Raw genomic sequence first — 144179 nt, 5'->3', positions numbered from 1 at the left:
CCTTAATAGGCAAAAAGTGAGTCGTCTTGGTCAGTCTATCAATGATGACCCATACGGCCTCGTTGCCTCTCCATGACCTTGGAAGGCCTGTCACAAAATCCATAGCAATATGTTCCCATTTCCATTGCGCTACAGGCAATGGTTGCAACAACCCAGTCGGTTTCTGATGCTCAGCCTTTACCTGTTGACAGGTAAGGCACTTTGCCACAAACTGCTCAACATCTTTCTTCATCTCGTTCCACCAATACTGACGCCTCAAATGATGATACATCTTAGTACCACCTGGATGAACTACAAAGTGGGAAGTATGAAACTCCTGTAAGACGTCCTCCCGAGAAACTGTGGGAACCACCAACAAACCCCTGAACCGTAAACCCCCATCTGTATGCAAGGTCCAATACTTCACTGTTTCACCACTGGAAATTAAAGTGTGGATGACATCTAAATTCGAGTCCTGTCTCTGTGACTCAATCACTCTTACAACAAGAGTAGGCTGTGCCCAAGACTAAACAAGAATGCCGATTCACTGCAACCATCGTCATCAACCCAATACAATCATCTCTGCCAGATCATTAAGCATCTTCCATTTCTGAATAGCTAATCTGACCAGAGCTCCACGAGATTTCCGGCTTAAGGTATCTGCTACCACATTTGCCTTGCCCGGATGGTACTGTAAATCAAAATTGTAATCTTCCAAGAATTCAACCCATCGTCTTTGTCTGTTATTCAAGTCCTTTTGGGAGAAAAGGTACTTGAGACTCTTATGATCTGAGAATACCTTGAATCTCTCACCATACAAATAGTGTCTCCAACACTTTAGTGCAAACACGACTGCCGCTAACTCTAGATCATGAGTAGGGTAGTTGTACTCATGGGTCTTTAACTATCGGGACCCACAAGTCACTACTCTACCATCCTGCATTAACACACATCCCAACCCATCACGTGAAGCATCGCAATAGATCACATAACCCAAGCCACGCTCAGGTATCACCAACACTGGAACTGTAGTCAATCTTGTCTTGAGCTCTTGAAAAGATGATTCACAGGCTTTATTCCACACAAACTTTATTCCTTTTCTGGTCAATCGGGTCATAGAAGCTGCCAAACGGGAGAAATCTTTCACAAATCTCCGATAGTAACCCGCTAGGCCAAGGAAACTCCGGATCTCGAAAACTTTCTTGGGTTGCTCCTAATTCAAAACTGCCTCAATCTTTGATGGATCAACTGACACTCCTTCTTCAGAAACAACATGCCCCAAAAACTTCACCTCTTGTAGCCGAAACTCACACTTCTCATATTTGGCATACAATCGGTGTTCCCGTAAAATCTGCAATACCATACTCAAATGGATCTCGTGCTCCTCCTGAGTCCATGAATACACAAGAATGTCATCCACGAAAACTACCACAAACTGGTCCAAATAATCATGAAAGATGCGGTTCATCAAGTCCATGAATGCTGCTGGTGTATTAGTCAAACCAAATGGCATATCAAGGAACTCGTAGTGTCCATACCCTGTACGGAACGCTGTCTTTGGGATATCCTCATCCCTAACCCGTAATTGATAATAGCCAGACCTCAAGTCAATCTTCGAGAAACAACTGGCTCCCTTCAACTGGTCAAACAAATCGTCTATCCTTGGTAAAGGATACTTGTTCTTGATAGTGTGCATGATTTAACATCCGGTAATCAATGCACAACCTCAAAGAACCATATTTCTTCTTAGTGAACAAGACCGGAGCGCCCCACGGCGACACACTCAGTCGGATGAAACCTTTCATTCTCAAATCATCAAGCTGTTTCTTCAACTCTTCCAGCTCAACTGGTGTGATACCCCTCGATTTTAGAGCCATGGGTGATCAAGTCCGAGCACAAATCCGAGGGATACCAAACAATTAATATGTAAAACGAACACGGAATACAAGGTGATTAAAAGAAATAATATAATGAGCTGAAAGAAATCTAAAATAAAAATCCTCAAACTTTAAATAATAAATTAATATCATTTAAATCCTTTAAATCCGTACAACTTGGGAATCCATCTAGTTGACCCCTAATGATCCCAAACGATAAATAAATTTACAGAATTAAAACCAAAACTAAAATAAGAAAAACATCCTATGTAGTCCAAAGAGTGAGTAACAGTCTCTGCTTAGCACGATCAAGTCTACGACTGGAACTGTCGAACACCTGAAAAATAGAAGTGGGTCAGGCCCATGAACAAGTTCTATCCTACTACAATCCAAACAGAGACTTGATACACATGTACATCCTAACCAATTCAACAATAACTAATAGTCCGTAGATATATATATATATAATCACACTACAGGACTCTCACTGGACTACAAGCCCGTCTCAACCTGACTAATAGGCACCATGCAAAACGCACCTGTGGTGGGCATAACTACCTAGACCTAGTAGGGTACACATCTAACCATCATAGCCAGCTATGCATCACAATGCATATACGCTTCCTAGCCAACGATTCTGAGACTCATGCTCATATCATGGCACCATAAAAATATATTTAAATTCCATTTCAAACCAAAGTGTCACTCAACTATTTAGTGATTTGACACAAAATACAGGTAGGACTTAACTTTTATAGTTAATCCATCCCTTAATCCAGAGTAGGTAGGACTTAGCGTTCTTTTTGAGCTAATCCCCCCTAGTATGTCACTATCCCATACCAGTGCATACAAACCATCCATTCAGTATTGATAATATGTATATGACAGCATAACATATCAATATCAACATATCCAATCATAAGCATAACAAGAATGTTTAACTAGCATGCTTGTTCAATACATCCAGTACCCGATTCTCTAACAACTTTTAAATGCAGAGAATAAATATAACCATCCTGTAACTCACAATAAGCATAATAATAATATTAACAGTGTTTACATGCTTACTTGTGATTACTCCACAACATCCCACAAGTTAACACAAACAATTCTCGGTAAATATCAACGAGTTTCTTATTAAGCATTAACTGAATTTATATTAGTTAATAGGCTTAATCTCTTACCACTGTTATATGATTTACATATCAAACTCTCAATTCAATTGCTAAATTTAAAAATAAGCAACTTGAATTGTCTGTAAAAATATCGTCACAGTAACTTTCTTAAGTGTTCCCGACCATTCCTACCTATGCATAACAGAGAGTTATCATACCTGACCTGCTTATTTTTTTTACATAATACTGTGACAGGATTTAAACCTCAAATCCCTTAAATCAATTGCTAATTAAATATGAGCAACTTGAATCATTCACATCCCAGCCAATATAACAACTTTCTGAGGAGTCTCTTACTATGTTCTACCTTTACTTCCTGGGATTTATTCTGTGTTACCATAACTTCCGAGATGTTAATATGAGTTTAATCACTACTGAACAACCCCAGAACAACCCCTAAATAAAACTGGAATTCTTAAAACCCAACCACAGTAGCCCAGACACACGCAGAAAACCAAAAAACTGCAAAACCTTTCGAAGGAGCAGGCTCCAACCAAGTTGGAGCCGCCTCCAACCCACTTGGAGCCGGCTCCAAACCACTTGGAGCCACCTCCAAGTCACTTTGAGCCGGCTTCAAAATACTTTGGAGCCGCCTCTTTCTTCCTCTCCCCCTATTTGCTTCTTTTCTCCAACTGTGTCTTCTCCGACGAAGAACAGTTCATCCGTCCTAAATTACTAAGGCTACTACTAGTTAAAGTTATGTCCCAGTGTGATCCAAAGATAGTTTAATACCTTAGTCATTCACTAACAACAATCAAAATAAGAGTTATGCATCAGGAAGTTAGAATGAGCAATTTACCATTCAAGAACCCACCCTGTTCTAAGTGAATCAATCATGTGAACCAGAGTAATATTAAAGCTTCCCAGAGTGTTATAAACTAATTCAATTCTTTATACATCAGTTTACATGAATTATATATCCAGTTACACGAATTAATTTATGAGTTTCTTAGACGAAGGATTATATAATAAGCAGTAACTCATGGCTACGTTTAGTTTAAAAATAACAGAGATATTGATAAGCGCCGAATATTGTATATTCAAGCGCCCTAAATTGCATTAGTTAAGTCCATCGTTTGATTATTTAAGTAGATTATCTTCATTTGTGTGTATGTATATATTTTCAGGTCCATTTGCCAAAAAAAGGAGCAAAATCAAGGCTTTGTGGAGTTTTGGCCATCAAAAGGCACAATTCTGAATTTCTGGCAGCAGTGGAGTCAGGACTTTGCTCGCCATTTTGACCTTGTAAACTCAAGAACTGGACTTCCATTATAAAATGGCATATTTAGAGCTCTGAATCAGCTTTCCAAATCTTCAAGCAGTTCATCATTCGGAGCTCGGAGCAGAGAGTTATGGCCTTGTTACCAGAGGTGCACAGAACTGCCTGGCAGCAATGAAATTCTGGCTTGATCTTCATTTTTGACCAACCATCCTTGAGAATTGGATCTCCACCAAAACATGAAGTTTTTAGAGCTCTAAATTAGCTTTCCAAATCTTTAAACGGTTCATCATTTGGAGTTCAGAGTGCAAAGTTATGGCCATTTTACCAAAGTAGGTCCGGGCGGAGCAAACCAAGCATAGGGCATTCTGGCCAATTTTCTAGTGCTCTAGGCCTTATTTCGAGTGCTCGAAATTAGGGCAGATTGCTTCACGAAATCAGCAGTGGAGTCAGGACTTTGCTCGCCATTTTGACCCAGAAACCTCAAGAACTGGACTTCCATCATAACATGAAAGGTTTAGAGTTCTGAATTAGCTTTCTAAATCTTCAAACGGTTCATCATTCGGAGGTCGGACCAGAGAGTTATGGCCTTGTTACCAGAGGTACGCAGAACTACCTGGCAGCACTGAAGTGCTTCCTTTCTCCCCATTTTCGACCAACCAGACTTGAGATTTGGGTCTTCATCAAAACATAAAGTTTTTAAAGCTCTAAATCAGCTCTCCAAATCTTTAAACGGTTCATCATTCGGAGTTCGGAGCGCAAAGTTATGGCTGTTTTACCAAAGTAGGTCCGGGCGAATCAAAGCAAGCATGGAGCAATCTGCTCCATTTTCGAGTGCTCGAAACCTTACTTAGAGTGCTCGAATTTGGGGCAGAATTGCCTTCGGGAATTCTCATTTTGGCAGCCACTTGTGCATTGGTTTCCTCATTTTCTACTTACTTCTTTATGAGGTGGTTGGGGATGTTTTTTGGAGGAGAGAGAGAGCTTTGTTGAAGGAGATAAGGCAAGGAAGGCCACACATATCATTATCCTATATTCTAGCAAGATAGAGGAGAGAGAAGAGAGCAAGGAGGAGGGTGTTCTTGAGTGCTACAGTAGGAGCACAAAAATGGAGTCTTGGATGGAGCTTCTTCCTTCTTCTAGCTTAGCAATGGGTAACTAACTCTTTCTCTAGGGAGGTGATGAAGTCCCTCCCTTGTAAGCATGTCCTAGGATAGTCTATTTTGGGGATTTGCCATGTATATTTTATGGTCTTTTCATAACCAAGAGCACCTCATTTGTTGTAATGAATGTTGATACATGTATGGATGATTTCTTTAAGTTGATTATCTTGTCTTAGATGACGTCTTAGAGTAATCATATTGCTTGAGTTTTTCATGGTGAGAGTGGAAGCAAGGTTATGAAATAGTTTCATGGCATGTTGATAGGTGACTTTGATAGACCATTGCTTAGGAAATCCTTTGATGGTGTATGCTTAATCTCTAACTCCATGTGCTTTATCATTTTGTCAAGAACTTGATAGTCTCTCATTTAAGTAAATGTGTATAAGCTACACCTTAGTTAGGTAGTCTAAGCATGTTTATCTTTTGATGGATTATACTTGTTTGAGACCTAATGTACCTCTTGATTACTTATATGGCAACCATGTGTTGCTATGTAAGTCTTGACCATCATATGTTGTTTTTCCCCCAATTTAGGTCTAATCTAGCATATGTATAGGGATGGAGGCGGATTCACTTCCCTAGTCTCCTCTTCTTAATCTTTTCATCCTAAATTCCTTGCAAATTAGTGTTTTATGCACTTTGAATTCCTAATTTAAGTGACAACAAACAAAACCTCTACGAACACCCCTTCATCATCCTAAGAATGACTCTAGACACTTAGGTTGCCTTAGACTAGCGCAGTCCCAGTGGTTCGACTTACCCGACCAATAGCCCTATTTTACAATGATTCGTGCTATTGCGAAGGTTGATGTTAATTGACCAACCGATCAATTTTTAGCGCCGTTGCCGGGGACTGCAAACGGTTTAGCGACCAAAGTTATAGGGTTAATTTTAGTTTGATTGTGAATATTGTGTCTTGTGAATATTTTTTGTGTGTTTTGACCATCTCAATGTTTTAAGTGTTGTAAGTGAGATCCTAGGGACTCGAATCTCGCCGTGGGAACGCTAGCAAAACGTAAGTCTAGAGGACCCCAGGTAAGTTTCTTGACCTTTTAGTTTCACATTGTAAGATATTGTGCATGTGTTAAGTTTAGAAGTAGTTAATTTATTTGCAAGCCCTTGTTGAGGCTATATTATTGTTTTAATTCTGTGTATAAGCATCGGTCCTTGTCGTGGCCATTTATTTTCTGTCTTGATAATTGAGGAGAAAGGGAACATCGTATGTGGAGTTGTGGATAATGAATTGCTTTGTTGATTATATGCTGTGCTGTTGATGTTCGGTCGTAGGTCACTCTCTCTACCCACAATCGATTCGCCTATTGATATCAATTCTCTTGAAAGAACTCTTGGAAGAAACCTTAGGGAATTTACTCTTACAAGGGATCTTGAAACTGAATTTAATACAATGGGAGATAATATAGGAAATCCGGGGAATGAAAGGGCTGAAATTCCTAATATCGAGCCAATGACTCTTAGAGATCATTTCATCCCTACCACCTATGCTTCTCCTTCTTGCATAGTAATGCCAAACATCGATGCAGCTCAATATGAGATCAAATCTAGTACCATCCAAATGCTTCCATCTTTTCATGGTTTTGATAATGAAGATCCATATAAGCATCTCGATAAGTTCCTTGAAATCTGTTCGACCATCCGGTTGAGAGGATTTTCTAAAAATGCACTCCACTTACATCTTTTCCCATTCTCCCTAAAGGATAGGGCAAAATATTGGTTAAACTCCCTCGCTCCCAACTCTATTACTTCTTGGGCTCAATTGCAAGAAGAATTTCTTAAGAAGTATTATCCGGTGAGTAAAACCAACCAAATGAGGCGTTCCATTCTAAGCTTTTCTCAAGTTGATGGAGAACAACTCCACGAGACTTGGGAAAGGTTACAAGATCTTCTTCGGAAGTGTCCTCATCATTTGATCCCAAAATGGCAATTAGTGCAAGCTTTCTATGCCGGTTTGACCGACACCCATAGATTTATGGTTGACTCTTCTTGTGGTGGGATGTTCATGTCCAAGAATGCGGATGAGGCTTGGACCTTACTTGAGAATTTGAGTGAAAATTCACTTCAACACAATTCTCGTAGGGCTCCGACCTCAACCACTCCAAAGAACACCAATCCTTGTCAACAAAATCAATAAGGGAGGAATCATCTCAAGTGGATGCCATTGCTTATAAATTCTACCAATTGATGGCACCACATCTTCCCCCTTCATTGTCTCAAAATTCGGCAAGTTCGGTTTGTGCTTCATGTACTAGTCCATTCCATCTCTCGGAAGATTGCCCTACACCGGAGCAATTTCCCAATCCCAACCAAGAGCAAACTAATGCCATGTTCTCAAGGCCCGGGCATAACCCGTATTCCAATACATATAATCCAGGTTGGAGGGACCATCCGAATTTTTCGTGGAGGCAACAAGCCCCACAAAATTCCCAACTTCAAAATCAAGGGCCTCAAAATCAGCCCTCTTCTCAATATTAAGGTAGGCCTTTCCTAGCCTCTTCAAGCTACCAACCTCCATACAATCCAAATGTCTCCACTCAACCTCCTGTGAATCCAATTGATGAGATAGTGGCTGCAAACAAGCAAATGATGGAATCATTAAACAAGCAAATCATGGATTCCAACAAGCATCTCTTGACATCCTTGCAACCTACTCTCCAAATGGTTCACTCCCATACTCAATCCATAGCTAGGCTCGAAAATCAAATGGGACAAATAGCTAACCAAGTGAACCAACTTCTTCAAAAAGACAAGGGTAAGCTTCCCGCTCAACCATTTGAAAATCCTAGAGGAATGCATGTGATTGATGAAACCCCTCCTTCGAGTGGGCCGACTCATGAACAAGTTTAAGCTATCACCACCCTTCGGAGTGGTAGAGTGGTTGACAACAAGGTTGATGGAGACACAAGTGAGAAAAACCCTCCTTTGAAAAATCCAAATTCAAGCTCTTCTTGTCCAAATACCATTCACGGAAAGCCCACTCATGTCACCCCAAATGTGGAAACTTCTTTTGAGCCAAAAGCTCTGTTTCCTCAACGTCTCCAAGAGTTGACACATTTTGGGAATAAGAATTGCAAAATTCAAGACATGTGGGAAGTTTTCAAGCAAGTAAAGATCAATCTTCCTCTCTTGGATGCTATCAAGCAAATTCCTCCCTATGCAAAATTCCTTAAGGATTTATGCACTCAAAAGCGCACTTCCAGAAGTCATTTACCAAAGAAAGTGAGGTTAACCGAAAATGTTAGTGCGATCATTCAGTACAGCACTCCTCCGAAGTATAAGGATCCGGGTGCCCCCACAATCTCTTGTGTCATTGGTGACAACAAAATCGAGAGGGCCCTCCTTGACTTAGGAGCTAGTGTGAATTTGATCCCATACTCGGTTTACTTATAACTTGGGTTGGGAGATCTAAAGCCAACTCCGATAGTGTTGCAATTTGCTGATCGATCTATTAAGCAACCACGGGGAATTATTGAAGATGTGATCATAAAAGTGGACAAATTCTACTTCCCGGTAGACTTCGTGGTTCTTGATACGGAACCAGTCCATGATCCAAGAAAACACATTCCCATAATTCTCGGACGTCCTTTTCTAGCTACAGCTAATGCTTCCATTAACTGTAGATCCGGATTGATGGATATCTCTTTTGGGAATATGAATGTTAAGCTCAATATTTTTAATGCTGTGCATCTTTCCCTGGATGAGAGTGAGTGTTTTGCAATCACTATTGCTGATGAACTCATTGAAAATCCAATTCCACCTCCTTCAACGGAGGATCCCCTACAAGCTTGCTTGGTCCACTCTGATTTTGAGGATTTTGGTGTGGACAAATCCATTCGGGAAGTCAACTCCTTGCTTGATATTCCATCACCATTTTCCTCTCCTTTATAGGAAGCACCAAATCCATCTCTATCTTAGGATTGTCCATCTCCTTCCATTTCTTCACCGGAGTTACCTCAACATTTTGAAGGTGAACCACCGGACAAGGGTAAGGAGAATGTTGGCAAGTTGCTGGAAATTCTTCCAATCATTCCGGCCCAATCTAGAATCATTGTCCATGATACTCAACCTATGAACAAACCATTTGAGTACAATGAGGTATATGACTTGGAGATTGCAAATATGAAAGGTCATGATCCTCCCATTGTTAGTCAAGACAGTGACATTCAACGAGCCTCCATAATCTCGAACAAGCAACACATTTGCTTAAATCTGAAAATAAAAGAAATGAGATTAAAAGCGATGCTCAAATCCTCTAAGGCCAAACTTGTTTCTCTTCAGAAGGATCAATATCCCTCACCATTCATTGGTCCAAGTTTGAGACCATATGAAGAAGGCAAGTTGCATACGGAGCGTTAATGATCCATCTCTCCAATGGATCCCGATCCTGGTTCGTCTAGCTATCGACATTAAATTTAGCAAAGCAAGGGAAGAAATTCTTTTGATGTTCTAAGCTTCCCTACCTTCTCAAATTGCTCGTGCCTTGAAATTTTCTGGGAAACGGTTTAGAAAAGCCAAAAATTTGATTTTTCTTAGACCTTCTCAACTCTAATTTTCATTCCCGGAAACTTCATCGCTTCCTAGCAATTTCATCGGATCTTGGGAATGCTACTCATGTGCATAATGTCTCATTTGTAATACATTCTTGAAAATTTTCGCAAAATCATCCATGCATTGAAATTCTTGCACTGTTTAAAATTTTTCCATGCATTTGCAATGTTTGAAAATTTTTCAAAATTCCCCATGCATTGTCCCATGCAAAATTTCAATTTCTTTCCATGCATGCAAAGCTTCAAAAATCCATCCATGCATTAGATTGGAATAATGTGCAAAGTTTTAAAATTTTCCATGCATGGCTTGAATTGAAGCTGCTGCTTGCAATGATTTTTTAATGCATGGTAATGACATGAAAAATTTTTGATGCATGGAATGGCATGCAAAGTTTTCAAATATTTTTCCCACTGCCATGCAAAGCTTTAAAATTCTTTCTATGCATGGGAATGGCATACCAAGTTTAAAAATTTTCCATCCATGCATTGGAATGGAATGAATTTGCAAAGTTCAAAATTCATCCATACATTGGAAATGTGTTACAATTTGAAAAATTTTCCAATTATATTCATGCATTAGCAAGATGTTGAAAAGTTTGACACATTTGTTTCAGCAATTGCATCCACTCAAAATGCTCACTGGGCCAAGATTCTAGTGCTCGAATGATCTAACCAAAATTCTATGAGCTACTACCCATTTTGGAGCACTCTAAATTCCATTTGGATTGCTCCAAATGTCTTCACCATCAATCCCAAGCTCACTGCCCATTTTTGGAGCACTCTAGCTTCCATTTGGATTGCTCCAAATTACCACACCAACTTGCCGAAGTCACTGCCTTCATTTCGAGCAATCTAGATCCATTTTAGAGTGCTCCAATTGTGAACCAATCTTGCATGCACCACTGCCCAATTTTAGAGCGCTCTAAATTCCATTTGGATTGCTCCAAATTTCAGTCCTTACAGCCGAGCTCACCCCCTAGCCTACTGAGCCATTTTCGAGCACTCTAAATTCTAGTTTGAGTGCTCGAATTTCATGCACCAACCTACCCAACTCACTGCTCTCAGTTCGAGCACTCGTCGATCCTATTTGGAGTGCTCGAACTCCACCTTCTTTCTCTCTCCATAGCCAACCCCAACATACCGAACCTACTGGCTCCATTTCGAGCACTCGAGCTCCCCCTAGCGAGTGCTCGAACACCTCATGCCAACGCCCCGAGCACTCGTTGCCTCACCCTCATCGCCTTCTCTTCCTCTCGGCCATCTCATCCAGGCCAACCCAAGCAAGCAACCACCCCTGCATGCCAACTAACCACCACCCTGCCACCAACCTACCCACACTAAGCAACCCAACTCCATCACTCCTCTTGGTTCACACCACCCTCCTCCAAAACCTTAACCATCCTCACCCCAACCTAACCAACTCTCGGTAACTCCTCCATCAACTATCCTCACTCCAACAACCCACTTCCACAACCCACCTTCCCAACCCAATCAACTCCAAACCATCACCTCTTAACAAACCCCAACTCAACCCAACCCTTCCCTCGGCCCTCCTCACCTCACCACTCTAACCAAACTACAACACCCCCCACAACCCCCACACATCCAACCCTCATGCATGTTTTCATATAAAAATAAAAAATAAAAAATAAATGAAAAAAAAGAAGAAGAGTAAAATGGCATACTTTTGGCATTCTTTTGCTATCCATTTTAAACTTGTGGCTAATGTGTGCCAATTTATGTTTTTGTATAGATTTTTATCTTTCAATAACATTCATGTTCGTATTATTTTTTCTGTTCCTGTTTTTCTTAAGAGACCTATGCTTTTACATGTATATTTTAGTTGTATTTTGATAGGTCTTCATGTCCAAGTTTGGGGGACGCAGTTGCGCACTCACATAGCTGAACATCTTCGCCTGTGTCACTCCACTTGGTATTATTGTTCCTTTCCCCCCTTTTTGCTCTTATTTTGATTTACTTGTCTTCTCACATTGAGGACAATGTGACATTTAAGTTTGGGGGTGCATTTATGCATTTTTGGTTTTGCATTTTTGCTAAGCAATGATAGTATAACTTGACACTAGTTAGAGATTAGCATATGTTTAATACCTTGTGTATAGAAGCAATTGACATTTTTGAAAATAAAGAAAAATTTAAGTTGAAATGATCATGTGGATTCAAATTAGTCTGTATAAATGTCTCAATTAGATTCTTGCTGGATTTGACACTCTTTTAAGCTTCACAATGCACATATGCACATTGGAAACTAAACTGTGAGGTATGCCACTTGATCGACCTTGACCTTGGCCTAGTTAATTTGATTTGATGAACCTGATAGATGAATATCTTTGGCATGATTTAAGTTGTCTAAAAAAAAAAAAAAAAAAAAAAAAAAAAAACTGAGAAAGAAAGAAAAAATGACCAGTTGACGTTCGTAGCCTTTCCAACTCGAGCTATTAAGCCCTAGGAGTGTCTCTACACTTAGCACCCTAAAGCCGTCTGGTTTGGGAGTTGTTGGCCTAACGCTTGCTACAAGGGTTGGTTAGAAAGCTTAAGGGACTTAAACATTGCACGGTCATTCAAAAAAATAAACTAGTAATAAACATGGTTCGTTGGAGTTCGTAGCCTTTCCAACTTGAGCTATTAAGCCCTAGGAGTGTCTCTACACTTAACACCCTAAAGCCATCTGGTTTGGGAGTTGTTGGCCTAACGCTTGCTACATAAGTTGGTTAGAAAGCTTAAGGGACTTCAGCATTGCACAACCATTCTATGTTTCGCTTATGAGTTACAATAAATTGTCAACAAGCAATAAAAGTTGTCTTGTAAATAAAATCATGCCTTAGGGACCTCATTTAAAGGGGAATTCAATGATTTGAAAACTTGTGCCTTGGAATTGGAAAAGAAAGTAAAAGCCGCATGTTGAGAATCCAATTCACTTTCACTGAAGTAGAGTTGATTTCCATTTAAGAGATGACAATTGAGTTATTTATATGGACGATGATGTTGATGCATGTATGTGGAAATGTATTTAGCCAATTTTTGTATCAATGCTTCATATATGCAAGGTAGCTTTCCCAATGACCCCATCTCCAGTTTTTGTCTGTTTCAAGTTGTATTTGAGCTATGTATCTATCTCATTTTACCATGGATGATATTTTTGTAGTAACATGCCCATGGTTGTCTTTTCATTATGTTTTTCATTGTAGTTTTGCTAAGGGACTAGCAAAATGTAAGTTTGGGGGTGTGATAAGCGCCGAATATTGTATATTCAAGCGCCCTAAATTGCATTAGTTAAGTCCAAATAGTGTCTCCAACACTTTAGTGCAAACACGACTGCCGCTAACTCTAGATCATGAGTAGGGTAGTTGTACTCATGGGTCTTTAACTATCGGGACCCACAAGTCACTACTCTACCATCCTGCATCAACACACATCCTAACCCATCACGTGAAGCATCGCAATAGATCACATAACCCAAGCCACGCTCAGGTATCACCAACACTGGAACTGTAGTCAATCTTGTTTTGAGCTCTTGAAAAGATGATTCACAGGCTTTATTCCACACAAACTTTATTCCTTTTCTGGTCAATCGGGTCATAGAAGCTGCCAAACGGGAGAAATCTTTCACAAATCTCCGATAGTAACCCGCTAGGCCAAGGAAACTCCGGATCTCGAAAACTTTCTTGGGTTGCTCCTAATTCAAAACTGCCTCAATCTTTGATGGATCAACTGACACTCCTTCTTCAGAAACAACATGCCCCAAAAACTTCACCTCTTGTAGCCGAAACTCACACTTCTCATATTTGGCATATAATCGGTGTTCCCGTAAAATCTGCAATACCGTGCTCAAATGGATCTCGTGCTCCTCCTGAGTCCATGAATACACAAGAATGTCATCCACGAAAACTACCACAAACTGGTCCAAGTAATCGTGAAAGATGCGGTTCATCAAGTCCATGAATGCTGCTGGTGTATTAGTCAAACCAAATGGCATATCAAGGAACTCGTAGTGTCCATACCCTGTACGGAACGCTGTCTTTGGGATATCCTCATCCCTAACCCGTAATTGATAATAGCCAGACCTCAAGTCAATCTTCGAGAAATAACTGGCTCCCTTCAACTGGTCAAACAAATCGTCTATCCTTGGTAAAGGATACTTGTTCTTGATAGTGTGCATGATTTAACTTCCGGTAATCAATGCACAACCTCAAAGAACCATATTTCTTCTTAGTGAACAAGACCGGAGCGCCCCACGGCGACACACTCAGTCGGATGAAACCTTTCATTCTCAAATCATCAAGCTGTTTCTTCAACTCTTCCAGCTCAACTGGTGTGATACCCCTCGATTTTAGAGCCATGGGTGATCAAGTCCGAGCACAAATCCGAGGGATACCAAACAATTAATATGTAAAACGAACACGGAATACAAGGTGATTAAAAGAAATAATATAATGAGCTGAAAGAAATCTAAAATAAAAAACCTCAAACTTTAAATAATAAATTAATATCATTTAAATCCTTTAAATCCGTACAACTTGGGAATCCATCTAGTTGACCCCTAATGATCCCAAACGATAAATAAATTTACAGAATTAAAACCAAAACTAAAATAAGAAAAACATCCTATGTAGTCCGAAGAGTGAGTAACAGTCTCTGCTTAGCACGATCAAGTCTACGACTGGAACTGTCGAACACCTGAAAAATAGAAGTGGGTCAGGCCCATGAACAAGTTCTATCCTACTACAATCCAAACAGAGACTTGATACACATGTACATCCTAACCAATTCAACAATAACTAATAGTCCGTAGATATATATATATAATCACACTACAGGACTCTCACTGGACTACAAGCCCGTCTCAACCTGACTAATAGGCACCATGCAAAACGCACCTGTGGTGGGCATAACTACCTAGACCTAGTAGGGTACACATCTAACCATCATAGCCAGCTATGCATCACAATGCATATACGCTTCCTAGCCAACGATTCTGAGACTCATGCTCATATCATGGCACCATAAAAATATATTTAAATTCCATTTCAAACCAAAGTGTCACTCAACTATTTAGTGATTTGACACAAAATACAGGTAGGACTTAACTTTTATAGTTAATCCATCCCTTAATCCAGAGTAGGTAGGACTTAGCGTTCTTTTTGAGCTAATCCCCCCTAGTATGTCACTGTCCCATACCAGTGCATACAAACCATCCATTCAGTATTGATAATATGTATATGACAGCATAACATATCAATATCAACATATCCAATCATAAGCATAACAAGAATGTTTAACTAGCATGCTTGTTCAATACATCCAGTACCCGATTCTCTAACAACTTTTAAATGCAGAGAATAAATATAACCATCCTGTAACTCACAATAAGCATAATAATAATATTAACAGTGTTTACATGCTTACTTGTGATTACTCCACAACATCCCACAAGTTAACACAAACAATTCTCGGTAAATATCAACGAGTTTCTTATTAAGCATTAACTGAATTTATATTAGTTAATAGGCTTAATCTCTTACCACTGTTATATGATTTACATATCAAACTCTCAATTCAATTGCTAAATTTAAAAATAAGCAACTTGAATTGTCTGTAAAAATATCGTCACAGTAACTTTCTTAAGTGTTCCCGACCATTCCTACCTATGCATAACAGAGAGTTATCATACCTGACCTGCTTATTTTTTTTACATAATACTGTGACAGGATTTAAACCTCAAATCCCTTAAATCAATTGCTAATTAAATATGAGCAACTTGAATCATTCACATCCCAGCCAATATAACAACTTTCTGAGGAGTCTCTTACTATGTTCTACCTTTACTTCCTGGGATTTATTCTGTGTTACCATAACTTCCGAGATGTTAATATGAGTTTAATCACTACTGAACAACCCCAGAACAACCCCTAAATAAAACTGGAATTCTTAAAACCCAACCACAGTAGCCCAGACACACGCAGAAAACCAAAAAACTGCAAAACCTTTCGAAGGAGCAGGCTCCAACCAAGTTGGAGCCGCCTCCAACCCACTTGGAGCCGGCTCCAAACCACTTGGAGCCACCTCCAAGTCACTTTGAGCCGGCTTCAAAATACTTTGGAGCCGCCTCTTTCTTCCTCTCCCCCTATTTGCTTCTTTTCTCCAACTGTGTCTTCTCCGACGAAGAACAGTTCATCCGTCCTAAATTACTAAGGCTACTACTAGTTAAAGTTATGTCCCAGTGTGATCCAAAGATAGTTTAATACCTTAGTCATTCACTAACAACAATCAAAATAAGAGTTATGCATCAGGAAGTTAGAATGAGCAATTTACCATTCAAGAACCCACCCTGTTCTAAGTGAATCAATCATGTGAACCAGAGTAATATTAAAGCTTCCCAGAGTGTTATAAACTAATTCAATTCTTTATACATCAGTTTACATGAATTATATATCCAGTTACACGAATTAATTTATGAGTTTCTTAGACGAAGGATTATATAATAAGCAGTAACTCATGGCTACGTTTAGTTTAAAAATAACAGAGATATTGATAAGCGCCGAATATTGTATATTCAAGCGCCCTAAATTGCATTAGTTAAGTCCATCGTTTGATTATTTAAGTAGATTATCTTCATTTGTGTGTATGTATATATTTTCAGGTCCATTTGCCAAAAAAAGGAGCAAAATCAAGGCTTTGTGGAGTTTTGGCCATCAAAAGGCACAATTCTGAATTTCTGGCAGCAGTGGAGTCAGGACTTTGCTCGCCATTTTGACCTTGTAAACTCAAGAACTGGACTTCCATTATAAAATGGCATATTTAGAGCTCTGAATCAGCTTTCCAAATCTTCAAGCAGTTCATCATTCGGAGCTCGGAGCAGAGAGTTATGGCCTTGTTACCAGAGGTGCACAGAACTGCCTGGCAGCAATGAAATTCTGGCTTGATCTTCATTTTTGAACAATCATCCTTGAGAATTGGATCTCCACCAAAAGATGAAGTTTTTAGAGCTCTAAATTAGCTTTCCAAATCTTTAAACGGTTCATCATTTGGAGTTCAGAGTGCAAAGTTATGGCCGTTTTACCAAAGTAGGTCCGGGCGGAGCAAACCAAGCATAGGGCATTCTGGCCAATTTTCTAGTGCTCTAGGCCTTATTTCGAGTGCTCGAAATTAGGGCAGATTGCTTCACGAAATCAGCAGTGGAGTCAGGACTTTGCTCACCATTTTGACCCAGAAAACTCAAGAACTGGACTTCCATCATAACATGAAAGATTTAGAGCTCTGAATTAGCTTTCTAAATCTTCAAACGGTTCATCATTCGGAGGTCGGACCAGAGAGTTATGGCCTTGTTACCAGAGGTGCGCAGAACTACCTGGCAGCACTGAAGTGCTTCTTTTCTCCCCATTTTCGACCAACCAGACTTGAGATTTGGGTCTTCATCAAAACATAAAGTTTTTAAAGCTCTAAATCAGCTCTCCAAATCTTTAAACGGTTCGTCATTCAGAGTTCGGAGCGCAAAGTTATGGCTGTTTTACCAAAGTAGGTCCGGGCGAATCAAAGCAAGCATAGAGCAATCTGCTCCATTTTCGAGTGCTCGAGGCCTTGCTTAGAGTGCTCGAATTTGGGGCAGAATTGCCTTCGGGAATTCTCATTTTGGCAGCCACTTGTGCATTGGTTTCCTCATTTTCTACTTACTTCTTTATGAGGTGGTTGGGGATGTTTTTTGGAGGAGAGAGAGAGCTTTGTTGAAGGAGATAAGGCAAGGAAGGCCACACATATCATTATCCTATATTCTAGCAAGATAGAGGAGAGAGAAGAGAGCAAGGAGGAGGGTGTTCTTGAGTGCTACAGTAGGAGCACAAAAATGGAGTCTTGGATGGAGCTTCTTCCTTTTTCTAGCTTAGCAATGGGTAACTATCTCTTTCTCTAGGGAGGTGATGAAGTCCCTCCCTTGTAAGCATGTCCTAGGATAGTCTATTTTGGGGATTTGCCATGTATATTTTATGGTCTTTTCATAACCAAGAGCACCTCATTTGTTGTAATGAATGTTGATACATGTATGGATGATTTCTTTAAGTTGATTATCTTGTCTTAGATGACGTCTTAGAGTAATCATATTGCTTGAGTTTTTCATGGTGAGAGTGGAAGCAAGGTTATGAAATGGTTTCATGGCATGTTGATATGTGACTTTGATAGACCATTGCTTAGGAAATCCTTTGATGGTGTATGCTTAATTTCTAACTCCATGTGCTTTATCATTTTGTCAAGAACTTGATAGTCTCTCATTTAAGTAAATGTGTATAAGCTACACCTTAGTTAGGTAGTCTAAGCATGTTTATCTTTTGATGGATTATACTTGTTTGAGACCTAATGTACCTCTTGATTACTTATATGGCAACCATGTGTTGCTATGTAAGTCTTGACCATCATATGTTGTTTTTCCCCCAATTTAGGTCTAATCTAGCATATGTATAGGGATGGAGGCGGATTCACTTCCCTAGTCTCCTCTTCTTAATCTTTTTATCCTAAATTCCTTGCAAATTAGTGTTTTATGCACTTTGAATTCCTAATTTAAGTGACAACAAACAAAACCTCTACGAACACCCCTTCATCATCCTAAGAATGACTCTAGACACTTAGGTTGCCTTAGACTAGCGCAGTCCCAGTGGTTCGACTTACCCGACCAATAGCCCTATTTTACAATGATTCGTGCTATTGCGAAGGTTGATGTTAATTGACCAACCGATCAGATATGCAACCCAGTTTACTTTTAATCCTTATATGTTCCTGGAATTGCGTTAGATATGCAAAGAACATGAGCCAAAAGGAGAGAGTTAGGAATAGAACTTGCCTTTGAGGTTTGGGTTCAAAACCTCTGCGTCGTCTTCCTAAATTCTCTGGTGACTCCTACTATCCTCAACTCCTCTGTTTCCTCCTTGGTTCAACACACGAACAAACACTCCTTTGCCAAACCCTAGGTTTCCTCTATGTTTTCCTCTTAAACCTCTCTCTGTTTTGCTCTGCCTCTAGTATGTGTATAGGATTCTAAAACCCTTGGCAGATTATATGTATATATATATAGGCTTATAAAAAGTCAACCCTAATTCTAATTTGTAATATAAGAATGCAACCGACAAAATAATTAATTTTGTACTAAGTCGGCTATAAAAACGTGACTACCCAGAAACAAAATCCTAAATAAACAATTGAAACCAATAAAACTAATTTAATTACACAACCAATTAATCAACCAATTAAATTAAAAAAATAAACAATTAATTTAAATAAAGTTAAATCACAATTAAATAATTACAGCAAATAAACCCACAATTAAAGCAAACCAAATAAACCATTTCAATTAAACACTTAATCAATTAAGCAACAAAACACATAAGTCACATAATTAAATAAAAATGAAATAAAAATAAAAATTAAATTCCCATTTTATCCGTTTAAAAATTATTAAATTCCCATTTTATCCTTTTGAAAACTAGGGGTATTACATTTTCCCCCCCTAACAAAAGGAATTCCATTCTCGGAATTCACGAAACTCTGAATTAATATCTTGACAAAATTCATTTCCGTTATTTGTGAAGGGTACGATCCCTATTCCTCCAAGTTCCGTAGAACAGATGCATAAAATTCCTATGCACCCAGCGCTAACTAATTGGTAACGCTAAGCAATAGGCTACTACCTAAATCGATAAATAAAATCCGTGAAAAGTCAGTGCGATACGTAAAACTGACCTTCCTCCAAAACACATTGCTGTCAATATGGAAGACATCCTAACCAACTATTTCCGGTTAGAAAATGCGAATACATGAGTTCAACCATTTACAAAATCCGACTGCCGCCTTCAAACCACGCGCAATCCTCTATAAAAGAGAGCATTTCGCTCCAATATATCCGTAAATAAAGTCAGGGTCTTATTATCTAGCCCTCGCTTCAATCGCAGACCAACCAGTGAGAGATCTACACTTTGAAATAACCAAAACCCCAAACTTTGTCGCACTAACCTCCTTGTGCCCTCCATAGCACAACAAATAATTGAAAAACGAAGTAACACTTTCAATTACCCATGCAAACCTAGGACATAGATCCTAAGCACATTCACTATGATCAAATATAATATCTCGATCAAATTTCCCGTTCAGAGATGCTAAGCATAGTTGTTGCTCCACCACCTTTAGAAAATTCCTTTGACACAACATCATTAATTGACTAGACAAAATAAGCACATGTTATAACTCCGTTAGCAGTGCAATGTAGCATTGATTGATCGGTTGGTCAATTATACATCAACCTTCGCAATAGCACGAATCATTGTAAAATAGGGCTATTGGTCGGGTAAGTCGAACCACTGGGACTGCGCTAGTCTATGGCAACCTAAGAGTCTAGATTACTTTTAGAATGATGAGGGGGTATATAGAGTTTGTTGGTTTGTCACTTAGTCACTAGAATTGAAATGTGCTTAAAGAAATAAATGCAAGGAATTTAAGAGGAAGAAGTCTAGAAAAGGAGGTCTAGGGAAGTGAATTCACCACCAATCCTATAAACATACGAAATTTCTAGTAACTTGGGAAACAATTTCACTACATGGCAATGATATGTAGCAATATTAGATTGCTACATTATCCTCAAGAAAATCATAGGATCAAGATTTAAGTATAATCCCTCAAAGAGTCACATGCTAGAACTACCTAGATTAGGGTGTAGCCATAACATGCTCACTAAGCTAGGGACCATCAAACCCCTCAATCACTATGGTAATAGCACATGAAGTCAAGATACAAGATTAATCCACCAAAAGGATGTCTTAAGCTATGGATTAACAAATTTCTCATACAACATGCCTTTAAACCCATTTAACAATTTCATTTCCATTCTCACTATGAGGATGCAAGTTATATAATCATGAGAGGATAAAATCTAAGACAAGATAATGAACTCAACATGATCATTTATAGGCATTGAAATCCATTACAACAAGTGTAAGTGCTCTAAATCATGAAACTACCATGTACATGAATCATTCCCCAAATTAGATGAAATTAAAGCATGCTTACAAGAGAGAGCTTCATCACCTCCCTAGATGGAGGTTTAGCTCTCCATTGATACAAAAATGGAAGAAGAAGAAGATGGATCCATCTCCATTTTCGAGCTCCTACTGTACCACTCAAGAACACCCTCTTCCTTGCTCTCTTCTCTCTCCTCTAATCTTGTAAGAATGAAGGATAAATGAAATGTGTGGCTCTCCCCTCTTTATCTAGATAAGAAATCCACCCAAAAAGCTCTCTCTCCTCTCTAAGAAACATCCCCAACCAACTCATAAAGGAAAGCTTCCAAAGTAGTAAAACCTGAGCACAAGTAGGCTGAGTCATGTAGAATTCTGCCCTAATTTCGAGTGCTCGAAATAGGGCCTCGAGCACTCGAAAATTGGGCAGAATGCCCTATGCTTGGTTTGCTCCGCCCATACCTACTTTGGTAAAATGGCCATAACTTTGTGCTCCAAACTCCGAATGATAAAATGTTTGAAGATTTGGAAAGCTAATTCAGAGCTCTAAAAACTTAATGTTTTGGTGGAGATCCAATTCTCAAGGATGGTTGGTCGAAAATGAAGATCAAGGCAGAATTTCATTGCTGCCAGGCAGTTTTGTGCACCTCTGGTAACAAGGCCATAACTCTCTGCTCCAAGCTCCGAATGACAAACCGTTTGAAGATTTAGAAAGCTAATTCAGAGCTCTAAATATTCCATTTTATAATGGAAGTCCAGATCTCGAGCTTTCGGGGTCAAAAGTGGCAATCAAAATCAAGTTCCACTGCTGCCTGAAATTCAGCTTTTGAGCACATTGTTGATCAAAAATCTACAAAACACCCTTCTTGCTCCTTTATTGCAATTGAACCTGAAAATGCACAAAAACATACAAATGAAAGTAATCTACATAATTAAATGAACAATGGACTTAACTAATGCAATTAAGGGCACTTGAATATGCAATATTCGGCGCTTATCACACCCCCAAACTTACATTTTGCTAGTCCCTTAGTAAAACTACAATGAAAAACTTAATGAAAAGACAACCATGGGCATGCTACTACAAAAATATCATCCATGGTAAAATGAGATATATACATAGCTCAAAAATAACTTGAAACAGAAAAAGAGCTGGAGATGGGGTCATTGGGAAGACTACCTTGCATATATGAAGCATTGATACTAAACACATTTCAACATGCATGTATCAACATCATAGACTATATAAATAACTCAATTATCATCTCTTGAATGGAAATCAACTCTAACTTCAGTGAAAGTGAATTGGATTCTCAACATGCGGCTTTTACTTTCTTTTCCAATTTCCAAGCACAAGTTTTCGAATCATTGAATTCCCCTTTAAATGAGGTCCCTAAGGCATGATTTTATTTACAAGACAACTTTTGTTGCTTGTTGACAATTTATTGTAACTCATAAGCGAAACATAGAATGGTTGTGCAATGCTGAAGTCCCTTAAGCTTTCTAACCAACCTATGTAGTAAGCGTTAGGCCAACAACTCCCAAACCAGATGGCTTTAGGGTGTTAAGTGTAGAGACACTCCTAGGGCTTAATAGCTCAAGTTGGAAAGGCTACGAACTCCAACGAACCATGCTTATTACAATTTTTTTTTGAATGACCGTGCAATGTTTAAGTCCTTTAAGCTTTCTAACCAACCCTTGTAGCAAGCGTTAGGCCAACAACTCCCAAACCAGACTGCTTTAGGGTGCTAAGTGTAGAGACACTCCTAGGGCTTAATAGCTCGAGTTGGAAAGGCTACGAACGTCAACTGGTTATTTTTTTTTCTTTCTTTCTCAGTTTTTTTTTTAGACAACTTAAATCATGCCAAAGATATTCATCTATCAGGTTCATCAAATCAAATTAACTAGGCCAAGGTCAAGGTTAATCAAGTTGCATGCCTCACAGTTAAGTTTTCAATGTGCATCTATGCATTGTGAAGCTTAAAAGAGTGTCAAATCCAGCGAGAATCTAATTGAGACATTTATATAGACTGATTTGAATCCACATGATCATTTCAACTCAAATTTTTCTTTATTTTCAAAAATGTCAATTGTTTCTATACACAAGGTATTAAATATATGCTTCATCTCCAACTAGTGTCAAGTTATACTATCATTGCTTACCAAAAATGCAAAACCAAAAATGCATAAATGCACCCCCAAACTTGAATAACACAGTGTCCTCAATGTGTGAAGACAAGCATACCAAATAAGAGCAAAGGGGGGAAAAGAACAATAATACCAAGTGGAGTGACGACGACGTAGATGTGCAGCCATGTGAGTGCGCAACGGCGTCCCCCAAACTTGGACATGAAGACCTATCAAAACATAACTAATGTACACAGGTAAAAACATAGGCTCGTAAGAAAAACCAAAACAGAAATAAAAACACTAACCTGAATTTTAGTGCAAGATAAAAATCCAAACAAAACACAAATGCAGACATTAGCCACAAGTTTAAAATAGATAACAAAATAGGGCCAAAAGTGGGGAATTTAGAGAGATGAAGTTGGCTCAGGAATTTTGTCGAACAGGTGGTGTGCAAGACAAAAATTAGAGGTAAAGACAATGCATGGTGCATGAAAACCCAAAAATTTGTAGACAAAAATGCTCTATAACCTAGAGCAACATCAACAATCATAATCAACCCTCCAAAATTGTCAATCCCACACTCCTCAAAATAAGCACAACAAATTTATTTATTTATTTATTTATTATTATTATTATTATTATTATTTTGTTTTTGGTTTTTATTTTTTTGAATGGCATGCATGAGGGTTTAAAGAAAGAGAGGAGGTTGGTGGTTTGCCGAGATAGAGAGATGAGGGTTGGATGCGTGTTGGGGTTGGATGGTTGTGACTTGGAGGTGGTAAAGTGGTGGTTTGGATGAGGAAGTTTGGTGAGGTTGGTTGGATGGTTGGGTTGTGGAGAGAGAGAGGGTTGGTGAGGGAGGATGCCGAGAGTAGGGGGTTGTGAGGTTGATGGCATTTGAATGTTGTGGGAGAAGCCTAGAGATGGGGAATGGGAAGTGGGTTTATGTGAGGAGGTGGTGGGGAGTTTGCCGAGAGGAAGAGGTTGGTTGGTTTTTGGTGGGGTTGGGTTGATGCATGGGAAGCCGAGAGATGATGGTGTTGTGAGTGAAGTTGCATGGATGGGTTGGTTTGTAGATGCCGAGAGGGTGGGTTTGGGAGGTGGATGCAGGTGGCTTATGCATGGTGGTGTTATAGAGAGAGAAAGAGAGAAGGTTGGTTTGTGGTGTCGAGCAAGATAGTGGTTGGGTTGGAGGTTGGTTAAGGTTGAAGAGAGATATGCCGAGAGATTGGGAAGGTTGGTGGGGTGTCTGCAGAGATGCCGAGATTGGAAAGGTTGTCGGTTTGGGTTGTGGTGAGCATGAGTTGGAGGGTGGTGCTCGGCTTGAAGAGGTGGTAGTGGTTTGGTCGTGAGGAGGTGTGGGTTGTTTGGTTTGAAGTGGGTTGCGGGGGTTTGTATAGTCATTGGGTTAGAGGTTGGTTGGTTGCATGGAGTTGGTTGCTGTGAGTGAAAGGAAAGAAGTTGGCTTGGGGTGTGCAGCAGGTGGGATTGAGAGAGAGATAAAAGCATGGTTAGTTGAGAGGGATGCAGGTTATGCATGAAAGTGGCCGAGAGTGTGTGATGGGTTGTGTGGAGAGAGAGAGATGGTTGGTTTTGAGAAGTGGCAGGCATGGTTGAGGAGTGGTTGATGGTTTGAGTTGGGCTCGAGCACTCCAAATGGGAGCTGGAGTGCTCGAGCGTGGGGCAGAGAGAATGGCTAAGAGGTGTGTTAGATGTCGAGCACTCAAAATTTAGTCTTCAAGTGCTCGAAATTAGGATAGTAGGCTCGGGTTGTTGGGCTGAAATTTGGAGCAATCCAAATGGAATTTAGAGCGCTCTAAAATTGGGCAGTGGTGCATGCAAGATTGGTTCATAATTGGAGCACTCTAAAATGGAGCTAGATTGCTCGAAATGAAGGCAGTGACTTCGACAAGTTGGTGTGGTAATTTGGAGTAATCCAAATGGAATTTAGAGTGCTCTAAATGAAGGCAGTGAGCTTGGGATTGATGGTTCACATTTAGAGCACTTCAAATAGGAGCTAGAGTGCTCTAAATGAAGGCAGTAGGCTCGTGGAAATGAATTTTTCAGCCAAATTGGAATGCCTCTTTGAGAGCTGAATGCATGCATGCAAGCAAAATTTTAAAATTTGTCATTCTTATGCATGCATGATAATGGAATGAAAGATAAACTATCATGGCTTCATGCATGCATGAAAAACTATAAGCTCATGGCTGCAATGAAATTCCTACGCATGAAAATGGAATAAAAATTTTCAATGAATGAAATTCCCCCCCCCCCTCCCCTTTTTTTTTTTTTTATGCCAATGGAAAATTTTCCAAGCTTGATACATTGCAACATGATGCAAAATGGATGGAATTTTTCAAAAAAGAAATTTTTAAGCTTAAAACATTACAACATGATGCAAAATGGATGGAATTCTCAAAAATGAATATTTCAAGCATAGAGAATTTTTGAAAATTTGCATGTCAGTCCTAAATTCAAGCCATGCATGGAAAATTTGAAACTTGGCACATTATTCCAATCCAATGCATGGATCGATAATTTGTCAAACTTTGCAACATCTTGCTAATGCATGAATTAAATTGGCAAAATTTTCAAAATGCAACACATTTCCAATGCATGGATGAATGTAGGAAAATTTTTAAACCTTTGCAACATCACACAATGCATGAATTAAATTTCTGAAAATTTTTCTAGCACTTTGCAAATTCATTCCAATGTAATGCATGGATGGAAAATTTTGAAAACTTTTCAACTTCGTTTTAATGCATGGACAATTTTTAAACTTTTGAACTTCAATCCATTCTAATGCAAGGAGGGAAAATTGTCAAACTCTACACTTCATTGTAATGCATGGAAAATTTAGAAAATATTTCAAACTGTGCAAATTTTTTTTTTCAATGAGTGCATGGATGATTTCAAGAAGATTTCCCAACTTTTGCAACCTCACACAATGCATGGATGATTTTGAGAAAATTTTCAAGCTTTGGAACATCTCTTCAATGCATGAATGAGATTAAGGACATTTCAACAATGCATTGAAGATGAGAGGTTATGCATGTGAGTGCCATGTCGAAAGTCCGAGAAAATTGCCTGATAGAGCCGGAAACTTCCGGGAATGAAAACAAAAGTTGAGAAGGTCTAAGAAGCCGGTCTAAAATTGTGGAACACAACTGAAGAGCATTCCAGAAAAATCAAATTTTTGGCTTTTCGAAACCATTTCCCGGAAAATTTCAAGGCTCAGGCAATTGAAAGGAGGGAAGCTTGGAACATCAAAAGAATTTCTTCCCTTGCTTTGCTAAATTTAATGTCGATAGCTAGACGAAGTTAGAGCAGGCACTAATCCTCAAAAATCTCGATAGCTAGACACACCGAGATCAGGTTAGTCCTCCTTACCCTATACCATGTCTCTCTAGAGATTCAAGCTTCCCTAAGTAAGAAAGTTCTTTTGGAAGCGGAAGAAAAAGAGCTTGAAGACAAAAGTTGGAAAGAGGTAATGGAAAGACCTCAATCCACTCTTCATCCTCAATGAAGAACTTTGGACTATGGGGCTGATTTGGATTATAGGAAGATGGAGTAGGTGAGAGTGCACCTAGCAAAGGCTTTTGAAGGGTCATATTGAGCACGGGAATGCTCGATAACTTATCCTTCAAAATTTCAACATCCTCCTCACACTTATCCGGCGGTTCGGACTCAACAACTTGAGACAACTCAAGTGAGGGAATGGGATGAGATGCAAGCTCCCAAGAAAGAGATACATTTGATATTGACCAAGGAATAGAATGAATAGGTGGATGAATATTAAGCAAGGAATTTACCTCCGAAATGGAATTGTCAACATTAAAATCCTCACAATTGAAATGAGCCAAACAAGCTTTTAGAGGATCCTCCATTGAAGGAGGTGCATCAAGCAAAGGATTATTTTGGGGTTGTTCTGGAGTTTTAAAGGATGCAATCTCATCATCTTTTTCCTCATTTTTAACCACAAATTCTTCCATTTTATGAGTGGCAACAATTTGATCTTCAACCACTATTTCATCATTTTCATATGTGATGACTACTTGATCATTCTCATGATGAAAGTTACTGGGAGTAATCTCATCATTCATAGAATTTTCTTTTGGATTGGCCACAAGTTCAATGGAAAATTCTTCGTCATTTTCATGATTTAAAGCATCAACCATTTGCTGAATTTGGGCTATTTGGTCATCTAAGTCAACTCTAAATTGGGAATGAGTGTGAGTGGTGGATTGTATGCTAACAATGTCATCCAACATTTGCTTGTTGGACTCCATCATTTGTGTGTGCATAGACTCCATCATTTGCTTGTTAGCAACAATTAACTCATCCAATGGAGACGGTAGAAAAGAAGAAGAGGGCGGGAAAGAATGATCATTGGGTTAAAAAGGTTGAATATGAGATTGTGGGGTTGAATTTCCTATGTCATGCCACAAGAAGTTTTGTTGGTCTCCCCAACCCGAGTTGGAAGACATTCTCTTGTATGATGTGTATGACTAGAGCAAAATGCACAAAACTCATGTGGTGTGTAGAATTGAGTTGGAAGATAACTACCCTCCATCTAGGACTTAAACATCAACAACACACAACATAATCAACACAACAATTCTTATATCATCAACTCCACATACAATGATCCCTTTCTCCTCAATTATCAACAAGATAGGAAATAAATGGCCACGACAAGGACCGATGCTTTGCAATATAGTAAAACAAAAATAGCCTCGACAAGGGCTTCACAAGCTAAATTAAACACATACACAATATTCACAATGCGAAACTAGAAGTCACGAGACTTACCTGGGGGCCTCTAGACTTACAATTTGCTAACGTTCCCACGACGAGTTTCGAGTCCCTAGAATCTCACAAACACGAAGATGATCAAAACACACAAGGAATATTCACAAGACACAATATTAACAATCAAACTAAAATTAACCCTAGAACCTTGGTCGCTAAACCGTATGCAAGTCCCCGGCAACGGCGCCAAAAATTGATCGGTTGGTCAATTATACATCAACCTTCGCAATAGCACGAATCATTGTAAAATAGGGCTATTGGTCGGGTAAGTCGAACCACTGGGACTGCGCTAGTCTATGACAACCTAAGAGTCTAGATTATTTTTAGAATGATGAGGGGGTATATAGAGTTTGTTGGTTTGTCACTTAGTCACTAGAATTGAAATGTGCTTAAAGAAATAAATGCAAGGAATTTAAGAGGAAAAAGTCTAGAAAAGGAGGTCTAGGGAAGTGAATTCACCACCAATCCTATAAACATACGAAATTTCTAATAACTTGGGAAACAATTTCACTACATGGCAATGATATGTAGCAATATTAGATTGCTACATTATCCTCAAGAAAATCATAGGATCAAGATTTAAGTATGATCCCTCAAAGAGCCACATGCTAGAACTACCTAGATTAGGGTGTAGCCATAACATGCTCACTAAGCTAGGGACCATCAAACCCCTCAATCACTATGGTAATAGCACATGAAGTCAAGATACAAGATTAATCCATCAAAAGGAAGTCTTAAGCTATGGATTAACAAATTTCTCATACAACATGCCTTTAAACCCATTTCACAATTTCATTTCCATTCTCACTATGAAGATGCAAGTTATATAATCATGAGAGGATAAAATCTAAGACAAGATAATGAACTCAACATGATCATTTATAGGCATTGAAATCCATTACAACAAGTGTAAGTGCTCTAAATCATGAAACTACCATGTACATGAATCATTCCCCAAATTAGATGAAATTAAAGCATGCTTACAAGAGAGAGCTTCATCACCTCCCTAGATGGAGGTTTAGCTCTCCATTGATACAAAAATGGAAGAAGAAGAAGAAGGATCCATCTCCATTTTCGAGCTCCTACTGTACCACTCAAGAACACCCTCTTCCTTGCTCTCTTCTCTCTCCTCAAATCTTGTAAGAATGAAGGATAAATGAAATGTGTGGCTCTCCCCTCTTTATCTAGATAAGAAATCCACCCAAAAAGCTCTCTCTCCTCTCCAAGAAACATCCCCAACCAACTCATAAAGGAAAGCTTCCAAAGTAGTAAAATCTGAGCACAAGTGGGTTGAGTCATGTAGAATTCTACCCTAATTTCGAGTGCTCGAAATAGGGCCTCGAGCACTCGAAAATTGGGCAGAATGCCCTATGCTTGGTTTGCTCTGCCCGGACTTACTTTGGTAAAATAGCCATAACTTTGTGCTCTAAACTCCAAATGACAAACTGTTTGAAGATTTGGAAAGCCAATTTAGAGGTCTAAAAATTTTATGTTTTGGTGGAGATCCAATTCTCAAGGATGATTGGTCGAAAATGAAGATCAAGGCAGAATTTCATTGCTGCCAGGCAGTTCTGCGTACCTCTGGTAACAAGGCCATAACTCTCTACTCCAAGCTCTGAATGACAAACCGTTTGAAGATTTAGAAAGCTAATTCAGAGATCTAAATATGCCATTCTATAATGGAAGTCCAGATCTCGAGCTTTCGGGGTCAAAAGTGGCAATCAAAATCGAGTTCCACTGCTGCCTGAAATTCAGCTTTTGAGCACATTGTTGATCAAAAATCTACAAAACACCCTTCTTGCTCCTTTATTGCAATTGAACCTGAAAATGCACAAAAACATACAAATGAAAGTAATCTACATAATTAAATGAACAATGGACTTAACTAATGCAATTAAGGGCGCTTGAATATGCAATATTCGGCGCTTATCACATGACACGCCAAAACAACCACGACTAACAATGATGTCCACAATCAAACTTACTTGATCCACTACTCTTAATCCATTATTAAAATGCCTCAATGTTGGTAATTTTTACCAACCATCCTCTCCTGATTAGGCCTACTCCCATTTTGATATCGAAGTGGTTAATACCTCCAGTGATATCCAGGTATCACTTTCAACCCTGCTAACAAGTGATGCACGTAGAGACAGTGATGTACATGTCCCTAGCCCTACCGACTCACCAAAATGAACCTGGTATATCATGCTACAACTCATAACCATTTGACTGTCTTATAAAATTTTACAAATTTTACATCCCAGTCCCTCCAACCTTCCCAACATCATTAAGACAAACCATTTGTCCTCCTTCAGTACCCTGAACTCAGCTGAGTAAGATACTACCCCCTGTGGGGTCAGCTTAAATATTCTAAGTTGACCACCTCCATTCCCTTGGTAATAGCAAGTGTTAATCATTTCCATATGCTAACATGCATCGGTTTGCGCAACAATCACCGAAGGTTTAATTACCATTTCGGTTGATAAAATTATCCTCCTCCCAATTACTTCCTCTAGACGAAACTTAATGTAAAGTGTGAATCACCACCTCTATGCATCCAAGCCGTCTCGTGATCCGTGTTATTCATATGAACTTAGATCTTATTAGTTCCTAAATAGACTAAAACGAAACTGATTTAATTTTTATCAGTCAAACACTATCTCAACCAGAACCCTGACCCTTGCTTAGAATCAAGAATCTCTCAACTAAATCCGTGAAAACTACTCTGTCATTCCTACTCTAGTATGAGAAATAGCTGCAAAAATCTAGCGATCTCTGATGGTCCATCGGAATTATCTACTAGATAAAAGACTTTGAGACAAAATCTCTATGTCCCACTTCCTGCCTGTCCTCCCAACATCTGCTTTATTCCATGAAGCATTATGTGTCAAACAGAATAAACTAAGAGTTGTGTAACTCAGTCTTTACATCCTCTTTCCAAATTTGGCTACAGAAAGTACCGTTAGCTTGTATCACCAGCTTTGATCTGCACCCATTATTTAATTTAGAGCATTAGCAAAAGCTAACTTTGCAACTATATCCATACATTCCTATCCATGATAAACTTACCGACATAGAAAGTCAATCGATAATTCTATTTATCAGAAGTCAACTAGCAACAGCTTTTCTACTTACATCGTGCACCTTTTCTTTATTTAGGTGTTCAGTCATACTTTCATGACCCTGACATCCTACTGTTCTCACACCAGTAAGTGTCTATTAAACTTCCTATCAACTGTAAAAGAATAAGAAAGCTTTCCATCCTCCAATTAGTCAACAATTTCTTAGCAACAACTATCTGTTGCGAACTATGACCTAAAAAAAAAAAAAAAATTTCCACATTATTTATGCAAATAATGAGACTTTACTTACTCCACTATATGCAATCCCGGCAGCCCCTCTTAATGACACCCCCTCCTAAATCAGATTCTTGATTAAGAATAGACTGATGAATAGGTAATCAATCCATCCCGAGGATGACATCAAAACTAGTCATCTCCAGGAAGATAAGGTCAAACACAAAGGTCCATCTAACTATTACAATGGAATAATCCTGTACAACTCGATTCAAGGACATCGAAACCTCAACTGGCGTGTTAACACACAACGCCTGATCCATGAAACTAACCTCTAACCCCGATGCAAATGCGAATGATGATGATATGAAGGAATAAGATACACCAGAGTCAAAAAGAATACGAGCCCAAGAACCAAACACTGGAAAGATACCTCGGAGAACTGACGGTCCAGAAAATGCATCAGCTGGTGCAAGTGCAAAGACACGTCCCTGTGGTGCCTGTGCCTAAGAACTGCCATTCTGAATACCGGATTGCTGTGCTGGCACGGTAGGAGCATCCCTCCTAACGGATCGTGAACCCTGAGAAGACATAGTAGGTTGTGGTGGCGGCGGTGGTCTAAAACCTGACTGAACTGTAGCCGACTGTGATGGCCTCTGTCGTGACCCTCTGCCACTACCGGTGCCTGTTCCCTGACTCAGACAGTCTCGAATCAAGTGACCCTGCTGGCCACACCCATAGCAAGCTTTTGGAGCTGAAGAAATTGAAGACAATCTCATGGGACAGCTGGACTTGTAATGCTCAGGCTGTTGACATTGAAAACAAATAATTCCATTCCTGTCAGACCCAACTAGTATAGGAGTGGTAGGAGCAGATCGTGCGGACTGCTGCCCCGAAATTGAAACGAATCACTCTTGTTCTTCTTCCAAGAAGATCCTTCCGAAGATCGCCCTGCACTTCTCTTTTGTTTCCATTGCTCCCTTCTAGCATCTTTATCCTTAATATCAGCTTCCAGCATCAAAGCCCTCTCTACTGCTTCAGAATAAACCTTGATGAACTATATCTTTATCAATGGCCTTATTCTGTTATGAAGACCGGAAATAAACTTTCGAGTCTTGTCAACTTCATCTCTCACCATTTTTGGAGCAAAGCGAGAAAGTGAAGTGAACTTGTTCTTATACTCCGCCACTGACACGTTGCCTTGGATAAGGCCAAGAAACTGGTCTTTCAACTCCCATCTTTTAGAAATCGGAAAGTACTTCTCGTAAAACAATTCTTTAAACTTTTACCAACTCATTTCTGCCATCTTATGCCGACTCGTGATCGATTTCCACCAAAGCTTAGCATCCTTAGCAAACTTGTAAGTTGCTAGGATGATCTGCAAGTGATCCTCTGTCACATCCATTGAGATTAACTGAGTTTCAACTTGTTCCATGTAATCATCTGCCACCATTGGATCCGCACCGCCCTCAAACATAACTGGCATCAACTGAGAAAACCCCTTAATGATCTTAAGACGCTTCTGAGCTGGCGTCTTCTCAACTTGAACTATAGGTTGTGGTGCCGACTGCGACTGAGCAACAATGGTTGCTCTCAAGGTACTTTGCAACAAACGATTCAACTCCAGTGCCGCAGAACCTTCACCCACTTCTACGGGTGCTTCCATATTATCCCTCCTTATGGGAACATTTCTCGGGGGAATCAAGTCCCTAAGAAGTGTGTCCTCATCATTTAGCTCCTCCGGATTGTAGCTGGAGCTCTCGCCAACATCACCCCTAGTCTGCCTAGGGCAAAGTTCCCTGGGTTCTTCACGTCGTGACATCGCGCTATAAAATGAGAGAACGATTCAAAAACATGACACTATGGTCCACCTTGGATGACTCAGCATGAAATGATGCCACAACAACACTTAGTATGCACAACTATACAAGAAACATTTTAACATAGATATTTAAGCACGTAAGCATATAAGTAGTTAAGCATGCTTCATCAAGTAGTAAGCAAGTAGCAATTAGTCACATAAATAATGCAATCAACACCCCACGCAATCCTAAGTAGGCCTCTACCCGTCATCCTACAGGTTTTCGAACCATCGGCTTTGATACTAACTTTGTAACTACTCGAACCCGTAGATCCGGACCGTTACCCGGGTCCTTACCCGAACCCATGGTCAACTAGGTCAAACTCTTCATTTTCCACGTTTCAAACCTGTCATAAGGCTCACTCCGGGATTCAGAATACTCAAGGAAATAAGCCTACAATACTGGTCAACACAACCAGTCAAAATGGAGCAGTCAGCCAGCTGGTAGCTCATGGTCGGCTGGCTGACAAGGCATGATTGATCGATCAACAAGGCAAGATCGGTCGGCCGAAACAATGGTGAGGAAAATGGCTCTCGGGACTTTCACTGCAGGTGTTCCGGTCGGCTGACGATGGGGGTTCGGTCAGCCGAACCTAGAGTTTCGGTCGGCTGATGGTGAGGATCAGCCGACCGAAACGTAGCCTTCGAACCTGGAACTTACTGGAATAAACTTTCCTAGCTGTGCTTGGACATTCCCAACCTATGCCAAACCTGTTTGTAATCCATTTCCGAATTCACGGTAACAAAATAAAATGATACAATTTCAATGAGCATTATTAGAGGATTGTAATACAATATTCCCTTTTTCATTCATTAACAAGTGTACACTTAGTCCCAAATTTACAACATTTGCGATCAAGTGTTATGGTCCAAATACATATCCATGGTTGACAAAAATAATTACACTTTACTATAATTTGAGACTGTACAAAAAATGGGAAATACACAAAAGATACAAACTAAACTCCTAGTCATCCTCATGTTTGTGGAAGGTAGGCGTCCACTACCTCTTTTCTATTTCCTGAAAAATGTTAAATAATGGGGTGAGCGTAAAGCTCAGTAGGTAGTGCTTAAGGCACACCCCTTGCAGCCCCGTGATCTAAACAAAGCATAGAACAATGGGAAGTGGGGTCATACTATGTCGGGAAGAAATAACACAACATCCAATTTCAGTATAAACCACATGATGCTATGAAATACAATGTATGTCGATGTCGTTCCCCATTTTCAACATTCAAATCCTTCACTTTTAAACTGTTAATATAACCCGCCCTTTGGTGACTCCGCAGCGACACGAGAGAAGGATTGACTAGTGTCCCTGACCCTTGGTACCCCCGCGACGTCATTTTGGGCCCAGCTAGCTCAACCACGCTAGGGCAATCTCCCTAGTTTCCTATAGTATATATTAACACTCTGGCCCTTTGATACCCCAGCGGCTACCGGGTTTTCTCAAAAAACATTTTCTCAAAATTTTTTTCCCCAAAATACCCCTTTTTGTTCCTTTTAAAAACTGCTTCACCCATTTTTCATGCCCGATGCTTTGAATGCATATACATGTTTTGACAATATTATAAAATGGGGAATTTAACTTCACAAAATTATCATGCTTGCTCACAACATCATCTAGCAAATTTTAACAAACATAATAGGTACAATTAATTAACAATTGAGCATAATCTCCATGTAAATCAACAAGTGCACATAGATACATTCTTCATATGTACAACTAAATCATTTAAACAAGCAATCAACTTAAATTAAGCCTGCTTGGCCATAAATATAGGAGAATAACTCACTAAAGTGCAAGAAAGGTGTGAATTAGAGACCCCTACCTCAAAAGCAATGAAAAGCCCCAATTTATTCTCAAACCCTAGAATTTGAGATCCTCCAAATGATGGCTAAAATATAGATTGGCTCCGATCAATTCGAAGCCCTCGATGCGCTCTTTAATTTGCCGCAAACGGCACTTGAAAATACTAAGAGATGAAGGAGAGATCTTGGATTGAAGATTGAACTCAAAAGGAAAAAGAGAAAAAAAAAAAAAAAAAACGAGAAAGAGAGGGGAGAGAGTGCACCTGCGGGAGAGAGAAGGAAATGGAGACCAAAATGTGGTCTTGGTCCATTTTCTAAAAGATTGTGGGCCCCACCTTTTTCTTTTTATTTTTCATTTTTCTTTTATCTTTAATTTACACCACATACACATACATATACACAACTACATAAAATGCATATAAGACACATCAAATAAATGCATGGAGTGCAAATGGACCCAATCAAAATCCCCAGATGCAACAATACCGGCAGCGGGTCCCACACGGGACCGTCCGGCCCGAAAAGCTAAGAAATGGAAAGATAATCACCCTTACATTTCAAAGAGTCCTGGACTCGATGAAATTTCCCAAACAACTCTTAGACACAATCGGCACACCCCGTAGTGTCCGATACGTAAAACGGTAAAGGACAAAAATGCCCTCGCGGTGACAAAATTCCAGAAAAATGAAAAAAGGGGAAAATTTGGAAAATTCACAATACCTCTCGGTTCTAGAGCCACGGATGATCAAGTTCGAGCACAGATCCGAGAGATATCATACAATTAATATGTAATTGAACACGGAATACAAAAAAAATGAATTAATAAATAAAATAATAAAAGCTGAAAAGAGTTCTAAATATTAAAATCCTCCAAATGAAAGATTAATATAATTTAAACTTTCTAATCTCCGTACAACTCGGGAATCCACCTAGTGGACCCCTAACAATCCCAAATGAAAGTGAAATATAGAATCAAAACCCAACACTAAAATATGAAAGGAAATCCTACGCAGTCGGAGGAGTGAATGACTATATCTGCTCAGCACGATCAAGCTCTAAGCCTGAAACTGATGAACACCTGAAAAAATAAGAATGGGTCAGGCGCACATGCAAGTTCTATCCTACTATAATCCATACAGAAACCCGATACGCAGTTACATCCTAAATAGCTCGGCAATAACTAAAGTAGTCCATATATATATAAATACAGACTATAGGACGCTCACTAGCCTATAGTGTAATCTCAGCCTGAATAAAAGGTAACATGTAAATCACACATTACTGTGTGCATGTGTACCTAAACCTACCAAGGAACATCAACTATATCTAGTTACTCATCCTAGGTGATATACGCACCCTAACCATGATCCTTAGACTCTAGCTCATATCACAGTACCATAAGTATAAATATAAATCCTTTATAATATAGAAAATAAAACAAACATCTAATATGTCATTCAACTGTTTTAGTTGACAAGACATGAATCCATGTAGGATTTAACTATTTTAGTTAATCCATTCCGTATGTATGAATAGGTAAGAATTAACGTTTTAATCTAATCCATCCCTAATATGCCACTGTCCCATACCGGTGCATATAATGCATATGATCCATAAATGATGCAACACTCGTTTGAACATCAAATGCATCCAGAAACAATCATAATAGAAGCCAGATATATGCAAGGTCCTATTATATATCCAGTATATGATTGTGATCATACAACCTCTATTTAAATTGTTAGAGTAAGAATAACCAATTTAAATCATCCATATCCATATAATTGACAGAACATAAATTAAAATAGTTCATCAATTTAAAATCCGAAGCATTATATAATGATCATCAGAAATATAAACTGAGCACATTATACGAAAGCCCAAAAATACTTTCATACTTTTACATTTAATTTGCTAAAACATAACTAGCAATTTAAGGCTTCCACAATCCCTGACAGCATGCAAATTAATATTCAAATTTCATGATGTTCCTTTAATCCTCCATTATAAATCCAGAGCATGATATAATGATCATCAGAAATATAAAAGAATTTTCATACTAATCCATCTAATTTGCTAAAATAAAACTAGCAATTAAAACTACCACCACTCCTGATAGCATATAATTTAGTGTATAAATTTCATGATGTCCATTACCATAGCATAAACCAACATTCTTGGGCCTTAAATATGTTGTATAAATCATTTAAACACCCCTAATGAAAATCCAAAATTACACATTAGCCCCTGGAGTCAGAAAAACCTCAAAAATACATACCCGTAGGGTGTTCCAGCAAGGGAGCCGACTTTCACCCCTTTAGAGCCGGCTCTTCCTCATGGAGAGCTGGCTCTCTCACCTAGGGAGCCACTGAGACTCATCATTCTGAGTTTTCTGTTCATCCAGGAGGAGACAAGATGTATCAAGATATGAAGCGGCAGTTTTGGTGGGCATGTATGAAAAATGACATTGCTATTTTTGTCTCTTGGTGTAGTACTTGTCAGATGGTCAAGATTGATCATCAGAGGCTGCCAGGAGCTCTACAGCCACTACCTATACTGGAGTGAAAATGGGAGAGTATTTCTATGGATTTCGTGGAGGAATTGCCTAATTCATTTAAGGATCACAATTCTATTTGGGAAATTGTGGATAGGTTGACTAAATCAGCTCATTTCCTGCTTATTCGCACTGACTTCACATCGGAGCAGTTGGCGAGACTTTACATTACAGAGATTATGAAGTTACATGGCATTCCGTTGTCGATTATATCGGACAGTGATTCGCGCTTTGTGTCGAGATTTTGGAACTTGGGTACAGAGTTACATTTTAGCACTGCTTATCATCCTCAGACTGATGGACAGACCGAGAGGATTAATTAGATCATGGAGGATATGTTTTGTTCGTGCGTTCTTGATTTCAAGGGCCATTGGGAGGATTATTTGCCACTAGTTGAATTTGTGTATAACAATAGTTTCCAGAAGACTAGTATGGTACCGTTTGAGGCATTATATGGCCGACCATGTCGATCTCCTGTTTGTTGGATGTAGGTTAGAGAGAGTAGATTCTTGGGTCCTAACTTTATTAAGGATACTTCTAAAAAGACTGCTCTTATTAGGGATCGTATGCGCACTGCCCAGAGTTGGCAGAAAAGTTATGCCGATCGTCGTACTCGTGCTTTGGAGTTTTAGGTTGGGGATCAGGTTCTACTCAAAGTGTCTCCTATGAAGGGTGTAATGCGCTTTGGGATGAAAGGAAACTTGTCACCACGGTTTGTCGGTTCATTCATGATTACGGATCAAGTTGGCGCTGTAGCTTATCGGTTGGCACTTCTGGATAATTTGGATCGCGTACACAATGTGTTCCATGTTTCCATGATTGCAGAAATTTCTGCGAGATGAGGATCGGTATCAGCATATCGATGTTGGGGAGATTGAGTTGCAGCCGGATGCAACATATTTGGAGCCACCGTGTCGTATTGTTGACCGTCGGGATCAAATTCTTCGAAATAAGGTTATCCCTTTAGTGCGTGTTCAGTGGAGTCACCACAATGAGGCTGAGTCTACTTGGGAACGGGATGATGTCATTAGCTCGCAATTTCTTGTAAGATTGGAAGAAGGTAAGAGCGAATTCCGAGGATGAAATTTCTTTTATTAGGGGGGAAAAATGTAATACCCCTAATTTTAAAAGGATAGTCTCGGTATTTAAATTAATGATTTTATTGCAATTTTGTTTGATTAATTGATTTATTTACTTATTTGTTTAATTGTTAATTAGTTAATTAAATTATTTGCTTATTTATTTATTTAATTGAATTACTTGTTTTATTATATGTGGAACTTTAAATAATTGATTATTTGCTTTTATTATTATATGCTTATGTGAAAATTTAAATAATTGTTTATTGTAATTAATCTGTGTTTTGGTTTTTATGTGTAGATAGTTTAGGGTTTTATTTTATGTAATTAGGTTAATCGACTTATAATTAGGTTGGAATTATGATTAGGTTTTATAGAAGCCTATATATATATAAGTTATGTGTCTGCCAAGGGTTTTAGAACCCTATTCACTTACTGTGAGGTAGAGAGAAACAGAGAGGGATTTGGAAGGAAAAGAGAGAGAAACTTGGGAGAAACATAGAGAGACTCAAGGAGGAATGAAAGGGTGTTACTTGTGGGTTGAACCAAGAGGCAACAGAGGAAGAGAACAGTGAACAGAGGAGGAGAACAGTCTTGGGATTTGTCAGAACACAGAGACGGTGGTTTAAGGTTTCAAAACTGAAACTGAAGGCAAGTTTTATTCTAACTCCTTCCCTTAAACCTGTGTTCTGTGCATGCTATATAGTCTCCAGAAATTAATTCAAACCTTAAAACGGATGTCTTATGCATGTTAAATTAAACTGTAAGCTGTGATACCCCTCGATTCTAGAGCCACGGGTGATCAAGTCCGAGCACAGATCCGAGGGATATCAGACAATTAATATATAAACAAGCAAGAATAAAACTGAATTAATAATAAAATAATGATACGCTGAAAAGAATTCTAATTGTAAAACCTCCAAAATAAAAGTTTTAATATAAATAAACTTTCCAATCCGTACAACTCGGGAATCCATCTAGTGGACCCCTAATATTTCCAACTGGTAAAACATTTACAGAATTAAAATCCAAAACCAAAATAAGAAAGAAAATCCTATGTAGTCGGAAGAGTGAGTGACTCTGCCTCCTCCTTGATATGCATCGCCAGCACCTCCTCCTAATGACACCCCCTGATGAGAATAAAATTCTTGATTAAGAATTGACTGATGACTAGTAAATTCGTCTACTATCCTCAGTCGGTGTCATTCCAACAAGTACGTAAACCAGTACCAAAATCCTCTTACTGACTTAGGAACACCTGTTTAAAATATTCCTAAAAGATATTCAGTCAAGCCAGTTCCTTCAATAAACCAGCATGACGTTACAGCTTATCCAATGAATCTATATCATTTGACTCAAAACTGCTGGTTTTTTTTTTTCCTTATCCCATCCTGAACACATACTACAACCAAGCATGTCTAGGTTCATTTGATTGACTAAAGTTTAGATATACGAACCAAATCCTATGATCACATGCCCACAATCCTAGCGTAGTTATCGCTACTCCTCCAAAATGATAGTTGGTTGATCACATACTCGTGTCCCCAACTAAACCACATTCCCCCTCCTGAACATTTAACAAAAAGGAAACATATAATGCACACACAATAGAACACAATAAAATCTACGTAAAACATCGTTCCTCCTTGCAAAGAAAATCTCTTTTAGAGATCAACTGTGCCTGATTGGTTCATAATCTCCTTCCTACTGTTTCGGAGGTAATCACCCGACCTCAAAACATAGCTCAAAACCAACTCCATTTGCCTCAATAAATACCAAAGGCTTAACCTTCATCCTCCTTATACACAGGTTACAAACCGTCTAATGTAGCTGTATAAAGCAACTTAGATCATCAAAACCTAATCCTCATACTCCGCGGAACGTGCTATATAATCTTTGCTTCGTTCTGAGAAGAACTTCATCCGATTCCCAAACCCCTGAAGAGTTCCCTTTATCTACCTCGTTTAAAGGTAATACACAAAGTTAACTATCCACCTCAACTCTATGAGTATCGTTCACTATCCTATTAGCGAACAAGATCACTTTCACATGATCCCTGATTTTCAACATTTAATATCCTCTTTCTTGAGTTTGTTGAAATCTCCTCCACTAGAATCCTCTTTGGACTCCCATTCCTCGGTTGTCTCTTTTAGGAGAATAACTAAAATCGTGTTAGTCCCTTTATACGGGGACCTAAAACACACTCCTATATCCCTCATTGGCTTATACTTCCAAAAGTAATGCCAACCAGAACTAAACCTTAAATGCCAAGTTCTGCTTCTGATAGAGAACTCGATAACGTACTCCTCTACTCCTTCGGTCTGATTTGCTGTCGCCGCAGACCCCATCCTCCTTCTAGTGTCAACCATTCCATAATTATGGAATATAATTGATACCAGGAGCTCCTCCTAATGAACCGTAAAAGAGTACAACGAATCCTAATATGGCTCTAAGTTTTTAAGAGACGCAACGCGGAAGACTTCTAATGAAAGACACTCCTAAGGACACTAGAACCTGGAGTGCTCTGATACCAACTGTGATACCCCTCGATTCTAGAGCCACGGGTGATCAAGTCCGAGCACAGATCCGAGGGATATCAGACAATTAATATATAAACAAGCAAGAATAAAACTGAATTAATAATAAAATAATGATACGCTGAAAAGAATTCTAATTGTAAAACCTCCAAAATAAAAGTTTTAATATAAATAAACTTTCCAATCCGTACAACTCGGGAATCCATCTAGTGGACCCCTAATATTTCCAACTGGTAAAACATTTACAGAATTAAAATCCAAAACCAAAATAAGAAAGAAAATCCTATGTAGTCGGAAGAGTGAGTGACTGTATCTGCATCATCACGATCAAACCCTAAGCCTGGTACTCACGAACACCTGAAAAATAAAGGTGGGTCAGGCCCACATGCAAGTTCCATCCTACTACAATCCGTACATAAACCCGATACGCAGATACATCCTAGATAGCTCGACAATATCTACAATAGTCCATAGATATTTATATACACACTATAGGATGCTCACTAGCCTATAACATAGTTCAGCCTGGGTAGAAGGTAACATATAAAACACGCTTTTCAGCGGCCAAGTACCTAGACCCACCAGGGAACATTAGCTATATCTAGCTACTCAACCTTTGCAATATACGCACCCTAACCGTGATCAGGAGACTCAAGCTCGTATCACAGTACCATAAATATATATATAAATTCCTTCCTAATGCCGAAAGATAAAACAAGCATCCATTATGTCGTTCAACTGTTTTAGTTGACAAGACATGTATCCATGTAGGAGTTAACTATTTTAGTTAATCCATTCCGTATGTAAGAAGGGGTAGGACTTAGCTATTTGATCTAATCCATCCCTGATATGTCACCGTCCCATACCGGTACATATAATGCAAATGATCCATAAACGATGCACATTCATTAGAACATCAAATAAATCCAGAAACCAGCACAATAGAAAACAGATATTATTAAGATCCTACTATGCATCCAGTATATGATTATAATCATTAATCCTCCAAACAAATTGTTAAAGTATTGATAAACAATTTATATTATCCACATCCATACAATTGATAAAACAGAAGTTAAACAGTTCATCAATTAACATCCATAACCTGTTATAATGATCAGTTAGAAATATGAACTAAATACATTATACTAGATATCCCAAACCATCCTCTCATACCATATTATTTAAATTGCCAAAACAAAGACAAGTAATGAAATCCTCCATAAATCCTTAACAGCATAAAAGTTAGCATTTACACCACATGACGTCCCTTTGATCCTCCACTCCAAAACCTGTGCCTGATATAATATGACACTCTGAATTCCAAACTGCTCATTATATGAAACCCCAACAGTATTCCCACACTAGTCCATTTAGTTTGCTAAACCAAAACTAGCAACTAAAATTCCTACCATTCCTGACAGCATACCATTTAATATTTAAGTTAATACTGTCTATGCCCATATCCCACACCGAACTTCCTGGCCTCCATTAAAGTATATAAATAATGTATATAATATCCCAAAAGTAATTCGATACCAGTCAGTTTAAGTTATTAAAACAAACTTATTAACTTATTAACTCATTTGCACAAATAATATGGAAATTTTTTTAGTTACTGTTCGCAACAAATAGTTGTTGCTCGGAAATTGTTGATTATTTGGAGGATGAAAAGATTTCCATATGCGGTTACAGTTAGACGGGATGTCTAATAGACACTTACTTATGTTAGAAAAGTAAGATGTCAAAGACTTGAAGATGAGACCGAACATCTAATATCCGTCTCAAAGTTTGATATCTGGTAAATAATCTAGATGGACCGTCAGAGATCATTCGATCCTTGCGGCCACTTCTCATGCTAGAGCGGGACTAACAGAGTAGTTTTCACGGATCTAGATGAGAGATTACTGATCTTACACAGGGGTCAGGATCCTGGTTGGGATATCGTTGACTGATAAAATTAAGTCAGCTTCACTTTGTCTATTTTGGAACTGGTAAGATATCAGTTCCTACAAATAGCACGGATCACGAGACAACTTAGATGGATAGATGTGGTGATTCACATTTGCATTAAGCTTCGTCTGGTGAAAGTAACTGGGAGGCTGATGATCTTCTTAACCGTTATGGAAATTGAACCTTCGGTGGTTAGTACGCAATCCGTTGTGGTTTAGCATGTGAAAATAATACCACTTGCTATTACCAGGGAAATAGAAGTGGTCAACTTAGAATGTTTGAGCTGACCCCACAGGAGGTAGTACCTTACTCAGATGAGTTTAAGGTACTGAAGGAAGATTGGTAGTTATCTTTCTGCTTCTAGGAAGGTTGGAGTGACTGAGCTGTAAAATTCATAAATTTTTCGGTGCAGTCAATTGGTTATGGTTTGCATCCCGACATACAATGTTAGTTTTGGTGCGGTACGGGTAGGGACATATACATAACTGTCTCCAAGAGTATCATCTATTAGTAAGGTGGAAAATTGATACTTGGACATCACTGGAGGTTTAGTCCTTTCTTATATCGAAATAGGAGTAGAACTAATCAGGAGGGGATGGTTAGTAGAAATGACTGACATTTGGTGGAATTTTAATTCCATATAGTTTAAGAGTAGTGGATAGAGCAAGTTCGCTTGTGGACTACACTTTAGTGGAGTTTACTTTGGCATTTCTGATCAGTTGTACATTGCGCTGATAACAGAGTTATAGCGACAACTATGCTTCGCATCTCTAGACGGGAAATGGGATCGTGATATTCTATTTAATCATGGAAAATATGCTTAGGATACATATCCTAGGTTGGCATGGGTAATTGAAAGCGTTACTTACCGTTTCAGAGTGTATCTGTGCTATTGTTGGCACAAGGAGGTTCGTGCGACAATGTTTGGGATTTTAGATAGTCGGGTTGTGTCGATCTCTTACTGGTTGGTCCGACATGGAAGCAAGGTTATCTAATAAGACCTTGACTTTATGTAAGGATACCTTGGAGAACCATGCTCTCTTTTGGTAATGCGTGCTCACGGTTTGGAGGCAACAGTCGGATTTTGTAGCTAGTTGAACTCGTACATGGGAGTTTTCTATCAGGGAAGGGTTGTTTGAGCGGTTTGCCGTATCGGAAGCAATGTGTTTTAGAGGAAAGTCAGTTTTATGTATCGCACTGACTCTTCACGGGTTTTGGTTATTAGTTTCGGCAGTAGCCTATTGTTTAGCGTTACCAACTTGTTCAGCGCTGGATGCATAGGACTTTTATGTGTTAGTTCTATGGAATTGGAAGGCCGAGGACTGGTTACCCTTCATTAAATATTAGGTAGGATTGGATCGTTGCTAGATACAATCTAGGAGTTGCACATTTATGCTATTTCTTACACATAGGGATCTTGTATATGGTTGGATGTGTTGGAATTTAGGTGGCGCTCATTTAAAGGGGCTGTGCCACACGAAAACAGAAATGAATTTTGTAAAGTTATAAATTCAGAGTTTCGTGAATTCCGAGGACGGAATTCCTTTTGTTAGGGGGGAAGAATGTAATACCCCTAGTTTTCAAAAGGATAAAATGGGAATATTTTGGTTTGTTTTTCATTTTTATTTAAATTATTGGACTTATTTGTTATTTGGTTAAATTAGTTGATTTATTATTATTTGTGTGTATTTAATTTAATTGTTATATAGTGGATTGGTTTATTTAATATTTTGGTTTGTTTTTCATTTTTATTTACATTATTGGACTTATTTGTTATTTGGTTAAATTAGTTGATTTATTATTATTTGTGTGTATTTAATTTAATTGTTATATAGTGGATTGGTTTGTTTAATTGATTAAGTGTGAATTATTTGTTTTAGATTAATTGATTTATTTTACTTGTTTATTGGTTTTAAATTAATTGTTTAATTGAATTGGTATTTTAAATTAATTAATTATTTATTTTCCTAAATTAAGGGTTTTTAGGGTGTTATGATTAAGTAATTAGGTAGCCGACTTGTAGTTGGGCTGGACTTAGGGTTAGGATTACTGGATTTGGGATTAGGGTTTCAGAGGAGTCTATATATATATAACAATATATGCTGCAAGGGTTTTGGGAGAAAACCCTATTCACGTAATGGTTTATGAGAGGAAAAACAGAGAGGTTCCTTGAGAAGGAAAAACAGAGGGAAATTGAGAGAATCAATTAGGATTGCAGCCATGGATTGAAGGTGGGATCAAGGAAGAAAGAGTCGATGGCTTGTGGAATAAAGCTGGAACAGTGGGAGAGTTGCAGGTAGTTTACAGTTCGTTGCAGAATTTAGCAACGGCGATGAAGGTTTCAAACCAGAATCTTAAGGCAAGTTTCATTCTCTCCTTCCTGTAAACTTGTGTTCTGTGCATTCTAAATAGACTCCAGGAATTTAATTAAAACTTTTAAAACAGATTTTATGCATATTAGTTTAGTCTGAAATTTGGTTAACCGTATACTAACTGAAGATGGCTTCCCTTGCATAAATTGTTAGATTATATATTAAACCTCTGTAAATTAATTCATAATGCGATGTGGGGTGTTGTTAGGATGGTTAGGAAGTTAGTTAACCTTTATAATGGAAGTTTGACACTTGTGATCAGACTTTAGATTGTTCATACATTCAGTTAACTGTGAATGGCGTTTTTGGATACGGTTTTGTTTTGTTTTAGATTTTTGTTAATTAATGCATGCTGGATGGTGAGAAGTTTCTAGGGCTTTAAGAAACCCTAGGAATGTTAAAATACTTGGGACAGGAACGTCGGACTTCGCCGGAAACGCAGAAAAATCATCGGACGAAGTAGAGACGATGCAGAGGGGCTCTCAGGGGTGAGAGCCGGCTCCTAAATGGTGGGAGCCGGCTCCCATGAAGAGAGAGCCGGCTCTCCATGAGGGGGAGCCGGCTCTAGAAGCCTAGGAGCCGGCTCCAATAAAGGGGAGCCGGCTCCCATGGAAAAAAACCCCTACGGGGTGTTTTCTGCAATTTTTCCGGAGTTCTGGGGTTAAACGCAAATACTAAAAAATTAAAGGGGGTTTCAAATATGTTAAAATTAACCTATTAAGACCCTTAAATAGTTGGTTATGCTAGGGTGCTAATCTTAAGAGGCATCAGGAAACAGAAACGTGGAATAGGCATGCTGTCAAGGAAGGATGAATGTTTAAGTTAATAAGTTTGTTTTAATAACTTAAACTGACTGGTATCGAATTACTTTTGGGATATTATATAAATTATTTATATACTTTAATGGAGGCCAGGAAGTTCGGTGTGGGATATGGGCATAGACAGTATTAACTTAAATATTAAATGGTATGCTGTCAGGAATGGTAGGAATTTTAGTTGCTAGTTTTGGTTTAGCAAACTAAATGGACTAGTGTGGGAATACTGTTGGGGTTTCATATAATGAGCAGTTTGGAATTCAGAGTGTCATATTATATCAGGCACAGGTTTTGGAGTGGAGGATCAAAGGGACGTCATGTGGTGTAAATGCTAACTTTTATGCTGTTAAGGATTTATGGAGGATTTCATTACTTGTCTTTGTTTTGGCAATTTAAATAATATGGTATGAGAGGATGGTTTGGGATATCTAGTATAATGTATTTAGTTCATATTTCTAACTGATCATTATAACAGGTTATGGATGTTAATTGATGAACTGTTTAACTTCTGTTTTATCAATTGTATGGATGTGGATAATATAAATTGTTTATCAATACTTTAACAATTTGTTTGGAGGATTAATGATTATAATCATATACTGGATGCATAGTAGGATCTTAATAATATCTGTTTTCTATTGTGCTGGTTTCTGGATTTATTTGATGTTCTAATGAATGTGCATCGTTTATGGATCATTTGCATTATATGTACCGGTATGGGACGGTGACATATCAGGGATGGATTAGATCAAATAGCTAAGTCCTACCCCTTCTTACATACGGAATGGATTAACTAAAATAGTTAACTCCTACATGGATACATGTCTTGTCAACTAAAACAGTTGAACGACATAATGGATGCTTGTTTTATCTTTCGGCATTAGGAAGGAATTTATATATATATTTATGGTACTGTGATACGAGCTTGAGTCTCCTGATCACGGTTAGGGTGCGTATATTGCAAAGGTTGAGTAGCTAGATATAGCTAATGTTCCCTGGTGGGTCTAGGTACTTGGCCGCTGAAAAGCGTGTTTTATATGTTACCTTCTACCCAGGCTGAACTATGTTATAGGCTAGTGAGCATCCTATAGTGTGTATATAAATATCTATGGACTATTGTAGATATTGTCGAGCTATCTAGGATGTATCTGCGTATCGGGTTTATGTACGGATTGTAGTAGGATGGAACTTGCATGTGGGCCTGACCCACCTTTATTTTTCAGGTGTTCGTGAGTACCAGGCTTAGGGTTTGATCGTGGTGATGCAGATACAGTCACTCACTCTTCCGACTACATAGGATTTTCTTTCTTATTTTGGTTTTGGATTTTAATTCTGTAAATGTTTTACCAGTTGGAAATATTAGGGGTCCACTAGATGGATTCCCGAGTTGTACGGATTGGAAAGTTTATTTATATTAAAACTTTTATTTTGGAGGTTTTACAATTAGAATTCTTTTCAGCGTATCATTATTTTATTATTAATTCAGTTTTATTCTTGCTTGTTTATATATTAATTGTCTGATATCCCTCGGATCTGTGCTCGGACTTGATCACCCGTGGCTCTAGAATCGAGGGGTATCACATAAGCTATTGTAGGTTTTGTTTAAATTGAAACTATTTTGTGCATAAACTGTTATCGAATCATGTTTTAATTCTTGTTAACAATTCGTATTGGAATTTGAGGAGTTTTTGGAACTTTTGGGTCTTAGATTTAACGTTTGAGGAGTTTTTTGACCCAAAAGTTCCAGAAACTCCTCAAATTCCAATACGAATTGTTAACAAGATTTAAAACATGATTTGATAACAGTTTATGCACAAAACAGTTTCAGTTTAAACAAAACCTACAATAGTTTACAGTATAATTTAACATACATAATACATTCGTTTTAAGGTTTGAATGAATTCCTGGAGACTATATAGCATGCACAGAACACAGGTTTAAGGGAAGGAGTTGGAATAAAACTTGCCTTTAGTTTCAGTTTGGAAACCTTAAACCACCGTCTCTAAGTTCTGACAAATTCCAAGACTGTTCTCCTCATTTTTCACTGTTCTCCTCCTCTGTTACCTCTTAGTTCAACCCACGAGCAACACCCTTTCATTCCTCCTTGAGCCGCTCCATGTTTCTCTCAAGTTTCTCTATCTTTTCCTCCCAAATCCCTCTCTGTTTCTCTCTGCCTCACAGTACGTGAATAGGGTTCTAAAACCTTTGGCCGACATATAACTTATATTTATATAGGCTTATATAAAACCTAATCCTAATTCCAACCTAATTATAAGTCGGCTAACCTAAATACATAAAATAAAACCCTAAACTATCTACACATAAAAACCAAAACACAGATTAATCACAATAAACAATTATTTAAATTTCCACATAAGCATATAATAATAAAAGCAAATAATCAATTATTTAAAGTTCCACATATAATAAAACAAGTAATTCAATTAAATAAATAAATAAGCAAATAATTTAATTAACTAATTAACAGTTAAACAAATAAGTAAATAAATCAATTAATCAAACAAAATTGTAATAAAATCATTAATTTAAATACCGAGACTATCCTTTTAAAATTAGGGGTATTATAATGACTTTGTAACAGTTAGTGCCTTTCTCTGTAATGAAGGCGATTTTTTCTTCATCCTCTAGATTCATAGGGATCTGATTATATCCGGAATACGCATTGAGGAATGTGAGTCTTTCATATCCAGTGGTAACATCAACCATCTGATCTACCTTAGGTAGTGGAAAGCTATCCTTAGGGCAAACCTTGTTAAGATTGGTAAAATCTATGCAAATTCTCCATTTTCCATTCTTTTTTTGAACTACCACTACGTTCGAGAGCCATTGTGGGTAATGCAGTTCTCGGATGAAATCTGCTTGTAGCAACTTGCTTACTTTTTCAGCAATGATTCGATTGCGCTCAAGAGCGAACCTTCTGTGTCTTTGCCTAACTGACTTGAATGCAGGATTTACCATCAGGCTATGCCATGAGATCGAAGAGCTGATTCCTAGCATGTCCAAATGATCTAAGGCAAAAGCATCTGCATTCCGTCGAAGGCATCAACTAATGCTTCTTTCTCTTCGGCTGTAGGGAAAGAGCCCATATAAGTGATTTTCTGAGGATCGTCGAGGACAACTTCGACGGTTTTGAGAGATTCATCAGTAGGCTTTGCAGCTTCGGCTTCCTCCTCTGCTTTTAAATACTTGGGCAGAGGGCTCTGTAATTGCTATTTGGAAATACTTTCGGGGGTCGCATCTGGCTAGGACTGCTTAATCCTCTTCGTTACCTCATTCAATGTTAGCATGTAGCATTCTTTGGCAGCGACTTGACCTCCTTAGAGATTAATAACCTCTTTTCCATCTGGAGACAAGCATCGCATCACCTGATGAACAGTAGATGAGACCCCATTCATTCGGTGAATCCAACTTCTTCATTTGGTGAATCCAACTTCTTCCCATAATGAAATTATAACAAGTATGGAGTTCGTTAGAACAAAGTTTTCCTTCAATATCCTTTTTGCTGCAGTGACAGATAAATCAATTACCTCAATAGTGTCCACTTTTGTGTCATCGAACCCCATCAAAGGACTAGAGGTGGGCCGAATTGATGATGATGTGATCTCCAGTTGCTCAAAGACCACCTTTGTTATAATATTGGCACTGCTACCTGGGTCCACCAAAACTTTTTTGATCATGCAATTTGCTACCAGAAGACTGATGATTAGCGGATCTTCGTGGGGAAGTTGAACTCTGGATAAATCTCCATCACCGAACCCAATACTAATGCTGCCCGAAGCGATAGTGTTTATTGAGGATAGTTTTTTAGCTTGTGGGCTACCATCAATCTAGATCGGTATATTTTTTCCAACTCTTGGTCGTCATCTGATCTCCCATGTATTGCATGGATGACCTTTACTTGATTGTCTTCTACTTTCCTAGGATTGACCTCCTTGGGCTTCACGTGCTCTTTTGGTGTGAGGTAATTAATCTGCCAACTCACCTCTAGTTATCATGTTTTCCACTTACCACCTAAGGGATCTACAATCGTTGGTTGTATGCCCGTAATCCCTATGGTAGGTATAGTGTTTGCTTTTGTCCCTTTGCTTCAAGGGTTGCCTCATTTGTTGAAGGGCTGTAAATCTTATCTTGTTTTCTTAGAATAGCCGAGCCACGGTTGTATAAAGATGTGTGAACCTCTCCTCTGTCCTTTGCCTCTTCTTAAGTACCTGAGCGACCGGTGCTGAGGCATGTTGGCTTCTTTGACTTTTTGAACTTGAAGCTTTTTCCCGAGGCTTATTTTCTACTGTGACGAGGGTGGCATGCTGTGCTCAGTGGGTCACATTATCCTCCAATCGAATGTAAACTTGTGCCCTAACATTGAGAGTTTGCATGTCCGAAGGGGAATATTTGACTAAGGAGGTATGGAATTTAGTTCCCTGAATTATATTGATCTTAAATGTTTCTATAGCAGTCTCAAGATAACAATCTGCTATTTCTGAGGCCTCCAAGTTAAACCTTGATAGGAAATCTTGTAGCGTTTCTCCTCTTTTTTGCCTTATAGTGAAAAGACTGGCGATAGTCTTCTTCTGCTTCTTGTTTCCGCAGTATTATGCTAAGAACATGGCGCACAAAGTTTCTTAGTTTTGGATGGACTTGTGCAGCCTATTCTTAAACCATTCCAATGTGGCTCTCGTATGACTAGTTGGAAAAACCTTACACATGAATGTGTCATTGTGATTGTCTAAAGCCATCTTCTGCGGATAGTGATCGAGGTGACGGGAAGGATCTCATATGCCATCAAACTGAGTAAATAAAGGCATAGTGAATTTCTTAGGTTTATCAACAAAGTATATATCATCGGTGAATGGAGTCCTCACTAGAGAGTTCTTATGCTCTTTGGCCATCTCGGCGGGTGTTTGAATCCTTAGGAGCCTCTTCTTATCAAAGGCCTTCTGGACGCCAATGCCATTTAGAATGCCATTTAGAATGCCATTAGACCATACCGTAAGCTCACGGCTGGACTCGGCCTATTCGTCTTGCATGTGACGAGGATGATTGTTTGAAGTGACCACTTCGGTTCTTGTCCTCTGCTTTTTGATAAACTTCGTTAGGCTGAACCTCATTGGCTTAAGGTTCGTAAACCGGAGGAATATTTTGGTTAAGGAGAGGTGCTGCTGCATCACCTGGTGGTGGCTGCAGTGTTATCTGGGCCATAGATGCTTGGAGGGCATCGTTCCTCTGTTGAAGCATCGCAATCTGGGTCGTGTTGACCTCGTTTGCTTGACGAAGCCTTTCGAATTGGTACAAGAACTCTTCTCACATCTTTTGCATAACTCCATCTGTTGATCAGCTGCTGCTGCAGATCCTCCGATGGACATTCCAGATCGTAGTAACATAAACGATTTGAATCACTTGTGGGAGTATATTTCTATACATTTCCCACAGACGGCGCCAACGTGCAGGTGCAAAATTTTTCTTTATAAAAGAAATTAAAAGAAATAATACAACTCACTCAGAATAAAATAATAAGCAACAAGAATTACTCAGAGAAAAGCGTATATTGCTCGATCATCTTTATTGGAGGACTAAGCCTCTATTTATATACAAAAAATGTGGTGGAATTATAGTAGGACTTGCCTTACTTGTCCTTCAATTTATTCCATATACATTTCTTTACTAATTAAGTTATTGCCTTTTACAATTATCTTCATGTCAGATTTATCTTTTTGTAGAACTTTCCTTTCATGTAGGATTCTTCGCTTAGTAGGACTCATTTGCTCCCATATAGTTTGGGCCAAATACATCTTGGGCTAGTCGAGCTTGATTGATGGGCTGGAAGCTTAGTACCAGCAATCTTGGGCTAAATGGAGACTTAATTTGGGATCGACTCGGATTGGGCTTTTGCAATCCATTAAAGGATTGAAAGTATCTTACTGGAGGGGGGTTTTTCCCTCCACAATTGGACTTGTGTCATGTGTTAGTGGAGATGCATTTTGTTGTTGTTTCGGCCTGCAGGTCCATTAATTAGAAGGTTCTCACACACACATATGGAGAAACCAACTAGCAATACAAAATATATATTAAGCCTATTAAGGATTACTTACAATAAGTACTCAGTGATAAATTGCCGTAGTCATTTTGTATAAAGTTGAATTATTTGATGAGTCATGCTATTTAGCCCGAGAAATAAAAACCTACTATTTTACCGAGTCTATGTGCAGTTGTTCATGTGTCTAATAAAATGGACCTATTTTAAAATTTAAGGTAATTAACTATTTGGAACCATTCTATTTTTTGACAAATAAAAATTCTATCAACATCCTAGGATAATATTCTTTGTTAGCAATTAAAGTTTGAATCACCCAGAAACTTTATATATATATATATATATATATATATATATATAGGAATTTAAAGAAGAAAAATTGGAAAGTATTGCTGCCTTTGGTAGCAGAAATTATAATTTTGCATAAATAATTTTTTTATATTTCAGTATCATGAAAATAAAAAAGAAGATGAGGATAGATGTGGTGACACTAATTTAATGAAACAAACAAAAGTAATAATGATTCGCCTTTAAGTTTAAAATTTTAAAATAACAATATCATATTAAAGTGGTCAATTATATCATTTTTCTTATTCGATTAGTTTTCCTTTACAAACACATTCTTAAAAGTGTTCTACTTAATTTATCTTTTATTATATTCTACCACCAAACTTTAGAAATTATATTTCCTTGAATTGTGTAAAACTTTTTCAACTAATAAGTACAGTGCAATCTTTACACATTAATCGATATACCTTTTTTAATTAAAATATATATTTATTTGTTTCATATTTAGTTCACTTTAAAATGATGGGTATGTTTAGTTCCACTTTTTATCTTTTATAGGGTTATTCCTTCTGTTTCAAAATAAATATCTATTTTAGGAAAATTTTACAATTTTTTTAAAAGGAATATTCTTTTTGGGACAGAGAGAATATATAATTTTAAAAAATTAAAAATCATAGATTTGTACAAAAATCTGGTAGACATTTTTTTTTTTTACATTGTTATATGAAAATTAGTTTTAAAAAATCATAATTTTTAAATTCTTGAGAAACAAAACAGGTCCTATACTATTCAAACGCTTAAAAACATTACAATATAGTTCACATATATAGAAATGATAACCGTATGAAAGCTTAAGAGTGGATCCCATCCCCTCTATCAAGATATAGAAACCATACAAATAGGTCTAACAAATGGATTTAGGAACTATTTTTCTGTTGTTTATATATAAGAAAATGATAAAGATGATGAAAGAAAAATAGTAATCCATATCACGAATGAGGTGAATATTCCAAAATAGGTATCTACTGAAAAAGGAAAACTCTAGTTTTACTATATATTCATCTTTGCTTACAAACCTCTCTGTAAAACTGTTAATTTGTTCATGTTGTTTTACCTTTTACAAATTACAAGCTTCTGTGCATGTGTTTTACCTATTTTTAAGATTGGCTGTCTGTAAAACTCTTAATTTTCAAGACAATTTCAAGCCTTTTATTGGTATGATGTTTTAGGAATCATTTTTCTACATATATAAATACACACACCTTTTTCTCTCCTTTATATCGCATGTCTAGCTTTGAACCGTATGGGATTGCTCATAATTTCATAAACATTTTACACACACGGACGAATTTAGAAATTTCTATGGGGAAATTTTTTATATAGTGGGATTTTTTTTTTCTTAATTTTAGTAGGGACAATTTCAAAATTTTATAAATATAAATACAAAAAAGTACAAATTTAAGAATATAAAATATAATAACAAAAAATTTCAGTCGCGCAATGCCCCATTGAGCACACAGTATATCCGTCCCGGCACACACACACATATATATGATTATATATACAAGATAAATATCTCACTTTGGGGAAGTGTAGCGGAGGAAGTAGCCAATGCATGGCGTCTCTTCCTCTTGAACCAGATGATGAAAATGGCCACAGCAATCAGCAAAACTGGGATTCCAATCCCAGCACCAATCCCAGCAACCAGTTTAGTATTGTTAGACTTTGATGATGATGCCGGAGTAGTGGTGGTGGTGTCGTCAGTGGACAGCGGACTGGTGGGGGTGTTATTACCATCCGGGGGCGGCGGACTGGTGGTGTTATTACCATCCACGCCATACGACGACATGATCGATCTGATTCCACTACTCAGGTTGTACATACGTTACGTAGTTATTTGTGGTGTGCGCACATGGGCTCCAAGTCGTCTTGAATTGATAAGCTAGTCTTTCTTTGCCAAGTCTTTGCCAAGTCTTTCGTGGAAATTGATGTTAGCAGATAAATTAATGTTTTGGACATATTGTTGTTGCAACTGTCCAAATTCATTTAGTACGTACGTACATGAAATGGTTGGTTATTGGCACTCTAATATTTATGACCCATTCTTATTTGGTCTGATTTTTTATTAGATCGATGAGATATTTTATCAAAGTCGAGGTCTAGATTGTGACAATATGTATATATATATAGTATATACGTATGATCATTGAGTTTTATACAAGTAAGTTTTAATTAAGATATATATACTAGTTAATAAAAAGTAAGCTATTTGTCAAAAACTATAAATTTATTTAGGCTTTTAATAATTATTTAGAAATGTCTTTCAATTAGATATTGATCACTAATTAACACGAATTGGCTTCTCCTTCTAGCGAGCTAGCTAGATATTGAAGATTTCACTGTATTGTACTGGAAATAGGTCTTATAATTGCTGAGTTAAATATTTGATCAAAAGAAAAAATAAAGACCATTAAATAGTTCCAAGTTGAGATATTTTATTATATATCATACATCAAGATGGCTGGAATGGCGACTCGATTAGCCAAAAGATCAATTAATTCTAAACTCTCTAAATGAGAAACAGAAAAGGAGCAAGACAACTGGAAAGAGGGAGGAGATAAACCTTTTTCTTCCCCCTCCCACCGTATCTCTTCTTTCTAAAAGTGGGAGGAGAAACCTTTTTCTTTCCCCCACCCACTGTATCTGTTCCTTCTAAAAGTGGGAGGAGTATAATGATTATACTCCGTTTGGTAGAAGGGAGGGAAGAATGGATTGAGGCAGGTGAATGAATAAGACATCCCTATAACCAATCTTATGGTTATCTACCAAAAAAGAAGGTGAATTGCAATTGACAACACACGGCAGACACGAATGTTCCATACAAGCTGAACATGTCTCGAAAACGAGGAGTGGATATGAAGGGCAAGAGTTTATCTATCTTCTGATTTTCTCCGAACATTTTCCTTAATCTTTGCGTATTTTGCTTTAAGGAGTTTTTCACCACATTTTCTTCATTTACATTGCCAACTCGAGTAGTTTGTTGGATTTCACTGCACAAATCACTGGGAGATGGGCTCATACCGGAGTCGCTGATTCCACTGCATTCACTAGTACCATATATGTGTTGCGAAATGAAACAAAAAAATACTGAAAAGATATTAAAACACACAACAAGAACACACAGATTTGTTTAATAATAGTATCGTTACACATGCATCACAAATTCCCTAAATTGATAGGTTTATCTCCTGCATCTCACTTGTAAAAGTTGAGTATAACTGAATTATAATCGAATAATGAATTTCCAATCGAATTCTTTGCACAAAGCATAATTTATTTTAGCATGTCTTGAAAACTTAGTGATTTTTCTTCGCGTATTTTTTCTTCATTACTTTCCACTGCCACTTTGAGTACTTTGTTGGATTTCACGGAAAGAAATTACTGGCAGATGGGTTGGTTCCACTGCCGTCACTAGCACCACGTTCCTGGCTTCCTGATGCCATCTTCCTGAATTTCTTTGAATCCTCCGCTTTAACATAATCCGTACTTTCATGGGAAGTGCTGAAGGTTATGCTATGTCCGGGTCGAATACCTTCACTTAGATCATCTAGAGATACATTTACTTCTAGAGCTCGGACAATCTGCATATATATATATATAAGGATTATTCATTCCGCCAGCACAAAAATTGTTAGATTTCATTTTCAGTTACTATGTAGCTATGCTGATTGAATGGAGAGATGTACCTGGCTCATTCGTGGGCGATGCTGTGCCGAATGACGTAAACAAGTAGCAGCACAAGTAACCATCCGAGCCATCTCAACAGAGTTATAATCCTTTTGCAACCTTGGATCAGCAAGAGTATCAAAATTGTTGTCTTCCAAAGCTTTTGTGAGCAACGGTTTCGCCTAAAATTTTAATCAGAAAATGTGTTAATTCTTATTCATGCCACTTCACCAAAGATTGTAGCCAGTAAAATAGAAAACTCACCCAGTCGACTATATATTGAGCTTCTTCACCAGTAGGCTGACGGCCGGTGATCAACTCTAGAAGCACAACCCCAAAGGAGTAGACATCTGACTTCTCAGTAATTTTCCCATTAGAACACTCTGGAGCTATATAACTGCAACCAACAATTGTGGATGTGAATAAGAGAAGTCATTTATATATAACTCATTTTATATCATCATTTTAAGCTCCTATATCGATCCAGGACCATATGTATGGCAATACTAATAATTAAAGCTGCTTTCAGTGAACAAATAAGAAAAAGGTTTTCACCCTTTAGTTCCCGCTGCAGCAATGGAGAGGTGAGTTTGAGTATCAGAATTGAACCTAGCAAGACCAAAATCTGCTACCTATAATTAAAACAGGGTTCAATTATATGTATTAATATCAATTGATTATGAGCAAAACAGAAGAGGCAGTTTGAGCACTACATTAATTGATACGAATAATTTCACATGGTCTAGCTATTGCACAGGATCTAAATTAAACTTGCATATATACCAATGACTCTTCACAATCTGTTCATTGTGAATATATATCGGAAACATTCTGAAGAATAGATCGAACATATGCCAAACTCTAAAGATCGATAAAAATATATATATTGTATGATATTTTTGAACATATATATTTTTTCTGTGGATCCTACGTACCTTTGCCTCAAAACTGTAATCAAGAAGAATATTTGCAGACTTGATGTCACGATGTATGATTTTGGGATCACCTGCAAATATAGTACATTTGATCAAGACAATTGAATCTCTGAGCCAAAACTAAAATAGTTTTCAAAAAAAAAAAATTGTAAATGTTGGAAACTCACAGTCCTCGTGCAAATATGTCAATCCCTTTGCAGAGCCTAAAGCAATTTTCATCCTCATTTCCCATTTTAAAGGAGGGCTGTCCTTTTCTGCAAAGTCATTAATTTTTCTACGATAACATTACATTAATGGAGGTAGGGATTGAAACAAAGACCTTTGGAGTTTGAAACAAAGACCTAGAAACCATATATATTCCATGTTAAACAGAATTAAAAAGAAAAAGAAATAATAAGATCACTACTTATTCAACGTTGTATCTACAAGTCCTGCAAAGTAATAATCAACAGTGATATATATACACACGCAAAAGGGGCAGAAAAACGTTCGATGGCTCTGGAGATGTAAGAATCGAAAAAAAAGAAAAAATGTGTAGTGTTGCCACTGAATGAGGCATGTATATATATATGACTAGGATGATAAATATCATATGCTAATCGATTTCATCCAAGTAAAAAACATTATGAAATGATTCGCAACCTAAATAGGGAAATAATGATTGACCAGTGTGAGTGTATATTAATTTATATATGTATTATATACATAAGGCAAGCTCGTGTGTGTTTGAAGTGAGTAACAGTTCATAGAAAAGGTGAAATGTGTTGTTTGAGCATGTTTGCGGCGGTGGAAATGAAGAAACTTTTGCAATCTATAGTACTGTTATCCGATGACTAATTTTATTTATTTTAACCTTGGTAAGAAATACTAGAATAACATCTTATGACATGTCATGTGACATAGGGCGGATCTATGAAGATCTTGAAGGTAGGTGCGGAGCGTAAAGATCATGTGTCATGAATTTGTGAATATATTGTTAACAAGGTAATCCCGCACCTTAACATGTCGGATCAACTCCGTCAATACACCACCACGCGCCATCAGTGATCATCTGTGCTCACAAGCACTTTCAACGTGGTGAATATATGGTTGTAGTCTTGTAGATATACTCCTTATGGGATGGGTTAAGTGCAATTTCTATTTTGTAATATTTCTTTTTATGTGTTATGTTTGATTGACGTATGGTTTCATCTCCGTGCGTACGTTGGGATTGATGATGTGAGATGACATGCTTTCCCTGTGGGGAATTTAATTCTGCCACTGTGCTTGAACGAAGGGAAATTTATTTCTGAAAAACGTTCTGTGTCAAAGCTAGTTGAAGGGAATTAATACTCCCAACATAAGAAAGGTACAACAGTTGGTATGGGCTGGGCCTATTTTACCTTTCTTGTTTTGATGCCTTTGGGCTAAGTTTTTGGGTTGTTATTGTAGGCCTCTTGTGGCTTTTCCCTGTACAGTTCCTTTTCTTTCAATAAAGTTTTTTTTTTAGTTAAAGTTCTTTCAATAAAGTTGATTTACCGACAAACCAAAAAAAAAAAAAAGGTTGGGGAAAAAATCAATAATAAAGCATCCTTGTCTACTTTTGTTCAAGTGAGTTTGTGACTCCATGGAGATTGGTGAAGCAAGAAGTGATGTAATTGCATAAAGGGCTCACCGTGTAAGTGGAACTTCAGTGTTTTGTTTGGAACAAACTGATAGACCAACAATCTGTGAGTCCCAGAAATGCAGTAGCCCGCCAGAAAAACTAGATGCTTGTGGTGAAGACGACTAATTGTCTCAATCTCAGCCCGAAACTCACGGTCCCCCTGTTGACTTCCAAATTTGAGCTTCTTGATTGCAACCTCTTTCACTTTTGGAAGGACTCCTTTGTAGACACAGCCGAAGCCGCCTTGACCAAGAAAGTTGTCTGCAGAGAAATCATTTGTTGCCTTTGATAATTCTTCATATGTAAATGTAGTCTTTGAGCCAAAACCGCTGCCAACTGAAACTGGTCTTTGCAGCATTGGACTTGTGTCGCGTGTTGATCGAGATGCATTTTGTTGCCAATATTGCTGGCCTGCAGGCCCAAAACTGCTGTCAACTGACGCTGGTATTTGCATCATTAATGGAATTGTGTCCCGTGTTGGTGGAGATGCATTTTGTTGGCAATATTGCTGGCCTGCAGACCCGTTTAATTAGAAGGTTCACACACACACACACACACACACACTTTATGAAGAAAGCAACTAGCAATACACATTATTAAGAATTACTACTTTCAATAAGTAATCACTGATCGATATATTGAAGTAGTCATTTCCATAAAGTTGATTAATTATGACCCTTTTAACATATTGAATGAGTCAGATTAGTTTTCTTTTCAGCATCACATTCTTAAAGTGTTCTGCTTAATTAATCTCTTATTAAATTCTGCCATGTATCTAGTTTTTGAAATTATATTTCCTTTGACTTATGTAAAACTTTTTCCTTGAACAAGGTTTATTTATTTTGTTATGGGCAAGAAATTCACACACACCACTCACACACTAGCTTTGCTTATTTGGAGGCTTAATCTCTCACTATCCATTTTAAAAGGTGAAAGAGATATCACTGAATTACAAAATCGTTGAACTTTCCTTGAATTAGTACCTTACTATCTTTACATGTATATATATATTTTTAATAAATTTAATTTAATTTTTTTATATAAATATTACAATCTTTACATGTTAATTGATATACCTTTCTAGTTATAAAAATATATCTTAATTAGATTTATATTTAGTCTGCTTTAAAATTATGGGTATATTTTGTTCAATTTTCTTCTAAATAGTTTTATGTTTTTGAATAACTGAAAATCATAGATTTGTACAAAAATCTGTTTGGTTGACATTTAAAAAAAACTGTTGTATGAAAAATCGTTTAAAAAAGATCATAATTTCTGAATTATTGAGAAACCAAACATGTCCTATACGTACAATTCAAAATTCTTCTAACATTTTTCACACACATGCACTTAAAAACTTTACAATATAGTCCATATATATAGTTTCAAGTATTTAATGATATTTAGACTGATTTGTCAAACCTATTTGTTTAGAAAGAGTTTATATCCATTTGATGCAATGGAAGCTCAAAGTTGGATAGAAACCATTATGCTAGACAAATAGGGTTGGATAAATAAATTTAGGAGCTATTTTTCTGTAGTTTATTATACACAAGAAGAAAATTAATGATAAACATCATGAAAGAAAATTCGTGCTCCATATCATGAGTGACTATTCCAAAATAGGTATCTACTCAAAAGAATAATCTTAGCATATTTTCATCTTTGCACCATTACAGTATGAAAGTATAACTGAGATTGGACTTCCATAAGTTTCAACATTTATGTCCAGAGTTATGAGAATCAGTTTTTTAATTTTGTTACTTGAAGAATCAAGAAGATTTTTAATTCGTGAATTGAAAGATGTATTAAATTTGTTTGGCTTTTGATAAATCTTAAAAATTTATTTCAATTTAATGATTAAATGGTATAATTTAAGACCATTCTCTTGAGAAGTCTAATTAGGAGCATTACTTTTTTTAACATGAATCTCTGTAAAACTCTTAATTTTCAAGCCTTATATTGATATATAATGTTTCTTGATATTAGGAAATCTATGGGTTGAGGTATTGGCCCGAAGAGGTGTTAGGAGTCGGGACCTTATATTGGTCTATAATGTTCTTGATATTAGGTGTTAGGAGTCGGGAAGGATAAATAGGTTTGACAAATCGGTTTAGAAGTTATTTTCTTATAGGTTGTTTTTTTTTTTTTTTTTTTCTTCTTCCCTAAGCCTGGGATATTCGCGAAGGTACGATTCTGAGGATCCCTTAACAACTCGATTAATTCTGAGGACCTGGAAGGACACCTCCTCACCCGAACTAGATAAGTCACTATAACAACAGCGAGAACTTAAAACCCACACTTTGGGCTTGCAAAGTATCAAAATCCAGCAACCCAAAGTGAATTTCCTATAGTTCACAAACAAATATTACACACCCTTTTCTCTCCTTTATATTGCATATATATCTAAGCTATACACCTTTCTTTAAGTCACTTAATTAATATTCCTTCCGTCTTGATTCAAGTGTAATTTATTTGGAGCAGTAATTTTTAAGGAAATATGTGATACATGCATTGTCTGTTTGAAAAATTACTAATTTATTCTTTTAAGTTTTTAAATTTAAACTTAAAGGACGTATATGAAAAAATATAAAATATATTGTTTAAAAAAGAAAAATAAACACTTATTTTGGAACAAACACAAATGAAAAATATATACTTATTTTGAAATGGAGGGAGTAATTTTGAACTGTACGTATAGCAGTTTGCTCATAAACATTTTAGAGAGAGACACACGCACATACATACATATATATATATATATATATATATATATATATGAAATGTGATAATATAAGGATGGAAGATAAAATCTCACTTTTGGGAAGTGTATCGGAGGAAGCAGACAATGCATGGCGTCTCTTCCGCTTGAACCAGATCACGAAAAAGGCCACAGCAATCAGCAAAACTGGAATTCCAATCCCAACACCAATCCCAATAACCAATTTAGTATCGCTAGAGGTGGATGATGATGCCGAAGTAGACGCGGATGATGATGATGCTGCCGAAGCAGACGCGGCTGATGATGATGATGATGATGCCGAAGCAGACGCGGATGATGGTGGCGGCGGAGTGGTGGTGTCATAATCCGGCGGGGGCGGTGGACTGAAAAAATCGAAGTTGCCATACCCCGCCATGATCTAACTGATTCCACTACTCTGGTAGTCAGGTTCTTCTTACGCACGTAGTTATATGTGGTGTGCGCACATGCCCTGCAAGTCTTTGCCAAGTCCTCATCTTGATAAAAACTAGCAGTACTCTAGTCTCTTTCTTCGCCAAGTCGTCGTCTTCTTGATAAAAAACTAGATAATCTTCCTTAGTGGAAATGCTTTTGGACATGATTGTTGCCAGCTGTAAAAATTCATTTAAAAGTAACGTGCATGATTGGTTATTGGTACTTTTCTGATCAAAGAGCGGACCAACAAAAATTATGAGGGCGCTGCTTTTAACAGCAATAAAATAAAAAAATATTGTAGGAGGTGATAGTGGAGCTTTTTTTCTAATTTTAGTAGGGCAGTTCTGAAATTTTATAGGTATATAATATAAAAAAATTAAATAAAATCAGTAAGCATATATATATATATATAGATAGATAGATAGATATAGATTTATAAGTATTATTTAATTAAAGTTAATAAAAAGTAAACTCTTTGTCAAAAACTTGAAATTTATATAAGCTTATAATATTTAATTTATTTAGAAATGTCTTTCAATTATATACATTTATATATATATATATTTATATATATATATATATATATGGACTAATTAACACTAATTGGCTTCTCCTTCTAGCAAGCTAGCAAGATATTGAAAATTTCACTGGAAATAAGTCATATAATATCTGAGATAAATGAATACTTAGATTTTTTTATTTTTTTAAATTACTTCATGATTCATCAATATGTTGTTTTTGCAAAAAAAAAAGAAAGAATTTTTTTTTTTTTTTGGTAAAATACAAAAAAATTCCTGAAAAAAAAAAAAAAAAAAACTATTCTATTCGGTTGTAAAATGCCCAATCCGACAAGTTTCCAGACAAATATTACCCTTAAATTAATCTAGTGACAGAAAATGTGAAAATCATTTATGACCATTACACCAAAAGCAAACATCTTTTGGCCCCCCAATTAAATATTCCTGGCCCGTGCTTACACCCAACTACACTACTCTTTCCTAAATCATCTCAAACACCTTGTTGAACCCTAACATAATTTAACAAAATCAAATGATCTGAACTTGTATTTTCCAAATCAACCTCATACCTTTGTATGAATTGCTTGAGTTTCCACGCTGAAGAGAAATTCATGGTTGGACTGGTTGACGTTGAGGTGGCGGTGAAGGTGGTGGCAGGAGCGGAGTGATGGTTGTGGGCTTGCGGGTTCGATTGGATTTGACGGTGTGGTGTGTGGTTCGTTAATGTTTACATTATATATAGGGAGAGAGAATTTGATTTCTTGATAATGGTGTTCAAGATTATGACTTAAGTGATTGGTTACAGGTGGGAAATGACTCTTTCTAAAAAACAATGAAACTGCAATTGACAACACACGGAGGACGGATGTTTCAAACAATCTGAATGTTTATAAAACGAACATAACATTGAACAAATAGTAGATTTCCACAATAATGTTGCGCAAAACCTGCTTAATAATAATACGTATTACGTGCTGCACAAATTCCTTAAGTTGATAGGTCCAACTCAGCATATCAATTGTAAAAGTTGAGTATTAACTGAACTACAATTGAACAATTGATTTCCAATCAAATTCATTGCATGAAACATAATTTTATTGAGCATGTCTTGAAAAGTTGGATTGAATATGAAGGAAGAGTCATTATGCGAAAGTCCATCATCATGAATGGGATTTGGGAAATCTCCTCACAAATGATTAGTAAAGTTTATCCTAATTTTATAGCTTGAATTAGTTTAGATTCGACTAGCCCTGTATATTTGATTAATGAGTTTGTTGTAATTTTAAAGTCTTAATTTGTTATATTCTCCTTTTTTTTTTCTTTCTTTTAATTAATGGATTCTTTTTAATTTGTAAAATCAGAATTGTTGAGTTTGTTTAATATATTATTTAGAATATTTCTAGTCATAATTGCTTTAGATTCTTTCATATGTTTCTCTGATTTATTTTTTTATTGTATTTTTTAAAAAAAATTAATTGGCCTCATTTGAATAAATTTTGTACATATTTATTTCATATTTGATTAGATATAAGAACGAACGAACAAACAAATAAGCTTTGATATATTTTTGTATGCATATAAATGATAGGGCAATAATTTTGGCTCCGCGTCTAGAAATAGTGGAGTTCCCGCCATACGACACCATGATTGGCTTGATTCCACTACTCCGGTTGCACATATGTACATAGTAGTTATTGTGGTGTGTGTTAGGATTTCACACACACAATTGGTAAATAGAATAGATAAAAGTACACACGCTAGTAAAATGAGGTTTAAGTGGTTTGGTAAATTGCTTATGTTCACAGGCAACGACTATCTTTACTTTAAAATTTGATTACACTTTCTCTCTTCTCACAAACTTAACTCGTTTTTTCTCTCTATACAATTATCTCTTTCTCTCTCTACCTTTATACCCAAACCCATCTCTATTTATAAAATCTTCAAAACCCATTATATCAATTGTGTACAAGGAGTTACCAAATCAATCTTAGCTCTAAAATAGAAACCTAACGAAACAATTTTTCTAAAAAATTTCAGTATTCTAAAACAGAAAAGAAAATTAATTTATGCAATTTTGAGCCACGAACCCACCTTGGCTCGAAATTCTTCTTCACATGCTCCTCCATAGCTCCACCTTAACTGAAGATTTCTCCACCTTGAACCTAACATCTTATTTCTTCTTGTCGTTCTTCGCCATTCCACCAGACTCATCTATTCCCAATAAATTCCAAGATCAAATAATTGAACCTGAAATCTACTTTTGGATCACCAAATCGAACTTTTTTTGCTTCTCGAATAAAGGTTGGTGCTTTTGCAATTGTCAAGATTTCTTCTTTCTCTTGCTGATCTTTATTCTTTAATTTAGTAGATCTCGAAACAGACTTCCATTCTGTCTTTGCAATTACTCTACCTAGCATAGTATTTCCCAACAAAATATAGAGATTATTGACCTTCCTTCCCAAAAGTAAACACATGGTGCCCTTTTAATCTTCATCAATCCATTCTTCACTTAACACCAACAACCCTTGGAGTTCAATGCTCCTTGAATCAAATTTCTGGCTCCGCCCCTGTATGGTGTGATCTTTTATTATATATATATATATATATATATATATATTGTGAGATATTTTTTCAAGGTTCAGATCTAGCTTACTGCATGACCATGTTGTGACAATATAGGCAGGCACAGACCCAATGTGGGACTAGTGGGGGGCCCCCACTAGATTTTTTATACTTTCATTTTATACCTTAATTTTTTAGAATCTATGAAGATGCCCCTACTAAAATTACAATTTGCCCCCACTGATTTTTTTATTTATTTTTGCATTTTATACTTTAAATTTTTAAGAATTTATGAAAATGCCCCCACTAAAATTACAATTTGGCCTCACTAAATTTTTTATATTTTCATTTTATACCTTAATTTTTTTTAGAATTTATGAAGATGCCCCCACTAAAATTACAATTTGCCCCCATTGGTTTTTTTTTTTTTTCATTTTATACTTTAAATTTTTAAGAATTTATGAAAATCCCCCCACTAAAATTACAATTCGGCCCCACTGATTTTTTTTTTTTTTTTTTTATTTTTATTTTTTTGCATTTTATACTTTCGATTTTTTAAAATTTATGAAAAACCCAATTGAAATTATAAAAATAGACCCACTATATAAGTTTGCCCCCACAAATTAAAAGTCCGACCCCCTCATTAAATTTTGTAGGTCCGTCACTGAATATACGTATGATCATTGAGTTTTATTTAAGTATTATTTAATTAATACAGTATTAGTTAATAAAAAGTAAGCTATTTGTCAAAAACTTTGAAATATTTTAAAGCTAAGTAGTACTATTTATTTAGAAATGTCTTTCAATTAGATATTAACTGTAACAACCCGAATCTGGGGTCCGAATTGTTTACCGGGTCCTTACCAGAATTCGAGGTAGTCTAAGGGCACTATGGTAAATTCGAAGGTCAATACATAATATACGTGCTATCACAAAACTTATACAAAACAAATGAGATCGCAAACACAAAAGATGATAAAACAGTCCACTAACCCATTCAAACTTATGGAGGAACATCGTCAGCCACTTCCTTCCCGTGACCTAAAAAATATAATAATATGATAGGGTGAGCTCAACAGCTCAGTAGGTAATGCCTAAAACACCGGTTTTTGAACTTCCTTGAGTCAACAACCAAAGAACAGGAAAAAAAAAAAAAAAAAGATGTCGGGATCATACACGGGGAATTATCAAAATCACAATCCAATTCATTCAATTTAAAAGATTATCATCACATAATCAGTTATAATCATAGGTGTCAAAATGCCATGAAATGCAATGCATTGCGTAACCGTCTCGAGCTTGGTCTCATACCAACCCCAAATCTCCACGTACGCTAACTGACTTTACCGAGCTGGGATTGACACTCTTAGTGTCAACTTTTTCACGCCCTACACCGGGCCGCGCCCACTCTAGGTCAAGTTAGCCCCGGGCTTGCGATACCGGTTCGTTTCTAAATCATTTTCTCACAATTCCCTTTCAATCACATTTCTTTACAAGAATCATTTCAACTTCACTTTTCCCAAACCATGCACATGCCATGAATGAAATCATGCATGAATGAAATTGACAGTACACATCCTTACATTTTATTAACTTAATCGTACATACTCATCATCATCATCATGTGTGTATATATATATATATATATATATATATATATATATATATATATATATAAACTCTAGAGAACAATTCAACACAAGGCATGCTCATTAAACAATTTTGCAACTAAGCACGTATATATGCACAATTAACATCATTTAGATCATGTTTCACCACATAAACATGTAAACACATAATCAACAATTAAATCCCGATATCCATCAGTTTAAGCATGCTTAGCAAGAAATCAAATACCGAACTCAACTAAAGTCAAAACGTGACGGTTTAGACATCCCTACCTCAAAAGTAGCCCAAATGCATCCCCAGCCGGATAATTCAACGCCGGAATCCGACTCCAAGTGGCCCAAAACCCCCTCCGAAACCTTAAATCTAAAATTTCAAAAATTTATAAAATAATCACCGCTCCTCAGAAAATTAAATCCTTTGACTATGTGATAGAGAACGATGAGAGGGACGTTTTTTGTCAAGGAATCAAGACTGAAAACCGGACCGATTGGCTGAAAAATGGAGGAGAAAAATGAGGCATAAAAAAGAAAAAGAAAAAAGAAAATAAAGGGAGAGAGAGAGATTCACACAGTGAGAGAGAGTTGATCCGGTTAATGGCCTTAAGGCCTATAAAATGATTTTAAATGGTGGGTCCCACTAGCTTTATAAATATATTACCTTATTACACGCGTGCGCGCGCACACACACACCAATCACTTAACCACCATATATTAATCATTTAACTAAATAAATGTGCATAATAAAAAAATGCATGAAATACAATGGACCCGTAACACAATTCCCGTGCACAATAATCCCGGTAGCAGGTCTCCTACTTGGGACCTTTCGGTTCGAAAAATAAAAAAAAAAATGCCGAATTGGTAATCAATACATTTTCAAGAGTGCTGAACTTAAGAAAATGTCCCAATCAACACTTATACACACCCGGCACACCCCATGGTGTTCGGCATGCAAAACGAGACAAAACGAAATTAATTCCAAAAAATTAGAAAAATCCCAAGAAATGGAAAATGACAAAAATCAGAAACATTACATTGACTCTCTTAGCGTGCTACATATTAAAAATTTCACCAAAGGGAGCTACAAATTCAGAACTCTCACTTCACATTCTCTCCTTTTTCGTCTTCATTTTCTATCTTCCTATTTCACACGCGCACACACTCTTTCTTAGGTTATGTGAGATTTAGCTCTTCACACAACCTAGCTAAACCCTTGAAATCATTCGCACGGATAATGTCAGAACAGTGGCTGATGGAGAAAGGGCAAAATGTTTCCAGTAAGCCTCACACATTACCATTCTACCATAAATATTGCCAAAAATTTGTCATGCTACATTTCTAGTGCAGACAGTGAAGGTTGGAGATAGATTTGAATCACAAAATGATCAAATGCAATATAAATAAATAAATCCCTACTTCTAGAACTTGTTAGGTAGATATTAAAGTAAAAGCAAGAGACAGAGTATAATAAGCAAAAGATTGCTTGAAATCAGAAATCACACCAAGTGAGGATTAAATTAGGCAAAGGGTACTATTCCAAGGCTTGTCACGTTTGAAATGAAACCTAGTTTTAGTCAAAGACATTACTAGTGAAACATCATGTTTCAACTGTGAATCAAAAGACCATTTCTCCAAACATTTTCTTTAATCTTTGCACATTTTGCTTTGAGGAGTTTTTCACCGCATTTTTTCTTCATTTGTTTCCATTGCCACCTGGAGTAGTTTGTTGGATTTCACTGCCAGAGCTCGTCTCTCGAGTAGTTTATAGACCTTCATTGCTGGTGGCAGATGGGTTCAAACCTAAGTTACTGCCAGTACTGCCTTCACTAGCACCATGTTCCTGGCTGTTTCTTAGTGCCATCTTCCTGAATTTCTTCATATCCTCTTTGTACTGGGTGTTGGGTTTGTGGCTCAAAATTTGTAAGCAGAAAATTAGTTTCCTTATTCGTTTTAGAAGCTGCGAGAAATAGTTTCCTGATTGGTTTTGGAATCCAGAAAATTTGGGGAAAAAGGCTAAAGATTTGAGAAAGAAGTTATACCTACTATTTTAGAGTTGAAGATGGATATGGTAACTTCTTGTAGGTAAGTTAATCCTTGTCCAACAAGAAACTGGATTTGAGGAATACTTGTCCAACAAGGAATTAAGTTTTGAAGACTCTATAAATAGAGATGGGTATGAGGGGTTTAGAGAGAGAGAGAAGAGAGAAAAGATGTAAGGGGTTTAAGGGTGAGTGTTGTAAGGAGAGGGGAGAGTATATGTAATTCCAGAGTGTATACATATAACCTCAAAAGAGATAATGAGTGAGTGAGTGGGGTTTTGACATGTGGTTGTATATTCTCTTTCTTGATTCATAATAGCGAAATCTCTCTCTTCCATGAACGTAACCCTAGAGTTGGGTGAACCATGTAAAAATTGTGTTGTGCGTTGATGTCTATGATTGTTATCTCCATATATGCTTGTGTTGATGTGATGTGATGTGATATGATGATGCTTCCCCTATGTGTGATGAAGGGGAAATTTAACTCTCAACAACAGCCGACCATTGAGTGGGTTGGAAGGAGTTAATTATCCCCACCACTGGGCTTTACCCCCCACCACTGGGCTTTACCATAATCCAGATTTTCGTGGGAAGTGTAAAAGACTGTGCTATGTCCAAGTCGAATACCTTCACTTAGATCATCTAGAGACATGTTTCCTTCCAAAGCTCGGACAATCTGCATCAAAATGGTATAAGCGCCCCGCATACAAATTCTTAGATTTCATTTTCAGTTGCAAACTTGGTCGATCACAAAAACTGTGGAGTTTGATACTCAGATACTTGAGAAAACTTTGAAATAATGATGAGTAAATTGGAATTTTGAAAAAAAATTCAAACATGGAAGGAAGAACAATAGCACATTTGAGCATCTCAAAAAGGGACCAAAGAGTCTCATTGAGTTGTCTATATAACATTATGTATAAGCCTATCACCATGAATAGGAGCTATCCTCACAAATGAGATATAAAAAGTTAAAAAATCAAGGGATTCGGGAAATCCTAAAACTGATCTGCATTGGAAAAATGGCGATAATATATATCCCATTTTTCTGGTGGCCCCATTCTAGATAATGGAATTGTAGTTTCAATTGCTCTGACCATAATTGACAGACCAAAGTATTAGAGCCTCCAGTTTATACTTCAAACTTTTGTCGGGGGCTTATCTCATTGAATGGAGATATGTACCTGGCTCATCGTGGTCGACGCCGCGCCAAATGACGTACACAAGTAGTAGCACAAGTAACCATCCGAGCCATCTCAGAAGAATCATAATCCTTTTGCAACCTTGGATCAGCAAGAGTATCAAAAGTGTTGTCTTCCAAAAAAAATTTTCAGCAAAGGCCTTGCCTAAAATTTTAATCAGAAAATGTGTTACTCTTATTCATGCCACTTGACCAAAGGTTGTAACCAATGGGGATTGTGTTATTTGCCATAAAATCAAAAAAAAAAAAAAATGGGGATTTTTAGTATTACTTAAAAAATGCATGCCAAGACCTAGATAATGAAGACTTTTCAATGTAATTTTGTGTTTTAGACCATGTTGTGAAGTGTTGGCATTTGATATTGTTTTTGCACTCTCTTTTAGTTTCCTGTTGATATACAGAGTCTGTGTAGAGGTTAGTGCTTGGTGCAATAGCCAGAGGCTTATAAAAGAGGTTTTGTGATGTTTCTGAATTTCATCTTTTTCATTTTTTCGGAATTTTTGTTGTTGCAAGGGTATTTTCATCTTTTGCCTTTTTGCGAACCGGACACTGTGGAGTGTGGCGGTTGTGTCAGAGAGTTGTTTGGAGCGTTTTATTGAGTTCAAGACTCTTTGAAATGTAAGGGTGATCATTTTAGCATTTTTAATTTTTCAGATCGGATGGTCCCGTGTGGGATCCGCTACCGGAATTGTTCCATATGGAGATTTTAGTTGGGTTCAATTACGTCATGTTTATTTTATTTAATGTGATTTAGATGATTGTGAAATTAAATGTGTGTATATATATATATATATATGTGTGTGGTGTAAAACAAGAATAAAAGAAAAAGAGAAAAGAAATTAAAAAGTGGTGGGACCCACACCTATGTTAAAAAGGAAGTAAGAGGCAAATTTTGCCTCATTTTCTCTTCTCTCTATTCTCTCTCCCACTGGTATCTCTCTCTCACTCTCTCACTTCTTTTTTTCTTTTCTTTTTACTTCAATCTTTAAACTTAGATCTCTCTTTCAATACTTAGTATTTTTAAGTGCCATTTGTGGCAAGTTGAAGCCCACGATGAGATCTATAAGTTGATCGGAGAAATTTTGTGTTTGGTGCACTCTAGGAGGTTTGGGATCTAGGGCAAAAATTGGGTTTTGGCTTAAATTGAGGTATGGGTCTCTAATACTCAAATTCTTGCTCTTTGTGAGTTTTTCTACTTTAATTGTTGTCAAGTATGATTAAATTGAATTGATTGTTCCTTAGATGATTTAATTGAGTATATGAACCATGTAATTATGTGTATTTGTTGATTTACTTAGAAGGTATGCTTAATGTGTTAATTTTCTATGTTTCTGATGCTTAATAATTTATTAGAAATTTCATATGGAAGCATATTAATTGTGTGATAATAATTCTCTCCATTTTCATAGTATTAAAAAGACATGTGATATGCGTACAAGCATTCGGCATGAAAGAAAAAGGAAAGTGTTTTGAAATGAAATTGAAAAGGGGATTTTGGGAAGAAATTTGAGAAAATGGTTTTGAGAAAACCTGGTCGCCGCGGAGTCACCAAAGGGCCGGTGTGTTAATATAGCCTAGAGGGAACTAGGGAGATTGCCCTAGCGTGGTTGAGCTGTCTAGGTCTCAAATGACGCTACGGAGGTAACAAAGGTCAGGGACAGTAATCAATCATTTTCCCGTGTTGCTGCAGAGTTACCAAAGGACGAGTTATATTAACAGTTTGTGAAATGATGGAAATTTTCTAAAAAATGGGGAGTGACATGCATGATATTGCATTCATGGCACGACATTCTTTTGTTTTGGATTTGAAAATGTATATTGTATTTTTTCCTGGCTTTGTATGATGTGATACCCCTCGGATCCGAGACGCGGGTTGATCAGGCCCAGGCCCAAACCCAAGGGAATATCAAACAATTAAAGTATTTTATAACGAACACAGATGACAAAATGAATTTAAGAAATAAAGTTTAATAAGCTAAAAGAAACTAAAAGACAATCCTTGTAACATAGTTAATCAAATCCGACAATCCAAAACTCCATAAGTTTACAACTCGGGAATCCATCCATTGGACCCCTTATTACAAATTCTCAAACCAAACTAAAATGATAGAAATAAAATCCAAAGCTAACATAGAGAAGATTCCTACATAATCGGAGGAATGAATATCAGTATCTACTCTGCACGTCCAAGCTCTAACCCTGGAACTGACGAACACTTGAAAAATAAAGGAGTGGGTCAGGCCCACATGCAAGTCCTGATCTACTACAATGCAAACAGTAATCCGATACGCAGATATATCGTAAGAAGACTAAACAATATCTAAAGTAGTCCATATATGTAAATAATACACACTATATTATACCCTTAAATTTAAAAAGGATATAATTGGAATTTTGTTTATCTTTTTTTTTTTGTGTTTAATATGCATTTTTGAATTGATTTTTGTGGCTATGTGCTTATGTGTCAAATTGTTTGTTTATCTTAATTAATTGTTTTATTCTTTATATGATTTAATTGTTTTATTCTTTAATTTGATTGAATTGTTTTGTTTGGTTAATTGTTCTATGTAATGTAATTGAGGTTTTAATTAATTAGTTAATTGGATTTTTGTTTTTATTTAATTAAATTAGTTTTGATTCTTTTAAATGAGTTAATTAGGTTGTTAAATTAGGATTTTAGGGTTAGGGATCGTGTATTTGGCCGACTAGGGTTTAGTTAGGTTTCCATCTCTTAATATAAGTAGACGTAGGTTTCTATATGCCTATATATATACTGTTATAAGTCTGCTTAGGGTTGTAAGCACAAACCCTATTCCCGAATAGTGAAAATACAGAGAGTTTAGAGTGAAAACAGAGAGAGGTTGTGAGGAAAAAATAGAACAACGTCAGAGAGGGTTTTGGCCATGGCTTGAAGGTCAGACCTAGGAGGAGGAAGGTTGAGCAGTAGGAGGTAGAGTTGACAGTGAATGGACGTCGTCGAAAAAACCTAGAAAGACGGCGACAGGGTTTTTATTCAAAAACCACAGAGGCAAGTTCTTTTCTTTCTCCTTCCCTTTGGCTTGTGTTCTGTGCACCTAGATAGCCTCTAGGGTTTTAATTAATCAGTAATCGGGATTTACGTGTTTTAGTATATGCTATATTGATGATCTGTTTGTATTAAAATCAAATCTGCTTACAATTTGTGCATGTCTGCTTCCGATTTTGTTCCTTAAAGCATGTTAAATTCTGTTATGATTTTTGTTACTATACTTGCTTCCATCTTCTATAAATGAACCATGGGGATGTTAATGGGATGATATAAGATCTTAGGTTCAGTATTGACGAGGAACAGAGAGGTTAGAATGGAACTGTTGTTGCAAAATAGTTTCAGTTTGTTCCTAAAGCATGTTTAGTTCGGTAGCAAATTTAATCTTTGTATTTAATTCCAATTGTTATTGTTAAACCATTGGGATGCTATTTGGTATTAATAAGACCCTTAGGATCAGTTTTAGAAACCAACTGAAGGGTAGAAAGTGGCCGGGGTCGAAGCAGATCATCGGAAATGAAGAAGAAAGCGGAATAGTGGGCTCCCCCTTTTTGGAGGCGACTCCAAAATGTTTTGGAGGCGGCTCCAAACACTTTGAGCCTGCTCCAAAAGTTTTTGGAGCCGGCTAAATGTTGGTTTGAGCCCGCTCTATTTTTTTTTTAGAGCAGGCTCTTTCCATTTTGATGCGTACTTTAGGTTTTCAGAAACTGTTTAGGCTCTTGGGGTTTTTGAACAGTTTTAAAACTTTAATGGGGGTTTCAATAATTAATTTAGGATGTAATTAAGGTCTTGTATTGCATAAAATACCCTCTTTGTATTAATGGAATTAACAGTGCGCTATTTAACAACTTATGCGCGGTTAACTGCTGGAAGGAAGTTAAATTGTCTAATTTTAATTTGACAATTTAGGGTGCTATAATATGATTCTAAATTAAATTTTAGATGTATGAGGGAGTCTTTTAATTAAAAAATTGGACTTGTAGCATAGTTTATGGCTCGGTGCTAAAACAATAAAACAGTATGCCAAGATGCAACCTAGCATGTTGTTAATGGATAAAAGGAACTGAATTGCTAGAATTAATTTTAGCAATTTCTTGGACAATATTATGATTTTAAAACTTATTTATATGTATGATAGAGTTATTGATTTATTAAAACTGATCTATTCATGCTCTGGATGTTAGTCGTTAAACTGTTAAACAATACATGGTTTAACTCTTGGATTTAAATTGCTGAACCTTTAAACATCTTTCTGCAATTATTTGGATATTGGTTTTGGATTGTAAATCGCTAAACGATTATATATATGTGGAATTTTAATTGCTGAATTAATATATTCTGTTAATTACATGGAAATGGAGGATTGTATGCACCGGTATAGGACGGTATCATACTAGGGATGGTTTAGCTCAAAACGCATAAATCTAACCTATTGGATTAAAGGAAATGATTGTAAAATATTGAATCCTAATTTTGTTTAAGTCAGATCAACTGAGTAAGTCGTGAGACTATTTGGATTAATTGATGTTTGTGGTTTAGGTCAGATCAACTGAGTAAGTTGAGTGACCATATGGATTTACTGTTGTTTAAAGCTAACTCATATAAATTGAATAAGTTGAGTGGTTAACTGATTATTCGTTTTATGTCAGATTAACGAAGAATTGAATGACATACTCTGGTTTGGACGGATTTTAAATATATGATTACGGTACCATGATATGAGCTTGAGTCTCAGAGTCGTTAGTTAGGGCGCGTATATGCAGTGGATGCGTAGTTGGCTATAGTAGGTTAAGGTGTACCTTGTTAGGTTTAGGTACTCATGCCCACCTTTGGGTGCGTTTTCGCATGTTACTTTCTGTTCAGGTTGAGACCCCTACTGTAGTCCAGTGAATGTCCCTTAGTGTGGATATTTATATATTTATGGGCTAGATAGCTATTGTTGAGATACCTAGGGTGTATCTGCGTATCGGGTCACTGTATGGATTGCAGTTAGAATAGAACTTGTTCGTGGACCTGACCCACTATTATTTTTCAGGTAACAGACGGTTCCAGGTCTTAGATCTTGTTCGTGCTAAGCAGAGACGGCCTCTCATTCTTCCGACGACATATGAGCTTCTTCATGATTTAGCAGTGGAGTTCTTCAATTGATGATTTCAGTGTTGGAGTTTTTAGGGGTCCACCAGTTGGATTCCCGAGTTGTATTAGAAATGGAGAATTTAGATGTATCAGAATAATTCTTTATTAATTTGATTTTATTATGAGGTTTTAGTATTTGGATTATCATTCTAGTATCTTTTCAGCAAATTTTTATGTATTCTTGTTTCCTTAATTGTATTCTGTATTCGTTTATTTCTAATTGGTTTGATATCCTCGGGTAATCGGGCGTGGGCCTGGCTAACCCGCATTCGAAAATTATGGGGTATCACACAATAGGATGCTAGCTAGTCCAGTAGGTCTGTCTCAACCTGAATAGAAGGCAACATGCAAATATGCACCCTAAGGTGGGCATGAGTACCTAGACCTACCAGGGAACAACACCTATGTCCAGTTATCCATCCTAGGCGATATACGCGCCCTAACCATGGTCATGAGACTCAAGCTCATACCGCGGCACCATATAATATATATATAAAGTCCGTACTCCTCCTAATACAGAATACCATCCATCTGTGTAGTGGTCTGATATATGTATAACAAATCCCTCCTGAAACCATAGTAGGTCATTCAATTCATAATTGATATGACATATGTAGGTGATGGACTTAAATTTTATGATTAATCCATACCTTAATCCAAATTTAGGTAGGCCTTAGTGTTTGAACTAATCCGTACCTAGTATGACACTGTCTCATACCAGTGCAAACCATCTTCCAGTTTACGTAGTTAATAACACAGCATAATTATTTATTAACCACATCCCAGAATGAGCATAAATATAGTTTAGCATGTATACAACCAATTTATGCATCCAATATAAGATTTAGTATCCCAATTACAGTTTGTTAATTTGATAAAGTAGAATTACACAATCTACCTCTACAAACAGTACCATAACTGATGCAATGTAAAACAGATTTTAAACATCAGTTAATTCCAACTAAGCATACACATACTTAACTACTATATGCTTATATCACAGCTAAAAACATGTCTCACAATTTAAGATTTTGCAAAGAAACAAAATTCCAAAAATAGTAGATAATAGAAATTAATTTTCAAATCATCCACCCACGGGTTCACTGTTTAATCTTAGGTTAATCCCGTCCTCAATTCCTACTTGTAATCATGTTTCCCAACATTTTTATAAATCTTAAACATTAAATTACAACATCCAGTAGCCTTTAAATAATTTTAGAAAATCCAATTTCAACCAAAAAGTCTCTAAAACTTCAATTCTGTGCGTTTTAAGATGGAGCAGGCTCTAAAATTTGGAGCCTGCTCTATTTTTCTCTTGGAGCCTGCTCTAAACCACTTAGAGCCGGCTCATAGACACTTGGAGCTGGCTCCAAGTCTTTGGGAGCCGGCTCTAAGGAATTTGAGAGCCTGCTCTCTTTTCCCTTAGCAGCCATTGTCCGTTCCAGCTTCGTCTTCTCCAATTCCGGTGATTACCAGAGCCTCTGTAATATGTTTTAATTGTTATTCTAGGTTCAATCTCAGTCCTAGGTACATATGTAACCACTAATACTCAATATTAGCATGCATGGAACATAGGTTTAGAAGCAACGATCACAGAACCATAGTTTGAAATTTTAAGCAACCCACAACAGATTAATTTAGTGAAATTCAATACTGTGTTAATTACGTATTCAAGGGTTCTTTTAGTGTCTCAGACCAATCCTCAAACATAAATATATATTCACAACAAGAATTTAACACAAGATTTAAAAATAATCCGCAATAAGATTTCAGTTAGCACTTTTAAGCAATACTAAAACAGATTAATTCAATGGAACTAAAAACTGATTTAAACATGCATATTAGATGAATCATACATTCGTTTCATCTATTTTAATCTTTGATTAATCCCTGGAGTCTTAACTAGGCATGCACAGAACACGAATTAACGGGAGAGAGAAGAACAGAGACTTGCCTGTAGTTTCAGATTTTGAAACTGTAATCCACCGTCCCTAAAGTTTCCGACAATGTCCTAGACTATCGTTCCACTCTTCCGGTGCTCTTGGTTCAACCCAGAAGCACTCCATTCCTTCCACCTTAAGCCTCTCTATAAATTACTCAAACTCCCTCTCTATTTCTCTGCCCTCACAACTCTCTGTATCCCTCTGTAACGTGAAAAGAGTTTATGTGTTTTGTTTTCTAAAACCCTAAACCCACATAACGAATATATTTATAGGCTCAATACTCCAACCCTAATCCTTGTATAATTAGAGCCCTAATGAAACCTTTAGTTGACCCAAGAAAACCTAAGTTTTAACCTATGTCGGCTAAACATACATAAATCCTTTAACTTAATTAAACTACAATTTAATTTAAACAAATAAAAATACAAGTAATTAAACTAAAACACAATTAAATAAATAATTCATTTTAAACAAATATTACAATTAAATCAATTAATTCAAATAATCAAGCAAATAATTAATTAATCAAAACAAGCAAATAAATGTATTAAAAATGCATATAAATAATTAAAACAAATTCCAGAACTGTCCTTTAAAATTAGGGTATTACATTCTTCCCCCCTAATAAAAGGAATTCTATCCTCGGAATTTGCTCTTACCTTCTTCCCATAATTCAGGAAACTGTGAGCGAATGACATCTTCTCATTCCCAAGTGGATTCAGCCTAATCATGATGACTCCACTGAACACGTACCAAAGGAATCACCTTGTTACAAAGAATCTGATCCCGTCGGTCTACTATACGACACGGAGGCTCCAACTAAGTTGCATCCGGCTGCAACTCAATCCCCCAACGTCGATATGCTGATATCGATCCTCATCTCGCAGAAGTTTTCACAACATGGAAACATGGAACACATTATGGACGCGATCCAAGTTATCCGGAAGTGCCAACCGATAAGCGACAGCTCCAACGCGATCCGTAATCATAAATGGACCAACAAATCGCAGTGACAACTTCCCTTTCTTCCCAAAGTGCATGACTCCTTTCATAGGAGACACTTTGAGTAGAACCTGATCTCCAACCTTAAACTCCAAAGCACGAGTGCTGCGATCAGCATAGCTCTTTTGCCTGCTCTGGGCAGTACGCATGTGATCCCTAATAAGAGCTATCTTCTCAAAAGTATCCTTGATGAACTCAGGACCCAAGAATCGACTCTCGCTAACCTCCATCCAACAAACAGGCGATCGACACGGTCGGCCGTATAACGCCTCAAATGGTGCCATCCCAATAGTCTTCTGGAAACTATTGTTATAAATAAACTCCATAAGTGGTAAATAATCCTCCCAGTGGCCCTTGAAATCAAGAACACACGACCGAAGCATATCCTCCATAATCTAATTCACCCGCTCAGTTTGTCCATCAGTCTGAGGATGATAAGCAGCACTAAGGTGCAACTTTGTACCCAAGGCCTGTTGAAAACTCTTCCAGAATCCAGACACAAAGCTCGAATCTCGGTCCGATATAATAGATAACGGAATACCATCTAGCTTTATAATCTCTGCAATGTAAAGCCTTACTAACTGCTCCGAAGTGAAGTCAGTGCGAATAGGTAGGAAATGAGCTAATTTGGTCAACCTTTCCATGATGACCCAAATAGAATTTTGACCTTTGAAAGAAGTAGGCAATCCCTCCACAAAGTCCATAGAAATGCTCTCCCATTTCTACTCCGGTATCGGTAGTGGTTGTATAGCTCTTGGCGGCCTCTAATGATCAATCTTAACCATCTGACAAGTACTACACTAAGAAACAAACAGAGCAATGTCCCTCTTCACACCTGCCCACCAAAACTGCCGCTTCATATCCTGATACATCTTGTCTCCGCCTAGATGAACAGAGAACTCAGAGTGGTGAGTCTCAGTCATCACATCATTCCTCAAATCATCAGTAGAAGGTACCACCAAACGTCCCTTGTACCTCAAACCTCCATCAGCCCCAACATAGTAGAATGGAACCTCTCCGGAAGCTATCTCTATAACTTTGTCAATGCATTGCTGATCCGTGAGTTGTGCTTTCAAAACCTTGTGAATGATAGAAGGCGTAACAACCATACAAGCCATGAAAGCATCTGAAAACTCATCCACTGTCCTCAAAGCATTCCACTCAGTAGCGAACAGTGCAGAAAAACTACCAACAGGTCAGCGACTCAGTGCATCTGCCACCACATTCGCTTTCCCTAGATGATACTGTATCGAGAAGTGATAGTCTTTCACGAATTCCAACCACCTGCGCTGTCTCATATTCAGCTCCCGCTGAGTGAACAAATACTGCAAACTCTTGTGATCGCTAAATAATCTGAATGACTTACCCAACAGATAATGCCTCTAAATACGTAAGGCAAAGACCACAGCTGCCAACTCCAAATCATGTATTGGATAATTAAGCTCGTGAGGCTTAAGCTTCCGAGATCTATACGAAATCAGTCACTCCTCTTGCATCAGAACACATCCAAGACCTTGCAACGAAGCATCCGTGTAGACCAGATATCCCATTCCACTCTGTGGAGTAGACAAAACTGGTGCAGAAGTCAACTTAGTCTTTAGCTCGTCAAAAGCTTTCTGACAATGTTCATCCCATACGAACCGTACACCCTTCTTAGTCAGATGTGTGAGTGGTCCTGCTATCTTTGAGAACCCTTGGATAAACCTCCTGTAATATCCTGCCAATCCAAGAAAACTCCGAATCTCGGTAGGTGAAGTAGGCTGTCCCCACTCAACCACTGCTGAAACCTTGGCCAGATCCACCGCTATTCCCCTTTCTGACACCACGTGACCCAAAAATTTCACCTCCCACTGCCAAAATTCATATTTCTCGAACTTGGCATACAACTGGTGCTCACGAAGCGTCTACAACACAATCCGTAGATGTCTAGCATGATCGTCCTCAGACCTAGAATAGATCAAGATATCATCAATGAAAATAATGACAAACTGATCCAAATAGGATTTGAAAACCCTGTTCATCAAATCCATGAAAACCGTTGGTGCATTAGTCAACCCGAACGGCATCACCCGAAACTCAAAAGATCCATATCTAGTGAGAAACGCTATCCTCGGAACATCCTGCTCCCGAACCCGAAGTTGATGATATCTAGACCGCAGATCAATCTTAGAGAAATAAGTAGCTCCCTTCAATTAATCAAACAAGTCATCAACCCTGGGCAAAGGATACCTGTTGCGAATCGTAACCTTGTTCAACTCCCTGTAATCTATACACAGCCGAAGTGAACCGTCCTTCTTCTTTACAAACAAAACCGGTGCTCCCCATGGTGAAGTACTCCTGCGAATGAAACCCTTGCTGAGTAGCTGCTGAATCTGATCCCTCAGCTCCCTCATCTCCACTAGTGTCATCCTGTATGGTGCCCTAGCAATAGGCGTAGTGCTTGGAGCTAAGTCTATCACAAAGTCGATCTCATGACTAGGCGGCAATCCCTGGAATCTCCTGAAATACATTCGGGAAGTCCTGTACAACTAGTATGCTATCCAATGATACAGTAATCCCCTCCTCCGTTTCCTACTCTATCTGAAACAAATAGGTGCTAATGTCCCCGTTAAAATGTGGCATAGCAATGACGTAAACATCCAGACTAGGTGTGGTAACCATAATAGACCCATCCAAAAACAAATAACTTGAGCATAGTAGTGATAACCAATCCATCCCAAGTATCCCGTCATAAGTGTGCATGTCCAGGACAAAAGATTGGCTAGAAATCTGAGTCTACCAATATCTAGTGTCACAGGCACATCACTCTCATGAAAATGGCAATATTGCCCAACAATATAGAAATATCCTGAGGTCTACTGCATATGTGTGTCACCAACCAATCCATGAAAATCCCCTGTTTCTAAATACTCCGTAGAGCAAAACACATAAGGCAAAACGAAAAGCTCCACAATCATCCCATTTTTAGATTATTGTTCTATCCTAAGAATGCCTCCTTCTAAACCAAACCTACCATATTGATTTACACAAGTTCTCTTATAAACTTCTTGGTAATCAACCTGTCTCCACACCATGTATTTACAAGCAACTATTTGTTTGTCTGTTCCACAAACCCCAATCACTCAACTGGGATAATCATCTATTAATACAACATAATCATCCCAATATAGTTTCATAAAAATCATATATACCACAAAAATACTATCACACAACATAATTCAAAAATAGCTAAAACCGCTAGTTCACTTTATTAAGAACTTTTCCAAACCATAAATTGTCAAACGAATAATCGTAAATATTCTTTAACATAATCCTAGTGTACGTGATTAAATCCGTACTACACTTACTAATACCTCCTCCATTATTAGTCATTAAAAGTACTCTTAAAAGAACAGTCACCCTTTAACTCCGGTGCTCTCCATCTTGGATGCTCCGGTATTTCCTTTATCCTGATCTTCTTCGGGGTCTTCCTCTCTACTTGGCTCAGCTTCGAGCACCACCGAAGTTGTGTTAGGTCCACAGTTTGGTGGCCAATCCCACACAACAGAAACTTTCCTTGACTTGTACTCCGATGCAACGCCTATTGGAATCCACTCCCTGGTCTCTAATTCCGCTTTCTTGGTCGGCCTTCATAAGGGAATCACCGGAGTAACATTCCTCGGCCTTGGGCCCTTCTTTGCTTTCATCGTGAACCCCATCCTTTTCCTAGTGCCAAACATTCTGAAATGCCAAAATAAACTTGACATTAGTACTTTCTAAACGAACCGTAAAAGAATACTATGAATCCTAACCTTAAGCTCTAATCCAAAGAAAACGCTACGCGGAAGTCTTAATACGAAACACCCTAGAGACACTTGAACCTGGAGTGCTCTGATACTAGCTGTGATACCCCTCGGATCCGAGACGCGGGTTGATCAGGCCCAGGCCCAAACCCAAAGGAATATCAAACAATTAAAGTATTTTATAACGAACACAGATAACAAAATGAATTTAAGAAATAAAGTTTAATAAGCTGAAAGAAACTAAAAGACAATCATTGTAATATAGTTAATCAAATCCGACAATCCAAAACTCCATAAGTACAACTCGGGATTCCATCCATTGGACCACTTATTAAAAATTCTCAAACCAAACTGAAATAATAGAAATAAAATCCAAAGGTAACATAAAGAAGATTCCTACATAATCGGAGGAATGAATATCAGTATCTGCTCTGCACGTCTAAGCTCTAACCCTGGAACTGACGAACACCTGAAAAATAAGGGAGTGGTTTAAGCCCATATGCAAGTCCTGATCTACTATAATCCAAACAATAATCCGATACGCAGATACATCCTAGGAAGACTCAACAATATCTAGAGTAGTCCATATATGTAAATAATACACACTATAGGACGCTCGCTAGTCCAGTAGGTCTGTCTCAGCCTGAATAAAAGGCAACATGCAAATACGCACCCTAAGGTGGGCATGAGTACCTAGACCTACCAGGGAATAACACCTATGTCCAGTTATCCATCCTAGGTGATATACGCGCCCTAACCATGGTCATGAGACTCAAGCTCATACCACGGCACCATATAATATATATATAAAGTCCGTACTCCTCCTAATACAGAATACCATCCATCTGTGTAGTGGTCTGATATATACATAACAAACCCCTCCTGAAACCATAGTAGGCCATTCAATTCACAATTGATATGACACATGTAGGTGATGGACTTAACCTTTATGATTAATCCATACCTTAATCCAAATTTAGGTAGGCTTTAGTGTTTGAACTAATCCGTACCTAATATGACATCGTCCCATATCGGTGCAAACCACCTCCAGTTGACGTAGTTAATAACACAGTATAATTATTTACTAACCACATCCCAAAATGAGCATAAATATAGTTTAGCATGTATACAACCAATTTATGCATCCAATATAAGATTTAGTATCCCAATTACAGTTTGTTAAATTGATAAAGTAGGATTACACAATCTACCTCTCCAAACAGTACCATAACTGATGCAATGTAAAACAGATTTTAAACATCAGTTAATTCCAACTAAGCATACATATACTTAACTACTATATGCTTATATCACAGCTAAAAACATGTCTCGCAATTTAAGATTTTGCAGAGAAACAAAATTCCAAAAATAGTAGACAATAGAAGTTAATTTTCAAATCATCCACACACGGGTTCACTGTTTAATCTTAGGTTAATCCCGTCCTCAATTCCTACTTGTAATCATGCTTCCCAACATTTTTATAAGTCTTAAACATTAAATTACAACATCAATGGGACAAACAGTGTAAAATTTAGTAAACTTTCTATGCTGTTAACGGATGGAAGACGGATTAAATTGCTTAAATTAATTTAGCAATTTACTGGACTATAATATGATTATAAAACTTATTTTTAATGCATGATAGAGTCATTGATATATTAGATGTGATCTACGCATGCTTTGAATGCTAGTTGTTGAACCTTTAAACCGTTTCCTGCAAATACATGGTTTAACTCTTGGATTTAAATTGCTAAAACTGTAAATAGTCTCCTGCGATTATTTGGGATGGTTTTGGATTGTAAATTGCTAAACTGTTAATTATGTGTTGTGATTTACATGGGTTGGATGTTAATTGTGGAATCTTATATATTATTCTACAATTAATTGGATTATGGTGTTGAACTGTAATTGTTGTAGTATTGTACAAACTATTTTGCAATGATAGGGATATTTGGTTTTGGATTGTAAATTACTTGCGTATTATTTATATATTGTAATTTACATAGATATGGAGGATTGTATGCACCGGTATGGGACGATGACATACTAGGTATGGTTTAGCTCAAAACGCTAATTCATACCTTATGGATTTTAATTGGTGAACAGTTTTATCTGTTCAATCAATTATATGGATTTTGTGGATTGTATGCACTGGTATGGGACGGTGGCATACTAGGGACAGACTGATTCAAAATAACTCAGTCCTATCTATTTTGGATTAAGGGTATGAATTATAAAAACATAATTCTCCTTATATTTAAGTCTGTGCAGTTGAATAAGCTGAACGACTTATTGGATCTCTTATTTAAGTCTGTGCAGCTGAATAAGCTAAACGACTTATTGGATTTCCTATGGATGGATATGAATGGATTTTACATATATTTTTATGGTACCACGAGATGAGCTTGAGTCTCAGACTCGTTGGTTAGGGTGCGTATATGCAGTAGGATGCGTAACTAGCTATGTTGGTTGAGGTATACCCTGTTAGGCTTAGGTAGTCATGCCCACTCAGGTGCGCATTGCATGTTGCCTTCTATTCAGGTTGAGACCCTAAGTATAGTTTAGTGAGAGTCCTGTAGTGTGGATATATATTTATCTATTACGGACTATATAGATATTGTTGAGATGTCTAGGGTGTATCTGCGTATCGGGTCACTGTTTGGATTGCAGTTAGAGAAGAATTTGCATGTGGGCCTGACCCACTCTTATTTTTACAGGTGTTCGTTAGTTCCAGATTTAGAGCTGGATCGTGCTGAGCAGATACAGTCATTCACTCCATCGATGACCAGGATTTTATTTCATGTTTTAGACTTGGGTTTCATTTCCAATCTTTTGAGTTCAGTGAAATATTTTAGGGGTCCACTAGATGGATTCCCGAGTTGTAATAGAAATGGAGAAGTTGGATGTATCAGAATAATTCTTTATTAGTAAAATTTTATTCTGAGGTTTTTGGATTATTATTCTAGTTTCTTTTCAGCAATTTATTTATTCCTATTTTCTAAATTGTATTCTGTGTTTGTTAACTGCTAATTGATTTGATATCCTCGGGTAATCGGGTGTAGGCCTGGCCAATCCGCATCCAGAAATCCGAGGGTATCACAGTTGGTAACAGAGCACTCCAGGTTCTAGTGTCCTTAAGAGTGTTTTTGTTATAAGACTTCCGCGTTGCATCTCTTAAAACTTAGAGCCATGTTAAGATTCGTTGTACTTTCTTTACGGTTCATTAGGAGGAACAGTGTGATACCCCTCGATTCTAGAGCCACGGGTGATCAAGTCCGAGCACAGATCCGAGGGATACTAAACAATTAATATGTAAATAAGCAGAAATAAAACTGAATTAAGAACAAATTAATAATACGCTGAAAGAAATCTAACATAAGAATCCTCAAACTTGAAATAAATAAATTAATATGATTTAAAACCGTACAACTCGGGAATCCACCTAGTGGACCCCTAATCCCAAATCCTTGAATAAATTTACAGAATTAAAATCCAAAATTTAAAATAGAAAGGAAATCCTATGTAACCGGAAGAGTGAGTGTCTGTATCTGCATCAACACGATCCAGCTCTAAGACTGGTACTGTCGAACACCTGAAAAATAATAGAGTGAGTCAGGCCTACATGCAAGTCCTGATCTACTACGATCCAAACAGTAATCCGATATGCAGATACATCCTAAAAAGACTCAACAATATCTAGAGTAGTCCATATATGTATATATAGTATATACTATAGGACGCTCCCTAGTCCAGTAGGTCTGTCTCAGCCTGAATAGAAGGTAACATGCAAATACGCATCCTAAGGTGGGCATGAGTACCTAGACCTACCAGGGAACAATACCTATGTCCACTTATCCATCCTAGGCAAAATACGCGCCCTAACCATGGTCCTGAGATTTAGGCTCATACCATGGCACATATAATAAATATATAAAGTCCGTACTCCTCCTAATACAGAATATCATCCATCTGTGTAGTGGCCTGTCATCTGTATAATAAATCCATCCTGAAACCATAATAAGTCTTTCAATTCACAATTGATATGACACATGTAAGTGATGGACTTAACCTCTATGGTTAATCCATACCTTAAACCAATTTAGATAGGTCTTAGTATTTTGAGCTAAGCCATCCCCAATATGACACCGTCCCATACTGGTTTATATATATACATCCATATAAGTAGGACATAACCTTTTTATGGTTAATCCAAATCATTCCAATTTAGGTAGGATTTAGTGTTTGAACTAATCCATACCTAGTATGTCACCGTCCCATACCGGCACATACAATCCTCCAGTTAACATAGTTGACAAAACAGTATTAAGTAGTCATCAACCACACTCCACAGTATGCATAAGATAAATTTAATGCATATACATAAATATTAGGCATTCCTTACGGGCCTAAAATCTAATTCCAATAATGTAAAGTGCTATAATAAATTCAAGCATTCACATACTCCACCATAGTCCACGAATTGATACGGTGAGTAAATATTTTAAGTATCAATTTCACCCAAGCCAAGCATAGATAAATTTAGTTAATTCACTATACTTACAATACTATGGACATATGATTTATTATATATATTCAAATCATAATTAACAACCTTGTTGAGCTCCAATATCTAAAACTAGCAAATCCTCCAACATAGCATAGTTACTAAAACAACACTATATAATTAACTGCCATCCTCCAAACTATTCACCAATATGAATTCATACATACATATCAACATTATGTATTCACTTCAGAACCTAATTATTATACTCCAATAATTTAAATAGCTAAAATATTTCATAGTATTTAAATTCTACATACAGTGCATAAACAGATACTTTTTAACAGCCCTTAAGTACCAAATTCATTCCAAACCACTCATAGTTGAACTTACAGATAATTCACTACGTTCATTACATGGTGGAAAATATGATTGAATATAATTAACTCATATACCAACAATTTGCTAAGTTTTGGTAATTAAATTCCTTAGCCAAACAGTGCAACATATGGACGTTTCTTTGAGCTGTTAATTACTCCTTTCCTTAATCCATTATTGTACTAAAGGTTTTCAATATTTAATTAAGTCCCTAACATTTAATTACACCTTACCATAACATTCAAACAGCTTTAGAAAACAATGCACAGCCCAAACAGCCCCTAAAGCTCATTACTGTGCGATGCAAGAAAGAGCAGGCTCAACAAAAACATTGAGCCTGCTCCACTTTTGACTTAGAGCCGGCTCCTTCAACATTGAGCCGGCTCCAAGTCCCTTATAGAGCCGGCTCCATCATCTTTGAGCCGGCTCTAAGGTAATTTTAGAGCCTGCTCCTTCTCCTTTGCAGCCGTTGCCCGTTCCAGCTTCTTCTTCTCCAACTCCGGTGATTATAGAGCCTCTGTGGTTTGTTCTAATTCTTATTCTAGGTTCAATCTTAGTCATAAATAAGTTTAAACCACTGAGGTCCAATCCTAACAGGTGTAGGAACACAAGTATTAAAGCAACAATTACAACACCTCTGTTAACCAATTTTAAGCAAGCTGCGACAGATTTAATTCAGATTAATTTGATGCAATTAAATACTGTTCTAAGCACCTATTCTAGAGTTCAAACTCAATCCTAGATTAATTACTAGGAAACCATACGAATCATTGATCTCAATTAAACAAGAAAATAATCATGTTACAGGAGAAACCAACTAACAGAAACCTAAAGAATTTTGGTATAACAGTTCCATACAACGAAGTTAATTATCAGTTTAAACATGCATAATAGATTGTTTAAGCATTAGTTTAATCCCTGGAGTCTTCCTAAGCATGCACAGAACACGAATTAACGGGAAAGAATAGAACAGAAACTTGCCTTGGAGTTTCAGATTTGAAACTCTAATTCCACAGTTTCTGTAAGATACGTTTGTGTCCTAACTGCAAGTCTGCTCCTCCAGTGCTTTAGTTCAACCTAGAAACACCCCATACCTTCCTCTTTGAACTGCTTTAATAATCAACCAAGGATACTCTGCGTTTTCTCTCTAACTCTTCCCTCTTTTTCTCCGGGAAAATTATTTGTTTGCAACCCTAGGTAGAATGTACATATGTATATTTATAGACTTATAAACCCTAAACCCTAATTCTAGTTGTATTCCAAGAATAAAACATCTTAATAGGCAAAATAATAAGGCGGCTACATCTTGACACCTAAAACCCTAAGTCACGATACACCAGCTCCCATAAATCGTGAATTAACTATATTAAACAATTATGTAATTACAGTAATTAATAACAGCCAATTAATACACGTAAATAAATAAATCAAATACACCAATTAACTAAAAAAAAAAATAACAAATAATACAACACTTAATTCAAATAAGGAAACAAAACAATTAAAATCATTTAAGCAACCACAATTAATCACTTTAAAAAAACAAAACAACTAAGTCACATAACTAAATTAATTAATCAATGAAAAACAAAATTAAATTTCCAATTCTATCCTTTTGAAAACTAGGGGTATTACATTCTTCCCCCCTAACAAAAGGAATTCCGTCCTCGGAATTCATGAAACTCTGAATTAATGACTTTACCAAACTCATTTTTGTTTTCGTGGGGCATAGCTTCATTAGATAAGCTCCACCAAAATCCAACATATCCAACAATATACCATGTATAAGAAATAACATATTTGGACAACTCCCAAATTGTATTTATCAACGATCCAATCGTACCCAATATTTAGCGAAAGGTAACCATCCCTCGTCCTTTCAATTCCATAGAACTAACACATAAAAGTCCTATGCATCCAGCGCTTAACAAGTTGGTAACGCTAAACAATAGGCTACTGTCGAAACCAATAACCAAAACTCGTGACGAGTCAGTGCAATATATAAAACTGACTTTCCTCCAAAACACATTGCTTCCGATACAGAAGACCGCTAAAACAACTCTTCCCTGATAGAAAACTCCCATGTACGAGTTCAACTATCTACAAAATCCAACTGTCGCCTCCAAACCGTGAGCACTCATTACCAAAAGAGAGCATGGTTCTCCAATGTATCCTTATATAAAGTCAAGGTCTTATTAGATAACCTCGCTTCCATGCCGGACCAACCAGTGAGAGATCGGCACAACCCGACTATCTAAAATCCCCAAACATTGTCGCACGAACCTCCTTGTGCCAACAATAGCGCAGATAATATTTGAAAAGCTAAGTAACGCTTCCAATTACCCATGCGAACCTAGGATAAATCCTAAGCATATTTGCCGTGATTCAAATATAATATCACGATCGCATATCCCGTCTAGAGATGCGAAGCATAGTAGTTGCTCCAACACCTTCAGAAAACTCCTTGGACACAGCACCGGTTATCTTCTATATTGAATAACCACATGCTATAACTCCGTTATCAACGTAATGGAGAACGGATAAGAAGCGTCAAAGTAAACACCACCAAAGTGTAGTCCTTAAGCGAACTTGTTCTACCCACTATTCTTAAAACATATGGAATTAAAATTCCAACTAATGTTGGTAACTTCTACCAACCATCCCCTCCTGTTTAGTCCTACTCCCATCTCGATATAAGAAGTGGCTAAAACCTCCAGTGATATCCAAGTATTAATTTTCCACCTTGTTAGCAGATGATACATTTAGAAACAGTGATATACCTGTCTCTATCCGTACCGGCTCACCAAGACGAACCTGATAAGTCGTACTATACTCCTATCCATTTAACTATAATGTATAATTTATGAATTTTACACCTCAGTCACTCCGACCTTACTAGAATCAGAAAGACAACTACTACACCTCCTTCAGTACCCTAAACTCATCGGATTAAGGTACTACCTCCTATGGGGTCAGCCCAAACATTCAAAGTTGATCGCCTCCATTTTCCTGATAATGGCAAGTGTTATTATTTTCTCATGCGAAAACTTAACTGACTTTCCAAAATAATCCACCGAAGGTTTAATTATTATAACGGTTGATAAAATTAGCCTTCTCCCCAGCACCTCCACTAGACGCAACTTAATGCAAAGTGTGCATCACCACACCTGTCCATCTAAGCCATCTCGTGATCTGTACTATTCGTAGGAATTGATATCTTACCAGTTCTAAAATAGTCAACACAAAGCTGATTTAATTGTATCAGTCACCCAAAATCCTGATCCCTATGTAAAATCAGCAATCTCTCATCTAGATTCGTGAAAACTACTCTGTCAAGCCCGCTCTAGCACGAGAAATAGCCACAATGATCTAATGATTTTTGACGGTCCATTTAGATTATTTACTAGATATCAGACTTTGCGACAAAGCATTATGTCCCTCCTCCTACTTGCCTCCCAATTTGTCTAACGAAAGTATCCCTAGTCTGGTAATACCAGCTCCCATATTTAGATGTTCGATCACACCCTTAGGAACCAAATTCTTTATTAAGGATAGACTGACGAATAGTTAATCCCGTCTACTATCCTCAATTGGTGACGTTCCTACAAGTACCTAAACCAGTACCAAAATCCTCCTGCTGACTTGGGAACACCCGCTTAAAGTTTCCGAGAAGATATTCAGCCAAGTCATTTCTTCCGACAAACGTTACAGTCTATCAAATGAGTCTTTATCATTTGACTCGAACCACTAGGTTACCTATCCAATCCAGAAAACGTACTATAACTACGTATGTCTAAGTTCATTTGATTGACTAAAGTTAGATATATTAACCAAATCCTATGATCACATGCCAAAAATCCTAGCGTAATTAACGCTATTCCTCTAAAACGGTAATTAACTGATACTTGACGAACAAGAAACACATAAAGCACACACAATAAAACACAATAAACTCCTACGTAAAACATCGTTCCTCCTAGCAAAGAAAATCTCTTTTAGAAATCAACTTTACCCGATTGGTTCACAATCTCCTTTCTACAGTTTCGGAGGTAATCACCCAACCTCGAAACATAGCTCAAAACCAACTCCATTTGCCTCAGCAAATGCCAAAGGCTTAACCTTCATCCTCCTTATACACAGGATACAAACTGTCTAATGTAGCTGTATAAAGCAACTTAGATCATCAAAACCTAATCCCCATACTCCCCGGAATGTGCTATATAATCTTTGCTTCGTTCTGAGAAGAACTTCATCCGATTCCCAAACCCCTGCAGAGTTCCCTTTATCTACCTCATTTAAAGGTAATACACAAGGTTAACTATCCACCTCAACTCTATGAGTATCGTTCACTATATTATTAGCGAACAAGATCACTTTCACGTGATCCTTGATTTTCAACATTTAATACCCTCTTTTTTGGGTTTGTTGAAATCTCCACTAGAATCCTCTTTGGACTCCTATTCCTCGGTTGTCTCCTTTATGAGAATAACTAAAATCGTGTTAGTCCCTTTATACGGGGACCTAAAACACACTCCCATATCCCTCCTTGGCTTATACTTCTAAAAGTAGCGCCAACCGGAACTAAACCTTCAATCCCAAGTTCTGCTTCTGATCGAGAACTTGATAACGTACTCCTCTACTCCTTCGGGTCTGATTCGCTGTCGCCGCGGACCCCATCCATCTTCTAGTGTCAACCATTTCATAAGGATGAAAAATAATTGACATCAGCTCCTCCTAACGAACCGTATAAGAGTACAACGAATCCTAATATGGCTCTAAGTTTTTAAGAGTCGCAACGCGGAAGAATTCTAATGAAAGACACTCCTAAGGACATTAGAACCTAGAGTGCTCTGATACCAACTGTGATATCCCTTGATTCTAGAGCCACGGGTGATCAAGTCCGAGCACAGATCCGAGGGATACCAAACAATTAATATGTAAATAAACAGAAATAAAACTGAATTAAGAACAAATTAATAATACGCTGAAAGAAATCTAACATAAGAATCCTCAAACTTGAAATAAATAAATTAATATGATTTAAAACCGTACAACTCGGGAATCCACCTAGTGGACCCCTAATCCCAAATCATTGAATAAATTTACAGAATTAAAATCCAAAATTTAAAATAGAAAGGAAATCCTATGTAACTGGGAGAGTGAGTGTCTGTATCTGCATCAACATGATCCAACTCTAAGACTGATACTGTCGAACACCTAAAAAAAAATAGAGTGGGTCAGGCCCACATGCAAGTCCTGATCTACTACGATCCAAACAGTAATCCGATACGCAGATACATCCTAGAAAGACTCAACAATATCTAGAGTAGTCCATATATGTATATACAGTACACACTATAGGACGCTCGCTAGTCCAGTAGGTCTGTCTCAGCCTGAATAGAAGGTAACATGCAAATATGCACCCTCGGGTGGGCATGAGTACCTAAACCTACCAGGGAATAACACCTATGTCTAGTTATCCATCCTAGGCAATATACGCGCCCTAACCATGGTCCTGAGACTCAGGCTCATACCATGGCACATATAATAAATATATAAAGTCCGTACTCCTCCTAATACAGAATGTCATCCATCTGTGTAGTGGTCTGACATCTGTATAATAAATCCATCCTGAAACCATAATAAGTCTTTCAATTCACAATTGATATGACACATGTAAGTGATGGACTTAACCTCTATGGTTAATCCATACCTTAAACCAATTTAGATAAGTCTTAGTATTTTGAGCTAAGCCATCCCCAATATGACACCGTCCCATACCGGTTCATATATATACATCCATATAAGTAGGACTTAACCTTTTTATGGTTAATCCAACTCATTCCAATTTAGGTACGATTTAGTATTTGAACTAATCCATACCTAGTATGTCACCGTCCCATACCGGTACATACAATCCTCCAGTTAACATAGTTGACAAAACAATATTAAGTAGTCATCAACCACACTCCACAGTATGCATAAGATAAATTTAATGCATATACATAAATATTAGGCATTCCTTACGGGCCTAAAATCTAATTCCAATAATGTAAAGTGCTACAATAAATTCAAGCATTCACATACTCCACCATAGTCCACGAATTGATACGGTGAGTAAATATTTTAAGTATCAATTTCACCCAAGCCAAGCATAGATAAATTTAGTTAATTCACTATACTTACAATACTATGGACATATGATTTATTATATATATTCAAATCATAATTAACAACCTTGTTGAACTCCAATATCTAAAACTAGCAAATCCTCCAACATAGCATAGTTACTAAAACAACACTATATAATTAACTGCCATCCTCCAAACTATTCACCAATATGAATTCATACATACATATCAACATTAGGTATTCACTTCATAACCTAATTATTATACTCCAATAATTTAAATAGCTAAAATATTTCATAGTATTTAAATTCTACATACAGTGCATAAACTGATACCTTTTAACAGCCCTTAAGTACCAAATTCATTCCAAACCACTCATAGTTGAACTTACAGATAATTCACTACGTTCATTACATGGTGGAAAATATGATTAAATATAATTAACTCATATACCAACAATTTGCTAAGTTCTGGTAATTAAATTCCTTAGCCAAACAGTGCAACATATGGACGTTTCTTTGAGCTGTGAATTACTCCTTTCCTTAATCCATTATTGTACTAAAGGTTTTCAATATTTAATTAAGTCCCTAACATTTAATTACACCTTACCATAACATTCAAACAGCTTTAGAAAACACTGCACAGCCCAAACAGCCCCTAAAGCTCATTACTGTGCGATGCAAGAAAGAGCAGGCTCAACAAAAACATTGAGCCTGCTCCACTTTTGACTTAGAGCCGGCTCCTTCAACATTGAGCCAGCTCCAAGTCCCTTATAGAGCCGGCTCCATCATCTTTGAGCCGGCTCTAAGGTAATTTTAGAGCCTGCTCCTTCTCCTTTGCAGCCGTTGCCCGTTCCAGCTTCGTCTTCTCTAACTCCGGTGATTACAGAGCCTCTGTGGTTTGTTCTAATTCTTATTCTAGGTTCAATATTAGTCCTAAATAAGTTTAAACCACTGAGGTCCAATCCTAACACGTGTAGGAACACAAGTATTAAAGCAACAATTACAACACCTCTGTTAACCAATTTTAAGCAAGCTGCGACAGATTTAATTCAGATTAATTTGATGCAATTAAATACTGTTCTAAGCACCTGTTCTAGAGTTCAAACTCAATCCTAGATTAATTACTAGGCAACCATACGAATCGTTGATCTCAATTAAACAAGAAAATAATCATGTTACAGGAGAAACCAACTAACAGAAACCTAAAGAATTTTGGTATAACAGTTCCATGCAACGAAGTTAATTATCAGTTTAAACATGCATAATAGATTGTTTAAGCATTAGTTTAATCCCTGGAGTCTTCCTAAGCATGCACAGAACACGAATTAACGGGAAAGAATAGAACAGAAACTTGCCTTGGAGTTTCCGATTTGAAACTCTAATTCCACAGTTTCTGTAAGATACGTTTGTGTCCTAACTGCAAGTCTGCTCCTCCAGTGCTTTAGTTCAACCTAGAAACACCCCATACCTTCCTCTTTGAACTGCTTTAATAATCAACCAAGGATACTCTGCGTTTTCTCTCTAACTCTTCCCTCTGTTTCTCCGGGAAAATTATTTGTTTGCAACCCTAGGTAGAATGTACATATGTATATTTATAGACTTATAAACCCTAAACCCTAATTCTAGTTGTATTCCAAGAATAAAACATCTTAATCGGCAAAATAACAAGGCGGCTACATCTTGACACCTAAAACCCTAAGTCACGATACACCAGCTCCCATAAACCGTGAATTAACTATATTAAACAATTATGTAATTACAGTAATTAATAACAGCCAATTAATACACGTAAATAAATAAATCAAATACACCAATTAACTAAAAAAAAAATTAACAAATAATACAACACTTAATTCAAATAAGGAAACAAAACAATTAAAATCATTTAAGCAACCACAATTAATCACTTTAAAAAAACAAAACAACTAAGTCACATAACTAAATTAATTAATCAATGAAAAACAAAATTAAATTTCCAATTCTATCCTTTTAAAAACTAGGGGTATTACAAACAGATGTCAATTATATTCCATAGTTATGGAATAGTTGACACTAGAAGGGGATGGGGTCCACGACGAAAGCAATAAAGACCCTGAGGAGTAAAGGAGTACGTAGTCGAGTTCTTTGCCAAAAACAAAACTTGTGATCGCAGGTTTAGTTATAGGATTAGCATTACTTAGAAAGCATAAGCCAAGAAAGAAGTAAGGTGCAAGTGTTAGGTCACCGTATACCGGGACCAACACAACTTCAGTTGTTCTCGAAAAGGAGACAAGTGAGGATTAGGGTCCGAAGAGGATCCTAAGGGAGGAGATTTCAGCATATCCAAAAAAAAAAAAGGATACTGAAGCTTGAAGATGAAAGATCACAAGAGGGTGCTCTCTTTCACCAACAGTATAGCGAATGATACTAGTAAAGTTGGTGTGGATGAATCTACAAATGCTTAAATTTATGCATCATCTCTAATGGAGATAGAGAAAAATGTACTCTTTAGGAGTTTGGGAATTGGATGGAGTTCTTACCAGAACAAAGACGTGATTTTAAATCCTATTCCGGGGAGTATGGGGATTAGGATGTGACATTCTAAATTTCTTTGTAAAGCCACGTTAAATGGTTTGCAATCCGTGTCTAAGGAGTATGATCGTTAAGACTTTGGATATTTGCTTAGGCAAACGATTATATAGTTAAACTATAGTTAATGGATAGGTTTCAAGGTTGGATGATTACCAACGAAACTATGAAATAAACTTAAGTGCGAAAAGTTGGCAAATTGAATTCAAAGGAGGTTTTCTTCTCTGGAATGGAGGATGTCTTAATTAGAATCATATTTTGGTTGTTTTGGTGTATTGTGTGTATCTATGTGTTTGATTTTTGTAATTCTGTGTTGCATTTTGTTGTTACGTGTTTCATTTTTTTTTGTTAATTGGTTCAGGATTTGGAATAGGGTTTAGTTGGGGCACAAGTATGTCAACCAACTATTATTGTAATAATATAGGTAATAGCGCTATATATGCTAGGATTTGGGGGGATATAGGGTCATAGGATTGGGTAGAGATACAAACTTCTAGCCAACCTATTGGACCTGGATATGCATCAATATGGTATGTTATTTAGGATGGGATAGTTAAATTATCAACACGAGTCAAATATTCTAAAACAATTAGTTTGATGTGCTTACACTGGATAGGGATTTGTTTTTACAACACCCTAGGATTGGTGGATATCATTATGATTGTATTCATGGTGTTGTGGTAGATAAAGACCACTGTAATGCCACCATGGTTTGTGAAAGGTGTCGGAGGTGCAGAATAGCTTCAGGGAGATTTCTAAAGTGATCACCAAGATGGAAGGAAAATTTCGTGCTGTTAGGTTTTTATTAAAATGTCGTCGAGAGAGAATGGTAGACTGATTAAATATTCATTAGTCTATTCGTAATTAAGACACTATTCACGAGGGTGTCATTTGGAGGGGTTGCTGGTGTTGCACTTAGAGGAGGAACCAAAGTTTATACACTGGATAAAATGTGGAAATTTTTTTTTAAGGTCCTATTTTGCAACAGTTAGTTGTTGCTTTGACATTGATAACTATAGGGAGGATGAGAAAAGTTTCATAAGCTTTTGAAATGAGACAAGGAGTCAAAGTGATATTTACTTCTATTAAAGAAATAGGGTGTGTCAAGGAGAGGAAGGTGAGGTCGATCACCTATATAAGGAGAAGTGCACGGTGTGTGTGTGTGTGTGCAAAAGTTATAACTAGTTGACTTTCGAAGAATGGAATTACCGATTGACTTTCCATATCGGTGAATCTATCACAGATAAGTGGTAATTAGGTCTCCAAACCTAATATAATTGGATGGTCGAGATGGACCAGCAGAGATCACTAGATCTTTGCAGTCATTTTCTATGCAGAAGTAGAAATGATAGAATATTTTTCACGGAATTAGTTGAGGGAATGCTGACTATTCATTGTCCCTGAGTCTGGATCAACGTAGTGGTTCATACTTTGCATTACATTTTGCTTGGTGGAATGGAATGTGGAGGTGGACGCTCGCAACAACCGATAGGAGCTTTCAGTTAGTTCTTGTATTAAGGGGGTCGAATTCAAATATCGGAGCTGACTCTGGAGGCGGTATTACCTTATTCAGAAGAGCTTAAGGTGCTTGGGGAGGATTTGTTGATTCGGTGAATGTTGTCGGAGTGACTGAGATGTAAAATTTGTAGAAATTTTCTTGATACACTCGGACGGTTATAGGACATCAAATGTCAGTTCTAGTGAACAGGTTTAGGAAGGGATATGTATATAAACATCTATACGAGTAACACCTGTTAGGAAAAGGGAGTAAGCCTAGTCAAAAGTGGATAGTTGGTCGAGATTATTGACATTTATTGGAATTATTAATTCCATGCAGATTAAGAGTGGTGGTTTGAACAAGTTTGCTGCTAGACTTAAATCTCGTAATGTTCACTTTTGGACTTCACATTAGTTCTACATTTGCACTGATAGCGGAGGTGTAACTGTGATTTATATCTCTCGACAGGGGATTTGATTGTGAATGTCCATTTGATCATAGAGGAGATACTTGAGATAGATATCCTAGGTTTTATGGGAAGTTGGAAGTGTTTACTTCATTTCTCATCTTGATGGCACCAGGAGGTTTGCATGGGAAGCAAGGTGTGTTGTTGGGGAAGGTCAGTTGTTAGGTATTCGATTGTTTTCATGGATAGTGTTATTAAAACACTAAGATGGATGCATAGATGTTTTGCAAGTCTATGCTATGGAATTTGGAAGAATGTGGATCTATACCCTATCTAAACATTTGGGTAAGAATAAGTAGTCGCTAAATACAACTTACATGATGGATAGTTTTTGTGTGTCCTTTATTTCGGACCTATATATTTTCTTTAAGATTTGGAATTTGGTGGAGCCTATACACAGAGGCAAAGTCCACAACGGAACGACAAATAATCAATAATTCAAGGTTTCGTGAATTCCGAGGACATAATTCCATTTGTTAGGGGGGAAGAATGTAATACCCCTAATTTTAAAAAGGATAAAATTTGAATTTCAATTATCTTTATTGCATTTTTATGTGACTAGTTGCTTAAATGTTTAATTGTTTTATTTGTTTTAAACTGTTAGTCTTGTATTTGAATTGCCTTATTTGGTTAAATATATTTTAATTAAATTAATTGTATTTTTGGTTGCTGTAATTACTTTAATTGTCTTATTAATTATTTTCTTGCATGGACGTAACTGTTTAATTAGATTAAGTGTATGAATTATCTTTTAGGGTTTTAGTATTTTTATGGGCTTGCCGACATAATTAATTGGGTTTTAAGTTTAAGGTTTTTATGGACTTTGGAGTGGGAATTAGTTATAAATATATAACTTATACGTCCCTAGGGTTTGATAACCCTATTCACGGCACAGTGAAAATACAGAGAGTTTTGAGAGAATTGAGCGAGAGAAAATAGAACAAAACTTAGGAGGAGAATAGAGAGGGCCAAGGGAGAGTTGTGGTAGCTTAAACCAAAACCATAGGAGGCTTGAAGATGGTCAGTGGTTGCCGGAAATTAGGAAGACGACAACATAGTTTTGAGACCAAAACTACAGGCAAGTTATTCTCTTTCTCCTTCCCTTTGGCTTGTGTTCTGTGCACCTAGATAATCTCTAGGGATTAATTGGACATTAATTTAACCATGCATGACTATTATATGTTAAGTTGGATTTATCTGTAATAATTGTATCATGTATGGTTGCATCGTCTCTGTTTTTAGAGTAAAAAGGTCGTCACTGTTTTAACATCGTATTGAGTTTGACTGCAATAAATGAAGGTCTAATTTAATACTATATAAGATTTAAATCCTTTAAACATTTATATTAGAGGAAGCACAGAGGGGTTGGAATGGAACCGTGGTTGCAAATTAATTTCAGTTTAGTTCCTTAAGCATGTTTCAATTCAGTAGCAAATTTAGTTCAAATTTAAATTCCTGTAATTGATTCCAATGATTGTAATGAACTAATGGGATGCTACTGGGTGTTAATTAGACTCCTAAGTTCAGTTTTAAAATCCTACAGAGTGATAGGAATAGGCCGGAGATGAAGAAAACGGACTGAAACGGAGCGAAACGGGGTCGGAGACTCTCAAAGGGGGTGAGAACCGGCTCCATGGATGTGGGAGCCGGCTCCCACACTCATTGAGTCGGCTCTAAGATGTTTAGAGCCGGCTCCAGGCTCTATTGAGCCTGCTCTTTAATTTTTAGAGCAGGCTCTTTTGAATAGTGTTTTGCTGAATTGTTTTTCTACGACTGTTTGATAGTGTAAGCACTGTTTAGGCTTTTGAATGGTTCCAATGGGTTGTGGGGACTTCACAGAGGGTTTAAGGGGTTAACTCTAAGTAATATTAAACCTTTTGTTGCGTGGTTTAGGTCTCTATGATTAAGGATGAAGCAGTGTAAAAATATACAACGGTGCATGCTATTAACAGAAGAAAGGAACTGAATGGCTTGATTAAATTCCAGAAATTAATGGGACTTCACAGAGGGATTAAATAGTTAGTTTTAGGTGTGATTAAGACCTTGAATTGATTTAAGTTGATTTTTAAATCAATGGGACAAACAGTGTAAAATTTAGTAAACTTTCTATGCTGTTAACGGATGGAAGATGGATTAAATTGCTTAAATTAATTTAGCAATTTACTGGACTATAATATGATTATAAAACTTATTTTTAATGCATGATAGAGTCATTGATATATTAGATGTGATCTACGCATGCTTTGAATGCTAGTTGTTGAACCTTTAAACCATTTCCTGCAAATACATGGTTTAACTCTTGGATTTAAATTGCTAAAACTGTAAATAGTCTCCTGCAATTATTTGGGATGGTTTTGGATTGTAAATTGCTAAACTGTTAATTATGTGTTGTGATTTACATGGGTTGGATGTTAATTGTGGAATCTTATATATTATTCTACAATTAATTGGATTATGGTGTTGAACTGTAATTGTTGTAGCATTGTCTAAACTATTTTGCAATGATAGGGATATTTGGTTTTGGATTGTAAATTACTTGCGTATTATTTATATATTGTAATTTACATAGATATGGAGGATTGTATGCACTGGTATGGGACGATGACATACTAGGTATGGTTTAGCTCAAAACGCTAATTCCTACCTTATGGATTTTAATTGGTGAACAGTTTTATCTGTTCAATCAATTATATGGATTTTGTGGATTGTATGCACTGGTATGGGACGGTGGCATACTAGGGACAAACTGATTCAAAATAACTCAGTCCTATCTATTTTGGATTAAGGGTACGAATTATAAAAACATAATTCTCCTTATATTTAAGTCTGTGCAGTTGAATAAGCTGAACGACTTATTGGATCTCTTATTTAAGTCTGTGCAGCTGAATAAGCTGAACGACTTATTGGATTTCCTATGGATGGATATGAATGGATTTTACATATATTTTTATGGTACCACGAGATGAGCTTCAGTCTCAGACTCGTTGGTTAGGGTACGTATATGCAGTAGGATGCGTAGCTAGCTATGTTGGTTGAGGTATACCCTGTTAGGCTTAGGTAGTCATACCCACTCAGGTGCGCATTGCATGTTGCCTTCTATTCAGGTTGAGACCCTCAGCACAGTTTAGTGAGAGTCCTGTAATGTGGATATATATTTATCTATTACGGACTATATAGATATTGTTGAGATGTCTAAGGTGTATCTGCGTATCGGGTCACTGTTTGGATTGCAGTTAGAGAAGAATTTGCATGTGGGCCTGACCCACTCTTATTTTTACAGGTGTTCGTTAGTTCCAGACTTAGAGCTGGATCGTGCTGAGCAGATACAGTCATTCACTCCACCGATGACCAGGATTTTATTTCATGTTTTAGACTTGAGTTTCATTTCCAATCTTTTGAGTTCAGTGAAATTTTTAGGGGTCTACTAGATGGATTCCCGAGTTGTAATAGAAATGGAGAAGTTGGATGTATCAGAATAATTCTTTATTAGTAAAATTTTATTCTGAGGTTTTTGGATTATTATTCTAGTTTCTTTTCAGTAATTTATTTATTCCTATTTTCTAAATTGTATTCTGTGTTCGTTAACTGCTAATTGATTTGATATGCTCGGGTAATCGGGTGTGGGCCTGGCCAACCCGCATCCAGAAATCCGGGGGTATCACATGTATGGAGAGCACTCTGAAAGAGTTGCTGGGGGAGGCTTCTAATAGCATTGTCGTTCCGCACATATAACAAATCTTTGTTCATTATACTATTGTTCCTCTTTTGGCCAATACAAGGTGCGAGTTCAGATTAAAGTCCCTTATATTTGAGATTAAAATTTACCACATTCTTGATTTACTGTATAGTAGAGGGTGAACAATGACAGATCAATAAAGGAGAGAGAAACGGACTTTAAACAAACCGGTCGACGCCTTATGTTTTCGGTCGACATGAAGTGCAGCACTTCAATCAGTTGACACCTTCTGAACCCGGTCGACATCTTCGTGAAAACCAATCGACATCTAGCCTTAAACTGGTCGACGTTTTTAAGTGGTTCGGTTGACACTTTCTCAAACCAGTTAACACTTTGTGAAAACCGGTTGACACCTTGTTTATCCAGTCGACATAAAAAGCTCCGCTTCTTGATTTTGGCTACTGGAGTGATTCGGTTGACATCTCCTTTGTACATGTCGACGTGTAGTTCTATTACCCTGCATTTTAAGTTTTCTTTTCTCTGTTTTGACTTTAATAAGCAGGATAATATGTGTATGTGTATGTGTAAGTGAATACATATGTGTAGAATGACTTAAGCTTCAATGTATTCATCAATAGTTTGACAGATTGTCCTAAACCCCTCACCATTCTATCTACCCCATCTGCATGTATTGATCATAAGGTCCTTTTGATATTTAGAGGTTTTTGTTCCTTTGAGTATGATGATCAGTCATGCCATAACTAGTCCTTGCTTGCTTGTCCTGCTCTAGAATTATTCCTTGCATAAAAACTTAATTTAAGGCATTAGTATAAAACTTCATAATTTGTTATCATCAAAATAAATGGACTCTGGTTTGGCATATGGCCAATAATATCTACCTGACCTTCCTAGCATCCAAATCAACAGGTTCAGCATTGTGATACCCTCGGATTCCCGAATGCGGGTTGGCCAGACCCACGTTCGAATACCCGAGGAAATCAAAAACAAAATCGGCAATAAACGAACATAGAGTACAAAAGAATAAATAAAATGCTGACAAGAAACTAAAATGATAATCTAATAATAAACCTCAGAATATATTTCCATTAATTAATAAACTCTTCTGATACAACTGATCCTCCAAAATACAACTCGGGAATCCATACTGTGTGTACTCCTAGAAAATCTAAACTAAATAAATGACAGCAATAACTGTCTAAATCAGGAAACTGAATCATAAAGGAACTCCTATGTAGCATCGGAAGAATGAAGTAGACTGATCCCCGCTCAGCACGAACAACCTTTACTCCTGACGAACACCTGAAAAATAATGGTGGGTCAGGCTCACAAACAAGTTCTACTCTACTACAGTTCAAGCAAAGATCCGATACACGTATACATCCTAGTCAATCCAACAGTAACTAGTAGTCCGTATATATATATATACACACTAAAGGAACCTCACTAGACTATAGGGTTGTCTCAACCTGAATAGTAAGCAACATGCAAAACGCACATATAGTGGGCATGAGTACCTAGACTTACTAGGGTACACAACTACAGTATATCTAGCTACATATCCCTGGCGATATACGCACCCTAACCACTGATCCTGAGACTCAAGCTCATATCATGGTACCATACTTATATATATATAATCTAGTAACCATCCTATTTAGTATAAATTAATCCTCCATAAGTCATTCAACTTGTTTAGCTAACCTGACTTGAATATAAGTAGGACGTAACATTTTAGTTAATCCATTCCCTTATATAATAAATTAATCCTCCATAAGTCATTCAACTTGTTCAGCTGACCTGACTTGAATATAAGTAGGACTTAACATTTTAATTAATCCATTCCCTTATATAAAATAGGTAGGACTTAACTGATAAGTTAATCCGTCCCTAGAATGCCATCGTCCCTGATGAGCACCGAAAAGTGCGCATTTAAACCCGTTAAGCTTAAGCATTCTAGTACCTTTATCTATCTTACTTTGCCGTTTTAGACTTATTACGTGTTATTTATATTTTAAGGCACTAATCACAAAATTGAGCTAACTCAGCCAAATAAGAGCTTAATTGAAACAATCCTGAGATAAACCAAAGGAGGGAGCAAAGTGGAGAAAGAAAGGAGCAAAAAGGAATCAAAATTGTGCAGCTGAAAAGTTCGATCGATCCAACTTAGAGTTCGATCGATCGAACATCTATGATCAATCAGAGTACATCTCGATAGATCCAACCTTGGCCTTTGCTGAAATTCCAAGTTCGATCGATCCAACATCACCTTTGATCGATCGAACCCTATTTTGTCCTATTCAAATGATTGATCTTATCCACAGCTATACGCCTACCAACCACTTTTGTCCTTTTCCCCATAAATATCTTCGAAATATCTCAGCCTTGTCCTTACCCGGAGGAGTCAGACCACTTCGATCGATCCAAGATGCAGTTCGATTGATCCAACCCATCTTCGATCGATCCAAGTTAAGGTTCGATCGATCGAACTTCCTCCAGCGAGAAAAAGTTAAAGTCCAGCTCATTTATTCCGTCCTTCACCCAATCATTGGAGAATATGCCTTGCACGACCACAGCTCATCATAGGGTGTATTTGACCTACCTATATAAGGAATATGATACACTTTTTGGAGAGGAGTGTAGAGTCTCTTGTCACACATTGAAAATCATTTTTGGAGGCTATTCTTGGAGAGGAAGAAGGGAGGAAGCTAGAGCAACCATTGGAGGAGATCTTCACCAACAAGGAGCAGCCATGGAGTTAGCCCTTGAGGGTTGGATCATCACTACCATGAGTGACTAGACATCTTCTTGGGGCTAGAGTTAGCCCCAAGCATGCTTTCTATACTCTAATCTTGTGTATTATTGAGGGATTAGTGTTGTATGATACATCTTGATATTCATGTATATATAAATCTTGATTATTTTATGGTTTGTAAGGTTTAATGCTTCCAATTGACTATTCTATTCTACCAATATGTCTATGTATGCTAGAGTAGGATATTCATGTGCTTATCTCTAGATTTAGTGTTTTTGATGCATGTCTATGTGTATTGATGCTATAGATCTAGAGATTATCAAGATGATATGCTTAATGAATGCTATTTTGGTTCATTTGATGGTTTATGCCTATTCTTGATGGTTTGTGCCTCTCCCCTAGTCTAGATAGCTTTATTTTCATACTAGTAGTGTATATTTAGTGTAGTGGTAGTATAATGTTAGATGGGAGGACAATCTACTCTTGATGTTTGATGTTCCATGCTTGTGAGTCCAAATGGCATATTCCTCTAATATTGTGTTGCATGTGGATTGTGAGCTTAATGAAGGATTAATGACTTGTTTTGATCTATTGTGCTATTCCCATGTTGTCTAGACAATATATGCTCTATTGTTTAGATATATTGTGCTCTTCACATGATGTAAGACAATACTTGCTTGATTTGTCATCCTTGCCAATTGAATCAACCTAATGCACACACACCATTATCATATTGCAACACATCCATTACCCTCAATTGATCACTTGTTAGTAGTATAGAAAAGTATTGCTTGGTGGTGATCTCTACACCCCAAGACCTCTCTCTCTCTTGTTTACCTCATATTATTTTATTTAGTTGAATTCAATTTAGCTTAATCAACCAACCAACCAATTGTGTGATCACTCGACCTACTAACCCTAATTACCATAGTTTCACAATTCGATACACCATCAAATCCCTTGGGACGATCCCTACTCGCCCTATCTATATTTTATATAGAGAAAGGTAGTAGTGGCTTTCTATAAATGTAAAACTTGGCCACCTCCTAAATTCACACACAACTCTTCAAGCTTGACTTGGTATCGCGACCCTTGTAAACGAGGACATCGGTCAGTTTTTGGCGCCGTTGCCGGGGATTTTAAATTGGCAACGTTGAATTATGAAATTCAATTAGGATTAGTACTCTTTTGATCGTGTCTTTACTTTCTTTTTATTTTCTATTTTTGATTACTTATTAAGTTTGTTCTTCATTAACAAGGTGCATTGAGCAAGGAGCTAGCAAAGTAATTCCAAGCTAAGGAGCAAAGCAAAGCAAAGGAAAAATGCTTGAAATGAAAGATTGCTAAGTAAAATTGCTAAGCTTTTAAATTTGGAGTTGAAGTGCTAAAGGACTATTGTGAGACCTTCTTACTCAATCTCCTTAGTTAAATCGGGGGCCCACGTGGAGGCATTTATTTGACATATATTGCATTTGAAAATTGTGCTTGTGAAGTTAATTGCATTGTTGAAAAAGTTGTTTATTTGTGTTGCATTGTGCATGCATGGTCGTCATTCATTGAGACCTACTCTTGTCGCTCTTGATTTGCATTTAGAATCCACTATTAGGAATCCAAGGGGAAGAGGAAGTTCACATAGAACCAATCTACCAATGGACGCTCTCAATGATGATCATGTTGAAGACCTTGGTTACATAGACTAACAAGGCATCCTTCACCCTAATGTGCAAAATGATAATATGCAAGTTCCATTAGGCATGCCTAGGCCATACATTCATCAACCTCCTCAACAACAAGGCCAAATTCTAATGGTAATTCCAAGGCCAATGTATGCACCACAACCCCCCATCATTAATCAAGCTCAATATAACCAAGGTGTCCATGTTGCACCTCAGGTTGCTAATCCACCACTCGCATTGAGAGATCACTATGTGCCTAATGAGTATAATGCACCCACATGCATTCAATTGCCACCATTTAGAGCACACCATTATGAGATTAAAGCACAAACTATCCAAATGCTACCTAACTTTCATGGACTTCCTAGTGAAGAACCTTACAAGCATTTGGATGAGTTTCTTGAAGTTTGTTCTACCGTTAGATACACGGACATGCCGGAAGAAGTTTTAAGGCTGAAACTTTTTCCATTCACCCTTAAAGATAAGGCAAAGTATTGGTTTAACAACCTTAGGCCTTTTTCTATAACTTCTTGGGCAGAAATGCAACAAGAATTTTTGAAAAAGTACTATCCGGTTTCGAAGACCAATGCTATGAGAACCGCCATTAGGGAATTCACACATGGGGAGGGAGAAACTTTCCACGAGGTATGGGAACGCTTTAATGAATTGCTTAGGAAGTGTCCTCACCATGACATGCCTAAATGGCAATTGGTCCAATTCTTCTTTGAAAGCTTATCGGACAATTATAAAGGCATGGTTGATGCTTCAATGGGAGGTTCTTATATAGACCAGCAAGAGGAAGACGTGTGGCGTCTTTATGAGAGCATGAGTGAAAACTCTTTGCATAGAACATTGTCATCTAGGAATGGTAGAAATTCTCAAGGTAGGAAGAGTGTTGGCTTGCATCAAGTTGACCACTCAAATGATATAACCGCCGAGATGAAGTCTTTATCTCAAAATTTTGATCAATTGATCAATCAAAACTTGGCGAATCAAGTGTCCTCCTTTCCTAACCATTCTCCTAGAGCTCAAAATGAATCATGTATGACTTGTTCTAGTGTTCTTCATTCTACTTCTAATTGTCCTCATGGACAAATTCAAAATGAACCCATTGAGCAAGTTAATGCAACATTTTGTGAACTAAGGGAACAATCCTTATGGTAACCATTACAATCCCGGTTGGAGGAATCATCCTAATTTTTCTTGGAAAAACCAAGGGGAGGGCTCGAACTCTTCCCAAGGCGGTTTTCAAGGGAAATACATTCCACATCCACTTCAAAACCAAGGATCCCAAGGTTCAAGACCATATAACTCACAAGGAAATCAATTTGCTAATTCTCATTTTCCTAACCAATCATATTCTCAAGGAAATTCTAGAGGTTCCGTTTTTTAGGAAAAGGTTTTAAATGCTTTGGGCACTCTAGAAGCAAATACTCAATTGTTCCATTCTCATTTTCATTCTCAATCAATTGCCAAGCTAGAAACCCAAGTAGGGCAAATAGCTGAAACACTTAATGCTATAGAGAAGGGAAAGATGCACATGAATGCCCCAATCAAACAACAATGTGCTGTAGAAACCAAATCCTCATTGGAAGGGCATAATGTTGAGCATGTCAATGCGGTAACAACCTTGAGAAGTGGTAGGGTAGTAGACAATCAAGTTAGAATGCCTAATGAAGAGAGTGAACCGGTACAACCTCAAGTTGTCACCCGTCCCGTTCCACACACTATTCCTCCTTCATTGTATGTGCATGATCTTGAGAATGAGAAGCCCTCAAATTGTGAGTTGAAAGATGATTTCCAAAGAGATTCATTGAAAACAGTGTTGAAAAATGTGTTTGAGAAAAGTTCTTTGAAAAATGTTATTCATGATTCTTCTTTGAAAAGTGATTTGAAATCCAATGAATCGAACAAGTCCAATGCTGAAAATTCTTTGAAAGAAAATGCTGAAAGAGTTTTTGAAAAAGCTCCATTTCCGGACGCCTTAAAAGGGTCCATTTCAAAAGAAAGGCAAAAGATCAAGAACAATGAGATAATGGATATGTTTAGGCAAGTCACAGTTAATCTTCCACTTTTGGATGTAATTAAGCAAATTCCGGCTTATGCCAAATTCTTGAAGGACTTATGCACCCAAAAGCGGAAGAACAAGAGCCAAACATCAAAAAAGGTGGTCTTAACCGAACAAGTGAGTTCCATTCTACAACACAACACTTTGCCAAAGTTTAAGGACCCTGGTGCACCTACAACATCTTGTGTCATTGGTGAACATGTCATCAACCGGGCACTTCTTGACTTAGGGGCTAGTGTTAACCTTCTTCCCTATTCGATTTATGTCAAATTAGACCTAAGTGAATTGAAACCGACGTCGGTGGTTTTACAACTTGCCGATCGATCCATTAAGAAGCCTAGGGGGATAATTGAGGATGTGTTGATTAAGATTGATAAGTTCTTCTTCCCGGTTGACTTTGTCGTCATTGACATGGAACCGGTGCCCAATCCAAAGAACCAAATTCCGGTTATCCTTGGCCGTCCTTTCTTGGCAACCTCAAATGCCAACATAAATTGTAGGACAGGGATAATGAAGATTTCTTTTGGGCACATGAGAGTGAAGTTAAACATCTTTAACCCCACACCCAATCCATTTGACAAATATGAAGAAGAGGTTAATTTGGTAGAGGAATATCATGATCTTGCTTGTGAAAGGAATGAGCTTTTGTGCATGAACAATGTTTCAAAGCCTTCATCTTCATCTTCAGCATTGCATGCAAGAAAAGTGATTTTGAACTCTTGTTGTGAAAGGGCGTGGAAGCCCAAGGAAAGTTTTGACAAGGAACTTAAGACGTCTTTTGAGTTTACCCCAAAAAGTTCTTCTAAGAACCATTTGTTGGCAGTTACTCGAAACATCTCTCATCCCAAAAAGGAGGGGATGCATTGTAAGATCTTTGATCCGTGTTAAAAGAACCCTAGGTCTTGCTAGAGACGTTAAAGACTAGCACCGAAATTCGTAGGATGTTAAAACCCGATTCCTCCCTCATTTCTATCTTGCATTTTGATTCTTGCGAAGTCTAGATACTGTTTTTGTGGTTCACATACATTGGAACGAACTGAGTAAGGGATTGCATGAGCATTCAAGTCATTTTGAGCATTTACGCATAATTTCAATCGATCCAAGTTTTGGTTCGATCGATCGAACTTTGGTTCGATCGATCCAACTATGGACTCGATCGATCCAGATCTCATTTTGCACCCAACACTTAGAAAAATTTTGGACCTGCATCCAAATTCCAAAATGCATGCTCTCGGGATCTCCAAATTTTCAAAAGTTCGATCGATCGTAAACCATTTCGATCGATCGAACTACCTTTCGATCGATTCAACATGTGGTTCGATTGATCATGAGTCCCAACACTTAGAAAAATTTTGGACCTGCATCCAAATTCCAAAATGCATGCTCTCGGGACTTTTCAAAAATTTTCATGTTCGATCGATCGAATTCCAAGTTCGATCGATCCAAGGTTCCAACACGTGTCAACTCTTGAACCCTTAAACTTATACATTCTTTATCCTCTTCGATCGATCGAAATCTTTCTTCGATCGATCGAAATTTGCATCTCATTAATTTAATTTCCTTTGATTTTTTTTCAAAAAAAAAAAAAAATCCAAAATTTCAACAAAATGCCATTAAGAGTGGAGACCTAAGTTCGATCGATCGAACTCCATCTTCGATCGATCGAACTCTGCATATCGTGTTTTTAAAATATAACTGAGTTGGATCAATCACTTTGGATCGATCCAACTTCAAAAGGAAACCAAACCCTAGTCTCCCTCTTCTCTCAATCTCATCCTAATCCGGCAAAAACCAAATTCCCAATCATCTTCCCCATCTCCGGCGAGCAAATTCCGGCCAACTCAAGTCTCATTTTCCCCGTGGCTTCACACCTTTCTCTCATCTCATCTCTCTCGGTTTAGAGGTAAACCGAATGCAATTTTCTTGATTCCAAGCTTAAATTGATGCATGTTATTGATTTTCTATGTCGAATCATGTTATAAATGTGTAAATCGTCCATTATTGAAGCTTGAATTTCCTGTTACATGATATACATATACATATCCATTCGGCCGAACCAAATTGGGGATTATGATGTGATTTGTGGAGTTTGGGGAGTGTTTGGGTGTTGAGGATTGGATGTTTGGTGTGTAATTGGGCCCACAAACACGTTTGTGTGGGCCCCGTGCTCTAGATCTCACAGATCTGCAACTTTTCAGATTCGGCATTCGCACAGTTCGATCGATCGAACTTGTTCTTCGATCTATCGAAGTAGTGAACTTCATTTCACTAGCTTCGATCAATCCAATCTTGTGCACTTTCATGCTTCGATCGATCCAAGTGTTGGATTGATCCAATTCACTTCGATCGATCCAACTTTTGAACATTTTTCACTTCGATCGATCAAAAATTTTCGGTGATCGATCGAACTTAAAGTTCAATCGATCGAACTTTCAAAGATCACACATACACACTCCATTCATCTTATATCGTCTTCATGCTATCTTTATATGCACAATGCCTGTGATATTCCACATTGGATGCATTTCATACCTACATTGCTTAGCATAACTCACATTTCATTATTATCATAGATTCATGTCATCCATATTTTGTCTATCTTATTTGAGATACATGTTTCTATTATGCACTTAAATTCTTATATATCTGGCACTGACTTATATATTGAAATTTTCTTGTCTTTTTACAGATCATGCCTCCACGGTACAAGAGTACAGCCAGGAGATCTTCGGGGCCACAGCGACCCCACAGACATATACGGCCCAGGATAGAGATGGTTGCAGAGCCATCTCATGCTCAGGAGGAGCCCGCACAGGCTACTCCCCCTCAGTCCCCATCCCACGAGGCTGAGGAGGGAGCTGACCATATTCCATCTACATCCCAGGCTCCTCCAGCCTTCACACCATCACCTTCTCTTGTGCGCCATCAGGCAGATTCAGCTGCCATGCCATCACCGTAGCCACCTCTACCGGCTCAGTGCCGTGACCAGTTGCTGCCGAGATATGCAGCTATGACCGTGGCTCAGGAGTCATACTTCGATACTGAGTACTTCTCTGAGTCTATCCTGACCCGGTCTGGCTATCAGGATATCATGCAGCGGGGCCTCTCAGCCATCTTTGCCCCAGTCACCGAACTTGTATACCCGCGACTGGTGCGGTTATTCTTTGAGCATCTCCGGCCTTCACCACGATCTACCGCGAAGATGATTACTACACTGGACGGCCACGAGATTGTCATCACAGTTAACACTCTGGCCCGTGCTTGCCGGTGCCCACACCGATGTCCACCTGAGCTTGCAGAGACATACCCGAGGCTGCATAGGCCTTCATTTTCTGACATGGCTGTCTCCTTGACAGGCCATCATGCCGATGGTCAGATATTCGCCACCAGGACCTTCTTGCCTGACGACCTCTGGTTCATCGACACAGTTCTCTTCCAGAACATTTACATGGCGGGCCACAAGATCCAGAGGTGTCATGACTACTTGACAGCTCTTTACGCTTTTTACACGGGCTGCTGGGTATCTATCCCAGTCCTCATCTGGAGCGTGATGAGGTTGCTGTATGATTCTTTCATTTCCAGGAAGGACCCTAAGCGGTCCAAGGTCCTGCCCTTCGGACACCTCATCACGCAGATCCTTCTTGACCAGCGCTACAGAGTGCCCCCAGATGAGGAGCCCCTTGCACGGTCCAGCTTCTATAGGAGGAGCGACTGGAATAAGAGCTACAATGCTCTTATTCGGAGTCTTCAGGAGCCAGCTGTAGAGGCAGCAGCTGAACTAGAGGAGGAGGAGGCAGCCCAGGCACAGCCGGCACCTCCAGCAGCAGCAGATATCGCAACGGACGACGCACCAGTCGGTCCGGCTACCGATCGCATGGACATTGACCTGGAGCGACCTGTGGAGGAATATGCCGATGCTACAGATGATGCTGATGCCGATGATACCAGTGATCGAGCCGCTGCTCAGGAGCGCGTTCGGGAGTCTTCTTCAGAGGCATCTCTGCCTGAGTCTCCAGTTCCCACTCCCGGATTCGGAGCACGCTTGCAGACACTGGAGGAGGACGTAGTAGCCATGCGAGCCGACATCACTGCCCACCGAGCTGAGTTCACCTCTTTCAGGGCGGATGTCATGGCTTACTTTGCCGATCTCTCCAGCCGACTCCCTGCACCTGCACCCGCACCTGCACCTCCAGCCACTGCAGATCTTCACGATCAGGCCTCCTGAGACTCCACTTCCAGTTGTTCTATGCTTTCATTTCTTTTATTATGGATCTGTATTATACTGTCACTGTTACTGTATTATACTTTGCGGCCGGTCTGTCGGCATTATTATTTTATTGATGTACCTGCACTTTATACTCTCTATATATTGCTTTTTGATTAAGGATGTCTCTTAGTATCTCATATTTGTATGTTTGACTCCATCAAGTACACCACAGTGACTTCAGTAAGAGAGTGCTACCCAATTTTTCAGGACCACTCTTACACCTCTGTCTCTATTCTCTATTTATCCCATTTTACACTTGCATGTCCACTGTGCACTGATTATCCTATCTTGTTATCTAATGAGTTTATCCGAGTGCAAACTTTTCAGGACCACAGTTTATCCCAAGTTTGGGGGGGTTATGCCACCCACTTTGGATACTTCTATCCCGATCATTCATGTCTAAAGCACTGGTATACTCTTTCCTTTGTTCTCTTTACATATTGAGGACAATGTGCAGTTTAAGTTTGGGGGTATTGGTGTATATTTCAGTGTTACTTTAAAATTCAAATTTTGAGCATGTCTTGTGTATTTGAGGGATATTTCTATACTTGGTCCATTTCTAACTATGATTTTGATCTTTTGAGGACTATATTGCTTAAAATTTAAAAATTGCTTGACTTGAGAGTCCGATACTCCTTGTATGCCTTGAGAATGCCATTTGGGAGTAAATTTTTCAAAAGATTGATATCTTGCTTGCATTTGTGGTCCACATCATCCTGAATATGTGATTATTTTGAGATTCATTCTAGGATTCTACACTAGCACCGGTGCACACTAGCATTCATTTGTGGGGTACATGCTTTGTTGATTATTGAATTGGTTATATCCCAATTGGGCTAGTAGTGCATTGAAAGCTTTCATTCTTGATAAAGGTGGATAACAACCCCTTTTCATTGAGTAGCCGGGATTCTTGCCTCATTAAGCAGTGAACTTCTCGCGCCAAAAGGTGGAAGGCCCAAACTCTAGGTTAATAATTGAATTGAAAAAAAAAAAAAAAGAAAAAAAAAAAGAAAAAAAGTAAGCAAAAGTAATAAAAGTGAGAACTTCTCCAATGTGAGAAGTAGGAAATGATTAGATGGTTGTTGTCTTGATTTGTAGCCTAGTTGATTTGAGTTTATAAGTCCGTAGGGGTGTCTTAACACCTAATGCCCTAAAACCATCTGGTTTGGGAGTCATTGACCTAAAGCTCGCTACATGAATCTTCTAGAAAGCTTAAGAGATCAACACATTGCACAATATTTCCATCTTTGATCCTCAATAAATAAAAAATAAAAAATAAAAAATAAAAAAAGAAGAAAAAAATAGAGTGAAAAGAATAAGCGCACCTAGAAGAATAAAGCTTTAATAAAAGGTCCACTCTCTTATCTTGATGATCGGTACTAGATTTGTGTGCTAGTTTGAGGGTAAGGATGTGATTACTTCTCTAGTTGGCTAAGATATCAACATACTTGATGCCGGACCTCTCACATGGATTCTAGACTTGTTTCGATTTTCATGATCATTTTCTTGATGTGTAGAGGACCATACTTGCTTGCTTGATATTGAAATTTTGGGAGATTGCTTAGAAACGGTTGAAAAATTGCATACTTGAGGTAGTTTTCTCCCAATACTTGTTTGCAATATTGGTGCCTCTTTTGAAAGAATGAGCTTAATGTTTGTGGGTACCATTTCTGGAAACCCTCACGAGACTTTACTCGTCCACTAGGGGTAACCTAGGGGTTTAAAAGGCTTGTTGCATATGCTAAATGCAATCGTGTTCCCTGCGAAAATGGTGTTATCATTTTACTTGCTTTCCAGTTTATACTTGTTTAGTTGTTCATTTCATTCCTTTACTTCTTAGTTCATTGCTAGGGACTAGCAATATTTAAGTTTGGGGGTGTGATGAGCACCGAAAAGTGCGCATTTAAACCCATTAAGCTTAAGCATTCTAGTACCTTTATCTATCTTACTTTGCCGTTTTAGACTTATTACGTGTTATTTATATTTTTAGGCACTAATCCCAAAATTGAGCTAACTCAGCCAAATAAGAGCTTAATTGAAGCAATCCTGAGATAAACCAAAGGAGGGAGCAAAGTGGAGAAAGAAATGAGCAAAAAGGAATCAAAGTTGTGCAGCTAAAAAGTTCGATCGATCTAACTTAGAGTTCGATCGATCGAACATCTATGATCGATCACAATACTTCTCGATAGATCCAACCTTGGCCTTTGCTGAAATTCCAAGTTCGATCGATCCAACATCACATTCGATCGATCGAACCCTATTTTGTCCTATTCAAATGATTGATCTTATCCACAGCTGTACGCCTACCAACCACTTTTGTCCTTTTCCCCATAAATATCTTCGAAATATCTCAGCCTTGTCCTTACCAGGAGGAGTTAGACCACTTCGATCGATCCAAGATGCAGTTCGATCGATCGAACCCATCTTCGATCAATCCAAGTTAAGGTTCGATCGATCGAACTTCCTCCAGCGAGAAAAAGTTAAAGTCCAGCTCATTTATTCCGTCCTTCACCCAATCATTGGAAAATATGCCTTGCACGACCACAGCTCATCATAGGGTGTATTTGACCTACCTATATAAGGAATATGATACACTTTTTGGAGAGGAGTGTAGAGTCTCTTGTCACACATTGAAAATCATTTTTGGAGGCTATTCTTGGAGAGGAAGAAGGGAAGAAGCTAGAGCAACCATTGGAGGAGATCTTCACCAACAAGGAGCAGCCATGGAGTTAGCCCTTAAGGGTTGGATCATCACTACCATGAGTGGCTAGACATCTTCTTGGGGCTAGAGTTAGCCCCAAGCATGCTTTCTATACTCTAATCTTGTGTATTATTGAGGGATTAGTGTTGTATGATACATCTTGATATTCATGTATATATAAATCTTGATTATTTCATGGTTTGTATGGTTTAATGCTTCCAATTGACTATTCTATTCTACCCATATGTCTATGTATGCTAGAGTAGGATATTCATGTGCTTATCTCTAGATTTAGTGTTTTTGATGCATGTCTATGTGTATTGATGCTATGGATCTAGAGATTATCAATATGATATGCTTAATGAATGCTATTTTGGTTCATTTGATGGTTTATGCCTATTCTTGATGGTTTGTGCCTCTCCCTTAGTCTAGATAGCTTTATTTTCATACTAGTAGTGTAGATTTAGTGTAGTGGTAGTATAATGTTAGATGGGATGACAATCTACTCTTGATGTTTGATGTTCCATGCTTGTGAGTCCAAATGGCATATTCCTCTAATATTGTGTTGCATGTGGATTGTGAGCTTAATGAAGGATTAATGACTTGTTTTGATCTATTGTGCTATCCCCATGTTGTCTAGACAATATATGCTCTATTGTTTAGATATATTGTGCTCTTCACATGATGTAAGACAATACTTGCTTGATTTGTCATCCTTGCCAATTGAATCAACCTAATGCACACACACCATTATCATATTGCAACACATCCATTACCCTCAATTGATCACTTGTTAGTAGTATAGAAAAGTATTGCTTGGTGGTGATCTCTACACCCCAAGACCTCTCTCTCTCTTGTTTACCTCATAGTATTTTATTTAGTTGAATTCAATTTAGCTTAATCAACCAACCAACCAATTGTGTGATCACTCGACCTACTAACCCTAATTACCATAGTTTCACAATTCGATACACCATCAAATCCCTTGGGACGATCCCTACTCGCCCTATCTATATTTTATATAGAGAAAGGTAGTAGTGGCTTTCTATAAATGTAAAACTTGGCCACCTCCTAAATTCACACACAACTCTTCAAGCTTGACTTAGTATCGCGACCCTTGTAAAAGAGGACCCGGTCAGTCCCATACCGGTGCATTAAACCACACAATCCAACAATTGATGTAACGATTAAAGAAATACATCAAACAATTCAGAAATAACTATGATAATATGATATCAAGTTATCACAAAATATGAATGACTTATTATTTATTTAAGCTTCCTATATCATACGTCCTACATAAACTGAATTTTATACATATGATGATATTTTATTATACCGTCAAATAAGTATTCTCCATATCCAATTCATCCTACACATTTAATCTCAATTGCTAAAACATATTAAAAGATTAAATCCATTCGTTTGTTTAAAAAATTCAAATAGCAATCATTATTATGATTGAGTCTATTTATATTTATTTAAACCCAAACCTAGTTCCTATTTAATGTTCAGGAATCTTAGGCATGTTTCTACGTTTCATCATTCCACATATATGAAAAATATATAATTTAAACATGTAAAAATTCACACCGAAAATCAAATCAAAATCATGTATTTATCAATTCATAACACAAGAACAGATATGAACCAAATTCATAAAACCTATGTTCTAATCCAATTAAACATGCATATTTATTTAATTTTATGTGTTTAATAAATCCTGAAATTTCCTAGGCATGTACAGAAACACGAGTCAAAGGGAAAGAGATAGAAGAAGAATTTGCCTTAAACTTTCGGATCGAAAGTTAAACTTCTTCTTCCTTGATCTTCTCTCTACAGGGTTTTTTTCCTCTTTCCCTCTCTAACTCTCTCTCTAGAAAATATCACGTGAATATTTCTAACCCCCTTTTACAACCTATAACTATATATTTATAGGCTAAATAAAATAACCCTAACCCTCTTCCCAATCCAAATCAACTTAAAAAATATATATAAAAATATTAAAAAGGTAAGTAAAATATGTTACGTATATAATTTATGTATATCTTTATTAAATAAATAAATTATACCCATCCCATTATTTATTAATGGATTATTCAATAATACTTAAGTTACCATAATATTTTAAAGTAACTTAAAACATAACACGTATCAAATCTACGTATATTTTTATTATTTAAATATAAAACATATACATCAGATTAAATATTACTACCCAAGTTACCATAAAAGTAATTAATAAATTACTTTCCCTTTTATATATATTAAAAAGGTAAGTAAAATATGTTACGTATATAATTTATGTATATGTTTATTAAATAAATAAATTATACACATTCCATTATTTATTAATGGATTATCCAATAATACTTAAGTTACCATAATATTATAAAGTAACTTAAAACATAACACGTATCAAATCTACGTATATTTTTATTATTTAAATATAAAACATATACATCAGATTAAATATTACTACCCAAGTTACCATAAAAGTAATTAATAAATTACTTTCCTTTTTATATATGTATATAATATATATCTATATATATACATACACAACTATCCATGGGTAATAATCCATACACATCCAACCTCATATCCAAGTAGTCCATGGGACCAATTGGTTGGCCCATTACTAAACCTCCTATCCAATTAGTCCATGGGACCTAATTGGTTGGCCCATTACTACTAACCATAACCATAAAAGAAAAATAAAATAAAATAATAAAAGAAAAGAAAACATTTAATTTACAATTAATCAAAACACCATTTAAGCACATAATCTAATTAAACAATTAACACATAGACAAATACAAATAATACATAGACACATAATCAAATAATCAAGTAATACCTAATTCAATTAAACACATAAGCAATTAGTCAAATAATCAATTAAATAATTAAAAATACAATTAAAACAAATAAATAAATACCGAGAATATCCTTTTAAAATTAGGGGTATTACAAGCATTGCTTGTTTCATTAACATTGATGGACTTATTAGCATGGTGATCATCCTCCGGCTTCATTAAAGACTCTGGCCAAAACCTTTTGTTGTCAATACCAGATTTTTTTTTATTTTAAAAAGTACAGAAAGATGCATACTTAGTATATGGAAATTTTAGCTGTCAATATGAAAAACAGAGTAGAGTTCATTTTCTTCTTTGTTTGATACTCCCATGGTTAAATGGTACTATATAAAATGAAATAATTGAAGAGAGAAATCCAATTACAAAAGAACAAAATATTTATGGTTATTCATTGTCATTACATATGTACAATTGCAAAAGAAGCTTTCATTCACCATGAAACCCATGGCATGGAGAAAAGCATCAATTTAGCAAAAACCAAAATTAATCTAGAACAACCAAAAAAATAAAAACCCAGTGATAGGCCTTCTCTGTGCCTGAATCAAACTAACATCAACTCAAAGTACAACCACACCTATCTTAGCTTCATTAACACTAGAATATTCATATACTGCACAAAAATAAAGTTAGAGAACAGAGCACCATTTCCCTTGCTTTCAACTGACTTCATGCACTGATCTTCACTGTCTACACATAAACCTATCAAAAAAATTTAATTTTAAACTTATTGCTGTATCAAATTAAAGTCCAAATAATAAACATATCAAAGGAAAAAAAAAAAACTCACTTTGCTTACAAAAGTATCTTCCCTGTTGAAGATGAATGAGAGCTCTTTCAACAACATCAAGTTCACGGCACAATTGAGAAGGAAGATTTCCCTCTCTCTCCAGTTGATTTTTCCCCATATGTGGTAATTTGTAATTATTCCCCCCATAAACCTTCATTGCTTTAATCATGCATTGCTGTAATGTTATGAAAATATGATTGAGAGCTTCCGTTGGTAATTCATTGAAAGCTTTTTCTACAACATCAACCAACTCATCGACTATTTTGGGAGCTTGTTGGTATTGAAGTGACTGGATCATTCTAAAAAATCCAAGATCAAGCACATTCAAATCCGGACTATTTGGAGGTTGAAATGATAAGCGTATATCAAACCCATCTTTGGCTGCATCTTCTAAGAATTCCGCATCTAAGGGATTTACATGTGGTTTTCCATTATCCTGTTGAATAAAAATTGTTTCCTTTGTACTACAACAAAGCCATTTAGCTTGAATATCTGGTAAAACTTTCTCAATTAAACATGACCGAATTTTTAGTCACCGACGACATTGGTTTTGTCTCTAATGTACCAGCCACACGATTTTTGCTACTTCATTTGGCAGGAGCCTTGCATGTAAATGGATAAATTCCAATCTTTCCCGAGAACACTTCATTACGAGATGTATCAAATCGTGGCCTAACAACAGCTGCTAAAAACATGACCTTTGTAATAAACCGCTTGCTCTTACAAGTGCGTATGGGTTCAGCTTCTTCCGGAAGAAAATAATATTTCTCTGATTCTTTAGACATATAAAACCATTTTTCATCAATGTGGACATGGTTAAACATATTGCAGAAAATTGGCATATTGTGAAGACTAGATGGCTCAAGCATTGACAAACAGTGCATAAGCCTTGCCTTTTTGTTTTCTTCTGATAAATACGGCTTCAATGCATTTGAATGCGGTGTAATAAAACCCTCTTTGATTCTTCTATGGAGTGTTGATTTAGCAATTTGCATAGCAAACGATAAAGATCGAATGTTTGTTCGTTGCCGAAGAGGAATTTCTGAGACTTTACTACAATCAATTTCTACCCGCTTGCGACCAACTCTCTTTAGCTTCTTGTTGGATACATCAACTACAAACCCATTTGAAAAACTTGTCATTGCTTGCTGCCAAATTTGTTGAACTGTTCTTACGCAAACAGAAAACGTTTTTGCCGTGGCACTTATTGAACCCTTTTTAAATTTTCCATTTTCACTTTTCTTCAACAGAACTGCAAAAATTGCTTGGCGTTCTTTAGTAGTTAAATTTTTTCTAGCGTTGGGCTGAACAAAATTTGAACTTGATAATATTTCCATCTTAAATTTGAAACCTAAGTAGTGCAAAGAGTAAAGAAAGAGAACCGAGTAATGATAAGCATGAGAGAGATAACTAAAGATAAAAGTTTGGATAAAGATGAACTACTTTTAAAGATGGTAATAAGTTAGAACTCCTTACATAAAAAAGATGAATTCCTTTGGATAAGAGAAACAAAGTCTATGTGGGTTGAACTCCTCACATGAAAAAGATGAACTCGATCCTTTTGTAACAGCAACAGAGTATATGGATTATGAGTGTAATAGCAATAGAGTATGTGGGTTATGAGTTTTTAAAGAAAAACAATCTAATCTATTCAATTTGAATTTGTAAATAAGCGCGCATCTGATGAATTTAGTTTAAAATACGGAGTGCTCTGTATTGCATATTGGCGCCAATTTTTTAAGAAACTCTGGTAAAAGCTTACTGCATTAAGTGGTCTGGGTCAAGACAAATTTGTGTACAGTACTACAAGGGCATATTTGGAAATTCATCTCATACTATTATAAAAAAAATCATAAAAAATAACACTCTTAAAAAGTTATATTCCCCATAAGCGACACTCTTTGCGGGACAAAGGGAGTATTATTTATTTATTTATTTATTATTACTTATTTTTTTTATAAACCCGGAATGACACGTATAATATGTATTGACGTAGGAAAGAATGGTGTTGTCCTTAGCTGACCTCGGGTTCGGTTAAGGACCCGGCTAACGGTTCGGACCTACGGGTTCAGGTCGTTACAAAATTTGGTATCAGAGCAATGATTCGAATACCATTAGGACCACGGGTAGAGGCCTACTTGGTATTGCATGGGGAAGTTCAATTGCATGTTTATATGCTTATGTGCTAAGTGTTTAAATTTTTTTAAAAAGCATGCCTAATTGCTTACTTACTTACCTGCTTATGTGTTAATTACTTGTCGAGTTAAAGCATGCTTAAGTCTTTATGATAAGTGACAGTATTTATGAGATTAATAACATGGTTAAAATTTTCAAGGCGTACTAAAATGACAAGGTGTCTATTAATTGAGTTGTTTATCATGTATATGGATATACTTACCCGATTATGTACTTATTTTCTAAGTTGTTTATTGGTGTACAAGCATGCTATATGTGCTAAGTACCACGCATGCTTATATGTTATATATGTGTAGTACTGACTTAAATGATCCATGAGTAGGTGTTATGTTTTCAGTATGTAATTGTTTAGTCGGCGCATTTTTATGTTGTATTAGTTCTGTGAGTTGTTACCTATGACTAGGGAAGGTATCAGCATTGTGAGCAGGGGTGATGTGAATAGCACGATCTTTTAAGTCCAGTTTGATTTGGACGCGTTGTTCCATTAGGAGTCTTTTCCCTAGAGACTAATAACGGTGAAAGGGTTTGATCTTAGGTGTCTTCCGGGACGGAAATCCTCATTTTCTTGCACGGGCGAGAGTTTGTGTTGTGTTTTCTCAATATAGTGAGTGGACTCTTGGGATGATGGATTAGTAGGGTATGGTGTGTGAGTCATGGGTTCCTTTCAGGCGAGCAAAGTTGATTAGATGTCACAGGACGTGAAGTGGTATGTAGTGCATGACTTATGAGGTTCAGGTGTTGTGCGGGTTGAGCAAGGTTTGTATTTGGATTTTTATTTAGAAGTTCGCTGATGTTTAAGGTTAAGAGTTTGTCTCTTAGATTGCCATTTTGGGAGTATGAGTTGAGGTTGACCTTAAGTTGGCGATGGGACGAGTAGGTTGCACTTTTGTTTTGATTTCCAATGCGGAAGGCAGAAGCTTAATGTAATGTTCTTTGGTGACCATAGAGTGTTGGTCACAGATTGTGTTGAGCCAGGATGAGGAGTTATCTCTTGGGCTTGGTGGCCTGTTCTATTTGATTTCCTTGTTTCGTGGCCCTGTGGGCGGGTGTGCATGAGCGTATGCAGGTGGCACCAAAAGGCTACCATACTAGGCGAGCTGCAGGCACACAACTCAGATGAAATCGATGTGGATATTCCATTGTGTTGGATAGTAATCGTACCGATTGATTGGGAAATGATAGTGTTGGGGGTGTAAGAGTTGTATACCCTTTTGTTTGGTCGGATAGGTCAGTTATAGGTATGACTTGTGATACCTGACCGGGTGCCTTTACAAGGGTCGCGATACCAAGTCAAGCTTGAAGAGTTGTGAATTTAGGAGGTGGCCAAGTTTTACATTTATAGAAAGCCACTACTACCTTTCTCTATATAAAATATAGATAAGGTGAGTAGGGATCGCCCCAAGGGATTATACGTGTTGGAATTTCAACTTCGACTCTAGCGTACCAAATGATTGCAAAAGAGAATTGGGTTGGTTGATTATACTAAATGAGCTAAACTATAATAAAGCAATGCAATAAGATAAAGAGTAAGTAAGAAGGAAAGGTCTTGGGGTGTAGAGATCACCACCAAACAATATTATTCCAAACCATAATCAAGTGACTAATGAGGGAAATAAATGTGTTGCAACAATGTTGTGTGTGTAAAAGACATTCAATTGGTAAGGATGACTCAACAAATGCAAATTGTCTCAATCAACATGTGTGAGGCCACAATACATCTATTGGTAGAGGAATATATTGTCTAAACATCATGTGAAGATAACAAAATAACAATTCAAGTCATTGAACCTTTCATTAAGCTCATAGTCCAAGCAATCCATAAGGATGATTTAGTTAAACATGCATTATCTAAACATCATGTGAGAGGTACAAAATATCTATTGGGAGAGGAATAAATTGTCTAAACACATGTGAAGGATACAACATATCATAACTAGTCATTAATCCTTCATTAAGCTCACAATCCACATACAACACAATATTAGAGGAATATGCCATTTGGACTCACAAGCATGGAACATCAAGCATCAAAAGTAGATTGTCCTCCCATCTAACATTACACTACCACTACACTAAATCTACACTACTAGCATGAAAATAAAGCTATCTAGACTAGGGGAGAGGCACAACATCAAGAATAGGCATAAACCATCAAATGAACCAAAATAGCATTCATTAAGCATATCATCTTGATAATCTCTAGATCTATAGCATCAATACACATAGACATGCATCAAAAACACTAAATCTATGGATAAGCACATGAATATCCTACTCTAGCATACATAGACATATGGATAGAATAGAATAGTCAATTGGAAGCATTAAACCATACAAACCATGAAATAATCAAGATTTATATATACATGAATATCAAGATGTATCATACAACACTAATCCCTCAATAATACACAAGATTAGAGTATAGAAAGCATGCTTGGGGCTAACTCTAGCCCCAAGAGGATGTCTAGCCACTCATGGTAGTGATGATCCAACCCTCAAGGGCTAACTCCATGGCTGCTCCTTGTTGGTGAAGATCTCCTCCACTGGTTGCTCTAGCTTCCTCCCTTCTTCCTCTCCAAGAATAGCCTCCAAGATGATTTTCAATGTGTGACAAGAGACTCACTCAAAAAGTGTATCATATTCCTTATATAGGTAGGTCAAATGCACCCCATGATGAGCTGTGGTCGTGCAAGGCATATTCTCCAATGATTGGATGAAGGACGGAATAAATGAGCTGGACTTTAACTTTTTCTCGCTGGAGGAAGTTCGATCGATCGAACCTTAACTTGGATCGATCGAAAATGGGTTCGATCGATCGAACTGCATCTTGGATCGATCGAAGTGGTCTGACTCCTCCGGATAATGACAAGGCTGGGATATTTTCAAGATATTTATGGGGAAAAAGACAAAAATGGTTGGTAGACGTACAGCTGTGGATAAGATCAATCATTTGAATAGGACAAAATAGGGTTCGATCGATCGAAGGTGTTGTTCGATCGATCGAACTTGGAATTTCAGCAAAGGCCAAGGTTGGATCTATCGAGAAGTACTGCGATCGATCATAGATGTTCGATCGATCGAACTCTAAGTTCGATCGATCGAACTTTTCAGCTGCACAACCTGATTCCTTTTTGCTCCTTTCTTTCTCCACTTTGCTCCCTCCTTTGGTTTATCTCAGGATTGCTTCAATTAAGCTCTTATTTGGCTGAGTTAGCTCAATTTTGGGATTAGTGCCTGAAAATATAAATAACACGTAATAAGTCTAAAACGGCAAAGTAAGATAGATAAAGGTACTAGAATGCTTAAGCTTAACGGGTTTAAATGCGCACTTTTCAGTGCTCATCAATACCCCTCAGATCCGAGACACGGGTTGATCAGGCCCAGGCCCAAACCCGAGGGAATATCAAACAATTAATATTTTAAAACGAACACAGAATACAAGATGAAATAATAAGAAGTAAATAAAAATGGCTGAAAAGAACTCTAATTGACAATCCTCAAAATAAAGTTATAAAAATCCGAACTCCAAAACCTCTAATTAAATAACAACTCGGGAATCCATCTAGTGGACCCTTAATAAAATCCCAACTGTAAAATGAAATAACTAAAGTATGATCCACAACTAATAAGTAAGCAGTCCTACGTAGTCGGTAGAATGGAAGTCTGTATCTGCTCTGCACGATCAAACTCTAACCCTGGAACTGACGAGCACTTGAAAAATAAAAGAGTGGGTCAGGCCCACATGCAAGTCCTGATCTACTACGATCCAAACAGGAATCCGTTACGCAAATACATCTTAGATAGACTCAATAATATCTAGAGTAGTCCATATATGTATATATATATTACACACTATAGGACGCTCACTAGTCCAATAGGTCTGTCTCAGCCTGAGTAGAGATACCATGCAAATCGCACATTACGTGGTCATGTGAACCTAGACCTACAAGGGAACAGCACTACTGTCCAGCTATCCATCCTAGACGATATACGTACCCTAACCATGGTCATGAGACTCAAGCTCATACCATAGTACCATAACATAAATATATAAAGTTCGTTCCAAGTGTGTCATTCAAAAGGTTTATTGACCTGACACCTAGTTATAAGTAAGACTTAACTTTTGTAGTTAATCCATCTTATTTAAATCTAGGTAGGACTTAGTGTTTGATCTAATCCATCCCCAATATAGGTAGGTCTCAGTGTTTTGAACTGAGCCATCCGTAATATGCCATCGTCCCATACCGGTGCATAGACATCCATATAAGTAGGACTTAACTTTTTATAGTTAATCCAACTTATTCCAAAATAGGTAGGATTTAGTGTTTTACTAATCCATCCCTAGTATGCCACCGTCCCATACCAGTGCACACAATCCTCCACACAACATAATTGTAAAGACAATAATTGTTATCTATCAACCATTATCCAGGATATGCATAAATACAGTTCAATACATAAAACATGACATTAAGCATTCATTACAGAACCTAAACATCACATTCCAACCATTTAAATTGCTAATATGAGTCATAGCATTAAATCATCCATTTACCATAGTTGACCAAAAATAATATAAATAGTTATCAACTATATTCCAAAATAAGCACAAATACAATTTCACATGTGTAAAACTAAATCATGCATCCACTAACAGAGTTAGAATCCAAATCCCAGTCCTTTAAATTTGTAAAATAAGATTACACAATCTACCTCTCCAAACAGTGTCATACTGGTGCAACATATAACCGATTTAAACACCAGTTAACTCTATTTAAGTATACACATAATTAAATTACTATATGCCTAAATCATAGCTGAAAACATGATTCTTAATTTAAGATTTTGTAGAGAAATCAAAGTTTCAAAAACAGTAAGCAACAGAAGTTAATTCTCCAATCCTTCACCTACAAATTCTCTGTTTAAGCTTAGATTAATCCTATCCTCAATATCTAAATGTAGGCTTGCTTCCCAACAATTTTATAAGTCTTAAGCAGTGAATTACATTATTCAGTAGCACATAGACAACCTTTGAAAAATCCAGTTTAGCCAAACAATCCCTAAAAATTCTCGTTTCTGTGTGTTTTAAGAGAAAGCAAGCTCTTAAAATGGGAGCCTACTCTATTTTTCATCTAGAGCCAGCTCCACAACACCAAGAGCCGGCTCTCCCCTTTGGGAGCCGGCTCTAAGAGGTTTGGGAGCCCTCTCTCCCTCCTCTTAGCAGACTTTGTTCGTTTCATCTTCTTCCTCTCTGATTCCGATGATCTATAGTAGTTTTTAATACATGATTTAAAGTCCATCCAGATTCCATATTGGTCACAGAACAAGAATATACAACCAAAACTTTAATTGAAACACAAGTTGTTACACAACGGCAGCAAGGTTTCAGGTTAAAATTTTAAAGCAGCTAAGAACATATTTATTTCATGAATTTAATTATAGATTAAACATACCTAACAGATGTAGTTAAATCTTAGTTTAATCCCTAGAGTCTTTCTAAGCATGCACAGAACACAGATTAAAGGGATAGAATAGAACAGAACTTGCCTTTGAGTTTCAGATTTGAAACTCTAATTTACCGTCTCTTAAGGTTCTGTTAATATCCTAGACTGTAGTTCTACACAACCACGCTCCTTCCTCCTTGAGCTGCTCTGTATAACACTCCACTCCACTCTGTGTTTCTTTCTCTGTATTTCTATATCTCTCTGTTTTACAGAACGTTGTTATATTGTTCTTGTTTTTCTGTCTCTAAACCCTAAACCACGATAATGCACATATTTATAGGTTTACCCCAGTAACCCTAGTCCATGTTTAATTTAGAGACCAAGCCCTAATTCCCCTCCTAATCGGCCCATGAAACTATCTAAGTTCTAACCTACAGCGACTCACCTATACGTGAAATATATGCCAAAGTTATAACTGATATCCCTAAGTTACGATAGACAAGATAAATCACCATTAAATCAAAAATCACAAATAAATAATATAACAGATGTAATTATACAAATAATTCACATAATACAAAAAAATTTAAATAAAACAATTAATTCAGATAACAAATAATTCAAATTCGACAAATAATTCAAATTAAATAATAATCACTTAAAGCATCATAATATAATTAAATTAAACAAATAATCCAATAACATGACACATAATCAAATACTATGCATTCAAATAATAAATTTAATTCTAGAAATATCCTTTTAAAATTTAAGGGTATTACATTGGAGAGAAGGCTCCCAAACCTCTTAGAGCCGGCTCTTGGTGTTGTGGAGCCGGTTCTAGATGAAAAATAGAGCAGGCTCCAATTTTAAGAGCCTGCACTCTCTTAAAACACACAGAAACGAGAATTTTTAGGGATTGTTTGGCTAAATTGGATTTTTCAAAGGCTGTCTATATGCTACTGAATAATGTAATTCACTGCTTAAGACTTATAAAATTGTTGGGAAGCAAGCCTACATTTAGATATTGAGGATGGGATTAATCTAAGCTTAAACAGAGAATTCGTAGGTGAAGGATTAGAGAATTAACTTCTGTTGCTTACTGTTTTTGAAACTTTGATTTCTCTGCAAAATCTTAAATTGAGAATCATGTTTTCAGCTGTAATTTAGGCATATAGTAATTTAATTATGTGTCTGCTTAAATAGAGTTAACTGGTGTTTAAATCGGTTATATGTTGCACCAGTATAGTACTGTTTGAAGAAGTAGATTGTGTAATCTTATTTTACAAATTTAAAGGACTAGGATTTAGATTCTAACTCTGTTAGTGGATGCATGATTTAGTTTTAAACATGTGAAATTGTATTTGTGCTTATTTTGGAATGTAGTTGATAACTATTTATACTGTTTTTGGTCAACTATGGTAAATGGAGGATTTAAATGCTATGACTCATATTAGCAATTTAAATGATTGAAATGTGATGTTTAGGTTCTATAATGAATGCTTAATGTCATGTTATATGTATTGAACTGTATTTATGCATATCTTGGATAATGGTTGATAGATAACAATTATTGTCTTTACAATTATGTTGTTTGGAGGATTGTGTGCACCAGTATAGGACGGTGACATACTAGGGATGGATTAGTAAAACACTAAATCCTACCTATTTTGGAATGAGTTGGATTAACTATAAAAAGTTAAGTCCTACTTATATGGATGTCTATGCACCGGTATGGGACGGTGGTATATTAGGGACGGCTCAGTTCAAAACACTGAGACCTACCTATATTGGGGATGGATTAGTTCAAACACTAAGTCTTACCTATATTGAAATAAGATGGATTAACTACAAAAATTAAGTCCTACTTATAACTAGGTGTCAGGTCAATAAACCTTTTGAATGACACACTTGGAACGGACTTTATATATTTATGTTATGGTAGTATGGTATGAGCTTTAGTCTCATGACCATGGTTAGGGTGCATATATCGCCTAAGATGGATAGCTAGACAGTAGTGCTGTTCCCTGGTAGGTCTAGGTACACATGACCACGTAATGTACGATTTGCATGGTATCTCTACTCAGGCTAAGACAGACCTATTAGATTAGTGAGCGTCCTAAAGTGTGTAATATATATACATATATAGACTACTCTAGATATTGTTGAGTTTATCTATGATGTATCTGCGTATCGGATTCCTGTTGGGATTGTAGTAGATCAGAACTTGCATGTGGGCCTGACCCACTCTTTTATTTTTCAGGTACTCGTCAGTTCCAGAGTTAGAGTTTGATTGTGTAGAGCAGATACAGACTTCCATTCTACCGACTACGTAGGACTGCTTACTTATTAGCTGTGGATCGTACTTTAGTTATTTCATTTTACAGTTGGGATTATATTAGGGATCCACTAGATGGATTCCTGAGTTGTTATTTAATTGGAGGTTTTGGAGTTTGGATTTTTATAACTTTATTTTGAGGATTGTCAATTAGAGTTCTTTTCAGCCATTTTTATTTACTTCTTATTATTTCATCTTGTATTTTGTGTTCGTTTTAAAAAATTAATTGTTTGATATTCCCTCGGGTTTGGGCCTGGGCCTGATCAACTAGTGTCTCGGATCCGAAGGGTATCACATGACTTGAGTGTCCAGTTAGATACTAATGAGAGACTACTGTTTTGTAGTTGTCATAGAGTGTAGTTTGTGTGGTTGACCATTTGGCGTGGTGTCTATGTTGGGATTTATATGCCCTGGCATAGCAAATTCCTATCTGGATTATAGTGACATATGTTCCTGACATATCTGAAATATTTATGATTTATATAATTGGTGAATTCAATGTATTATGTTTCGATTCACTGTGAAATTGATAGTGTCCCTGTGATTACGAGAAATATTTATATATATGTATGTGATGGCAATCAATGCATGATATATACATAGTAATTATAAATTGTTCATAGTCGGTAATTATGGATGGACTCATAATTAATTAAGACTTAAACTGGATCCGCGTTAGGTTGAGATATATTGCGAGAGCCGTCTATGCAATTGCTCCCTATCACCGTCATAGCATTTGACTCTTAAGCATGAGAAAATTATAGACTCTTTTATTAATTAATAATTACTTTGATTTGTTCGGCGGATTCTTCGGGATCCTTAGACCGACACTTTGGGTAGTTATGTAATTAATAGTTAGAGGGTTATATTTTCAATATTTGCATCATTGCTACTTGTATTTATTTTGTATTGATTATGGTTGATCACAAAGTAAATTCGAAGGCCTTCTTATGTTTTTAGACAAAATGATTTATTATATATTTATTTATTAAATTATTATTTTTTGTCAAACAAATGTTTTATTGTGATCAAGCCAGAAATAATCAAAGGTACCAAAATAAATATATTAATTAAGTAGTCGGATTGATGGCATTATTTATCCGATAACTAATTATGCATAGAGGGGTCAAAGTGCAACATTGACTTAGAGGTTATTTATTATTTAATTGGAGTTCAATTAATTTCTTTTAGTGGAGTAGAAATTAATTTATGAATTAATTTAATTGGGTCCATGGACCGGACCAATTATTAATTCATTGTAGCCAATAAAATAATAGGCCCAGTGGATTCTCACTCATAGCCCAACTTGATATTGGAATCATATTAGATTTGAGACATGTAAATTAGAGATTGAGAAGGATTCGTTGTTTCCTTTTCTTTACCTTTATGTTACCTATAAATATACATGGTCTATGTATATTTTATGGGTGATTTTTAGTAGAAGGAAAAAGGAATATATTTTCTCTCTCTAGAAAATTAGGGTTAGTGTTCTCATCTAATGGAGGCTCCCACAAGCCTAGTTTTTCAAGGTTATTCATGGAGGCTTATGAGTGATTCCTAAAGGCAAAACAATTACTAAGAAGATGGAGATCCAAGGAGAAGGCATCTTTCTAAGGGATCTACAATAAGTGAGAACACTCACTTTAGAGGAAAGATTTAAAGGTTTACTCAGACCTTTGATGTAAGTATTCAATTCATTAATTGAATGATACATCATATTTTTATTTTTGCATAAAATTTGTCTCTATGTGATGAATCAAGATCTATGAATCAAAATTTCTCGAAAAGTTTTTAAAACTTGCACGTTTCCCAATAGTCTATTGTCCCTCTTAGGAATTGTTCCTGTAATGTTGCTGCGTACGATTCTTATTTTCTTGTAGCAGGTGTTGACTATGGCGTCGGGTATCATGAGTGATGTGTGTTTTTATGTCGAGTTGGCCTTACTTTTGAATGAACGGTTGGTAATGGAGGTTTGTTGTTTCCAAGGGATTGGAGTTTGTGTAGTTATTTTGGGAAGGATGATCATGGGGGTATTAGTACTTAAGGTTCCTGTATTGGAGAGTAAGTCAGTTTAGGGGTGAACCCAGTATTCGGGAAGAAAGTGGTGATTGATTGCATCGTTGATGGTTTTAAGGAGATAGTTGGGTGTCGAGCATTTTGAATTTTTATGCTCATTTTTGTTTTGAGGATTTGTTAGCATGGCATTGTCGTATGGATGTTCTTTTCTAGTGGTAAATAGTGGTTGTTATGGGGAGTAGCGAGAGTTATCCTTGTTCTTTTGTTACAATGATATTATCTTAAGGATGTTCGAGGAAAAATCCTTTGGTAGTGACTTGATGGTCTGATGGGATATGTCACGACCCGAAAATTCTAATAAAATTCTCAATTTATTCAGATACAAATACATCAAAATACACCCAGGATCACAAAAAAATACCTTCTTTTATACAAAGTCAATTTCCTCAAATATACAAAAAAATTTCTGAATAATAAAAATAAAACTCGTAATGCCAACTCTTCAGCCTAAGCCCGTATCTAGCAATCCCTGTTCATCTTCGGTACCTGAAATTGTAGGGTGGTTAGACTGAAAATCCCAGTAGGAAAAACCATAACAAGAATTTCATGGAGGTTTAATAAAACAGCTTCATAAAATATACATAGTCATGTGAGTATATAAGTAAAATACATATGCACTTAATTAAAACATTTAATCAAAACATTTAATTAAAACCATTGAATCAAAACCACTCCAAGCCATTCAAGGTATAGAGAACCCTACACTGAAAAAGAATCATCAAAACCTCAAGCTCCGACATCCTCTTCAATCTCTCGGACCTCCCATTGTCTCTCAAAACTCTCTGTATTCACTCTATCATTCTCGGCTCACTCTTTATGTGCCCACTCTAATTTTTTTCTTCTGTTTTCCTCATACACCCACACACATACACCTTATTTAAAGGCCATTCCACCGACTCAAGTGTAATACTCCTAATTTTAAAAAGATAGTCATGGCATTTATTTAATTGTTTAATTGCGTGTTATTTTATTGGTTATTTTAATTGTGTGTTTCTTTTATGGTGATTTACATTTGATTTTGTTTTACTTAAATGATTAAAGTGTTTTAAATTAAATTGTATTATGATGTTTTATTTGACTTAATTGATAATTGGTTTTATTTAATTAAATTGGTTTAAATTAGAATTGTGTTTTTCTATATTTTCACGTATTAGCCGACATAGGTTATAACTTAGGTTATTCTTGGGCCAATTAAGTGTTGCATTAGGGCTCAAATTATACAAGGATTAGGGTTGGATTACTAAGCCTATAAATATACATGTACGAGTTTTACTTAGGGTTTTAAAAACAAAACCTATATACGTAGTAAAAATATAGAGAGCAACGGTTGTGGTTTTGAGAAAACAGAGAGTGGAAACTTGAGAGCTTACAGAGAGGGATTAAGGAGGGAAGCTAGGGTTGTGGGTTTCAACTAAGACTAAACCAAGAGTGACGGAGGTGGAACAACAATCAGAAACTTCGTCGGAAAATTCTGGGAATGACAGTTTAGAATTTCAAATCTGAAACTTAAGGCAAGTCTTATTCTTCTCTATCTCTTTAATCTGTGTTCCGTGCATGATTAGGAAGACTCCAGGAATTAAACTAAGGCTTAATTATAACCTTTATGCATGTTTAATTAATGTTTCAATTCATGGAATAAACCTGTTCTTGGTTGTTTTAACAAGATAGTAATAAAAACTGTAACTTTATAACCCTGCTCCATTGAGTAACAGTTTGTTTTTCAATTCAAGTTTTGATTAAATATCATTGCATATCCTTGTTTTATAATCAATCTGGAATTGGAATAGACCTTAAAAACATGTAATAAAAGTACTACAAAGAACTGGTATTTACAGGAATCAGAGAAGACGAAGTTTAAACGGACAGAAGGCTGCTAAGGGAGGAAGAAGAGGCTTCCAAAACCCTTAGAGCCGGCTCCCAAAGAGGAGGAGCCGGCTCTTGGTGCACTAGAGCAGGCTCTAGAAAGTCTAGAGCCGGCTTTAGATGGGAAGAGCAAGCTCAACTTTTTTCTAGAGCCTGCTCTCTCTTTAATTGGCCAGAATGTTGATTTTAAGGTCCGTTTGGGCTGAAAATTGGTTTTCTAAAATTATTTAAAAGCTACTGGAGGGTGTAAATCATTGCCAAAGACTTATAAAAATGTTGGGAAGCATGGTTACAAGTAGGTATTGAGGATGGAATTAACTTTAGTTTAAACAGAGAACCGTAGGAGGATGATTGAAGAATTAATTTTCTTTTGTCTATTATTTTTGAAATTTTGATTTCTCTGCATAATCTTAAACTGCTAGTTATATTTTTATTATGGTTTAAGCATATACTAGTATAACTAGATGTAAATATGGATAGAATTAACTGATAATTTAAACTGGATATAAATTGCATCAGTTATGACACTGTTTGGAGAAATAAATTGCATACTTTTGTTTTGTCATTTAACGGACTGGAATTGGGATTTTTATTTATTACTGTTTTAATTATATTTAGACAGTTTTATAAGCATAGTAAATTCTTGGAATTATCTATGTTTGGTTGGAAGTAAATTGATATAACAGTTCAGTTAATTTTATCAATTAGTGGATTTGATGCATGATATAAATGCTATGTTTCATAATTAGCAAATTTAATGGTTGAAATATAATTTCTAGGCCTAGACTGAATGCCTAAGTTTTATATTTATGGATTAATTTGGTTTGTGCATATTTTGGGAGTTGGGTTGATGACTATTTAGTACTGTTTTATCAACTCTGTTAACTGGAGGATGGTATGTACCGGTATGGGACGGTGACATACTAGGTATGGACTAGTTCGGATACTAGGCCTCCTAAATTTGGATTAAGGTATGGATTAATCATAAAGGTTAAGTCCATCACCTACATGTGTCATATCAATTGTGAATTGAATGACCTACTATGGTTTTAGGATGGATTTGTTATACATATATCAGACCACTACACAGATGGATAGTATACTGTATTAGGAAGAGTTTGGATTTTGTATATATATTATATGGTGCCGTGGTATGAGTTTGAGTCTCATGACCATGGTTAGGGCGCGTATATCGCCTAGGATGGATAACTGGATATAGGTGTTGTTCCCTGGTAGGTCTAGGTACTCATGCCCACCTTCGGGTGCGTATTCGCATATTGCTTTCTATTTAGGTTGAGACAGACCTATTGGACTAGCGAGCGTCCTATAGTGTGTACTATATACTTATATGGACTACTCTAGATATTGTTGAGTCTTCCTAGGATGTATCTGCGTATCGGATTACTGTTTGGATTGTAGTAGATCAGGACTTGCATGTGAGCCTGACCCACTTCTTTATTTTTCAGGTGTTCGCCAGTTCTAGGGTTAGAGCTTGGATGTGCAGAGCAGATATAGATATTCATTCCTCCGACTATGTAGGAATCTTCTTTATGTTAGCTTTAGACTTTGTTTTTATTTTTTTTCAGTTTCGGTTTGAGAATCTTTAATAAGGGGTCCAATGGATGGATTCCCAAGTTGTAAACCTATGAAATTTGGATTTAACAGATTTCAATAATTATATTATTTTAAGGATTTTCAATTAGCATTCTTTCAGCTTATTATTTTTATTTCTTATTTTATCTTATATTCTGCGTTCGGCTACATATTAATTGTTTGATATCCCTCGGGTTTGGGCCTGGGCCTGATCAACCCGTGTCTCGGATTCGAGAGGTATCACATCAAGCCATACAACTCACCCAACAAATATCAACCACAATTGCAAACAAAGTGGACCCCGCCTCCCACATTTTCTTTTTAGCCGTCCACCTTGCACATTTAACAAGTATAATCTCACCCAAAATAACACCATGTGCAGCCCAACAAACAGAACCCTTGACCACTAATTTCTACCCACGGGTCTCGCCCAACTTTTTTTTCTCTTTCCCATCATTTCACCAACCGACTCTCCTTTCTTTTCTTTTAGCTGACCAACCCATTCACCAACTCCATCAAAATATATATATACATATAATATGTAATATAGAAAATGATCTTACATCCAAACCAATTCCAAGCCACGTGATAAAAATCAAAGTCAAAAATTCTTGCCTCATTTAAAATCCAAGTGGAGCCCACCAACATCACAAATTTTCTTTTCTCTATTTCGGCTCCTTCTTATCACTTTGGTGAATATATATATATATATATATATATATATATAATAAAAACATCCCAAATCAAATATCATGGGACCCGCAGCACAAATCTCCATTTTCTCTTCATTTATTTCCACTTCCACGACAAGCATCCCCAACCACATATATATATAAAATAACAAGACTAAACCTCCACTAAAACATACTCAAAAATAATAATAAAATAATAAAATAATAATAATAATAATAATAATAATAATAATAATAATAATAAAATTAAAATTATAAATTAAAATCTAAAAAAAAAATTGGGTTATCATAGGATAATAGGGTTGAACGGTTGTTAGAATGAGTGATAGTGAAGGTGTTATGGTGTCATAATGTGATGTTTAGTGTTGATGAGTAAGACGGTTTAAGGTGTGATCCGAGAATGGCTTAGAGATTATAAGTTGTTTATTGTGTGCTGATAGGTAGGTGGTGGGATTGTGCGCCAGTTGAGACAATTATGGATGGTTGAGTCTTTAGGACCAGTGAGGGCGATGTTGCCAGATAGGCACCTTTTTCTTTTGACAAGTAATGGATCGTTATGATAGAGGTCGCGGGTCTTGTGTGCGCGGAGATCGAAGTAGTGTCGCCTGGAGAGGTAGAGATGGAATGGGTGGTAAAGTGTTGTTTTATGGTATAAGAGTTGTCATTTGGGGGATGACGGGTCCCAGGTAGAATGGAATGTGGTGTTCAACGTACAGTGATTGTTCCTAGTGTTAGTACGTTGTAGACGTTTGTACCCTTATCCGATTGATTTTGGTCCGTATGGGTATTACGGAGTAGCATGTGTGGGGTTCCAGTGTTGATAATTATGACAGTTCGTTAATGGCAAGGTCGCCTAGGTTTATGTTCCTAGTCCCGTATGTGTTTCCTGTTAATTCTTCTCATTGTGTGTAAGGAGTTCTTTTCATCTCAGGTGAGATTGGGTGTCCATGGTTGGACGATTGATGAATAGCGTGTGACAGATGGTCGGGTACACTCAGGTGTGAGTCGTTAGTCTCTTGTGAGAGTGGGGTTTGTTACTCTTTTCGTTTGTTCTAGTCCTGGCAAGGACGTTGTTTGTTATGAATCTTGTACTCCATTTAGGGGTTGTGCATGTCCGTGGGTGGACAGACCTATGAGTGGTTTGTTATGCTGTTGGGGTTCCTCGATAGAGGTTCTGGTTGAATGGGTCGACTCACTCTCACGGAGGGAGGTGGAGTCTTTAGGTTTTGTAGTGCTTGTTCTAAGAATGGTTTTGACAGGTGGAATATGAGGCACGGGTTGCCGAATAGGGATTTTATTTTCGATGTATGGTACTATCAGTGATGGCTACGAGATGTGTCGTGAACGGCAATTGAGGATGATTAGGTGATGTGATGTGAGTCATGTGTTCGGGTGTTTTTATTGATGTCTGAATTAAGCAGTATCTTGAGGATAAGTGTTGGTATCATTTAAGTGTTAAGCAGCTAAAGAGAGAGAATGTGTGGTTTCACTGAGGAATAATAGGAGTGATTGACTTTAGTTTTGAGGTTTCAGGCATGAGACAGGTGTATTGTGTGTTCTGAAGAGGTAAGAATTGAATTGAATAATGTTGTGAAGTTGTTTATCTGGTGTGTGGGTGTTATGAGGAAATTAGAGATCTTTTGTACGGGTTGATGATTGTGACGTTTGGTGTCATGTTGCTTTTAGTTTGTCATGATTATGTGATTAAGGCATGGTTGGGATTCTGAGAATAGGTATATGACTGTATGGTTGTTGAGGTTACGTAGAGGGATGGATTGTTGGTGAGTAGATCTCATTGTTATTTTGCAGACTGTGTGGGCTTGTGTTTGAGGTTTAGACCTGAGGATAGGAACGACGTCTGTGTTGAAATTGGAACGATGATGAGAATGGCCTGGCCAACCATTTCTCCTGAGTCAGTCCATCTTTAGCACGATGTCGGGTCAATGGTCAATGATTGTTTTAGTTTGTCAGGAACAGTGAGAGTATGGTTTTGGGCGTTGTGTCGATGTGATAGTGTGAATTCAGGTGGTTGATCTCGGGTGATGAGGTGTGTTAGGTAGCATCAAGTGTCCGATAAAGGGTTGTGGTACGATCATTGATTATTAAAGATCTTGTTTCGAGAATTTGTGTCTTGGGTACAGGATAGTACGCTTACTGATTTGGTGACTAGTGTTTATCCAGTCATTGGGAGACTCATTGTCTAATCATCTTGAAGTTCCTAAGTGTAATGATTATCATATGGTGTGATTAGTAGTCGTTAGTATCGTTATGTAGTGTTGTAGCTACGTACTAGATAAAGAGTGTTTGATCTGCCAGGGATGTGTAGATTAGAATTGAGACTGATCGAGAGATAGATAGGATTCCTTGTTTGGGGTTTAATGTGTCCCTTAGAGGATAAGTTGGGTTGGATGTTGTTATGTCCAGTGGTTTAGCGACTATTCATTTCTCGGATTTTGGAACCTTTCGTGACTGTGTAGAGTAAACTGATGTTCGTTTTGCGTCAGACGTAGAACCTATTTGGTTTTATGTCATAATGAGGTGAGAGATGGGTACCGCATTTGGTTTTAATGGCAGTGGTATGTGATTGCCCGGTGACGTCCGGTGTTAAAGGCAATAAAGTTGGTGAATTCATGGTCTTGGGTTTTGTGAGGTTTCTCGAGAAAGTGTGTGGCTGTGGACCTTCTTCTTAAGGAGGGTAGATTTCAAGGACGAAAGCACTTTAAGCATGGTAGATTGTGATGTTTCTGAATTTCACCATTTATCATTTTTCTAAAATTTTTGTTGTTGCAAGGGCATTTTCGTCTTTTGCCGTTTTGCTAACCGGACATTGTGGAGTGTGCCGGTTGTGTCAGAGAGTTGTTTGGAGCGTTTCATTGAGTTCAGGACTCTTTGAAATGTAAGGATGATCATTTTAGTATTTTTTTTAATTTTTCGGGCCGGACGGTCCCGTGTGGGACCCGCTACCGGAATTGTTGCATACGGGGATTTTAGTTGGGTTCAATTACGTTATGTTTATTTTATTTGATGTGATTTAGATGATTGTGAAATTAAATGTGTATATGTATATATATGTGGTGTAAAACAAGAATAAAATAAAAGGAGAAAAGAAATTAAAAAGTGGTGGGACCCACACCTATGTTAAAAGGGAAGCAAGAGGCAAATTTTGCCTCATTTTCTCTTCTCTCTATTCTCTCTCCTGCTAGTATCTATCTCGCACTCCCTCATTTCTTTTTTTCTTTTTCTTTTTACTTCAATCTTTAAACTTAGATCTCTCTTTCAATACGTAGTATTTTTAAATACCGTTTGCGGCAAGTTGAAGCCCACGACGAGATCTATAAGTTGATCTGAGCAATTTTGTGTTTGGTGCACTCTAGGAGGTTTGGGATCTAGGGTACAAATTGGAGCTTTTGGCTTAGATTGAGATAGAGGTTTCTAATACTCAAATTCTTGTTCCTTTGTGAGTTTTTCTACTTTAATTGTTATCAAGTATGATTAAATTGAATTGATTGTTCCTTAGATGATTTAATTGAGTATATGAACTATGTAATTATGTGTATTTGTTGATTTACTTAGAAAGTATGCTTAATGTGTTAATTTTCTATGCATATGATGCTTAATAATTAGTTAGAAATTTCATATGGAAGCATGTTAATTGTATGATAATAATTCTCTCCATTTCCATAGTATTAAAAAGACATGTGATATACATATAAGCATTGGGCATGAAAGAAAAGGGAAAGTGTTTTGAAATGAAATTGAAAAGGGGATTTTGGGGAGAAATTTGAGAAAACCCGATCGTCGCGGAGTCACCAAAGGACCGGTGTGTTAATATAGCCTAGAGGGAATTAGGGAGATTGCCCTACCGTGGTTGAACTATCTGGGCCTCAAATAACGCTGTGGAGCTACCAAATGTCAGGGACAGTAGTCAATCCTTCTCTCGTGTCGCTGCGGAGTCACCAAAAGGCGGGTTATATTAACAGTTTGTGAAATGATGGAAGTTTTCTGAAAAATGGGGAGTGACATGCATGACATTGCATTCATGGTACGGCATTCTTTTGTTTTGGACTTGAAAATGTATATTGTATTTTTTCCCGGCTTTGTATGACCCCGTTCCGTATTGTCCTATTCATTGTTAGGATTCACGGGGTTACAAGAGGTGGATCTTAGGCACTACCTACTGAGCAATTTGCTCACCCCATTACATTTAACATTTTTCAAGACACGGATGACAAGTGGCGGACGACGCTCCTCCACAGGGTTCGATGGGTTAGTAGACAATTTTGACATACTTTGTAGCTATAATCTTATTTTATTATTATTTATTTATTTATTTATTATTACTTATTTTTTTTATAAACCCGAAATGACACGTATAATATGTATTGACGTAGGAAAGAATGGTGTTGTCCCTAATTGATCTCGGGTTCGGTTAAAGACCCGACTAACGATTCGGACCTATGGATTCGGATCGTTACAGGTTTTGTCACAAAAATCTAATTCAGGAGATTAGATTTTAGAAGAGGAAATTGCATTTGGCTGTGGACCTGTCTTTTATCAAGTCATCGATCAGTGATCACTCGCTATATATTCTGTTGAACAACTTACCAAACAGTAGAGTCATATATGTGAAATTGTGAGATTATTGTTCCATTGGTAAAATAGAGAACTCACCCAGTCTACTATATTGTCATCCGTGATGAATTGAGCTTCACCAATAGGACTGTGACCGGTGATCAACTCTAGAAGCACAACCCCAAAAGAGAAGACATCTGACTTATCAGTAAGTTTCCCAGTAAGAGCATACTCTGGAGCTAAATAACTGCAACCAACAGTGTGGATGTGAAGGAGAGAAGTCATATAGATAAGATCTCCAAGATTATATGTATAGCAGTAGTAATAAAGCTGCTTTACATTGAATAAACAAGAAAAAAAGGGTCTCACCCAAAAGTTCCCATTACACGAGTGGTGATGTGTGTACGAGTATCAGACTTGAACCTAGCAAGACCAAAATCTGCTACCTGTAACATATGATATGAGCAAAACAGAAGAGTGAAGAGGCAGATTGAGCACTATAGCAGTGAGTATGTGACTCATCATAATCTGTTTATTGTGAATAAATTTAGGAAATGTTCCATAGAATAGTTCAAACATATGTTAAACTATAATGATAACCTAAATTCATAAAATATATTGTTTGATGTATGTACATATGTATTTTCTGCACATCCTTCCTTTGCCTCAAAACTGTAATCAAGAAGAATATTTGCAGACTTGATGTCACGATGTATGATTTTGGGATGACCTGCACATATAGTACATTTAAAGACAGTTGAAATATCTCTAAGCCAAAACCAAAATATTTGTCAAACAAATAAATAATTATCCATGTTGCAAAAAAAACTCAGAGTCCTCGTGCAAATATGCCAATCCCTTTGCAGAGCCTATAGCAATTTTCATCCTAATTCCCCAGCTTAAAGGAGAGCTCTCCTTTTCTGCAATGTCATTAATTTTTCTATGATAAGAGAGCATTATATAATGGAGGTAGAAATTGAAACACCGGCCTACAAACAATACTCCTATGTAAACAAATGTATGTATATATATATATATAATGCACATCAATTGAAAATTTGAAATGATAGATAACATTTTGTATAGCATATTACTACGTATATTTTAAATTTGGTCGGATTGGATTGACTATAATTCATATTCGATTTGTTGACTAAATGAATTATGAGATTAATGTTCAATTCATATCCGAGTTATTGGACCAAAATTGGATCAAAATCCAATCCAGGTCTAAAAGCAAGTGATGTAATTGCTTGAAGGGCTCACCGTGTAAATGGAACTTCAACGATTTGTTTGGAACAAACTCATACACCAGCAATCTGGGAGTCCTAGAAATGCAGTAGCCAGCCAGAGAAACAAGATGCCTGTGGTGAACACGACTAATAATGTCAATCTCGGCTTGAAAATCACGTTCCCCCTGGTCACTTCCGACTTTGAGCTGCTTGATTGCAACCTCTCCCCCATTTGGAAGGACTCCTTTGAAGACAATACCGAAGCCACCTTGACCAAGAAAGTTGGCTTCAGAGAAATCACTCGCTGCCTTTGCTAATTCTTTATATGAAATTACAGTCTTTGAGTAACCCAATATACTGCCGGAGGATGGCCCAACTGAACCTGGTCTTCCAGCATTGCAATTGTGTCGCGCGTTGGTGGAGATGCTTCTTGTTGCTCTTACTCACCTAGGGGCCATTAATTAGTAGGCTCATTTATTGTGGACAAAGCAACAAAAAATACACAATACTTAAACTATTATGAAATGGAAAATGATACGATTTTTATAACCTATACAAGGAAAGAATCTTCGTACCCTTTGTTGTAGTGAGTGGGTGTAACGTGGATGCTTGTACATGTACCCAAAAATATTTTTTGGGTAGATGAATAAGAGTTTACCTGTTACAGTTGGTATCAGATTCCGATCTAATTTTTAATCAGGTATTACGCCGAACACCCTACCCAAAAGGCGTTTGGTGACTGCACCCGGTCCGATTAGACAGAGTGACCCGACCGTAACGAGGGCATTGCGAATTCGGATGGGAGAGAAATAAAAAATATTACAAGGAAAAACTTATCCCACATCGAATCCGAATGAAAAAATGTATGAATATATATAAATGAGTAGGTATACAACCCAATAACTTAAATCTTTGAATAAATGGGCAAGTCTCACCCTTCACAGTAGGACCTATACCTAAATATTATTATTACTTTTATGAAATACAAAAGGTTGAGCAGAGATAGTGCCTTCTCTTTGATTTCTAGTTGGGTTATGGACTTGGAGCTTTGCTTGCTTGGGCTACTTCCAAATATATTAAACTTTTAAACTTCTGAATAGGTTTTTATTAAGGACTAATATGGCTATAAATGTAATTACCTAAAAAAAAAATGTGGCTATTAATGAATGACGCAAAAATACATTTTCTAAAAACAGGTGGTTGTACAGGGGTCATAAAAGGGTCGACACAATTAACCCGTTTATTTAACCGTGTCGAGTTAAGGTTAAGAGGTTCAACCCGTGTAACCCTTTTATGACCCATTTAACTCAACATGTTATAATCGTGAATATAACCAATGTAATATGTTATCTGTTTAAACCCAATTAGTATGGATAGTTAAGTCATTTCAACATAAACTTTGTCTATGTCTTATGATTTTTCTTTTTTATTTTGAATATTTTGGTTAATTATGACAATTTTTTTTCTATTATTTAGTATTTGATTAAATATTAAATGTCTCATTTTGATAAATAGGTCATTAAACAGGTTAACACATTTATCTATTTAATAAACAAGTTGGGTTAGTATTGATAGTTCTTGACACGATTATTAAATGGGTTGGGTTTGGATTTACCTATTTAGTATAATACCCTTGAATTGACACAACACGATTATGACCCACGAACACGAATTGTCACCCTTTGTACTACTCATGACACCCACACATGAGCTCATGCATAAACGGAGCTTAGTGGGATTTTTTGTTTTTTGCATTTTATATTTTTGAATTTTTATTTTTTTACAATTTAACCTATAAAATTTTAAAATTTGCCCCCACGAAAATTATAAAAAAAAAACCCCCACTATATATATAACTTTTTCCCACCCCCACCACATATTTTTCTATGTTAGTTCATTGAGAGTCGGGGTGGCAATTCGTATTCGTGTCGTGTCGTGTTGATGTAAGGGTATTATACTAAATAGGTAAATCCTAACCCAACCCATTTAATAATCGTGTCAAGAATTCTTAACACTAACTCAACCCGTTTATTAAACAGATAAACGTGTTAACCCGTTTAATGATCTGTTTATCAAAATAAGATATTTAATATTTAATCAAATACTAAATAATAGAAAAAAAAAATTGTCATAATTAACCCAAATATTCAAAATAAAAAAGAAAAATCATAAATTATAGACAAGGTTTATGTTGAAATGACTTAACTATCAATAATAATTTGGTTTTAAAAGGTAACATAGTACATAGGTCATATTCACGGATTGAGTTAAATGGGATATAAACGGGTTATACGGATTGTACCCTTTAACCCTAACCCGACATGGTTAAGTAAGCGGGGTTAATTGTATCGATCATTTTATGACCCAAACTCTTTTAACTCGTATCGTGTTCGTATCATATTGTTGTGTCTTGTCGTAATTTGCCACCTCTAATTGAAACCATGTTTTATACGTACATTCAATTATTCAATTAGCTTCTTTTATTATTGATCATATTCTTAAAACAGTCTACTTAATTAATTTATTTCGTACTAAATTGTACCACCTATTTTTAAAAAAATTAATAGATTCTCTTTTTCCTGATCATGTAGAGTAAAAACTTTCTTGTCAGAAAATCTTACAATCCTTGCATGTTAATCAATTCTATTTAGTCTACCTTTAAAGCCTCTACAATTTGAAATTCTTTTATGATTTTACACACATTTACATGATCATGAATAGTGGGTATGTGATGGAAGATAAAGATCTCACTCTGGAGTCGAGTAAGAAAGGAAGCAGGCAATGCATGGTGTCTCTTCCTCTTGTACCAGAACATGAAAATGGCCACACCAATAATCAGCAAAACAGCAATTCCAATCCCAACACCAAGCCCAGCAGCCAATTTAGTATTGTTCTTAGACAATGCCGGCGGTGCCTGGAGCGGGGGCGCTGACACCCAGCTTTTGCCCACCGGTTGTGGTGCCTGTACGGTGTGCCCTGGCGACAAGCTTTGGTGTGGTGCCTGGAGTGGCGAAGGCGACAAGATTTGTTGTGGTGCCTGAAGTGGCAAAGGCGACAACACTTTTTTTTTCTCCCTGGAGCAGGAACCATGGCGGAAAGCTTTGGTGTGGTGCCTGGAGTGACGAAGGCAACAAGCTTTGTTGTGGTGCCTGGAGTGGCGAAGGAAACAAGCTTTGGTACGGCAAGTATTGTCGGGACGACAACAACACTTGTTTTTCTCCCTGGAGCAGGAACCATGGCGGAAAGCTTTCGCCCCACACCGATATTGTTGGTGCTTAGAGAGGGGGCCATGGCGGCCCGTCGGAACCCGTTTCCGGAGGCAGAGGACCATAATAATAAGGTGATGGAGACGGTGACTCCATGACTGGATTCTACATGGGGGTTTACGAGCAATCTTAGTATGTCATATTTCTGGCAAGACTGGTTTAGAGCAAGGTTGTTACGCAGAATCGTTTTGGGCTCTGTAGAATCGGAATCGTAGAATGGATCGTGAATCGTAAGATTCTACCAAATTGTAAAAAAATAATTGAAACTAACTTCTTAAATAATAAGATCCATTAAATATAACAAAAATGAGGTCAAAACACACAATATTACATATCCACGAGTTCACAAATCTCAAATCGTAACAATATTTTAAAATCTGAATATAAATAAAAAAGAATGTAGTTCAAAATAATATGAGTTTACAAATCTCAAATCTTTACTCATCCATCTCCAATGTTAGAAAGGAAATTTTTTTTTTTTAACTTTATGCAATTTCCTTTCTTTTTTCTTTTTCTTTTTTTTTTTCTTTGAAAAGTGAAGAAATAAAAAGATTTTTTTGTCCACCAATCCAAGTGTTACTGTATATGTGACCTTATTAGTCACAAGTATGAAATTAATCAAGAGTTAGCACAACAAAATTAATGAACCACGTATTAACTCG

At 37.0% G+C, this 144179-nt stretch overlaps 1 protein-coding gene and 1 pseudogene across 1 annotated transcript; both read right to left on the bottom strand.

The window, feature by feature from the left end:
- Nucleotides 1-55709: 55709 nt before the first annotated feature.
- On the bottom strand, nucleotides 55710-62162 carry LOC132284016 (proline-rich receptor-like protein kinase PERK1). Its single transcript, XM_059786075.1, has 8 exons — nucleotides 61676-62162; nucleotides 58867-59370; nucleotides 57380-57466; nucleotides 57213-57283; nucleotides 56833-56909; nucleotides 56542-56674; nucleotides 56298-56459; nucleotides 55710-56192 (listed from the first exon to the last, which is right to left on the bottom strand). Exons 1-8 carry the CDS (start codon nucleotides 61992-61994, stop codon nucleotides 55977-55979), a joined length of 1569 nt encoding a protein of 522 aa, XP_059642058.1. The 5' UTR covers nucleotides 61995-62162; the 3' UTR covers nucleotides 55710-55976.
- Nucleotides 62163-68433: 6271 nt separating this feature from the next.
- On the bottom strand, nucleotides 68434-143582 carry LOC132281644 (proline-rich receptor-like protein kinase PERK15; annotated as a pseudogene).
- Between the last annotated feature and the right edge of the window lie 597 nt (nucleotides 143583-144179).

Source organism: Cornus florida, unplaced genomic scaffold (assembly GCF_030987335.1).
Source record: "Cornus florida cultivar Cherokee Brave unplaced genomic scaffold, ASM3098733v1 CherokeeBrave_3.0.0_Hap2_Chr11, whole genome shotgun sequence".
NCBI classification, from domain to species: Eukaryota; Viridiplantae; Streptophyta; class Magnoliopsida; order Cornales; family Cornaceae; genus Cornus; species Cornus florida.
Note: the sequence above shows the minus strand (reverse complement) of the source record. Positions and strands in the feature narration are given on the sequence as shown.

What these genes read in the sequence shown, in the direction of transcription:
- LOC132284016 (XM_059786075.1), bottom strand. Translation starts at nt 61,994, where the DNA reads ATGGCGGGGTATGGCAACTTCGATTTTTTCAGTCCACCGCCCCCGCCG. An exon ending in CTCAATATATAGTCGACTGG is followed by an intron (nt 56,460 to 56,541) that starts GTGAGTTTTCTA and finishes TTAAAATTTTAG; the next exon opens with GCGAAACCGTTGCTCACAAA. An exon ending in ATCGCCCACGAATGAGCCAG is followed by an intron (nt 56,193 to 56,297) that starts GTACATCTCTCC and finishes ATATATATGCAG; the next exon opens with ATTGTCCGAGCTCTAGAAGT.